Source organism: Salminus brasiliensis, chromosome 1 (assembly GCF_030463535.1).
Source record: "Salminus brasiliensis chromosome 1, fSalBra1.hap2, whole genome shotgun sequence".
NCBI lineage: Eukaryota > Metazoa > Chordata > Actinopteri > Characiformes > Bryconidae > Salminus > Salminus brasiliensis.
Window position 1 is genome coordinate 75,371,533 of NC_132878.1, and position 120,307 is coordinate 75,491,839.

The 120,307-nt window shown below is 39.1% G+C and overlaps 8 protein-coding genes across 11 annotated transcripts; 4 read left to right on the top strand and 4 right to left on the bottom strand.

Moving 5' to 3' along the window:
- Positions 1-16,725: 16,725 nt before the first annotated feature.
- On the bottom strand, positions 16,726-28,248 carry LOC140563797 (uncharacterized). The gene is made up of 18 exons (XM_072688884.1): positions 27,927-28,248; positions 26,928-26,971; positions 26,467-26,537; positions 25,934-26,049; positions 25,600-25,657; positions 25,291-25,489; positions 25,131-25,202; positions 24,945-25,025; positions 24,664-24,843; positions 23,359-23,798; positions 22,436-22,822; positions 21,554-22,153; positions 20,884-21,442; positions 20,719-20,789; positions 20,490-20,639; positions 20,180-20,349; positions 19,864-19,954; positions 16,726-19,759 (listed from the first exon to the last, which is right to left on the bottom strand). Exons 1-18 carry the CDS (start codon positions 27,948-27,950, stop codon positions 19,674-19,676), a joined length of 3,399 nt encoding a protein of 1,132 aa, XP_072544985.1. The 5' UTR covers positions 27,951-28,248; the 3' UTR covers positions 16,726-19,673.
- A 780-nt stretch (positions 28,249-29,028) lies between these two features.
- On the bottom strand, positions 29,029-38,628 carry LOC140536013 (uncharacterized). 2 transcript variants are annotated; one of them, XM_072657633.1, is made up of 8 exons: positions 38,546-38,628; positions 32,972-33,080; positions 32,153-32,297; positions 31,949-32,062; positions 31,011-31,155; positions 30,439-30,587; positions 30,176-30,315; positions 29,029-29,810 (listed from the first exon to the last, which is right to left on the bottom strand). In XM_072657633.1, the coding sequence occupies exons 2-8, from the start codon at positions 33,078-33,080 to the stop codon at positions 29,656-29,658; spliced, it is 957 nt and encodes a 318-aa protein (XP_072513734.1). In that variant the 5' UTR covers positions 38,546-38,628; the 3' UTR covers positions 29,029-29,655. The 2 variants fall into 2 exon arrangements, with proteins under 2 accessions (XP_072513734.1, XP_072513724.1); XM_072657623.1 differs by lacking the exon at positions 38,546-38,628 and adding an exon at positions 34,470-34,559.
- On the top strand, positions 34,930-36,969 carry LOC140536003 (cystatin-B-like). Its single transcript, XM_072657612.1, has 3 exons — positions 34,930-35,170; positions 36,224-36,325; positions 36,442-36,969. Exons 1-3 carry the CDS (start codon positions 35,099-35,101, stop codon positions 36,571-36,573), a joined length of 306 nt encoding a protein of 101 aa, XP_072513713.1. The 5' UTR covers positions 34,930-35,098; the 3' UTR covers positions 36,574-36,969.
- A 1,814-nt stretch (positions 38,629-40,442) lies between the features above and the next one.
- mix23 (mitochondrial matrix import factor 23) lies at positions 40,443-43,987 on the bottom strand. The gene is made up of 5 exons (XM_072657644.1): positions 43,838-43,987; positions 42,216-42,341; positions 41,940-42,086; positions 40,825-40,884; positions 40,443-40,714 (listed from the first exon to the last, which is right to left on the bottom strand). The coding sequence occupies exons 1-5, from the start codon at positions 43,886-43,888 to the stop codon at positions 40,664-40,666; spliced, it is 435 nt and encodes a 144-aa protein (XP_072513745.1). The 5' UTR covers positions 43,889-43,987; the 3' UTR covers positions 40,443-40,663.
- Positions 43,988-44,816: 829 nt separating this feature from the next.
- On the top strand, positions 44,817-51,460 carry fam162a (family with sequence similarity 162 member A). The gene is made up of 5 exons (XM_072688886.1): positions 44,817-45,016; positions 47,652-47,738; positions 48,873-48,984; positions 50,174-50,282; positions 51,075-51,460. The coding sequence occupies exons 1-5, from the start codon at positions 44,965-44,967 to the stop codon at positions 51,189-51,191; spliced, it is 477 nt and encodes a 158-aa protein (XP_072544987.1). The 5' UTR covers positions 44,817-44,964; the 3' UTR covers positions 51,192-51,460.
- A 1,672-nt stretch (positions 51,461-53,132) lies between these two features.
- On the bottom strand, positions 53,133-65,491 carry kpna1 (karyopherin alpha 1 (importin alpha 5)). The gene is made up of 14 exons (XM_072688885.1): positions 65,404-65,491; positions 62,527-62,660; positions 61,433-61,546; positions 61,148-61,247; positions 60,734-60,828; positions 60,343-60,474; positions 59,758-59,846; positions 59,566-59,665; positions 58,539-58,702; positions 57,495-57,573; positions 57,089-57,214; positions 56,867-56,994; positions 56,040-56,215; positions 53,133-55,091 (listed from the first exon to the last, which is right to left on the bottom strand). Exons 2-14 carry the CDS (start codon positions 62,650-62,652, stop codon positions 54,904-54,906), a joined length of 1,617 nt encoding a protein of 538 aa, XP_072544986.1. The 5' UTR covers positions 62,653-62,660; positions 65,404-65,491; the 3' UTR covers positions 53,133-54,903.
- Positions 65,492-69,573: 4,082 nt separating this feature from the next.
- Positions 69,574-74,941, top strand: LOC140536035 (thiosulfate:glutathione sulfurtransferase). The gene is made up of 3 exons (XM_072657656.1): positions 69,574-69,767; positions 73,786-73,908; positions 74,528-74,941. The coding sequence occupies exons 1-3, from the start codon at positions 69,629-69,631 to the stop codon at positions 74,731-74,733; spliced, it is 468 nt and encodes a 155-aa protein (XP_072513757.1). The 5' UTR covers positions 69,574-69,628; the 3' UTR covers positions 74,734-74,941.
- Positions 74,942-77,705: 2,764 nt separating this feature from the next.
- On the top strand, positions 77,706-95,239 carry drd3 (dopamine receptor D3). 3 transcript variants are annotated; one of them, XM_072688889.1, is made up of 8 exons: positions 77,706-78,266; positions 80,357-80,657; positions 83,974-84,086; positions 86,689-86,825; positions 88,659-88,852; positions 90,670-90,741; positions 91,945-92,302; positions 93,854-95,239. In XM_072688889.1, the coding sequence occupies exons 1-8, from the start codon at positions 78,223-78,225 to the stop codon at positions 94,048-94,050; spliced, it is 1,416 nt and encodes a 471-aa protein (XP_072544990.1). In that variant the 5' UTR covers positions 77,706-78,222; the 3' UTR covers positions 94,051-95,239. The 3 variants fall into 3 exon arrangements, with proteins under 3 accessions (XP_072544990.1, XP_072544988.1, XP_072544989.1); XM_072688887.1 differs by having other exon boundaries at positions 77,706-80,657; XM_072688888.1 differs by having other exon boundaries at positions 77,706-80,657; positions 90,670-90,735.
- The last annotated feature ends 25,068 nt before the right edge of the window (positions 95,240-120,307 follow it).

The window sequence follows — 120,307 nt, forward strand, 5'->3', positions numbered from 1 at the left end:
TAAAAATGACAGTATTTGTCTGCTAGAAAAAGAGGCTGAGATGCCACTGCTGTGTATGGCTTCTGAAATGCTCGCTGGGTTAAGATTGGTGTAGTATGTAGAATGGCTTCAAGGAGCAACTTCAGGGATGACCAGTAGAAACAAAATCTCCTCTGTTATCATTTTCGATAAAACCACAGTCTTTAGGCTTAAATCCGTGCAGGCACTGACGTGCAATGACACAGAACCCAAACTGAAACTGACTGAAATCTCCTTTACCAAAGATTTATATGGTGACACTGTATCACCAAGCACATCAAATCTAAACAGAAGTCCAGCCACTTACTGCACTCTGCTGTTTATTTCAGAATGATCACTTTCCATTAACAACAAGCTGGAAGGTGTAAAAGCTAAAGGCTGTGTGGAACTAATGCTGGCCACACGTTTTATTTATCCTGTGTCCTGTCTGCTTCAGCAGAGTGTTTATCTCTCAGCTTTCGACTCCTGTCCCAAATCTGATAACATCACCACTTCAGATTTATGCCAAGTAATATGTCGATGTACAGAGACATTGCTGACGCTGTGCTGGATCTGCTGGAGCTAAATTTAGTCCACCTCTCTCAAAATGACAGCGCTGGGATATTTATAGCCTCGGTGCTCTCAGATGAGCTCTTTCGTTAGTACTGCAGGTGATAAAACCGTACCCTCTGTAGAATGCAATATGGGTTATGAGCAACATGTGCAATTCATCTCTGGGCTTTTTGGGAATACACAAACCTTAGCTCCAGCAGGCTGGACCAGCCAGTGTTTTATCAGTTTGGCCTCGATTAGTCGACAAAACTCATGAGTTGGCTCTTGTACACACCTCTAAGCACTAGACTGGATTTCACTCTTAGTAATAGAAGCCACCAGATTAATAAGCAAGCTACAGTGGTGATGAAGCTACCTTGTTAAAAAAACACTGTGTAGACAAAAAAACAGCATGTTGTCACTGTCACTCAAAGATTTTGATACAGCATAAATGATAAATGATGAAAAATTTTGTCAAAAAGTGGAAAGCTGTAAAAGTATTCACCAGCTGAACCAGCACCAGACCAGCATAAACAGCTTAGGCCAGCATAGAATTTATTCTGGCAATAATTAGCATTATGAAATGCTAAATAGTTACAAGCAAAAATACCAATTAAAATGATGTAAAATGCCAATTGCAGCCTCATTTTGGGTAACGAAGTCAGTAATTAGGACTTCCAGTGATTATAAAACTAGCATTCTGTGTTCAAGCATTCAGATTAGGTAACAGCTCCAACCCAAAAAAAAGTCGTTATTACTATAAATAAATTTTTTGTGCAAGCAGACCCCAATTAGCATTTTACAAATTACCAATTAGTGGGTACTATATAAACACAAAACAGACTACTGTAGCCTCACAGTTGATAATAAAACAGAGCCACCGCAGTAATGTTCAGTCAAGAAAAGAAAACCCTGCTAACATTAAATACAAATGAATAACCACCAACTAGCACCATTCAAATGAGCAACATCAAGAGAAGGAACAAATTGCTAAGAAGAAATGTAAGTGAACCGCTACCACTTATGAACATAATATCATGCCATTGGGTGGGTACAAGCTTCACATTAGCAATATTCTTTTAAGTTTATCCCTTGGTTTTTACTGCACAGCAAGGACTATTTGCAAATGAGAACAACATTGAATAACATTTCTTGCAGCTACAAAAACTTATATTCTACACATAAAGGAAAATAGGACCAAAAATATTTTGTTTCTTTAACATGCCCAATCGGTGGTATTTCCCCTATTGTCTAAAATAACCTCAATGGAAAACTGCATACCAGTCTCTGACATTGACTAGGACAAGGGTTTGACTTTTTCTTTGGATGTACAGTTTTAAATCATCCCACAGAATCTCAACAGGATTAACATCTGGGCATTGATTTGGTGGATTAACTGGAATGTTTTAGGTCATTGTCATGTTGCATGGTCTACCTCCGCTTCCTCAGTTTTCAGACAGATGGGCTCACGTTTTTCTCAAGCACCATCTGATAGTGGATTCTATAATACTTGCCAGGCCCTGCTGCAGCAAAACAGCCTTTAGACCTCCATGCTTCTTGGGCTCAAATTGTGTGGTTGGTCTTCTGTTGCTGTGGCCAAATAATTCAGCTTTGGATTCATTCACCAAAACACATTGTTCTCGAAGTCCTGGTCTTTGAGTAGGTGTTCTCTGGCAAACTTCAGTCTTGCACTTATGTTTTTGTTTTGTTTTTTTGACAGCAAGGGTTTCCTGCATGCTCACCTCCCGTCATACTTGCAGTTTCTTTCTCATAGTAGATGCTGTATTTTTACATCAACTGTGGGAAGAGCTAGGTCTCATGATGACAGTTTGGATTGTTGGAGACTTTCAATTGAATAACGAATTTCTGATTGTTTTGAGATCTTGTAAAATCCCTCCTCAGACTCATGTTTAGCTACAACCTTTTTCTAAAGGATTCAGAAAACCCTTTGGATCTCACCCTGGTGATACCACTTACTTCAACAATCTGTCTTGGGTTTTAACTTGTTTGGTTTGACTTTTGCTTTAAATTCAAAACTGAGGATTAAGCCAGAGTTTTAATAGAAACTTCATGAACTTTAAAAAGGTTCCTTGCAGCTGCAGTAGTTGCTGATGCTGTTTCCTGGCTTGAACTCAACCCACAAAAGGAACTGTGTATGGTCAAATTTTAGTGGCTAGCTAGGGTAGTGGCTTCTCTGCTCACATGCCACACATCCTAAACAGCAGCAGCGCACAGCGGGGAAGCCACCTCAGGTCAGGCAGCCTTGCAGACACCACTTTTATCACTTTCAGTCAACTCTGCTTTAAAAGCCCCTGGCTCTTGTTCAGCACAATAATGGGCTCTGTTCCATACAGCGGAGCAAAATGTCACTAACGCTGTGGTGAGAAGTTCCCCAAAGCTTTTACATTAATTGGCTAGTTTATGATTACAAAGAACCCAGGATATTGGACATGCAGTTCAAGGTCTGAAAGGCTCCCAGATCGAACATTAAATGCATTAGGAACGTGGCACCCGGCCAGGATGCCAAATTTAGCAACTTTGACAATGAATGCAGACTGCCTGCTTAAGCCTAAGAAGGGCCGGTTGAGACCTGTGACGTACTTAGAGAAGTCAATAATACAACAAAATCTGGCCTTTCAGATAAAATCCTCCTTCAATATGATTAGGCCGATACAATATTTAAAGCTCAAAAAACAACCAAAATAATACACCACTATCTGATCCAACTGGCTGGAGCTTATGTTTGTGCCTTTAAGAAAATGTTAATCAAAGCTGGGAACCTGTTTGCAGTACTTTAAGGAAGACTTTTAGTTTGGTTCAGGACTAGTTTTAACCAGGGTAGAAAATTCATCCTTACTTGTCACCTGTATATTTTAATTTCCTTTCCAACCCTGTTAATTAGAATATGTGATTGAACTCATCTTGGACCTGAAGGGAATAACGGACAAATTAAATGTCAGAGAAAAGGACCAACAACTGGGGCACCTATCTCTGGAAATGCCTGGCGTCCTTGATAAGGTAGCTTTCAAAACGCTCATGATGAACAGCAGCCTTTTTGACTCATGACCTGTTGACTCATCTTCAAGGATGAGTTGTGTTTCGAGAGGGTCTGGCCTGAATATGAATGCAGATAGGAGAATAATAGTCGGTCGGTCACAGCTCATAGAATCATTCATACACAAACATGAGGGAAACTAATTGCAATTAATAACCCAATCACTGTCTACTACTATTTAGTGTAACAGTGCAAGACAAAAGGGCCTGCAGATCATCTAAGTAAGAGAAGATTTCTTGAATTTCGTACTTGTTGGTAAAACTTTGTTTGGATAGTACCCTTTAAATGTTTTGTAGACACTTAATTTATCTTTGACTTACATTCAACTAAATATCCATTTAAATTTTTCCTAAAGCTTAACTTCATAACTGAATTTCCCTAACAATAACCTTAACCTAAAACATAAACCTGACCTATACACTGGTCCTAAGCCTAGACAGACTAAAAACATTAGCAGCGACAGATCCTTACCTACTCATCCACTAACTACTACGGGTGATGCTCTCCCATACTGAATACAGTGATTTTTATTCAACATCTGCTGCACAGTCTAATCACACTGTTGGTAATGAAACCTGCAGCTGATTTGATGGTTTATTAAGCACTAACAGTATCATCAATATGCTTAGAAAAGCATATTGTTATCACAATAACAAAATTTATCATGATACAATAAAATACCGTCATATTGCCCAGCTCTAGTTTCACATTGCACATTTATAGCTAGACTATAGAGAATTAAAGCGTATTATCCAAAAAAAATGAGACCCATTGCTTGATCCTGCCCCAAAGTAATGAGTTAGTCCTCCAATCCATAGGTCTCTAATGACTCCCAGTTGTCTATTCCTTTTTTGACTTTATGCCCATGTGTAAACTATACTAATAGATTAAGCTGAAAGTCTGAAAATGAAGACATTCAGCCATGTCATTACAGAATACTACTCAGCCAAATGCAATAACAGTAGGCTTGCCACAGGCTAGCCAAGTGTCCCAAGAAGAAAAGCCATTGAAAAAACTATTTCTATGGGTTTTCAGTTTGGACAGCATTGCTGCTGCTGCCACTGTGGCCAGGAGACCACAGGAAAAACAACTGGCCATGCCCTTACTGGGTGGGAAAGATGGTACATCCTGCTGTGAACTAGAACAATCCTAGGTAATTGAGGGCATTTGGTGGACCACATACACAGAACAGCAGTTGTCATGCTCGTCCAAGTAGTTTGAGCTACTCTACAATGTTTTATGGGTGGCATTTCAAAGTCCTGTAGTTCGATGGCTTCGCAAAGGAAACATGTTGTGTGATACAGGAGACCCACTGCCGTGGAGGGAATTGGTTACAGCTAACAGTTGGGGAAAATTGATTGAGGAAACTGGGCGCTAACCTTAAAGAAGTGTAGAAACAGTCACTGACATTGTATGACTACATGGCAGCTCGGAACTGAATCAAAAGATATGGAATGACAATATAACTCTGCAATCTGCACCATCCCTGGTTGTATGAGCCCCTAGCCTCTCAGGCTTTGTAGGACAGCAGAAACTGTCAGGCTGAGGTTATATGTCCAAATATTTGTGGACACCCCTTCTAATGAATGCATTCAGCTACTTTAAGTTGCACCCTTAGCTGACAAAGATATGCAAACGCACACACAGAGCTTGTCTAGTCCCTGTAGAGAAGTATTGGCAATAAAATAAGACTCTCTAATGCAGATAAACAAGAACCTATTAGTACCATGCCTAACGACAGGCGTAGGGGCTGGAGGAGTGTGTAAAGCAGCCCCAGCATAGAGCTGGCAAACTGTTTTCTCTGGAAATTTGGTGCTCCATTCAATACTTTTGGGATAAGCTGAGGAGTTGGGGGTGAGGTGGGGTGGTGATAATTCAAAAACCTGACCTCACTAACACTAACACAATCGAATCCTTAGTGCAATGTCACAAAAAAGCATTCACTGAGCAGCAGGTGGCTCGATATATTTGTCCCGATGCGGTTGTTATAGCGTATCTAACACATGTAAGATACGCTATAATGTAATTAACAGTAGTGTATAGTGTACTAGACACTTATAGTGTAAGTAGTGCGTTCCCACTGGGAAATAAAACAGGATGTAGTGTACTGTTAATATCCGGATGCTGTGCTAGAGCCTCTGAAGGAAATATGAAGTACTACTGGCCCTGTCCCAAAGTTCACACCTGTCTACTTGTGTGTGATCATGTGCTTTCCGGTAATTGTCCAAATGTGTCACAGTTCAATCCAAATGTGAACAAAATCACTGTCCGCACTACACAAGCCCAAAAACAGCCCTTGAAACATGCTATGCTGGCTAGCAGAAATGAGTGGTAGTTATTTCTCATAAAATCAGGTATAAACAGGTGGGATTGTTTCAGATTTTGCACTACATATGAAGTGATATATGTATCATTGCTAAACAAAGTGCATTTTAATTTAATGACGTACCACTTCATAATTTGTCATTTCCATATAGTGCAAAAATTACTTGGTTTGAAATGTACTACCTCACAAAACAACATAGCCACTAGTTGTGATGTACCTGTGGAGTCCACTGTTCTTTTGTCCTAATATTGGATTCCTGTAAAGCTGCTTTGTCACATGGTAAGTCATGGTCAAAAAAACACTATACAAATACATTTGGTTTGGCTTGATCGTAGAAAATAGTGTAATAGTGAATACAGTGCATAATGCGGGATGTGAGGCATAGGTTGTATGTATCAGTTGGATTTTACCTGTTCAGCGCAAGTTATTTAGCATCATAGGAGAACCACTTCTGCTTCCTTCCTGCTTATTATTTTACATTATGTGTGAAGAACCTTTTTAAATGACCTGTATCATGAAAAAACAAACAAATCACTTTATATGTAAAGTCACAAAAACACATTTCTATGTAACTCATTTAAATATATCCAACCACTCAGCTGTATTTATCCACATCCATCCATTCAAACTGAAATGATAAGCAGTGTTTTAGCTCTGACTGCTTTTTAAATGAAGCTCAATACAGGGCAGCCAATGCAAACAGAGCTACGCACAAAATACGTAATGTCTTATAATGAGTCTTGCCATCATAACAGCAACAGCCTGCATAAATAGCCATGTAAAAATGAAGGACTGTTGTCAGTAAATAAATTCATCATAAGTGGACCTCTGGGTGGGACAATACAAGCAGAAAGTAGAATATGGGTCCTTTAAAGAACCTTCATATAATGTTACGGTTCCATTAAGATTAAAGTTTTTTTCTCCCCAAAATATCACAAACACGCCAAGGTCCATTACGAAACCTTTTAACAGTATTAACAGTTTTACTCTGATTCGAATGAACGGCAGAACATTTTCGACCGTTTCTACATCTGGATCTCACGGCTTGCTCCCCGCTTGAGGAGCTGCCCTGCACATGCTCATTCAGCAGCCGCCCCCATGGGCAGGAATACATCACGGTGGACGGCTGGTTTGATGGAGCCACTGAAGCAAGAAAAGTGGATGCTGGGTCTGTCGACCGAGTTCCTCGGACCCTCAGTTTGAGTGTCACAAATGAAAGTGACAGCTAAGTCAGACGCCTCATCACCCCTGAGTCCATCCCAGCACAGGTGTGAGGGAGCGCCTTCCTGTTAGTGGCCTTCAGAAGCTGCAGCTGCTTTTCCGGCGTCCATTCTTTTCCATTCATTCAAACCTTCATATATTATTAAAACACTCAGGGAAAAGCCTCATCTGCAATGTAGATGAGTATCCAAAAAAATCAAAGTGACAAATGAGCATAAAATTTGTCATTTGGCAAATGATAAAACTGCTTCTCCAAAATGTATGCAGTAACATTAATTCAAAGCTATTTATGCTCAGTGTACACTGGTGGTGATCCCTTAATTGCAGAGAACAAGTAATTATGCAGTAAAGGAAATATTCCTTATTGCTAATAATTTTACCTAGTCTATATATTACTAATAATTGTATCTATTTTTTATATTACTAATAATTCTACCTATTCCATATATTACTTGTAATTTTACATATTCCATATATTACTAGTAATTTTACATATTCTCTATGTTACTAGTAATTTAACCTATTCCATATATTACTAGTCATTTTACCTATTCCCTATATTACTAGTAATTTAAACTATTCCCTTTAATTTAAACTATTCTGTACCTATTCTGTATATTACTGGTAATTTAACCTATTATCTATATTATTAATAATTTTACCAATTGCCTATATTACAAGTAGTTTGACCTATTCCCTTTACCTATGTCTAGTATTTTAATATATTCACTATATTACTAGTAATTTTACCTTTTCTCTCTATTACTAATCATTGTATCTATTTGTTGAAAATGTACCTAATTCTTATAGTGTTGATTATTTTACCTATTCTGAAGCACAACCCAATCATTAGTTATTATCAAGTTGCAATAATTATCAAGTTTCAAACCAGTGTTCAAGGTAATTTAATAAAAGCATTGTCAAGTCAATAAATATAGGACAACAAGCAATTAAGCAAAATCAATAAATCAGGACAAAAGTATCAACAAATATTGACATTATTTACAGGTGACGAGTTTGCACCAGAGAGGCAACAATAACATTTATAATAATAATAAAAAAAACATGGCAAACATATTCTGTCTTATATCTTATGAATTCACTGTTTGTGGGATGTCAAGAAAACAACACATTTACATTACATCTTCCTGTTTAGTGTGGTTTGGCCCTGCCCATTTAGACAAATTTCTCCGCACTGACACACACTCACACTCACTGCTGCGAGTAAATGAAAAATCAGGACTGGAGTTTTGGATAATAGGTTGGAGGAAGAGCCAGGAATAGTATGCATGAAAAACATATGATAAGCATTTACAGCTTTACAAGCCATTATGCACCATTCCAAGAGTGCCCCCAGCATCAAACACACTACCAAAGCCAGTGCCTTACACAGTCAACACCAGAACCAATCACAGGCATAGGAACTGAGGAAAAGCTTAATAAATGAAAAACTGGAATGTTAACAGGTCAGAGATATTCAGTAAAGCCTTTTCCGTTTTCCTTTAGATGGTTGAGGGTCATGCTCACACTGGTTCAGAGCTTCAGCGTTTGTCTGACAGCTATAGGAAATCAATTGTCACCGGAGCCCGAGGAAAGTACAGATAAGCACTGAAATCACTTTCTTTCAGAAGCATCAGCTCCAGGGCAGCATTATTAATGTCACATCACAAAGAGCAGCTGTATTCATATCAGATAATCATGCTAACACCGTGAACAAGCACACTGCGTATGGGCAAATATAAAGGTTTATCTGCTTTTTTGTATACATTTTAATTAATGTAGAGGAGAGCGGGATACAGCCTAATGTGGGGTTGTATGTTAAAATAGATATTTTTTTCATGTTTCAAGTTGAACAGGTCTAAGTAAAACACCCTTGGCCATGTTTTTTGTGTCCGTGTGGAAACATCATCCGTGATTTCTGACAGAAGTCCCCAGTCAACACACAAGTTCATTACATTTCATCACCAGCACACTTGATTTAACTCAATAAAGCATTGATTAACTACATGCGGTGTTGATTGATAACTACAAATACTGGATTCCCTCAAGGAGAGGTTTGGAAATGGTTAAATGCAGTCACACATAAAACCACTTATACTTATTGTATTAATATAATGTGCAAAGACCATTGGTAAATGGTAGAGGGAGAATTTTCTACCATTAATTATTATTTACACTCAAAAATAAAGGTGCTACAAAAGGTTATTTGCCTGACCATTTGTGGTTCTTCTCTTTAACAAAAAGGGTTCTTGGAACCAAAAATGTATTTTTTCTATGGCAAGACTCACATATCCTTTTGCAGCACCTTTATTTTTAAGGGTAGTACTACACTCTTCTGGATGCTTTTAGAAAACTGGGTCTAGATATATAGTTTTTTTAACTGTAGCTTTCAAATGTGCTAAAAGATTTGTATTGAATAAAGATTTGTATTTAATAAAGATTTGTATTGAATGAATTGTGCTTTGCATCACTTTACCAGACCTTCACCAGATATTAATACAGATATTAGTCTCGCTCACATTGTCTCGGCTCTGATCCTTCCTACCACTGAACATGTCATGCTGGAGAAATGAACAGCTCTTTATAGGTTTTTGCGGGTTAATGAAGACGCCAATTTCTCATTCAAAGCCTCTTGAAAAATCATGTCACAGTGTTGAGGGAAACGGAGCAAATAACCCAGGGGATTTTCACCCTCACTCACTGCAGCTTACAATTTTAATAGGCTACAGTGCCTTGGGATACTGGAGGCCTTTAAGATTTTACTAGGCTTTGCTCTATAATGACATCACTAAATGTCTCAATTTTCATAATTCCAGCTCTTTACATATATATTAAGTGAAAAGAAATAGCGTTTCATAGAACTTAAGGCTAAAATCTGTAAATGTGACGCTAAACTGCATTCACAGACTCATGCACTAACCTGCAAGCCACTGGCTGTAATGGGTCAGCTAAAATAACAGACATGCTCAACACACTGCATGTACTTTCCCCCAATTAAGCTTAAAGATTCTTGAAAAGGTGAGGCTTTCAAAAGAATTTAGCTTAAAAAAAAATAATAACAGACCATTCTGACCGTGTACCAGTGCTCTTCAGCTTGTGTTTTACTGCCCAGAGTGAGCCATAACGCATGGCCATTTACATACAGAAGCTTGCAGGACATACTGATATCATGCTTGTTAGTAGGTGGTTAGTAACAATAATAATAATAATAATTTAATTTAATTAATTTAACTTGAGGCCCTTTATATCTTAAATTAAAGAGTATGAAGGAACAGCGGGTATTAAGATAATGTTAAAGGACACATATCTCTGTTGTCAATCCATTGCCTTATCTCCAAAACCTAAACCTAACCCCTATCCCGATCCTAGTTCCAAAACCTTCAACTTAACCCACCCTGATCCTAAACCTAGCTCCGAATCTAACCCCTAAAAACATAGCCTTTTCTATTGTCCTAAACCTAGGCCTGAATCTAATCCCTAAAAACCTAAACCTAGCCCTGAATCTAATCCCTAAAAACCTAAACATAGCCCTGAGAATCAACAGTTTCATTAGAAACTTTGTTAATAATAAAAAAACATCTTTATAGGAGCTGTATAAGGAGCTTACATGTATTATCCAAATAAGGTGAGACTGAGTAAAGATCACTGAGCTAAAACATTAAGTACAGTATTAATGTAATGAACAGATTTTTCCTCTCAGAATACATTAAAGGAGTCTTTCAACTTTCATAAAAAATTAGCCTGTTCCGTTTGTGGTGCTGACAGTTTCCTTTTTTTGTTCATGTCTGCATTGTTTGCATTTGATATATAAGCTGAACTATTATCAGAATAAAAGCTCCCTATATTGCTAATATCCTTTTAATGAGTTTAGATAAGGCTGACAGATGGTGGGGTTGCTGTCAGCAGAGAGTTTAGAGCAAATGTGAACAATTACAGGAAATCTTGAAACACACTTCAGACGAGGTTGGTTTGCCATGATAACATTTACACTCTGAGATGCCAAAACTCTGCTGTAATCCAGAGCCAGTGCACACAAATGCGGTAACCTGACTGCTCTGCCTATTACATCTTTAGTATTGTATTCATAATTAGCCCAATGAGCTTTACAGGCTACAGCCACCAGCAGGGGCCCCCAAGCAGGATTGTGGATGGAAATAATACAAATAAAAGCCACTGGAAACTATTTTAAGATTTTTTAATTAAAATTTTTATAATAATATGTTATTAAAAGATTGTGTTGTTAATAATAATAATAATAATAATAATAGTAGCAGTAGTAGTAGCAGTAATAGTAGCAGCTCAAAGTGCTTTACAGTCAAGTGATGAAATACACAGCCCTTGAAGTCAACCTGAAATCTGTCTCTACACTCAGTGTCCATTATATCCGCTGCACCTACCACCTTTTACCCTGTTCTTCAATGGTCATGACCCCACAGGACTGACCACCACAGAGCAGGTACTATTTGGGTGGTGGGTCATTCTCAGCACTGCAGTGACACTGACGTGGTGGTGGCGTGTTAGTGTGTGGCACGCTTGTACAAGTGTGGATCGAATACAGCAGTGCTGCTGTAGTGTTTGAACACCTCAGCGTCTCTGCTGGACTGAGACTAGTCCACCACCAGAAATATCCAGCCAACAGTTTCCTGTGACCACTGATGAAGTACTAGAGGATGACCAACACAAACTGTGCAGCAACACTTGAGCTTCCGTCTCTGACTTTGGTCAGTGGTCAGTATCATTGCAGTGCTGAGAATGACCCACCACCCAAATAATACCAGCCCTGTGGGGTCCTGGCTACTAAAGAAAAGAGTGAAAGGAGGCTAATAAAGTATGCAGAGGAACAGATGGACTACAGTCTGGAATTATAGAACTACAGAGTGCTCCGATATGGTGAGTGAAGCTGAGTGACAAAGAGATTTTTTTTTCAACAGTCATTACAAAGCATCTTTCCAAAAGTGTCTGAATTCGAATCCCAAAAAGACATAGGGGCAGATGGGAGGAGATAAGGATGTGTGGCTTCTTCTTTTGAGAGCTGTGATTTGTACATGACGGACCACTCCATATGCATTATTCACATCCAGAGTTTATGTCGCTTTTGCAAGCCTCGCTAAGGCACTTTAAGCACTGCTCTTCCCCTGAGCCACATCTCAACGCTCTCTCCACTCTCACATTTACTCAGCAGCCTCTGCCATGAACGCGAGGGCACACTAATCACCCAATACAGGAGCACAGAGGAGCCAACATTTTAATGCACTAAGCTGGACTGCCTTGTCTCTAATGTTTCTGGAGGGCCACCAGCTTGTGGGCTTTTTTGTTCAAGAAGTGCTCCAGCACGCTCGGTAGGAGCTAAATATTACTCAGGAATTCAATCCACTGAATTGTGAGACTTTGACTCTCACAAATTGAGGCTCTTGACCAAGCAGACGATGGATGAATAGATGGTTTGCAAGTCTGGGCGCTGATCGAAGCAATAGGTCAAGCAAGCCAATCATTTGTTTGAGCAGATGCCGTCAATCTGAGAACACTGCTCAAGCGTTTGACTGTGAATGAGGTGTCACTAATTTAGGAACTATACCCAAAGGCCTAATTTATGCTGGTAACCGTCTAAACTGTTTAAATGCCTGGTTTCTCTCCATCACTTTCTGAAAGTGCACACTGTTTCAATTATTAAGTGAATGTTGGCATTTATTGTAGTCCAGCCCCTTCCCCCTCACACAGGATTTTGAACAGTTAGCAGCATTGGTAAAGAGACAATTAGGACAAAAGGGCTAGTCTGCACAAACTGACATCTTTCTTACTTGATCCATGTCCAGCATGCCACCTCGGAGGCATCATCAAAGAGCACCTCACCTTCCTCTAAGAGTTTCACTCAATTCCACAATTAGGATTACATTTAGCCTTTGAAGCATGGAAATTACATAGTTCTCACAGAATCAAGGAAAATGTACTTAAATCCCATATTATCCCATCTTGGAATCTAGGAACAATCTCATTTTTCTTTACATGATTTCTTTGCAGACAGTGGTCAGTGGTTTTTTTTGCACAGAATTCACAATACACAAAATGTGGTGAAGTAGCATCCTGTGGCATGAGGATATTAAATACATTCTCATGATTGTCTTATATTTTAATGAATACCATTATTAATGTGGGAAGCAAGGTTGTAAAATCTACAAATAACTGCTTAAAACCCACAGACTCACAGACACACGGCAGCCTGATCTCTAGAGGAAATCAAACAAATGTGACTGAAGACATGTGTGACATGTCAGGGTTCATACAATGTGTACTAAATATAGTTGGACCATTGTGCATATCGTCAAAAAATTATGAGTTTACAGGAGAAGGTAAAGATGCCTAAGTTTGATTGGAAGTCAGTGTAAAATAGTTTATTCAAAGTAATTTAAAGCGTTTGTATTGGCCCATTCATCCAGAATTATTTACTGTGCTCAGAGCAGCTACAGGGTTCAAACCATGGAGAAAACTACAAATGGACCAAAATGGAGATGCAGCGATATGCAGGACTTACTGACGCAACCCAGACATGCAGAAATTAAGCAATTTAAACAGAGAATGTTACAAAGCAAAAATGAAAACTTTATTACCTGAACTTACACCTAAACTTAACCAACTTTTAACCAGTAGAATGTGACGTTCTTGACGTTACTGCAGGAGCTTCCACGCATTATTCCCTTTTGGGAGCTCTGTAACCGTGAAAAGCAGAAGAATGTGGCACTGCCTTTTCTATTCCTTTTTTAGGGCATGGCAGAGTGGGTTGTGTGTATTTGGCAAAACAGCGCCACCAGTGGACGGGAGCTCCTTGAGAATCGTAAAACATCTCTGCTCAATTTTTTTACGAAATTTTTGGGTGCACTTTAGGGGTATATGTTTGAGACATTGTTGTCCCACGTTTTTGTCTAGGCTTACATAGACATGTGTATGGCACAATCTTGTGGCAGATTTAAGCAAATGTCTTTATTTATTTCCTGGGTCCGGCACCGGGTCTGCCTGTCAGTTTTAATTTAACCCGCAAATATTTACGGACCACTGTCCTTGTGTTCTGTGTGCACCAGAGTATGGTTGGAGTTTTCAAACCTGTCAAAAGAACCAACCTACAGAAAAAGTTTGATAGACAGGCCTGAAAGCACCCTTAGGTTCTAAGAGTGGGTAAGTAGAGTGTTGGTTTTTTAAAGTAAAGTTTTTGCTCAGAGCCCCCTTAAGGTTAGAAAGAACTCTGGCTGGGTGGTACCGGTTTACTGAAGTGCTGTGCACATTCACCCCAGCTGACTGAAAAAGGGCAGCAGCAAAGGAGACAAAATAAAAGAGCAGTCGCAAGTGTTTGTCCTCAGTAAGGTTGCCTATTAAGTTTGTATTTCAAACTTAACCTTTGGAGCAGTCTGCAGTCACAGTGAGTAGACGGAGTATAAAGAAGCTCAACATTTAGTATTTCTTTTGCTGCCACCCTCTTAAGCACACTGACTAACAGTCAACAGGAAGACGATGGAAACTCACACTCTTAGAAAACCGTGTTTAAGCCATTTTTAGGTTGATAGACATCCAAGGGCTCCAGGCAAGCAGCTGTCAGTCAATTAAGAGAAAGAGCTTTATCTGCTCTGTCTGTCTACCAACATCTTTTCCTAGAGCTCCATGTCTAAGACCCAGGCATTCTGCATGATAAAGAGAATGAGTTATCGATGGCCCGAGTTGCTATTATCTCTTTAATCCCTATTAGTTGAACTAACAAGGCAATGAGGTGGAATTATTGGAGACGTTTTTCAATCAGGAACACTGAGACTTAAGGGGAAATTCATTGTAATTTCAGTTTACAGCAGTGCATAAATAAATAATAGAGGTATTGACATTTTAAACAGCTGTCTGCTTTCCTTGCATAACAAACACTATTGCTCTGTCTTCTGATATGTGACAAAGTAGGGGTGCAATTTGTCAATCACAAATACAGCAAAATGACAAGTCTTATTTTTAGTATATCTGGTAAACACATATGCGAGCTGACAGCTTACCGTTAATACTAGCTTTCTAAGTAAAGTAGCATCTTAAGCTCTGCCCAGCAGACTCTAAAGACATCAAATGCATCACAGATGATATGAGCTGTAGATATGGGTGTAAGTACTGTCAGTTTTCTTTATGTAAGAAAGCTCTCTTGGCAGAGCTTGTAAAAAATCTTTAGACACAGTGCAAATATCTTTACTGCAACATCAATAGCATTGACTATCTGGTTACAATTGCACTTGTCAAGACAAGACAACCATATGTACAATTTGTGATGGACACAGATAGAATTTGGCTTCCGTTTTTATCCCATTCATGCAGCGAACACACACACACACCAGTGAAACACACAATAGACAGTGAGCACATGTGCCCGGAGCGGTGGGCAGCCATCGCTGCAGCACCTGGGTGAAGGAACCTCGCTCAAGGTTCCAACAGGGGCAGCTTGCCAAGCCCGGGAATCAAACCCACAACCCTGTCATCAACAGCCCAGAGCTCTAACCGCTGAGCCACCACTGTCAGGGGGTAAAACATACAGATTATGATAGAAGATGATAAGGTGATTAAAGCAGGGGAAATGGGCAAGCATAAGAATCTGGGTCACTTTGAATAGGGCTAAATTGTCACATCTAGACGAGTGGGTCAAAACACCTCCAAAACATCAGGCAGGTCTTGTGTGGATTTTCTGGTATGCAGTGGTCAGAACCTTACAACAGTGCTCTAGGAAAAAGGACAAACTGTGAACTGGTGACAGGGTCATGGGCATCCAAGGCACATTAATGTGATGCATGGAGGCCCCACCTCAGAACTTCCAGGACTTAATGGATCTGTTGCTAATGCGTCTTGGTGCAAGATTCCACAGGACACTTTCAGGGGTCTAGTGGAGGCCCCTGTTGACAGTTTATTGGAACAAGGGGAACTTGTCAGAGCTGTTTTGGTGGAACAAGTGGAACTTTATCAATATTAGGCAGTGGTTTAAACATTCAGAGGTGGATCATCTGATCTGTGTACATATTTATAGAAGAGAGAAAAAAAACAACAATATTTAATAGTTTTGATTCAACATGCATGCAATGAAGTTTCAATTGAAACAATTGTATTTTTTCAAAGTGTTTCAGGATAGGGATATGATTAAAGCTGGTATTCTGATCCAAATAATGTGAGGGAAAAAAGGCAACCATTTTGCATGCGTTCTGATGTAAAAAATATTATTTTTTATTCTTCCAATAATTCCAAAACCAAAATCATGCCTATAATGCAAACACAGAACATACACAGTACTGCTACAATGTCTGGAATCAGTACAATATTTTTGCTATTTTATCGGTCTTGACTGTTACAATGCAAGGCATTCTTAAGGTATAGCTTTATAGCTTAAGGTATGTTCTTTAACCCTAGTGTGTGTGTATATATATATATATATATATATATATATATATATATATATATATTTATATATATATATATAAATTAGTTTTATATATTGATCACCAACTAAACTGATTGTACTGAAAATGTGTATTCCAAACAATACATAAAATTACTGATACAAGTAATAGGCCCACATGTTTAGTTCATTATCAGGGACGAAGCAGATAGGGCGCTAGAGCAGGACTCCAGAGTTCATCCACACTGGCAAAGGTGGATGACTCAGTAAAAGCACTTCAGTGTGAAGTTAATATTGACTGGTATGATAGCCAGACTTGGTCAGCACTTTCTAAATTATGAACACAAGGCCATCACCTAACTGACGGGTCAACATTCATTTTGAGAAGTTGTATTTATTTCCTCAGGGACTCCGATGTCTTTTCTGCAATGTTTGCACTAGTCTATAGATCCACTGACTCAACACTTGTAATCAGCAGGTATGATCCCTACGCACAAAGGTGTACTGCAAAGGTTCATTGATTAACAAGGGGTGCTGGACATCAACATACCAGCACTGAACTTTGAACTTTGCTGAAGTGAGACTTGTCTTAATATTCCTAAGTTCAACCACATTCCTCATTTACTGCATTTCTGTCCACTGGCTTCCTGTAACTGTCCATATCAGGTTTAAAAACAATGACACTGGCCTACAAAATAATCTTCCCTTAACTGGGGGTAATGGTCAAAACCTATTCTGTACCTTATTGTACTAACGATATTGGGAGATGGAGGTAATCATTTGTAAAATGTAATGAATAGAAATGTAATTTTCTTATGAGGACAAAGTTAGGAGAATAGCTGGTATTTCCCCCCTTGGCTGAAATGCCTTCAGATAGACGTCTCCTACAATGATTCTATTCACGGTTGATATGGGGTCTTGTGCTCAGATGCTGTTTTATGGTTTATGCAAAATATGTCCTCCGTTACTGTGTTCAAATAATTCAACGTTGGATTCATTTGTCCAAAGTACAGTGTTCCAGATGTCCTGGTCTTGGTCTAGTTGTTCTCTGAAAAATATAGTCTTGTATTTTTCCTCCTTGTACACATTCCATGAAAATCAAACTTGTGTGGTCTCTTTCTTATGGAAGATGCTGTGCTTTAACCTCAGCTGTGGCAAGAGCTACCTGTGGTATCCCACAGTGACATTTTAGGATTCTAAGAGACTTATTTCAGCATTTTGTGGTCTGCTGTTGGGCTAAACTTTCTAGAACGGCCTGACCTGGCCGTGTTGGCAGTTGTTACACTTGCACTAAATGATTTAGAAGATAGTGGGATGGCTGATTTCAAATTGTTTAGAGATCTTTTTAAATTACTTCCCAGACTCCTCTGCATCTACAACCTTCTTTCTGAAGGCCTCAGAAAGCTCTTTGGATCCCATCATAATAACACTCATTTACCAATCAAGAGCAGGAGCAAACCAAACGTTTGAGGTTTAAATAAGACAGGCTCCTCAAAAATCTCCTCTAACCATGTTCTAATCATTTGCAGCTAATGTGGTACACCTAATTCTAACTTCAGGCATTTTAAGTAGTAATAAATATCAAGTGTTTTCTGCATTATCATTAATTACATTTTACAAATTATTTTTAACATTTCTTCAATTTTACATTTAAATTGAATTACGTTAAATTACGTTTATTACTCCCATCGCTCAATGTTGCTCATGTGAAGATTTGAACATGACTATGAAAGACGGGTATCTGGACTTTTTTTTTTCCTGTCTAGGCACAGAGGTGGTGGACCAAACCTCTCGTTTATCCAAACAGCTGACAACTGTTGTCTTCAAATGCCAATTAAACACCCATCTCTTTCAAAAGAAGTTACCTCCCTTAAATTCTGCACTTATAAAAGGCTTTAAATGTAGGCTTACGTTTATGGTCATTTTAGGGACCTATATACATATACTTTATTCAAACACTTTATAAGTACACTGCTGCACATGCCACTTTATGTCAATGTCAGGAACCTCTATCTATTATTTATACAAACACTTTATACACTTACATTCCTACAAATTAGTATACCATTTTAATAATTAGTGTTATGTCATGTTTATATAAATGTTTTATGTTTATTGTTGCACTAGGAGTCTGAGAGTAACGTGATTTCAATCCTGTGCATGTCCTGTACATATTGCAGTTTTGACAATAAACCTGACTTTGACTTTTTGACTATTATTTCTACTCACATTGATCTTTTATTTAGGATTCGCTACAGTTGGTGTTTGTAAAGGAGCAATTTTAAAGAGCCATTTAATTTATTCAAATGTTTTGAGTTTGTGCTGCACATCTGAAGTTAAAAGCATGCTGTATAATTAAAAGATAAAGAATCCCACTGGTCTACATAAAAAGTGTTAAGAAAAGGGTAGTTTCAGTCAGCGTCCTCGCCCTGGGGGAAGCAGCGAGACCATTTCGTCTGGTGCCTCAAGCAGACGTTTTTATAAAGCCGTTAGACAAACTGAACTGGATTTTGAAAGAAACGGAATGGTCCCATGTTCTTCTTTCCCGCTGGTGAATTGTTAAAGATGAATACAGGCTGTTTACAGATAAACAAAGAATGTGGCAAAGCTCCTAAGATGTACTGCCAAAAGAGCCTCACGTCACAGATGCTGGTCTGTCCACCACAGCAAATAAAAGCAATGACTGGTTGACAAAATGTTTTATCTTCAAATGTGCATTTGGACTTGTATTGAGCAAGGACTGAAGCAGACATATATATTATGATATGATGCCCCCTACTGACAACAATTTATTTGATTAGATTTCTTTTTTTGAAAGGGTCATGGAATCTAGTTTTATGCTGACAGCTGACATTAAAAATGTGACAGCACACATTACTTTAAATAACAAGCTTTTTAAATGTTTTCAAATACAATGAGAATGGGTCTCTTCAATTCTGCACCACAATACTATTTACATAACGCTACAAGCAAAATCGCAAATTTAAAGACAACAGCAGACCTCTGCAGGCCCTACTACGTTCATATGACTTAAAAACAGGTATCTACATGCTGATGTCAGAACATCAGTATCGCTTAGTCTTTTTTACACTATGATCTGCGGAGTCATCCAATTGTTTGCTCTGTCAGTTTCTTGTATGGTTTTGTAGCATCCTGTGGTACCACAGCACAGCAGGCTCACGGCAGACATTGTGAATGCTGTAGGATTGTCCTACAAAACAAATAAAATAAATTCATACATTTACCATACCATTCAAAACAGGCTGAGGTAATTTGTGAGTTTTTCTTATTTTAATAACAGTTTACATTTCTTACCACGAGGCGTCATAAATGCTTGTCCCGAATTGTAGACCACCTTAACGCCATCAATTTCCACCCGCACTGAACTTGACACTACATTAAATACCTTAAATATGAATCGAAAAATGTGACCATTAATTCTACATGACAGGTTTATAATTAACTATAAAAGTTACACAATTCATCTACATAAGACCTCCTTATGTTAGTTCAGTTAGCCAAAACCTCAGGACAGCTACAGATTACCAATGTTGCCAGCTGCACATCAAGAGCATTCATGATCTGTCGTATGCAGAGATAAGCAAAATGAAAAGGAGAAAACATTGCTCACAGTGACTGCATGAAGATCCACCTGCGGAGGTTTCTTCATATAAGAGCCCAACAGAATCTTGCCGTTTGAGAAAGCGTTGTTCTGCAGGTCTACCATATGACCCATAGCTCTTCCACCATAAGAGTGCCAGTGGAAGTCATCTGGGCTAATTATGCTGAACACTTGGCCATCTAATAGGGACAAGAATTAGTATTACATACAGTATTAAACTAAACTAGATTAATTAACTGGAGTTAATTAAAAGTTCATAGGCCTGTGTAGACTTTGGTTATGACTTATCTATTGGTAGGCAATAACTCCGAGTGTTTACCTTTTGATGAGGAAGGCCATAGGTGAGCAAACCAAACACATAAGTTGTCCCAGTCTTCGGCCTCTAGGACAATAGGCTGCAGAGGAGGGCCACAAAAATCACAGTCCGACAGCACACGGGGTATGTGCTGCATCCTAGATGATGGCAAGTCTAATCAAAAGAGTAAAGGAGCATTAAAAGAAAGCAAACTTTACATACAGTTACATTGCAGAAATTATTTACAGCTTACCAGAATCCTCATGCTCTTCAAAACGCTCAAGCTCAATCATTGATGAAGGGCCACTTTTAAAGGCAATGTCACTAAACAAAATAAATACACAATCATTCCATAATCATTATACTACCACCTGATTTACATGACTGCATTTTCAGAGAGTTTATATAGCCAACTTACTATTCAGATGCTCTGTTGGATCCAGCTGACAATCTAGCACTCATTCTCTTGCCGGCAGCAAAAGGCTCCATAGTAACTCCACTCGTGCAAACATCAAAGGTGGCATGACTGCTCCCATGCTGTTGGTCGCTGGGGATGTTCTCACTGGACTGCTCCGACTGATCTTCGAGAGAGTGCAGCAAGTTTCTGCGGCCCTTCTGTCTGCTTTCTAGACGCATCACTGTCGAGGACCCGGGTTTCCCTGAGGTTAATATAGCATTAAATGTAGCCAAAGACCTTTTGACTGTTTTTGGAGTGTGGACCATATTTATTTTACTTTTCTGAGCAGTAACTCTGTCAAAAGGACCACATGGAGGTGCCGTCTGTGGTTTGGTCTTTTGCGGAGAACAGTTCAACAGTGACCTAGAGCTCTCAACAGATCCCTGAGAATGTGGCACCTCCCACCAGGTGCTGGTGGGTTTTCTCTGTCGTTTCCCTGGTAGACTCTCTGGTGGAAATTTCTGAGCAGATCCATGCTGACTGTCCCGTGTGTAGATTTTTTCAAACACCCTCTTCTCTCCTGTTAAAAGATATTTAATATGTATTACACACATACATACATAAACTAACTAAGCTAACTTTTTTATTCTAAAGACATCAAACCTCAAAAACAAAAAAGCTCAGGGACTACCTGGAGTAAGGCTGTTTCGTCTAGGAGGAGGACTGCATGCTTCTGGACTGAGTCGTCTAACATTCTCATCAGCTGCCACCTCTTCTTCAAACACAGGAGCTGATGCCTTTGCTTGGGTTTTGCGTCGAGCTGGAGGTGTCGTCTTTGGTTTTCGTCTCCTACCCACCGTCTTGGGATTTTCCTGGTCAGCAGTAGAATTAGATTTCTTGTCCTTTTTGGCTGCCTTTTGAACAGTCACGGGCTTATTTGGCTCACTGTGGCTCTCCTGTCCCTCAGTTGAGTTTGACGATACCTGCAGTGATTTTGCTGGTGCTTCGCTTCTCTTCATTTTCTTACTGAATTTTAGCTCTTGCAAAGACTGCTGAACTGCCACTTCTGGCTGTTCTGTGTTGGCTTTATTTTGGTTATCACTGGTTAGCCACCATTCTCCAGGTGGTTTCCTCTTCCTTTTGCTAGTCTCAAGACCCTCTCCAGAAACATCAGACTCAGGCAAGGGAAGCTCCTTTATCTTTGCATTTTCTTTTGTCTTTTCTGCCTTCTTGACCTTTACTGGCCTCTTGGAAATACCTGGCTTTGAAGACTGTTTAGATGCTTTCTTAACTGGAAAAAAAAGAGACATAAAGTAAGTTTTCCTCACAAGAAACTCAAAAGCATCATTACATATCCTCCGTACACCACCATGATGGATTTGAAATGAAGCACCCAATGTGTGCATGGATCGTAGACCAGCTTTAATTTAAGGAATTTAACAAGTCCCTCCATTACTTCTCCACACTGAAGTCAATATTTTAATAGTGGAAACTTTATCCAAATAAGTGTATCTTAGCCATTTACTGCTTAAATGTGAATGTGAATTAAAAGCATTTAGTATTTATGGAATACCTGTAGTGGTGCTTTGCCTATCTGGTTGCTCAGTGGACTCCAGAGGTGGTTCTGTGTTGTTGTGGAGATTGCTCAACTTCTCCAGTCCTTCAGGCACTTGTTTGTTTGTCAAAGTAGCGCTGTCATTACTCTGCTCAAATTGGCTTGCTGAACGTAGGGCTTCACTCTCTGACCCACCTACTTTTACAGTAGATTTGGCTTTGTTGGATTTCTTTCTAACATTTTTTGCAGGCTCTTCTTGTCTGTCATTGGTATCATCAGTCACCTTGGCAGGTTTCTTATTTTTAGATACAGGCTTTTCAAGTGTCCTTTTGACCCGATGATCTTTTCCATCTTTCTTGCCAAGTTTATCAGACTTAGATGTTTTACTTTTTGTACTCTGTTTACCTGTTTTTTAACAGAAAAACAAAAAAGGAAAACAAATAAATATTCACAAACAATCTTCACATAAAACAGCTTCAACACATCAAACTTTCACAAACACTGCCCTTTGTTACAAACTGAGCATTGCCAATTTTCAGATGAAAGGGGGAGCAAAAAACACATCTGATCCCTGTTACATGTATTTTGGATGTTTTACAGCTGTTGTTTTAACCCACACACCCAGCCATGTTTTCTGTTTAAGTAGCAGCAGAAGCAAAAAGTGGGTAACGCGTATCCCGTAGTTGCCAATGAACTCGTCAGATTATTTTTGTCTGGGTCAGCCAAGGTATGTGCGTCTAATATGGCTTTTTCCATTGGATGTAATTCTATGAAAACTGAGCGGAAGTTATTAACATGAGATAGACTCCCCCTAATTACTGACTTCTACAGAATGCTCCATAGTTCTACAGTAAAACTCTAGCATATACAGATAGATTTACATGACTCTGTAAAGCCTCTTGATGCCATTATTGCCAACACATTTTAAAACATGGACATACCAGGTAAATCAGCCTCTTGGCTGGCCTCTGGAACAGGGGTGGGCTCACAAACGTCCACTACTTCAGCTGCTTCAGTTAAAGGGTCTGTCCTCTCCTCTGGAGTCACCTGAGCCACAGTGTCTTTCTCAGTCAAATGATGAGCGTTTCCACGCTTTGCCTTTGTTTTCTTTGTTTTCACAGTATCAGGTTCATCTCTGTGTTTATTTTCGTCTTCTCCCAGCTTTAGAGAAGCAGACTCAACCGGAGATGCCGTCTTGTTACTTTCTAGCTTCTCATTAACAACCTCTGGTGGAGGTTTCGACTCTCTCAAAGCTTTTCGAGTATCAGTCTTCTTGGGAATGGTGAACAGAATGGGAGCATCGTCTTCCAATATCATGAAATCATCCTCCAGTTCAACTGGTGAAGGTGCGCGAACTTGCTGTGGTCGTGTTTCTGGTTTCCTGAAATAAAAAAAAAAACTTAAACATTTAGTCTTAAAGACAAAACTACTAATTTGATACTGAAATTAACTGGTCAGGCCTTTACATAATAGGGCTGCAAGATCAAGTTTAAACTACTCAAGCACTCGATCAGACAGAATGTGACTGTGCTTTATTAATTTATTGAACCTATCAGAACAGTGACATCTGTACTAACTGTGGCACATCTCGTCCTGTTAGTGATGTTTTGAGTAATTCTGGTAAATAAATACAGAATCCTTCACTCTGCAGTAAGCTACATAATGTTAGTTTTTAAATGTGAATGGCTGCATTGAAATCTGACTTTTAGTGGGAGCTTGAGTAGAAACAGTCTACTCATTCAGCTACTCTCTAATTCTGCCTCCCATTCCACCAATCATCTCCTTCACTACTTTGATGAGTGAATTCTTTAAGGTAATGTGTATTACAAACCCACTATATCTTAAAATGTAATGTGTTCTCATTGCCTTGGAACTATTTAGGCAACTCCTAACAGTGCTAATTATGTTGATTAATGTGTATTCAGATTTAATTAAATAAATTAAGTCATGGGAAAAAAGAACTATGTAATTAACACCCCGGAATTTTTGCAATGCTAATTTGTAGCCAATCTGTCATATTTTCAAACATTTAAATAACACAGTCCTTGCATGGTTTATGATGTAATAAGCTACATTATAATACATTCACCCATAATAAATGTTTATATACAGATTTATGTATATATAAAGTGTACACATATATATATATATATATATATATATATATATATATATATATATATATATATATATATATATATATATATAAATAAATGTATATATAAAGGTTTGGTTCACAAACTCACAGTGAGGTCTTAGGTTTGAAGGCATTTCTAAGCTTCTGCTGGAAAGATGATTCTTTGATTTCCGTGTCTGACTTTGCCTCCAGCACCTGAGTCAACTGATTTTTAGGCTGCTCCTTTGGATGAGATGCAGGAGGAGTGTTCTGAACCAAAACGGAAGGCGAAGAATTTGAGTCCCTATCCCTAAAAACAAAACTGTTAATTAAGGCAAAATGCAGATGTACTTAACATCACATCTATCTGTTAACATTTTTTAATAAATATGCAAATTGAACTTTTCTCACATTTGTGACTCTTCTTTTGTTTCTGGTGCTGAGGTCTGGCACCCTTTGTTTGCCGCAGTTGGGGACAGTACTGGCATAGGTCTTGAAAAAAAGCATACAAAATTAAGTTCTTTACTTTAATTTTAAAATATGTATGTGCTACATGTCAAGAAATAATTAAACACATGCAAAAAACAATTAGCTAACCTTGTCACAGAAATGTCTTCTGTAGCAGGCTTTCCAAACTCCAACCGCACTGGTGGAGACACCAGTGACTCACTTTAAAACAAAGGAATGATGTCAATAACAAGCTAATTGTTAAATGAACCTTTAATGGCTTAAAGAAATATATGTCTAAAATTCTTACTCTTGATGGAACTCCTTTGACGTCTCAGATCTCTGATTCAATGGAGGTTTGTTCAAGTCACCCTCAACTGGCTCATCCTCAACACCAAAGAGTATAGGGGAGGTTTCTGGCCTTTCTGCATCTTCTGCTTCATCACCAACTGGTGTCAGGTCGATAGGACTGGATGTCTTAATGGGAGCACTCTTTTTAAAGGGGCTCCCTGACAAAAAAAACATGCAGTAGAATAAATTCATATGCAAGTCACTAAGTAAAGCTACAGCTCCAAAATTGCTCTGCTAGCAATCATTAATGAAGACTAGCATACAATACCTTTTTCATTTAAGTGGTCCTCCCGACTGTAATTTTCTGGTGCCAGAACCTCCGGCTCCTGATTATAAGAATCAAAAGATTAATTAAGAAATTAAGTCTTTAACTTCTTCAAACATGGTTCTGTGAATTTAGGAATGTGCTGAATAATTGTTTACAAAGTAGGCGAAACAATGAACACATTAAATTTTTGTGATCTATATACTGAGGAGACAAGTTTCAAATCAGAAAGGACAACTGATAACTTCACAAATCTGACCTTTGTTTATTTGCCATGATAACCACAGAGGAAAAAGATCAGATTTAACAAACACAGAGACCTACTCAGGAGACTGACCTCAGCTCCAAAGGGCGATGCTGGCTTAAGAACTGGGGACAGCTCTCTTTTCGCCTGTTCGAGGAACTCATTGGACTGGGGCAACGGAGAGAGTTGAGGTGTCTCTGACTCAGAATCTAAAGAACAGCAATTTTATAAATCAGTATACAAATAAAATGTAATAAAGACAACAAAAAGAATGCACAATATTGATATCTGAATCAGATGGTAACAGCAGATAACAGCTTTATAAAATAGTCATTGAAGAGATTTAGGAGGTTTAAGAGGTTAGGTTAGTCTGATCTCTAATTATGCATTTACTGAACTCCAGAAGAGCAGAATGTTTTAAGTGATGTTGCATTAAAATACATGCATTTTATTCATTTCATTGCATTTGTAACCCAACAGCTTTTAATATATGTTAGTGTATCTCTAATAACACTCTGCTTATAATTAAAGAGATATCTGGACTTCATAGAAGTAATCATAATAAATCAATCAATGTAAAGACATTGCAAAGAACCAAGCCTTTAAAACATAAATAAACAACTTACCTAAATCATCAAAAATGTCATCAAGATCATGCAGAGAGAAGACATCTTTTATCTTTAATGAACATGGAGCCCTGGAAAAGAGAACATCCGCAATTTCAAAAACACTGTAATATTTTTCTTGTATCACATGATATCGAAACGTATTATGAGTCATTAAGTAATACCAGACAACTTAAGAAACTCTTGCTTATTGTAAAGACTGTTAAGGTGATTTCTAAACAATTCTAAATAATTAAATTACAATTCAATCTTTAGTTACAAATTTAAATAAAAGTATGATTTTATCAGTCGAGCTCTGTGAAATATGTGTCCCATAATATTTAACCAACTAACACTGTCCAAACTGGGCCCACTCTAACCCTAGGACAGGAGATATTTATTTATTTTATTTATTAAAAAAAGAGATGAAATTACACACGCGCAATTACTCATTTCCAAAACAATAAGCTCATGTTACTCACTTTTCCTCCGGTTGGAAGTAACGAAGCTTCTTCTTCGCCCTACCCTAAAGACATTAACAGAGTTAGTTAGTGATATTTATTTATTTATTTATTTATCAGATTGTAACTGACTGGGTACAATCATACAAATGCCCTTGTTACAAACTGTGAGTTGAAATTCATCAAGTGTCAACCAACAACCAAAACATTTGTGGACACCTGCTCATCCAACATTTCTTAGATCAGGAGTGGGCTACAGGGGCTGGAGTCCGGCACAATTTGCTGATTTCCCTTGTCTGAACCAGGTGTGCGAGAGCACAAAACTGTGCAGAACTCCAGGAGCAGAACTGCCCACTCAGTCTCAGCGAGTATTCTCTCTTGGTATTGCTTAACACCAATAGTTGTAACACTGTAGTTATGATCTGGCTGCATTCAGCCCCAACAGAGAATTTGTGAGGTCAGATCCTGATGTTGGACGATCAGATCTGGATCACTTTAACTTATCCCAAACGTACGGGACGGAGCTCCATCACTCCAGAAAACACAGTGCAGTGAAACTGTCTTAGCATCTTGGCACTGGGCATAGTAACCTTGCTTACGTGGGGCTGGTCCACAGCACCTTGTTCTACTGATCAATGCATCTCTCTTAGTTTAACAAGCTGTGTGCGCAGGCGAACGCCTACCGACAACGACTGTCTCTAAAGCAGCTAAATTCGCTCATCTGAAGGGGTGTCTTGGTGCTTTTGGACTACTACTAATGCATTTCCCCCCGAAACTGTGATGTCCAGAAGCTGTCAAGCAGACATGTCTGCAGTATGTAGCTAGCTAGCTAGCTCTCGGCAGAGGCTATAGCTAGCACTAGGTTTAAGGGAGTTCTCTACGGTGGATGAGCAAGCTAGCATTAGCTAGTATGCTAGCTATAGCTAACTACCGTTCAATTCGCTTCACGTTAAAACGCAACTTCTAGCTGATTTCCCTACAGGTCAAATTAGCTAAAGCGCTACATTAAGCCCTACTCACCAGGTTCAACATCTTGCGGTCCATTTTCGGAGGAAAACCAGTGAAGAAAATCAGCCGTATCGTTAGCCAGCCAAGCTAGCTTAAGCTAAGCTAAGCTAAGCTCGCGCTTCATTCGCTATTTGTTTAGCCTGGTTAGCTTAAGCCAGATTTGCCAATTGTCCGCCAAAAAAGCAAAACGTTGTCATTTACAGTATAAAACAATCAGAGGACACACATTCCGCAATCTTACTGTACTGGACCATTGTTATAAAATAAGGTAGATTAATTCTAACGGAGACCAAAACAAAAACAAACTCTCCCGCCCTTCGGCGTCTCCTGTTTTTCGTCACGCCGCTGGTTTGGAGGAGCTGACCGGAGAACATCGCCACCTACTGGACCCCACTGGAAATCCACAGCATCAGTGAATGTTCACAAATCAAAAGAAATCAGGTTTATTGTCACATCACATAAAAACACTGGTGTAAAAGTGAAGGAAAAGCCTAGGTGCACAGTCCCCCACATTAGTAAAAACAGAAACACCAAATATACCAAGATATACCAAATAAAAACAGAACATATACACATTAACCTACACCATACATTCATTATCACACTGTTTTAATATGTAAGTGGTTGCTAGGCAGTTGCTATGGTATCCCAGGAGGTCACTGAGGTGTTGCTAAGCTGTTGCTGTAGTATTCAATGTGGATGCTGTTGCTAAGTAGTTGATAGGCTGTTGCTATGGCATCCCATGTGGTTGATAAGCATGTGCTGTGGTATTACATGTAGGTGTTGCTAGGTGGTAGTGCTGTGCCGTGGTTTGTGGTATGCTTGGTGTGGGTGGTCTGTGTGTGTGTGTGTGTTGTGTTTGAGGTGTGGAATGTGTGTGTGTGGTGGTTTCATTACAAGAAGTAGCTCATCCACAGGCAAAGTGTGTCTTCAGCTTAAAGTTAAATAGGGTGTTGAGGTGTGGTGCTGATATCTGATATGTTTAGTGTTCCTTTTACTGACATGGATACTTAAACATTAGTAAAATGTAGAAATTGGGAATTCATGACAGACAATTACAATATTTATTTCTGTAGGCTTCCACTTGAAATAAAATGAATAAAAAGTGGGCATTTTGGTCAGGTCTCCTGGATTTTATTAAATACATCACATAACATCAAGTACCTGTCCAAAGCCAATGAAGTTTAGTGTCTGCTGTTACTGATATGATTCTGAGATCATCATAAAGAAAAAGAGAAATCTCACACTCGCTGCACATCCCATCAGTGCACCTGAGGAGTGTACAGATTACAGAAGTACTAGTGTTGTGAATTGGCCAAATGACTAGAAAAAAGGAATATCACAGAATTCCCAGTACAACACTCAAGTTACACATTAGACTTAATAGCTTAATAGCTAGGAAATTAGATTTACAGAGGTACAAAAGTTAGTGGAAGGTAGGCACATGAGTTTAACTGTGTTTAACTGAGTTTAAGAGTGCTCTTAGTTTTACTTCATATTTTAGGTTCTTATGTATACATAATTAAATAATAAAATATATAAAAATTGTATTAAGTACACTTTGTTTTATGTGTGTAGTTAGGCGTGTGCGTTGTTAATTACAAATAGAGCCTAATTACACACAAATAATATACAAACAGTATAAAAAAATCCTTCATTAAAGACAAATAGGTTGCCTTATAGACTGATTAATACAAAGGGTATTAGCTCAGCATCATGTGCAGCTTTTAGCGCATTTAGTTCAAATGAAAATCGTGTTCTGCTTTTTAGCAGTCTCCATTGGTGACACAACATCATCTGCAAGGCTGCCATTGTAGAAGGGCTGTCTGAGGTGCCTCCAGACCACCAAACACACCTTCACTACAAACAGCACACAGGCCAGTGCAAGCAGGACAGCTAAGGAAACATACAGGAAACATACAGTGATCACCACAAGGACTCCTTTACTACATTACACACAGATATAGATATAGATATCAGCCAAGACATGTGCAATGTCTGAAGTTTGGGTCTTTAGTTTTGCTTAGCTACCAGGCTATTGTAGATTATTGGTAGCTTATACTCCCAGCACTCCCAGCACTGTGGAACCTGCATGCCTTACCTTTAACATACTTACACAAAAGGCATATGTGTAAAACAAAATGTAGGCATACAGATTACACAGTGCTAAAAGCTTTTATCATTGGTACCTACATTCGTTTTATTGCATAGTGAACATGTCTTGGATGACTGGCTACATTTGTAGGACCATTTTTTCTCACCTGTGAAGATTGCATTGCGACTGGGAGCTGAACTGTCAAAGTTTTTCGTAATGTTGCCAGATAAGGCGACGATAACCACAGGGTAGACGGTCAGAATGTACCGGACATGTTTGTCAATCACAAAGGTCTCCAAAATAAACCTGAAGACAAGATTACAGATTGTTTACAACACCATCCCTCTCTCTCTCTCTCTATCTCTCCCGCCTTCTTCTTATATCAGTCATAAACACTCATCTTTCATGTACTACAGTAAAGCACCTTACCAAGCAACCACTTCCACTAAAAGGAAGGACAGTGACAGTGTTGCTGCGTCTGATCTGCTCATTCCAGCATCGTAACACACTACGATGGTCAAGTTGATCAGAGTAGCAATGGTTGTCCACGTTGCATACACAGCCAGGCCATTCTGAACCTGCATTACAAAAAAAAAAGCTTTAAAAGACTCTTCACTGGAATAAAGAATCCATATAGAAGATCATTTATTGAATATTATCTGAATCAAGAATTGGTTGGAAACAAATGGGCTGAAATTAGAAACAAAAACATCAGGATTTCTAGATAGATATAGCCGAGCTTGTCCTCTCACTGTTTAGGCCTTCAGAAGCTGGACTGAAGCTCTACCGCATCAAATTAATCACCAGAATTATTATGAAATGACAGAGGAATCAGCCAGTCACACTTTGATTTCCAGTGGGTGGGACCACTTTTTTGAAGAAAAAACAACAACAACAACAAAAACCTTCTTTCTGGAAGCCTTCAGCAAGTTCTAGATATGTCACTGACTATGAGTATTAGTCCGACCAGGATTCAGTCAGTTGCTGAAATGCAATCTTACCAACACTCGAAGGCACCAGAGATCCTTCTTGTGATACTTATTTAGCCAAGCTCCATATTCTTTGAGTCCATGACATGAGAAGAATATTGCCAAGTAGTTTGTGAATGCAACCAAGGCGAGCATGACCAGTGACGCAATCATCACCCTGCAAGTGAAAAGAAAAGGCCACATTTTAGAGGGTAATTGTGTGAATTACATATATATTTTTTGCTTATCTGTTACTTTAACAACAAATGTATCTGAATAGCTGAGATGTTTCATGTCCAAAGTTTGCTTCTTTACTTTTACACTGGAGCTATAAGGCTAATGTACAGTACTATTCAAAAGTCGCTTGGCATAGAAACACTAGAAACTAGGAAAATGCACTACCTAAAAAAATGCAGAGTGATTAAATGCATCTGATAGAATGCAGTGGTGGTGAGATGTTGCAAAAATGGTTGTCATGGTTTTCTAGGTAGCTGCTAGGTAGCTGCTATGAAATTTTAGATGGTTGCTAGGGTGTTGCTACATGGTTGCTGTGGCATTCCTGATGGCTGTTAGCATGTTTGGTAAGTCGATTCTGTAATATGTCTGGTGGTTGCTTTGGTTGCACACCAGGGCGTGCCATGACGTTGCTCTGTGGTTGGTATGATATCTCTGGTGGTTAACTTAGTGTTAGTAGGTGGTTGCTAATGTACTAGAATCATGATAGCTCCGTTAACAATAGTTTGCTACGGGGGGAAAACTAGCAAAAAATGGTTGCTATGTGGAAAACCCAGGTTGTTCTTCCCATGGCGTTTACATATGAATAAGTGGACCTTTGGCCGGACCCTGAACTTGAACTCAAACTGAAATTTGTTTAATAATGCTGATAATGCACTATGAATATGCCTTAGTCCAGTACTGAGCTTGACATATGTCAAGAACATAAGGGTCCAACGCTTTCACACAGGACTTACTCTCGGTCCCACAGCAGAAGCCAGCCAATGTTAATCAGAAAGTTCACAATCCAGGAGATGAAGAAGCCATAAGGCAGGACAGCCGGACTACAGTACATCTGGCCATAAACGTTCCTAAAAAAAATAAACACACACAGTACAGTCTTTTATTGCAAAGAACTGAACCTGTGGTCTCTTAACAACATGTTCTAACCTGACAAGTACCTTCTGAATATGGTCGTCACAATGTAGATAAGCATAACAGTTAGCCAGAAATAGATAACACCCCAGATAGAGAAGGTCCATCCAGAAGGAGTGATCTGTGTGTTGTATTTGTCAGAGACATTTGCAGTCTTCCTCAGAAAAGGACCTGAAAGGGAACAACTCTTTATTCTTCACACATATTACACACTGTTTATTTACTCTGTATACCATATTCATGGCTTCCTTTGTTAAATTTTTACATGCAAATAAAAACTAAAACATTTACCTGACATCCTGTTTTTTTTATCACAATATACATCATTCAGTATTTAAATATATTTAAAATGTTAAAATCCAGAATGGTAATGGAGCTGCAAATTATTCTAATAAGATTGAGACTATTTGAAGAAGACGTGTAACATGGAGAATTAAGTTAAAACAACGATAATAATCAGAATTCATATTTTAAAAAGTAGAGATCAAATCTTGAGGCAGATAACTTAAAATATCAATATTATGAAAAACATTACATGTAAAAAAAGATAAAAAAGTTTATTGTTTATCACTTTGTAACTTTATAGTAGTTCACAATTCTTGATAGATTGAATAAAATATCTGTAAATACCTTTTGGCTTTTATAAATATTAGTTTTTGTTTGGTTTTATTAACTAGTTAATATTGTAAACTGTATTAATATGGCAAGTGATTGCAAAAATATTAACAGTACTAAAGTATGCATACTTTAAAGCATACATAAAGTAAGGGATTTTTTTTTACATATTTTATCTGCTCGACTTTATAGTGAAACGTTCACAAAATTATGCAGTTCATCTAACTTACCTGTCCCTTGTGCTGCAAGTGCATTGAATGTAATGGCAATTATATAGACAACAATGGCCAGCACTATGACCATTATACGTGCAATGCTGTGAGCTCCCATTGTGGTCATCTGCAACAGAGCAAGCAAAAACCTTTACACCATGCATTAGCTTACATGGTAAAATCTTAACAATTTTCAACAATCAAACTTAATAAAACACACAAATACTACCAATATTTCTATAATACTATACATACAGAACAGTTTTTGTCAATGTCCCAATTGTGTTCTCAGTCTAACCAGGCTTCTGAAATGGTGTGAAGTGAGATGTACAAAGGCTCGAAGCAGATACTGAGTGAAGGTCTTGGTTTAAGTGTTATATAGCATTGTAAGTTGTGTAATGGTGACATGGCAACACGTGTAGCGTTACTATCTCCCATTCATATAATCCTGACCTCTATCAATGCTACTACATTTTATTACACTACATAGGTCTTTGTTATGTATTTCTGTTGCACAATAGCTTCACTAATAGTTATGAAAAACAGTCATTACACAATGTACATTTAATGATCACTGTACTATGGAATTAACTAGCTACTTCATTGGCAAAAAAAACCTTAGTTTTTCATATTTTCCTTATTTGAATAGTTCTTGATTGTGAATTCTTGTTGGAATTAGGTTTGAGTTTTGAATAATTTTTTTCAAGTTGAATTAAATAATTCAAGTTGTACTGTATATCCTTTAATTTCCTTTTAAATTATTTTTTTAATTATCATTAATAGTAGTTGTATTTTTAGTACTAAATGTATTGTATTAACAATTGTAATTTCAATTGTTAACAAATAAACAATTGTGTTTCTTCTTATTATTATTTTATACAAGATAACAATTACATGTGTAAAAGCTATGAGATACTAAGTAATGTGTCATGGAATATATATTCGAATGTTCACATTAATCATTTGTTTTTATATTTGTATATATATATATATATATATATATATATATATATATATATATATAGTTCTTTGTATGTTAGATTCACGTATCAAGTATCTGCCTCGAGATATGATCATTTTCGAAACATGAGACATTTGTGATTTTTCAATATTAATTTTAATTTGTTATTTAATTTATATTATTTTTAATTTGAACTTCATTCTTGATTTTTTACACTACAGCTTTCTCGGCTAATTTGGAATCAGCTGATTGAACACTAAACTTTTGAACGGTAGGATATATCTGATCTGTATATAATCTACAGCTTTCTTGTCATGTAACTTTATCTAGAGATCAGCAAAATGTCTCCCTAGCGCTACAAGGGACGAACTATTTAACATCAGAGTACATCCCCCGTTTTATTATGGGAAGGACAACACCACGTGATTTGGCATCACAAAAAAAACGGTTCATCCAAAAAAGGAAACATTAAAAACCTCTACAAATCCCTTCAAAGTGAATTAAAAGAGTAAAATTGCACTAATAATACATAAAACTAGCTAAATAAATACATACCTAATTATAACAAGTACATACATCAGCAACAACAGCAACAGTAGGAATTAAACAATTAGCTAGCTACACTATTTATTTTTCTTCTTCTTCTTCTTCTTCTTCTTCTTCTTCTTCTTCTTCTTCTTCTTATTATTATTATTATTATTATTACTATTATTATTGTTATTAGTTTAGAGCTGCGTATATGGAGATCGTGCTTTGCTGACGACTGCTTGGTCGTGGATTAAACCATCTCACGGGGTGGGAGAGGGGGGTTACGTGCAAAACAAGCTCGATTAAATCCTTCGAATTTGCTTATATGCTCATATTATAAGTTTCCTACATTCTAATAAACAGAGTATTAAAATTTAAAACGACAAATAGATTTGTAGAAAAATAATTTTCGTGTAGCTGTGCACAAACTAAATGGTTGTGGTAGTGGTCTCTCCCCGCCCGCCTGCCTGAGTCATCTGTCATATGACAGGAACCAATACAAGGGAAGCGTAAACAGAGGGGATTATATGAGATAGTTGGTGAAGCACAAACACTGAAGCTTCAAAACAACAAGATCATCATCAGCAGCAGCAGCAGCAGCAGAGCGGGTTCAGTTCTAACCTTTGTTTCTGTCAAATTTGCTCGGAGTTTCTAAGATGCCTTTATTATGCGGAGGGACCTCGGAGCCGAAGGAGGCTGATGATGAAGTCCACAAAATATGTGATGAGGTGAGTTTGGGTTCAGGGTGTGTTCAGAGAAGCTGACCGAGAAACACCAACTAGAGAACAAAGCAGCCCATATGGGGATTAAAAAAAAATACAGCACGACATAAATTGAACTAAAAGTGCCCACTAAAACCGTCGAGAGAAAACGTTCAACTGACGTTTAGCGTCTAAAATAAGTTCTAAAGAGAACCGCTTGCAACAGCAAAAGCACCCCAGCTGAGCTGGCCCAGCCCAGCAGAATGAAATCACTCAGAGAAGGAATTAGGGCCTAACCAAACCCATTTGCATAGAAGCATTTTTTTTCTTTTAAAAACCTCCTACAGATTTACTGGAAGTGAACAACACTGTGAACATGGTTGGCTGTTACATAGTTCATATCTAGCTGCGGTTTTTCACCTGAAACAGTTTAATAAGTCCTTCAGGAGATTAACATGGGTCTGTCAGAGCAGACAAATAGTAGCAGATTTGGGAAAAACCTATATTCTCAAATACTATATATTTGTTTTATATTTGTGTCTGTATTGTATAAGTTTTAAGTTTTTTTTGGATATGGTGTGCCTCACTTTCTACTGCTTGTCCTTAAATACTTTAACAGGGTTACATACACCCAACATTAAACAGGGTTTGTATATCACCCAACATTAAACAGGGTTTGTATATCACCCAACATTAAACAGGGTTTTTTATGTATACAGTGACAATTCCAGCAGTAATGTGCACTAATTTTTACTGTATTTAGGAAAATAATGTTTAAATAGTGTATATGGCTGCTGTCCATTAAAAAGCATGTATCCCAATTTTTTTGGTCCATTTTTATTTTTGTCCCATAGTTTAAACCCTGTAGCTGCCCTGTAGACCAACAGAAATACTCCAAATCGATTTGAAATAAACTCTTCATTCTCCTGTAAAGTTGCTGTTTTAGTGATGCATGTTTTTTTATATACACTACACAATACTATGATACTTCTGTTAATGTTTTTTGATCATGGTAGTAAAGTGTAATTGTTTTTCAGTTATGTTGCACTAAAATATTATTTACTTTTTTTTTAATCACAGATGAAGCCTCACGTGGAGGAGAAGGCAGGTAAAACATTCGAAGTTTTCAGTGCCAAATCCTACAAGACACAAGTTGTAGCAGGGATGAACTATTTCATCAAGGTATGATTAAACACAGTCCTAGTAAATCTGTGTGATCTTTGTGATCACTGAGTAACACCTACTTAATAAACACTGATAGAAATGTGTGTTTTCACAAATGTGGTTTTCTGTTTCAGGTACATGTTGGTGGTGAAGAATATGTGCACCTGCGTGTGTATAGGATGTTGCCTTGTAATGGTGGGAACCTCAAGCTGACCAGCATGCAGGCATCCAAAGCCCACCAAGATCCTATCGAGTACTTCGAGTAACTCCACTTTCCTTAAGAAATCGTACTAACACATTAACATGGGCTGTGCCAAATGGAGACCCCAGGCGCTGTGCTGTTACAACTTTATATACGTGTGGAATGTGTATATATAAGTGTGGAACCATCTGGATGTGATTTTTTTTTTTTTTTTTTTTTTTTTTTTTTTTTTTTTTTTTACATAAATACTGGTTAGGATGCAACTGCATATACAAGACCTGTTTTAACTAGCTTTACAGATGATGATGATGATATTCATGCTACTTATGGCCTTCACATACACTTATTCACGAATATGTGTATAATATAAAAACAATATTAAAGGGAGCTTGTCATCTACATACAATATACAGCAACATACATGCAGTAAAACTACTATGGAAATAAAAGATTAACACAATCTCAGAGTGTGTGCATTAAATAGCTGAGAATAAGGTCATGGTGTTTGTACATTTTAATGTAAAACAAAACATTGATCACATCAGTGCCTCTCTGTACCTTAGTTTTAATGCATTTTACAAGTACTTTTAACTTATACCATTTTTTTAATCTACAGTGCTGTTAAAAAAAATTGTCCTCTGTTTTTGCATGTCACACACAATGCTCAGATCCTGATAGAAATTGTAATAGACAAGGAGAACATTATAAAACTGAACACTTTTTCTAATGGCCATTTTATCTATTTATAGACAATACATGTGCCAAAGTACTTCCCTGTTAAACTGAAAAACTGGTTGTGCAACCTTTACCAAAAGCTGCAACCAACACTTCTTATAACTGGAGACCAGTCTTTCACAAAACTGCAGAAATGCTTTAAAAGCAGACACACTGGAGAGCTATTCAGCATTTACTGCCCATCCTGCAACAGCATAGCAACAGCAGGTCAGGGCTTTCAGTAGGCCTCTTCAAAAGCAAAATCAGAATTCAGGTTCTGATGCTGGTGTCTTTCAAAATACTTTATCACAGCACTGTAATAAGGCATATTTAATATAATAATATTATAAAGTGTTGTTTCTAAAAGCCTTTGCATTTGATATTATATAGAACAATATAAAAAACAATTCCTGTGCTAATAGGTGCTGGATGTAAGACGACAGTCCACTGCAGTTGTCTTGAACAGTCAGTTGTCAATTTCACATCAATTTGAGCACCTTTGCTCGGGTCCTTACTGCAGAAGCAATATATCTATGTACCATTGCAGAAATGATTGAAAGGAATGATTCTAGCTATTTTACCCACTTCTAGTAATAACCATAAATGTACAGTAGTCTGAAAACTGTTTGGGGGGGCTTAAAAAGACAAAATAAAGAAAACATTTAATGCACGATTTCTAGGAAATTATTAAAATGCATGCAATTCATAGCACTGAACATGCTTAGTTTTATATATTTGGACAGAAATTTCACTCTGATCTCCTTTACAGAAGCTCGTGGGTGGATCTGAGCTGCTTGGTAGAGGCTTTTACACAAACCTGTTATAATAATAATAATAATAAATGTTCACTGGTGCTTTCAGTCACTTGCACTAAACCCAGCTCTACGCTAAACATCCCAGTTCACCTCCACTCAGTCCAGCTCATTACCACACATAACTGATAATAGGCGCAGCACACGTTACCAAACACAGGAGGAGGCACGTGGATCCTGCTTACATCACCGCAGTCATGAATATAACACAACAGGTAGGTTGCAAACGAAAACAAACAGGGCGTAAACGATCAGTTCCTAAATAATCCATAAGTCATTTGCTATTGGAAATCTCTAGTTAGAAACAGCTTAGAAACTCTGGAAGGACTCTGTCATTAAAATGACTCTGAAACGAGTGGAGTTCATATTGCAGGACTTGCGGGGATTGCAGTTTAAATGGAAACTGATGAAAAGAAAAGAAGGCAGAAAAGCGCAGCACTGCAGAGAAGAAAGACAAGCCGACAGACTGACACTGAGAAACTGGAAGGTCAGCAGCGTTGCTCTACTCACCTCTCACCTCTCACTGCAGCCAGAATACAGGTGTTCACATAACCTCCCAATTTACCTTCACTCTCACACGATGCAGCTCATCACCGCATGTGACTGAAGCAGGCGCGCCACCCACATTCATTCACTCACACGCTCGTTACAAAACCGTGAAGAGAGCAGTAAGCAGAAGCTCCACGTGTTGCACGAGCCGAGAGAGTAGTGCTGGTAGGACATTATTTAACACGGGGGACGGAAGTTCATGTAACAGTGATGTAAGCTGTAATATAAGAAATGTAAAACATCAGCAGCTCTCTTTGGATTTTAACCTCGTGTAACCCTTTAAACTCTATATTTTAGATCACATTTGATTTAATATTTATATTATTCATAATTTGTAGGGCCCTAGGGACGATGTGGAACGCCAGGAAACCCAGGGAGTTAAATGGCTTTAATAGTTTTTGCTATATTTTATAATTATAATAATATTAAAAATAATAATAAGGACTGAACCCAAGATTTAAGGAGTTAAATAAGCTTTTTTTTTCCAGAATCGTTTTATTTTCTATGTAAATGCTTATTTCCCACTTTTTGCTTTTTTGATTGTTATATATATATATATATATATATATATATATATATATATATATATATATATATATATATATATATATATATATTTATTTATATTTTTTTTTTATAAAGGTTGCTACTTGCTGGTGTATTTCTTTTAAAAAATAGGTGAAGTTGTCAAAAAGAGTTGTAAAATCAAAACCATATTTTATATTTAAAAAGCTTCTCAAGAGTAGAAGAGCAGATCTAGGCTCAGACTTTCTTTGTTTTATGTGATGAGATGCTGAAGTGATTCAAAGACAAGTCCGGGCTCATCAGATGTTCATAGACCGAGGAGAAGGCGATAGACCAGTGATGAACTTGCTATAGCATAGTGGGCAACACCACTGTCCTCCACAAACTGATTGTTCAGTGCCCCGCCCAGGCAAACATGCCATGCTACACCAGTCAGACTTCTTCGAAAAGAACCTCTGTAATTAAGCAGCAAGTTGGTCTGCATAAAAGCGTCTGCCTAAATGGCTTTAATTGTAATGTTGGAAAAGGAGTGATGCTTTGGTTTCAGGTGTGGTCATAGGAACCAGACATCCAGTGTTAAAGAAACATATTAGGCCTACATGATAATTAATATGGTTTCTGAAGCTTCAGATGTTGTTTTAGCGGGTAAGATTTCACAGTTTTGAGTATTCAAATTTTGCCCAAAACAACACAAAATAGTACAACTACTTATCATAATTAATAATACTAATAATAAAAATAATAATAAAAAAAACTAATAATCAACATCACACCAAAAATACTCATGCATAGCTTCAGGAATGGTTGGGTAGTAGAAATAGAGGCCCCTGGTTCCCATCACCACCACTGTAAAGACAATAACACTGTAACAGTATTATTGTTCATTTATTTGCTGACATAAAGATGAACGTGTCCAGATGTGTCCAGTTAGAGCCTATATAGAAAATACATCCCAGAGGCTTTATGGAAGCGGTGCCCCAGATCACAGTTAAACATAAAATATCTAAGTTACTTGCAAACAAAGGTTACTTCCTATAGTTATTTTTATAGGACGTCCACTCATAGCAGTGCGCGTACGGGAGGAATTTTGATGGCTCGTGTCATTTTAGCAGGGTTCTTTTTTTTTTTTAATTTGAGATGATATAACACTTGACTCTACTGATAGCTAAAGTCCTTATCAAAGTAGTAGTACTTTATGGTCTCTGATTAAGCCTCTGAAGTGTTTTCCCACGAGCGCGCAAACATGTACCACCTCATCTCACCTGTACAAGTTGGACTGTAAACTACAGCTAGATAGACCCCTCCACCACAACAACGGACACGTGTTGGCGACTGGAAAAAACAATTCTTTATAAAATCCATAGTGTACAACAGCTCTCTGAAGACAACAGAGGTGGACAGCAGTTTTCCTGTGTTACTGCAGAATCACAGTACAGTGGGCTTCCCAGGGGAGGGGGCAGGTTTGAGGAGCATCAGTGTCCTGGCCTGCATCCAGCTGTGATTCCCAGCCATTATTGTCAACACTTTACATCTCTCATAAGCACAAACAGGAATTCACTTGTTCTTGGGAGGGGTGAAGTGGATTCGACACCTTTCAATGAAAACCTGCAGAAAACCAGGAGCGAAAATGTGGCCATGAGAAGTGAGGCATTCGACCATTTAAACAGTTCACGCTACATACAGGTTATGGTTTGAGAGCATCAGGATACACTGACCTTCAGAGTGCGGTCTTTGACAACTTCTTCGACATTCAGTTCTGAACTCATGAGTTTTAACTAAGAGAAAACAGACAAGAACAAATGTTATTCCTAGAGAGAATGTAATGTAAAAAATAATGCAGTTTTTCACCAAACAGTACTGTTTATTTTATTAAAACAGATTTTTGAATAAATTACACACAGATTTAGACCTTGAGATATTTGCATGTGTATTTGGTTAACTCTCTTAGGTCTTCTATCCTTTACGCATTCATCAGAGGTCAGACTACAATCATAGAACCACGGTTTTCTGGACATTTTTGGTTGGTGAACTACTCTGATCTGGTTTAAAACACATTAACTCTGTTTCACACAGTCTGCAGGGTGATCTTAGAATGGAATAGCTCAAAGTAAATAAATACATATTCATAAAAGATCAGCTATAAGGTTTTCTAAGACGTTTTATGGATCTATGGGAGCTGTGAACGTAATGACTTTGGTACCATAAAATAATATTTATGACTCCTGTTGATTAAAAAAAAAGTAGCGTTTATATATCTGTATTAAAACTGAGCAAAAGGTTAAGACTAATAACTAAGGCAAGAAGACTCATATGCTCTCCAACGAATAGTTAAATACACAAAGACACTACATTCTCAAAAATGGCATTCTTTAAGGGTTTATGGTTAAAAAAACAAACAAACAAAAAAAAACACAAACACAAACCACAAAAAACACCCGAATGCTTAAATAGTTCATTGGTTCCTCACCATGGTACAATATATATATCACCAAAAAAAAGGTTTGCTATTGCTGCCAGTCAAAGAACCCATTTTCCTAGCCTTTTTTTTTTTTTTTTCCCCCCACCACAGCAAGGTCTATTATTAAGCAACATAGAAGAGTATGATCATAATCTGACCATTCAACTTTCACCCCATTATAGAAATTTGTATGGACTCCTGAATTCTTTGGCATTTTTTGGCTGTACTCAACTGCAAAGCCAGTACATACTGATTTTCTTCTTCACACTGGACCTGCTGTATGTGAGGTGTCTACATACTATTGTGACCTTTCCCCTGTTGAACACTCCCCACCACCGCTTAATGCCCCCTAGTGACAGCTGAAGGCATTACCTTGGTTTGCTCTTTCCTGAGCTGCTTGATGATGGACAGGTTGTCGCGGTCCTTCGCCCTCTCCTCACGTAGCTGCGCCACAACAGCTGAGGTTTCTGTAATACAGGCCTTTATTGCCTTATCTCTACTGAGATGAGCCTCCAACAGCTGGAAAAGAATGATCAAGTAGCTTCATCATGAAAGCCAACACACAGACGGATTAAGAACCATTTCATAAGTGTGGGCTCAGAAATATAACAGCAGCATATAAAAATCAATGACAAAAGTGTGACTGACCGACTCATAAAGCTCTTTGCAAGTCTGAGAGGCATCCACTTTGCCTGAGAAAGATACAGTGGGCACAGTAGTATTGAGAGCATGGACAATCCGGTCATCAAGGGTCCGCATTACTTTTAGTGTCTCCTGTAAAAAAAAAAAAAAAAGTAAAATACATAAATAAAAAAATTAATAAATAAATAAATAAATACACACAGAGAGAGAGAGAGAGAGAAAGACATTTTTGACAATTATGTGAATGAAACCAGATGATTGAAGACAATGTGATTATGAATACACTGCCTAAAGCTTGGAACATTGTTTTCTGACCATTTTGGATAGGTTTTGCTAAAAACATGTTTATAACATACTTTCATAGCACCGATATACCTGTAAGCTGTCGAAAGGAAACCCTTTTTTTTATCACTACTTTATCATTACATAGAAACCCCAAAAGACACTGCATAACAAACCAAACTCTGAAGGAATTTGTTTACAACTCAACAACTAAATTATGGACAAATAAATCCAGAAATATCCATATCTTACAAGACAATAGGGATACATAAATAACAAGCATGCTGTGATATGCCTTGAGATGTATTAAACCCCAGTGGTGAACTCTTGTTGTGACATTATTAAAGATGTATTATTTTGACCAAAAACATGGTTGTTCACAATAAATACAATAAATATTTGCAACTGTTTTGTTTAATGCATAGCTCTACCATTCAGAAACCCAGCTCAGACCCAGAGTTCCCAATATAAGCAAAACACCCACTACAGAATGAAAAGTGGAGTCCCTAAAGTATCAAGGCAGAAAATAGCATTTAGAGACATAAACAGTTCCCTCAGTCAAACAATCCATTCCCTTAAAATAATCAATCGCTCTGAACTAGTTCTTCAGCTTTTATTTATTCATTGATTTAATATGTTGTCCCCTTAGTTTGGGGGGGATGTTTCAGTTAATCTTATGAAAGAATTTATAAATTTTAAGGCTACAGATATATAGATTTATAAAAAAATAAAATAGTCTATTTATTTCTACCTTGATATTTTAGGGGTTCAGTAAATGATCATGTCTTTAGAGGTCTATTCAAGCTGCAAGCAAGTTATAAGGAGGGCTTTAGAATTAGGCACGACACAGGGGCAGCCAATGAGAATGAGGTCATTTACATATATACCAGTCTTAAAGGTAAATGCATATAACATGCTGTTCAATTCTAGATTTATCGAAAAGATAATCGCGGTTTTAGATGCATAAATGCACACAGACATACATAGAGAAAGAGCAGGAGAAATGTGGGAATATGGACCTTAAAGGTGAAGTACACATCAAAACCGGTTACAATCCAGAGTGTCTACGTCTACATCTGTTTTTTTTTGCAGTCAGACAAATGTGCACAAGTGCGTAATAACTGCTCAAAAGTACTTATTATTATTATTATTATTAGAACAGATGTAGAGAAAAGTAGCCAGCAACATGACTGTTAAATGCCTCTAATGCACACTCTCCATGTATACCAGCTCTTTGGCTTTAGGGTCATTTTAACAGCGCAGTCACAAACCCACGGATGAGGATCTGTCTCTATTAAGCACATCAGTTATTTTGTCAGGAATTTCTTTTTCCCCATTTTTTTTACCTGAAACATTGAAAAGTCCTCACAGTTCAGAGTCCCGCCGGGCGCAGCCATGCTGGACTGACGGAGAGGTCCTCACACGGAGCCCCTCGAAAACACGCCTGAGCTATAATAGCCACATAAGACATATCCACTGTTTTAGAGACGGCTTGTGTCGTATTTTACTATTAAAAGACATTGTTATTAATATAAGTTTAGTGGCTTGAACTAGTCTTCTGTTCAAATCCGAACAGTGTATACATTACCCGAAACAGGAGAGACGGTTAGCATTAGTTAACACGAAACATAATAAATGATAAAACTGGACTTAAGCTTCTGTTTAAGTTGTAATTGTCCTTTAATGTTAAGGGAGAACTACATGTGGTGTGTGTGTGTGTGTGTGTGTGTATTTTGACATTTCTCTTGTGTGTTAGCTAGCAGTGACATGCAGCTAATGCCCTTGTGTTCTACACTGGCGGTCTGCACGGACTCGATTGTAGGGCTGCGTTCATTCTGCACAATCGTGGCAAGAGTTTTTGGCCTGAAGATCAAGCAAGTGTTCAGAGCAAAACCATTCAGTGAACTTAAACACGATTAACTAACACTAAATAAAACATCAAAGGATACATATAGCAAACCACCATTAAATAAACCAAGAAATTACAGCCTTTGATTTTCCGCGTGGAAATAAAGAGAGTGGGCTGCGTCTCAAATCAACCCTTTCGTCTCAAATCATTGTTGCCTACATGACTACTTAAATATTTCAAAGGCATTTTGCCAAACTTGTGTGTTTCTAAAATGAGGAAGTTTGTCGTGAATGGCTAATCTTTACTTCGTAAACTTCTTTACTTCTTCTCATCTTTACTTTAGTTACTTCGTTATTATCGTGTTTACATAGTTCACTCACTACGTAGGGAAGTAGAGGGCGATTTGAGACACAACCCGGGTCTTGTACAAGGTTATTTAAGTCTACTACAGTTCGTGTGTTTACAGTAAACGGGGAGGATAGTGAACTCCGCACTGGCACACAGACAGTGCCAGGCTGGTGCCGTTTCATGACGGCAGGTTTCGGTTTTGTGCACGTTTGTATGGATCAGCCTCCTCAGAGTATCTCGCCATACAGTCGTTAGTTACCTGTATCATCAGGAGACATGATCTTTCAGGCAATCAGCAGAAGTCGTCCTGCTTTGGCGTCGTTCGTCGGTGAGTGTCTGAGGCAGTTCGTGTTTGTTTTGGGGACAGCTGTGCTAGATAGCTAACTTTCTCTGATCAACATTAACTCGACTTTTCCAGCAGCGAACTAACGGCTCCGGTGTGGGCTCAAGAGCAACGTGGTCAGTATCAGTGCCCGATTCCTCAACCATCTACCCAAAGTCCAGCTTAGTTATATAGAAGATAACACAGATCATTCTCCAGCCATGTGCTATTAACGCTGGACTTGTTTGATATTTGTAGTGAATGGTTGAATTGAGAGCTGTTAGTCTCTGATTTCACGTGTATAGGAGGGGTATTTTCTGATTTTGTAGCTGCATGTCTTTCTGTATATGTATTTGAAGGTATGTACATGTATGTTTTACCCTGTTATTATATGACTAACCTATGTTACTACTGCCGACATTATAAAGTTTCAATGCTATAGTTGTATATAAGATCTCCTCCACCAGTCATATGGCAGAGGTGGGTATGTGTACCCAAGTATCGATCTATTTCTGTTTGCAGTTAAATACATTTTTATCTGTATTTATTTGAATAAATATCATTTTATTAAAATTAATTAATATATGTTACATTTAAGTCATTTACATCTCCGCGACCCAGAACAAATAGCTACTTTATAGCTTATAACACTAATCATACTCATCTAGTACTGTTTTATGCTTGATTTACATGCTATGTTGGTGACAGCTGTGAGATTTGAGAACACAATGATCCAAAAAGAGAAAACTAGAGTCATAACAAAGTGCAGTTCCTGTGCTGAGAGATGCTGGATGTACTGAGAAGTTTCGGGGATGTTGCTCAAGACTGGGAATTCAGCTCAGTTTCCGAAATGTCTACATATATCATAGTCACTGACGTCAAAGGTACTCAGAGGTGCTCTGAGTGTTGTTAAATGTTAAGCGGTTATTTGTGATGTTAGAGACTTACATTGGTGGTGATGGGAGTCAGTTCATGTAAGGACTTTCGGTGAGCTTTTAGAGGGGTTAAACTCCTCAGATGTCTGGATCCATTCACCACCGCTGTGTCCAATGCTCTACACACTCTGTACGTTTCTCTAGAACGGTGGGTTTTACATCAAACCACTCTACAAAACAGCCCAGTGACTTTTTAGAAATGCTTTGACGTCCATATCTGTACCCATCATAGTGTACGACACTGTATACATCACTGTGACTCATCATAACCTGCCTGGTTCAGCGCGGTTCATTCAGCAAGTTTGAACCTGCAGCATATACGACCCTCCTGATGGTCGTGCAGCTGCTAGTTCTTCACGGTCACACACATAATAGCAGACTATAAAGACTGAGGATAGTCCTTACGTGCTTATAGTGTACGTGTGTATATGTGTGGAATGCCAGCTTTCATTAATGAGTATGTACATTTGTGTCTGTCCTGGATAAAACCTGTAGGAGTCAGAGTGCCTTTTGTAAGCAGGCCTCCATTTAGGAACGCTCAAAGTATTTGGATGATATGACTGGCTCTGTCCACTTGCAGTCATGTCGCCCCGTTAGTTTAAGTACAGACAAGCTAACTGAGTTAATGTTAGATGCTGCATTCACATTAGGGCCTTGCTGCTGTTGGTTTTAATGTGAGGACTAAAGAAGTGCCAACTGCAGTAAAGCAGACCATCCCCAGGCTAAAAATGAAGATATTCTGTTATTAAATCTAACAACCAAAACAAGATGTGCACGGTGTGTTGTCAGTATATGATATTGGTATTTGTACAAGTCTGCCTTGAATTATTTTTAATGTTGTTAATAATGAAACAACTTTAATGGCAGTCAAAATCTCCTGTTTTATGGAATTATCTGTAAACTGTCATGCAAAATCTTTGTATCTTTATATCTTTATAAAAAATACTATATTACAATATTTAAAGACTTTTTTTGCAATACACAGTATTTATCACAATACATGTAATCACAGACTAAAAAACATCAGTAGCGACAGATTCTTATAAACTACTATTCAGATACTCTCCCGTACTGAATACAGTGATTTCTTTTCTAATTCAACCAGTCTAATTACATTGTTAGTAATGAAGCCTGCAGCTGATCAGTGTTTATTAAGCACTAACAGTATCATCAATATGCTTACTAAAAGCATAGTTATCACAAGAACAAAATTGATCACAATACAATAAAATATTGTCATATTGCCCAGATCTATGAAGAGTGGCCCAATAGAAATGCCAAATCTCCAAAAATGACTTGGAAGTCTTTTTACTTTGACTTCCATTGAAAGTTAGGAGGTGTCCTTTTGGAGATATGAGGTTTTTGCGTGACAGTGCAAAAATGAGGTCGTGGTATGATAATAACAGTTTGAAGATGTGGGCAAGATATACATTTCCTTTATGTGATGTGCCTTCCTGTGTCCTCAAGGTCCTAAAGAATCACAGCATCACTATGACTCATCACAACTGTGTTCAAATCTATCTTGCATAATATACATAGATTCCCCGACGGTGGCTCTGTTGTGCCATTTAGCGCTGTGTGAACACCACCCTGTTTTACACTGTACACAATACCTCTCACTGAGCTGTGGGGTCTAATTGCTGGCTCTCATTGTAATGGCCTGTAAATTGAAGCTTCTGCTGTCCGTTGTTCTGTTTCCCCTCTAGGGCAGTGGCGGAGATGTGCCCTGAACACAGGGAGTAGAAGACAGCTGTGCATTAAACCACATGAAGGGGAATCTGCACCAGCACATGGTTAGTACACAGGACATATTCAGAGTGTGTGTGGTAACATTTGTAATCGGTGAAGTATTCAGTGTTCAGTATTTTGCATATACACGATTGTGTAAAACTTCTCACTGTTTGAATCTTTTTTCTAGAACTAAAAACTGTCAGTGTTGCGAATGATACAGGGCTGTAGATGATCTAAAATGAAATAAGAAATCTGTAGAACATCAAAAATGACATTGGATGAATCAATTTGTATCCAGTGACTCACTCAAAACTGGTGATCAAACCTTAAGGTAGGAAACTATATTAAAAAAAAACTATACTTGAATGTATATACCATGCAGAACCTTTCACGTAAAAATATGAAGCATATCTTTAACCTGGGGACTCAGTGGCTCTGTGGTCTAATGCGCTGCCACTATAGGCTGGGGGTCACTAGCCCCCTCCTAGTGGGTAGATGGGGCTCTCTTCCCTCATCACTCCTGAGATTTTAGAATGGTAGGTAGGATTGTTATTGATGGTATCGGTACTGAGCTGGTATCAGCAGAAAAAGCTGAATGTGATCTTGTTATAAATCCATCCAGCTGACTGCATGTTATGCTAGCTGTGTGTTTCTTTCTGTAGGGTAGTAGTAAAGTGTTACAGTAGTCTATGCATGATGGGTTACTTTTAGATGCTCAGTTAAGTGAGCAAGTAAAGGTGTTTTTTTTTTTTTTTTTTTTTTAAATAAGTAAAAAAATATTTTTACTAGATACTTAAAATTAAAGTGTTTACTTTGGTATCAGAAGAGAAAAAGTGGTATCATGCCATTTGTAAAATCTGTTCAGACTCCATTTAATAAATTATTCCTTTTAAACAAGTTACATCTCTATTCAGTAGAGCATATTGTTTTGCACCAGGGTCATGCATTGTACATTCTCGTATACATTGTGCTTCAGTAAACTAAATGAGGGAACTGAATGTATAAACATGGCTTGTTTAGTCCCTAAGGATATGGGCTAAGGGAAGTGGGGTTACACCCAAATAATCTCTGAAAGACAGAGTGTTTAAAGCAAAATATTGTCCTTTCAGGGGGGTCTAAGTCTTGAGATCAAGCTGGAGCATCATTCACGTCATCACTGACTCCGTCTTCCTCATTTCCTTTGATTTCATTAATAGCACAGCGCTCTGGGTTCAAACTGCCAGGCTACCGGCCATCAGACATGGACAAAAAGATGCTGGTCTGGTCTGGACGTTTCAAATCCAAGGAGCAGATACCAGAGTTTGTGTCGTAAGTGATCTCTTCCTGTTTACAGGCCGGTTTAATTTTTGGACCTCACAATGTGTTGCTGTCTCATTCTCATTGGCCTACACACATTTATGAAATTTATGAAGTTATGCTGCATGGCGTCTGTTCACGAGAAGCACGTGAAGCTTCTGTTCTGAAGTTCAAACAAGGTCTCATCTCCGTGTCTGCACGGCTAATTGGCGTAATTCTTGATATCTGGGGTGAGATCAAACAACGTCAGGTTCCTGATGGTTTAATACAAACCAGATGTGACACATACAGGGCTACATACATTGATCATGATGGGATGCAGGCCTTTGCTCACCCAATAAAGATGTATGGAGTCTATGTGTGTAGAACACTCAGAGCTTGTGATTGCTTTTACTGTACTCTTAAAACAGAACATAGCTTTTAGAAATATGAAAAACACCCCTTTTGCCTTTAAAAGTACATGAACGTTTCATGATAAATGGACCAATAAGGCTACATTCATATTACCAGCTTGAACTGGCACAAATAAGATTTTTTTTCAATCCAGAGCTGATATTTTCAGAGCTGTGTCTTTTCAAATCAGAGCAAAGCCGAAGCCACTTTCAAAAATGGTCTTAGATTGAATACAGGGCCATGCAAACTTAATAACAACCATCAGATTGGAACTGTAAGGCAGTGTTTATACTGCCCTAATGAAGAACAGCTGCTTGGAGCAAATCTCATATCTGCATGTTTGCTAGCTGCTACTTTAGACAGGCTGAATCTCAAATGACTTCCAGCTCCCTACATAGTGCACTATACTATGTAATGTTATGCAAATAGGGGCTTCTGCATGCAAATGGTTAAAAGTATGTCTGACATAAAGCCTTATGCATACATCTCTACGAGACATGTAGTGCAGTATTTGGATGTAGAAGCTGTAGTTTCATGACTTGCATAGTTCACTAGGGTGGAAGATCAGATCTCAACAATAGCGCCAAATATCTCAAATGTCAGTAATCTGCTCTCTAGAGATTTAGACACATCTTCCTGGATTAAACTCTCTAATTACTTTAGTGTTGTTACCCTACCTGGCAACCTCTTAATTATCAGTTGCTGCCATTGCAATGGTGTACCTTCTTGATCCTTTATGATTCCTAGATGGCCATAACCTAGCATCTGTGCCTTTAACATCAACTGTGTCTGTATTATTTACATCCAGATTTGAGATGATCGATGCAGCCAGGAACAGAGTGCGTGTTAAGGCCTGCTATGTCATGATCGCCTTGACCATTGTATCCTGTCTCGCCATGGTCATCCTGGGAAAGGAGGTAATCGATGATTACAACAAATTATGAGAATTCAATGATGTCTTGATTTTGAACATTTCCTCAGTACAGGCTGAAAATGTGTCTTATGTTAATATGCTAATGTTTCCATTTTCTGTTTTAGACCATTCACCATTAAAAAAAAACATACAACTTAGAAACCCAAAGTTAAGACTTGTAGCATCCCAATTTTATGGTCTACCCCATAGCTAATATTTCAGCTCCAAGCGGACACACTAGCCACAAGCTATCATGCTAAATATAACACAACAATATGTTTCCACTATATGTTGTATTGTTACATGCCTATTAAGCAGGTCCCAATCCAGTCTTTGCCCACAGTTTGAGTCCCTGGGATAAAGGTGTATCTGCCAAAACACTAAAGTTAGCAAAACCAGTCAATGTTTGGACAACCTTTAACACATTGTTACACTAAGTGTGTAATACAGGTGCATTCAGATTTGAAGTGCTGCTAGTTTAACCAATGTTGGCAAGAGGTGGCTAGCTCAATGCCTGGCATTGCAGATATAATTGGCTGGTAATAATAGTTCCTTACTGCAGACATTAAAACTGCTAGCTTCTCAAAACATGCCTTAGTGCTGCAAGTTGTGAATATTGTCCATTCCTGTCCTGACAGTGGTGTAAATACAGTGCAGTGGGATAAAATAGACAGACGAAAAATGCCTGCATCAGGCATACAAGCATCAGGATCTTTTGGGAATAAGGATATCCAGAATTAGAACATGAAAGTTACCATTGTGTCTTTTTGTTAAAAACATTTCTTTGCTATTGCAGGCTGCTGGTCGGAATGATAATCTGACTACCAGAAATATGGAGAAAAAAGCTCGTTTGAGAGAAGAGGCACAGCGAGAGCGCGAGGAAAGCACTGCTCTTGCAGGGAAGGCCCAGTGAGGGTACTTACAATAAGAGCAGCAGCTTCCCTTGGGATTTCCAAGACCCCTCATCATTTGTCACTTTAGTGCACACAACAAAGTTTATGCAGTGTGCAGTTGCATCACTGGTCTCATAGTGGGCCCATGCTAGCATAGAATTGATCCTTTTGGTGTTCATCCACAGTGTTGAGCAGCTGTTAGAGATATGGGCTTTTCCTTTAGCTTGTGTGACAGTTTATATTCAGACATGTTTATCTTTTTAAATATATTAAATGAATCATCCCTGAAGTTATTGGTTTCCTTTCTGTAGGCTCAATAGTCTAGCCCATCATTGATTCAGAATTAGCTGTTCCAGCCAGCTCTATCCTCTGTTGACTGCAATCACGACCGTTTAAAGCATTTATCACAACGTTTAAGGGCTATTTTCTGAAACAGCTCTGAGGTCCCTTACGTTACCCTTGTGAATTGTCCATGTCTAACTCTCTTTAGCATCAGAACTGAGGAAGGAGGTATGAGTAAGAAGCGAGTTGACATTTTGTGGCTCAAAGACAAATTAACAGGATTTTAGCTAATGCTAGCAGGCAATTCAGAGGACTAAAACCTATATAGTTACCAAGATGCCTTGCATTAGGAGCGATAGGCCCGTCATAACTACTTTATTGGGACAATATATTGTCCCAGACATTACTGTGAGAAACGCCATTGTCATTTTATTGCCATTTTATGCTACATAATAATGCAATTACACCCCTTTAAAGAGCAAGAAATTTATATTTTTGGAGGGAGTTTGCACTGCCTGTTAAGTTTTCAGTATATGTTTAATATATTGTAATATTTTGAAATGCTGTTTATTTAAAAAACAAAAAACATATTGGCCTCAAGGACTGCGTCTTCACCTGTAATTTTCCACTCTGTGTGTATGCACTGTTAGTGATGCACTGGTCATTGTGTGACTGAAATATTGGTGACATTCATTCTGATATCGAGGTCATGTCCATATATTGTAGGAGAGGTCGACAATGTAATAGACATGACGGGCCTAATAATCTACTAATGAAACTAAAGCTGAGAAGTGAGTATGGAACAGGACATGATCATACTGGCCTTTAGAGGAACACTGGTTCCTATTTGCAAACCTTAGTATTCAAGCCTTAGATGTCAAACAGAATGTCTATTTTCCACAAGTGTGTCATGTTTTTTTGCAATGTAATATAACTAATGGGTTGATGCATTGTTGCTCTATAACCGTTTATCACAGATCACTCTAAAGACTAAGACAAATTAAAACGTTGACCCTAGAAGGGCATGCAAATGTGCATGTTCTTCCAAACAGGTTCGGAACAATTTGTCACCTACTACCCTGATTCGTTTCCATTTCCCTGTTTAAGCACTGCATTTATCTCAGGAAATCTTGATCTTAGTCATTGGACTGGATAAAAAGTGCTAAAAGAAAAAAAAAGTAATATAGGCTTAGTTGAAACTAAGCATGGACAAAAGACATAACTGAATAAATAACCTTTGCTCTACATTAAAGTTGGAGGATCATACACATCGAGTACAGAGATGGCATTACACCACTTATCCACACCACATCCTATTCCACATACAGTAATTAAAATCTTAAGTATTGTTTTCTTGGGAAAAAACTGCTGTACTGCTGAGGCACTTTTACTGAAGATGATCAAGCTCAAAGTACACCTGAACTCCGTGTGAGTATGGCATAGTTTAGGCTAGATAAGATCAGATCAGATTCATCCACCATAATCCCCCTCCTCTTCATTCATGAAAGCATTTACTGCTGATATTGGCCCCAAATCAATGTATATACAGTATTGCCATCTCTGCAATTCTAACTGATAGAAATAAGTGGCATGTTGTGAACACTAAAAAAATGTGGCTGAAACAGAACTGTGTTCAATATAAGCAAAACATCAGGGAAAATATAAGGAGACCATGGGACTTCATGAAACAGCATTTATGCAAATGGCTTAACAGAGAACAGTTACACAATCTCAATACAACATCAGTATTGAACATGAGCTGGTCATCTCTCTGGGAGAACCCGACATAAAAAATGAAATTTAGTAAACAATCTTTTAGCTTTTGAGCAAACAAAATCAACACTATGTTTCAAGTTTAATTTGGATTCATTTAGGTTGTTTTGTCTTAATTAATTATTCTTTTTTTCCTCTGAATTTCACAAAGAGGATAAATTATGGCACCTTCGGTACTGACTCTACCCCAGAAACAAAATGCAAGAAATGAGCTAAAAGGAATGCAGCCATCTTCTTTGTTTGCTTTTCCCCTCCTATTCCTTCTAGTTAAATCGCATAATGTTGGGGTCATCTGAACATGTCTGAAATCAGCAAGAACAGACGGTCATTAAAATCTGTGTGTCAAACACATAGGGAAGCCAAGCCTTCAGCTCATTAAATGTCCAGAGTCTGACTGGTGGAGGAAGCTTCAGAAAGGGCAGAGTTTTTCAGCCAGGGCGAGGCAATAGGATTGCACTCAAATATTTAGTGTGTTTTACTTTTGCAAAGAACATCCTGTGATTTGGGCGCACACCACAAGCGCACCGGTCTCACCTCAATTCCTGAGGAGCGGAGAGCAAATGTGGACCAAGTACTGCATGGGAAGGAAGATGGTTACCATAGAAACCAAGGCTTTCTGTCCTGAACATAAAGTGCTGATGATAATGAATAATGATAATCATATGGAATTGTCCTCTTAAAGTCCTAAAAAGGTCTGATGCACAGGCTCAAGAAAATAAAGGAAAAGAAAAAGAAGTTGTCATTGTCCAAAAGTCTCAGTGCGCATGTAGAACTCCAACTCTCAGAATTCTAAAAGGTGCAAACGTCGTAAAGGGAAAAAAAAAAAGCAAGCTGGAGCCTGGACAGCTGGTTGTAGGAATGCATGAGATTGAAAGCAAAATCGTTTTGCCAAAGTGGCACAGTCAGTCGCAACAGTCTGGACCCCTCTGTATTGTCAACAAGACCTGTCCTTTTAGGAGCTGTCCTAGTCTAATAAGTACGCAAAAGTGCGTCGCCTTCAGTAGACGTCTTTCAGTCTTCAGGGCATACTGGCCATGTCGTGCCTCTTTTTTTTTCTTTTCTTTTTTTTTTTTTGGGAGCACCTGGAAGATGCGCATACACAGTCACACGGTCAGTCCAGTGTTTTCTAACAGATGAAAAAGAGGATCACGTACAGGCCACCCCGTCGCAAGAGTCAGTATTGCCGTAAAGTCATCCAAGCAGTTTATTCCAAACTTCCATCAACTCGTGGCTGGGTGCGGAGTTCCCCTGCTCTAGTCCAACAGGGCTTTTGATGCTTGTTTTTACTGGACGGGTTGAGGTGTGGATGGGATTTCTTAGGTTCCTTTTTGGGGTTGTTGGTGGATTAATGCAAGACACCATGGGTAATGGGAGTAATTATTGAGAGTTGCATTTTGTTGGGTTGCAGAGTTGGTTGAGAAAATCTGATGGTCATGATTTTGATCAGGCTGGCATCTGAATATGGTGCAGGTCACCTGGAGCCATTCTTCAGAACCGGACCAGTGACGGCAGGGGTGAGGGAAGCAGGAAAAGTGGTTAAGGGGGGGGTCGACCAGCAACACAGGCTCTTGCAAAGTCACACTCTTAATAATCAGGTTATTAAATCATTCTCTCTGGTAGGATAAGTGGCCATCTCTCCCTCTTGCATGGGTTGTCTGGTGCGGGAGGAAGAAGAGGTTAGAGCTGGAAGCCCTCCATGGGAGCTTCACACTGCTGAAAGAGGAACTGTTGTTGCTGCAGGTCCACTGCGGGCGCCAGGGCCGGATCTTCGTCCTCAGGGCTGAAGTAGCGCTCTATCAGGTCAAAGGCCTTCTGATAGATCTCCTGGTTCTCATGACCTTGCAGGAACTCCAGCTTATCTAGACCTGAGGAAGGGCATCAAGAACTCACTTTAGTATTGACAGCAGAGACAGCCAAAATAAATGCAATATACTTGGTTGGTATGTGGTTTCTGACACGGTATAACATTGTTATCTATAACAGGTGGAAAGTTTAACAGGTTAAATTCAAGCTTTAATCTGCTACTACTGTATTTAGTTGGGGAACAATGAATTTGAATTGGCCATTTTTTGCCAACAAAAAACAAGTTGAAACAAGTAAGGCATGTGTTTTGACACGTAAATTGCAAGTTAGTATATGCAAGTGTCGAGTCAATTAGAATATAACATTAACATGAAAAATCTACATAAGCGTCACGGGGCTCGGTAGATAGAGCGCCACGTGGGTTCAGGAAGCCCTATTGCATGGCTGACCCTATGCTCTGTCCCCGGCTTTCTATGAAGGGATAAGTGACTGTTGTCTTGAATAGTGTACAACAATAAAAATACTAAACCAACAGTTTTAATTATTACTTTTCGAAACATTTAAGTCCTTGGTGTTTAAGGGAAAAGTTAAAGTCTTTAATATTGTAGAGTCTCAATCATCAAATACAAGTCATGTGACTCAAAAAAACATTGGTTTATAGCTCTATTTTGTCTATGTTTACAGATAAGATAAGTTATACAGTGACGGAAAGCACATAAGCAAGTATATTTAATACTTCAATGTGGTTTGAGTTTGTGATTTAGCCAAAATATTTATTATTTTGTTGTTTTTAACTGTTGATTGTAAGCATAATTTAGCCTGGGATGAAAGCTAAAAAGCAAACTTTGGACACCAAGCACGTCTCGGCTACATCTGGGTTAAAATGGAAAACCGTCAAGTTGACTTTCTGTCAAACAACAGCTTTAAGATGCTACCATGGACAGTAAGTAGCAAGCGTCATGCAATGAATACAGTACCTGTATACAAAGCTGTTAGTAGGACTCTCTTACCATATGCCTCCTCAATGAGTGCGCAGTAGGGGTTAATCCCTCCTCCTCTCTTAGCCTCCAGTTCACCCAGTCTTAGAATATTCTCCAGACCATTCAGAGCCACTTGCACAATCTTGGAGTCCATCAGGGTCAGAAGGTCACAGAGAGGTTTGATGCAACCCAGCTCCACTAGGTGTCTATTTGTAAAAGACATCATTTAGCATGTGTAATTGTAATTACTAAGATTTTAGAAAACCCAAGGAGCTTTTGTGTACTAATAGTGCTTCTTTTTAACGGGCATATCAGAATAATTGGACAATTACAGAGGTTACATATCTGTATAATAATAATAATAATCAGAATAATAATATCTTTATTAAAAGCCTTACATAAGCCTTACTAAAGGTGCTTCAAATTGAATAATTTTATCATCACAGATTCAATTTTCTAGAACTAGAGTCTAGAACTAACTAGTATATTTTATTTCAATGTGCTAAGAAATATATATGTAATAAATCTGATCTGATGAACAGAAGCAGAATTGATCATCTAAATCAGCCTTAAAATCTGCTATCTAAAATATTCATCATTTAAACCCGTCCTTGGAAACTGCCAACCTATAAAGGAACACACTCATGAAAGTCTCAGACAAACGCTCTTAGCTTAATCCAATTCAATCCTTTTTAACTTTGAGCTCTTGGACTGAACAGACGGAGTCATTATACCAGTCACCTTTCACACACTATTTATTAATGCCCTGGTTTTTGAATATCAAGAGGCGCTAGCATGCAGAAGGTAAAATAAAATAAAACGTAAAGCAGTGGCCCAATATATTTTTCCTTCCTTACCTGATCTGCTCAGCAGAGCCCCCAGAGGTGGCATTAGTGATTGCCCATGCTGCTTCCTTCCTTGTACGGAACTCAGCCACCTGAAGAATATTGATGAGAGGAAGGAGCAAACCTGCATCTATTACCATCTACAAAGAGAAAGAAAGAAAGAGAGAGAGACTGCCTCAGACAAGCACACATGGTTAACAACTCAATGGCAAACTATGGCAGGAAGAGTAATACCTGTATCTGTGCCCGGTTGCCAGCAGTAATATTGGAGATGGTCCAACAGGCTTCTTTCTTAATTGACTCCTTAGGGCTACTTAGCAGGTGAAGGAGACTCTGCAGAGCAGAGCAGTTCAGGATCACCTGTTCAGACAAAGGCAACAGTGACCTTGGGACCCACAAGGCGAGTAAACAGGAGATGGGGTTTTCCCAATTTTTCCATGTTGGTAATTCATTCCAATTCATCCAATTTCCACCCACTACTTATGAGAGTGAGGGCTACCATGTGCTTTCTTCAAGTCACATGAGGCCAGCCGAAAATTCTTTAGACAGAAAGTTAACAGTGCAGAACTGGTGAAGTGGTGGCTATAAGTCATAAGAAACCAGAGAGCAAATAATGGTGTAATTATATATATTTTTTTACCTGTGTCTGGAGGTCATCTCCTGTAACAATGTTCCCCACAGCTCGAAGAGCAGGAGAGACCACCTTATAGTCTGAGTGTCTGGTAGAAAGAAAGGACATTTAGAACCTGTTGATCACAACAGTGACGACACAGCTGAGGTCCATTTGACTGATTTCAGATGCAGATTACATTCTTTCATTTAAGCAGTCAACCAGTGTGAGTAATGTGCCTGAATGTTTTTTTAAAGAGTTTCATTAGAATTCAGTAACTTCTGGAGCTACAATTACTTCTTTAAGTATTTCATCTATCCACTATTGGCTTAATTCAAATAATTGAGAGGCTATAACTCAAGTAGTTTTCTCTCATTTTGTCCTCTTTAGTACTGTCCGTGGCTTTAAAGTGGCTTCAAAGTAACTGCCACCTAATGCTGGTAGTCCTAGTAACTTGTACACTAAGTCTTCACTATTTACATGACTATAAATACTAAAAATTAAAGCAGCACTATGGGAGAATTGGTATTTCTTGCTCCTGGGCTCCCCCTACAGTTGGGAAGTGCAATTTGCACTTTTAGTCACCACTAAAGGACACGCTTTGCACATGCATTTCCAAACAAGCTCAGAGATACAGAACTGTCACAGAAAGTGAAAGAAGCCTAAGAAGCAGAAGAACAATATTACAGTATTTTACACAAACATGAGATATGCAGCGTGGAACATTTTTGACATAACTTCTGCAGTCACGAACAAACATTTGAAGAGCCCTGTTCAAATGACATTTTAAAAACCCCATGAAAATCAACAACGTGTAATTTGATCCAGGGTTGCCCAAATGTTTGTACATGACTACACAAACCATAATCGAGCGTTGTATTTTATGGGCTTTCAGACTATTACAATATCATTTAAAAGCTGCATTTGAACGAAAGGGGCTACAAATATGAATACTATCAGGGTAGCATACAGTGTATGAGTAGACGAGCTACCGAGATATTACACTATATCATCACGTTACCTTTGACAGCCCTTATCTAAATTCTCTTTGGAAACCTGTATGAAATGTCTTACAGGAGCAACTCCACCAGTCTGCGACACACTCCTGAGTCTATCACAGCCTGGATTTTATCGTTGGGGCCGTCAGACAGGTAAGAGAGCGCCCAGCATGCATCAGCCAGAATATCCGTGTCATTCACAAAGAGAAGCCAGGACAGCACGCTGAGACAAGGTGAAACCTACAAGCACAAAACAATACACATACACACTTCATTTAACCTTCAGTCTATCAGAAAGGTGTCATTAAGTAAACACTTCCAATGCTACATGCCCACACCTACTGTACATACTACTCTAATGAAACACACATTTACAACTAAAGGCAAGGGTAGAAAGAACCAGAGCAAGTTTTACAATGCTGAAAACACTAAAGTGGCTCCAAAACAAAGCAGTTGAACCTTCATGTTTTTGGAAGATAAAGTAAAAATTTAAAAAGAAATAAAATTTAAGTATGTCAACTGCAATATGCCTTCAATTTGTGTGGATAAGAATATATGCCACAACTACAACACAAGTGCAACCATAACACTAAAAAAGTAAGATCATATTTAGTTTGCTACGCATTTGACAGTGTAACCTATGTGTAACATTCATTTATGTATAGCTAATTAGCTAGCCTCAAATTAACCTCTTACATACTAAGTTTATTATTTAATCATTTTAAAGCAAACACTATTGTACAGCCATTTTGGTTCATAGATATTGTCCCACAGGGTAATATTTACGGCCTAGGAAACTGATGTAAATTATGACAATAACAAAGTGTCGGCTTGCATACAGAGTTTAAAGGGTTTAAGGTGTAAAACATGAAATGCTAGTCAGAAATATGATCTTGGCTCAGCGTTCATGGGCTACTATGATTTTAAAACTGGCACTGAATCTTCTTTATGCATTTAAAGAACAGGCAAATCAAAGCCAATCTGATGAATCAAATAATCACATTGTTACAAGGTGAGATTCATTGCATAGCCAGTTAAAATCGTTCCACTCAATTGCACAAGCAAATGAATCTACACGTGATTTGTTTAACGGTGGCTCTCACCTTGGAGAAGTCTGGAGGTGGGTTTTTCCCTCTGCACAAGTTAGACAGAGCCCACACAGCATTCCTCATCATAGTCAAGCGGTTCTGTTTGGCCAGTAGCCTGTAAAGGGGAACAAACACATAGCCATTTAACTACAAACATTATTACACACAAAGTATATATAAATATTCTAACAGAACAAATGAACTTACTGTATGAGGGAGGGTAAAATGTTGCAATCAAGCACATAGTCTCTGCACTCCGTGCTGTCACCTGCAATGTTCCCCAATGCCCATACAGCCTGCAGCAAAACAAAAGAGAATACGAGAATGAATCACAAAGAAACACACATCAAACTGTGTGTGTGTGTGTGTGTGTGTGTGTGTGTGTGTGTGTAGCTTTGTCTCTGGACTACTGTGTTGATCACAGCTAACAAACAGAAAATGGGATGACCTAAAAGCAAGAGCACAGTGAACAGTTACAGTCACTGCTGTAAAAAGTCAAAAGTACGGTCAGGCTGAAAATCTGTTTTTAGCACTCTCTCTATTGATTATGTTTGGAATCTAGGAATCTGCTGGTCATTTCCATGATTAAGTGACCAGTTTTTAAAAAAGGATTAAACAAAATCAAACCAAAACATGCATAGCCCAAATATAATATATACAAATGTATGCCAACTTTTAAAATCTATTTTATTTTTAAAATTGTCAATCATGCATCATGTATCATGTCACACATTTACCAGGTACATGTCAGTACAACCCTCATTATGTATGTGTTTCATATATTCGGGATACCTGTTCCTGGACATCCTCAAAGTCTGAGCTCAGCATCTCTATGAATATGGGCACAGCGCCAGCCTGGATTACCACACGCGTCTGGTGGGATGTGCCTGAGGCAATGTTCGTCAACACCCATGCTGCTTCAAACTACGGAGACACAATCACCATACAGCACTCAGTAATGCACTTATGAGCCAGACAGATCAAGACCCTGGAAAGACTTGCAACATACACACATTCCTAAAGCATGAGCTTCTCCTGAGTGCATTCCATCCTGAATGAGTAACTGACTCATGGCTGCTGTGGATCTGAGAGTGTTCAAAAGGATTCTGTCTGCTCAGCATCCTGGCCACAAATCAATTTGGTTGGTTTTACGCCAGTCTGCCGTTAGTGTGCGCGTATTCACCTGTAGCGTACAATTCTCCCTCCTCTTCAGGAACTCCACAAAGCGTTCCACCACCCCAGGTGTGGCAATGACTTCATCAATTGGAGGGTTGGGCTCTAATAAAAAGTCAGAAGCAATGATGATGTTAGCAGTTATGCAGAACACATCCTAAAAATGCTACACCATATACTGGCTGCTTATTATTATTGCAATATTAAACGATTATAACGGATGTTGCAGTAGGTTTTAACATGCAAACTTGTCCTAGATTTGGGTGTTTTGACGATTAACAGTATTTACGTAATCCAATAGTTAACCATGTCATATTTTGGATTCTTTTTATTTTTAATTTTATTTATTTTTAGGTGTGTAATACCACAATCACAAAACTTTTTTTTAGTAGGGCTGAACTATGCCATTTATTTGACCTCTAACCTTTTGACAAAAGCTTTCTGAAGCGCTGCGTTCCCATAAGCTGTTGTTCAGGAGAGCTAGAGAAGATCATCTGGGTCATGTCCTCAGAGATGACACTTCCCTAATAAAGAAATTAGATCATTAGTTAATTGATAAACAGTCTGACGAATCAGCCAGACAGAACTAATTAACAGACAGACACATATACAAAGAGACAGAGAGGCGTCCGCTGAGGGATCCGCACAGTAATGTAACCACAGGAGTGTTATCAGTGCTCTGCAGGCAAATGCTGTGTGAAACTCTTACTGTGATTTGGTCCATGTTATTGACCTGGGATTCCAGGTAGCCGCTGTCTGACATGCCGTCATCCTCCAGTGTGGAGTCTTCCTCCACTGTGGCCACATTTCTCCGTTTGAACAGCTGTAAGAGAACAGAGAAGCACTGAGCTTCAGTTGACTATGCCTACACGTATGAGCAGGGTCACCTGTTCCCAAATTCCAGACTTTAAATAGAAGCTGGTTACAAATTAGTGAAAATTGGAGTATTGATAAAGTCTTTACTGTGCACCAAAGTGACGAGACTGGAGGAACCAAAACGGTCTAAATTGTAAAGACATTTTAGTTAAGCTGCAATAAGACTTTCTTCTAGCTAGCTGGGCTAATCACTAATAAGCCCACTACAGACAGCCTTAGAGCTGGGCAATATGACAATATTTTATCGTATTATGATAAATTTTGTTATCGTGATACACAATATGCATATCGAGGATATTGTCAATGCTTAATAAACACTGATCAACTGCATGATTCATTACCGACAGTGTAAGTAGACTGGTTTAATTAGATGATGAGCAGCAGATGCTAAGTAAATATCACTGTACTGTCTGTCGCTACTGATGTATTCAGTCTATGATTACATGTATTCTGGTGAATATTGTGTATCGTGAAAAATATCTTTAAATATCGTGATGTAGTATTTTTACCATATCGCCCAGTCCTAAACAGCCTAGTACATCAAGCAAAAAAACAAATGTGAACCCACGAGAGCTGTAGTAACTTCCCAATTTGTCAGTAAGAACAGAAGCATTAATAAAATCCTAATAGTACCCATCCCTACCTAGATCACATTACTGCAGACGTTGTGACTTAAAGGGGCTTAATTCTAATTCCTAACTATTTTGGAACCATGCTGCTTGTGGCCACATTGAAATCGTCCACATTAGTTAACTTTAGGAAATCTCACAGCACTGTGAGACTAACTGTGCGGTGCAACTCTGGCAACTCCCACTTCCAAAACAAACTGTGTCTGTGCATTATCAGAGACATGTGAATGCTGGCCTAGCTAAAATTACAGAGTAGAAAAACTGGAGAGCCAGTCAGGTTGCCCTCTAATCATCTTACCTGCTCATCTTTCTTCTGTTTGCGTAGCTGCAGGCCTTCCTCCTCCCTCCTCCTCCTCATCTCATCTGTGTTGAGCGATTTATTTTTGTAGCTTCTGAGTCGAGCATTGTCCTTTCCCTGACTCATGATGTAGCCTATAGGAAAGAGCAAGAGAACATTATGTACAATTACGGCTTAAGGCAGAACCACAAATCTGACAAAATTTTACAGAACCACAAACGTTAACAAGATGAATGCATGTCTGGAATAGACACATAAAAACTTTAAATAAATAAACAATCTTAAATGTTCATTAATTAGTGCTTATTATTAACACTGTTACATCATAAGGCATACATCATAAGTTACAGCATGTCTTTTAGTAGCCGAATTTTCTTAAGAGCTTGATTTGTCTCTCCAGTCAAGATGACGCGTGGTCTCTGAATTCCGCAGCCCACGCATGGAATTGAAGCCAATAGTTTATCAGGCAACGTCTGCACTTATTTTATGCATTACCAACCAGGTGTAGGACACAGGTGTTTATTTAATGTATCACATAACTGAATAGATAAATATGACCACCCTTACTTTATTAAATCATGATGGCATTCACAATACACTTGGTAGTAGAATAATCTTCAAATCATTTTCAGATATTTTAATGATTAAAATATTTCCCCTAGCCCTGACCAACCCACCCAGCCACCCACAAATTTGCCCCACTTCCTGCCATTTGCCCCTAATCCTCAGTCCTTATGAGATCAAGAACACAATCCTAAAAGGTGTTCCACTTTTCTTGCAAAACAAACCAGTGTGGGGAGACAGCCAGGGAACAAAGTAATGCAGGTTTTCGTTTTCAACTTCTTACTGCTCCAAAAGCTTCTTAACTTGTGATTGGCACAGCATGGTGGAAAGAAAATATTTGCGAGCATAAACAGTAGAGCAAACAACTATCTTTCACTTTGACCACACTTTAAGTCACTTCCTAAACATGCCTTTTTGTAGAGCCTGTGATTTTCTCAACAAACGTGTTGCATCCTACAAGACACGGTCAGCGTTCTCAATCAACTGTTGCTGCAATGATGAATCACTACAGACTTCGCAGTTTAGTTCAAAACTAGACCTATACCATCCTCAATAAGTATGGATGGTTCAGGATACTGCATAGACACACTGTTTCAATCTTTCTATTTTCAAATGTTCTATTTCAATGTTTTGGTGACACTTTAAATAATAAGAGATTTCATCAGTCACATGAGTCTAAACAAGCAGTATGTTAATACTACTACTACTACTACTGGAAACAGACCTAATGTCCAGAGTTATATAAGTCTTCACTGTTTTGTATATTCCAAATACTCCAAATCTCAGTCAAATATGTAAAGAAAGAATAAATAAATAAATAAATAAACTCCTGGCAGGATTTGGGTGCAGATTCTACATTACTAAACTGTCACAGTAATGTTATCACTGTTTTCTCAGTTTAAAGGGAATGCCTTAGTTTTCAGACACTGAGAAAACAAATACATTCTGTAAATAAGTCTGTAAATATCCTTTCTCTGTTTTATTTTGCTTTAGGCATTGGGGAAACACCAAAAACTCATGGCAACAGCCCGAATGTATGCTGTGTAGTGACCGAATAACCTCTCAGAAACACAACCAAACCTTTAAGAAACCGAAGTCAGAAAACTGAGCAGTAGCTAACAGTTATGTGAACTACAGCACTCATGTTTCACAGAAAGATAAAACGGGAAAGATTAAAAAAACAACAACAAAAAAAACAACAAAGACTGACAGTAACGTTAGCTAATATCTGAAGGCTTTGACAATGCACATTCAGGGACGTGGCTGACACGGTGTTTCTCCTTAACTCGCTGGTTAACTTCAGCACAGACAGACAGACAGACCGACCACCAGCCATGATCGCTACATAAACAACCGTCGCTAAAAGCTAGCTTAGCTTAGCCTAGCCATCTGACGCTAATCTGCACCAAACACACTTTGTCGATGACGTCTATGGGGCAGATATGGCCATCTGACAGGGGTATTTTGGAAATATGCGCTTCCTCGAGCAACAACTTATGCGACAGTAATGGGATTAAATATGAAATGTGTAAGAAGCAAGCCCGCTTGCTAGCTAGCTGGATAACGTTTAAGTGGGACGGGCTAGATTAGCTTACCTTAGCCGGCTAAGCGCCCTAATAGACTCTTAGTCAATGTAGCTAGCTAGCTAACGTAATGTACTAGTATATAGCTAACCATACTAAACACCATGGAAATATAATGACAACAAGGTAGCTAGTTAGATAAATAAGATCAGAAAGAAAACGCTAACGCAGGTTAACAAAAAGGGAAATGCGGAAAAATGGCAAGACATTGTTATTTGTCCAACAAATTAAGCTGGCTAATGATATAGCTAGCTAGCTAACGAGATACAGCGATAAAGTGAGCTAATGTTTTTATTAGAGGGAAGATTGAGGTGACCTTTAATAAGAAATAACGGCCATTCAGGGATCTCAACTTTAGAAATCTTTCAAGTCTTGTCAATGTGTAATGCCAGGTAAACAAATGCGATATAAATCAGATATAAATCCTTATCGTCAACGAGAAATAAATAATATATATAAATATATATATATAAATAAAGCTCTAGCAAGTTTAATATAAGACTACAGAATATGTTTCCAGCCTAGATAGACTCGGTATGCTTTTTCGAGAATAAAGCCCCGCGGCCCCGGTGTGCGCATGCGTCGCAGTCAGCCGAACGGAGCCGCCTCGCCGGTGGCTTTCTTCGCTCATCTTTGGTCCGATTTTCCGAGGTTGTCTTATCGTCATCGAACGTTGCTTGTGTCTAAATAAATGATCGTCGTAAAAGTACCCCCTTATTATGCCACTGACCTGGTTAAAAGCCGTCCCCGTTTACCCCGTCGTCGGTCTGGGCTGCTGATCCGGAGCGTCTGACCGGTATTGCGCTACTGCGCATGTGTGACTGCGGAGGACTGAATTCGACCTGCGCACGCGCCTTAGATGACGACATTTATAAACGTCTTAATATTTGTGGGGAATTATGAACCGAAAAACATGATCAGACCTTTCGCATTTTGTATTTTACATTATTTTTAAAATAACTGAAAGATAAGTACTGTAGGAAATCAAATAATATACAGACCTGTGCAGAATTTTTTTTTATAATTTAATTTAATAATGTTTTAGATTATAATTAATTATATTCTTAACAACTATCGATTACAGTTAGGGAAGTCGATTACAGCCCCCTCTAATACTTTATGCATAGTGTTTCTTTAGAATAACCCTCTATTTGGGTCTTTAGGTCTTAATGGCTTATTTGTATTTCTCTGATTGTATCCATCTATCTTCTTCATAGCCTTTTCCTCTTTTACCTTCAGCTGGTCTAATTATAACTGTCTTTTCTGGACAGGAAGAACTGGAGCTTCTCATAATATGTCAAAAAGGCAGCAGATTACAGTTGGCATCAAGAAAAAGTTTCCTTTCCATTCAACATGCTCCCAGAAGTCTGGGACCATCTAGTCTTTCCCATGGAGAAAACCTTTGTTTTTTGAGTATGTTGAGGTACACCAATCAGCCATAACATTAAAACCACTGCCAGCTGATGTGAATACTATTGATTATCTGGTTACAGTGGCAAAGATCTCAGCAACTTGGACAAGGGTCAAATTGAGATAGCTAGAGGACTGAGTCAGAGCACATAGTGCATTGCAGCTTGCTGTGGGTGACCATGCTGACCCTTGTCCTCCAGCGAGATCTGCTTTAAGTGCCCATACAGACCCAGTTCACTGCTGAAATGGGCAATGAGCATCAGAACTGGACTATGGAGCAATGAAAGAAGGCCTGTTGTGGGTGTGTGTGCCTAAATGGAACAATTGGCACAAGGATGCACTATGGGAAGAAGGTAAGCCAGCAGTGGGTTTGATGCCCTGGGCAATGTTCTGCTGGAAACTCTTGAGTCCTGGCATTCATGAGGATGTTAGGTCTCAATCAAATCGAACATCTGTGGAATATGCTGAACAAACCAGTCCAATCTATGGAGGCCTCACTTCACAACTTACAGGACTTAAAAGATCTGATGCTACCGTCTTGGTGCTGGATAAGACAAGACAGGAGGAAGGAATTTACCACAGAACACCTTCAAAGGTCAAAAGTCAGTGCTGTTTTGGTGGCATTTTTCACAACTGTCAAAGTCACCCCTCAGCCTCCTTTAATAGATAAATATAATAGACTGAATATGTGTACAATGCATTGCAACAGGTGGGCTATATTTTGAAGGTAGAGGGGTATTTGGAAAGTCCTGTTGACATGGGATGGCCTACAGCTACAGCGACTTAGTTGTTGGGTTTGCGTAATCCAGCTTTTGAAGAACAAGAACTCGCCTTGATAGCGAGCTACAGGTTTTCTGTCCCAGATCCTCAGCGCAGCGTCTTCAGCTGCTCCACCACTTTGCCACAAAGAAGAAGATTTTTTTAATGAAATAACTGTAAAATATGTACCAAAAAACAAACAAACAACAAAAAAAACCTGCTTCTGCATCGACCTCATGTTGGAGTTGCAGTAATTACAGTTCCTAAAATTGGCATGTGACATTTTGGTGATACTGTCATATTGAGTTTAGTGAAACATCTGTCCAGCAGAAGTAAAAACGTAGTAGCAGAGAACTTGTAGTGAGGAGAAGCGCCACTTGATAAAGTCCTCCGCTTTGTTCAGGCACTAGAGGGCACTCCCAAGCAAGTCCAAAAGCAATTGTTTCAAATGGAGCATTTGTGCAAAAATGTAATTTGTAAAGTCATAATTTTTATACAGAAAACTGCAGTTGATTTCTCAACACAGGAAAGCATAAAATGCTTGAACATGGCTGTCAGATGTTTTAAACTCCAGTTATAAGGCCTTTATTAACACTGATATACTTAAAAGACTTAGTGAGCGGATTAGCTCCTTAGCCAACCAGCACAATACCCCTTTACATTTGTTGTTGTTTTTTTTATTTAATACATTCTCCCACTTTACAAAGTTCATAAAAAGTCCTGTAAGACTATAAAATGTTATTAGATTTCTAGTGTTTACTCCCATTCCAATTTTAATAGGGACTCACTTAGTTCCTGCTAGTTTTTAAGTCTTTTTTGTATAATGAGAGAAACAGGAGGAGGCTGTGTCCTCATCTCTTAGCTCTGGTAAGGGGACTGGAAGTGTTCTTTGACATGACACTGAATTAGTAGTACTCAGCAATACTCACTTGTTGACAGAGAGGAACTAACAGGGCCATATGCCATACCTGTGCGCTATATACACAACGTTTAAGAGTAGTGGCCTAGACATCAGCCGATTTCTGAGCTGCTGTAACATAGAGAACTTAATGCCACCACTGTGGCAGTCAGCCAGAAACAATTATTTTTTATTTTTGAGCTCAGAAAAGTGAGGAAAGTAATCACACTCTCACTTCTTAGGATGTTCTGTTTTATTTTAGACCAAATTGCACCAGAACAGAGAACAAACTTTAATTCCTGGGCTAATGGATACTGGACTGACTAAGGGATTCCACTGCAGTTCTATAACACCCCTTTAAAAAGAAAGGGTCCTTCCAGGGTTCTCTAGTACAGGCATAAGTTCTATAATGGTATATATGGTATAATGGTCTAAATGGTTTTTCATATACAGTACAAGAAAATCCTCTTCTCATTCTATGGGATATCACACCAAAAATTGGTTCCATTATTTAAAAAAAAAATCTTTCAGTACTAAGTAGAACACATTTTCACTAAAGTGTAGAGAACTGAGTATATATATATATATATATATATATATATATATATATATATATATATATATATATATATATATATCGATATCAGGGTTGTGGGTTCGATTCCTGGGCTTGGCAAGCTGCCACTGTTGGGCCCTTGAGCAAGGCCCTTTACCCTCTCTGCTCCCCGGGCGCTGGAGTTGGCTGCCCACCGCTCTGGGTGTGTGTTTACTCACTGCCCCTAACACACGTGTGTGTCTTCACTACCAGATGGGTTAAATGCAGAGGACACATTTTGCTGTACAGTGTACACTGTACAGTGACAAATACATGCACCTTTATATATATATTTTTTTTTTTACATGGCACTTTTGTACTCAAGTTGTTTACTGGAAGAAACACTTTATGGACAAAAGTATTGGGACACCTGCTCATTCCTTGTTTCTTATTAAATCAAGGTTATTGTAAAAGAGTTCACCCTGCTTTTGTTGGAGTAACTGTCTCAACTGCCCAGGGATTAGAGCCCAGGGAATATTTTGCAGCATTGTTGTGAGGCTTTGATTGCAGTCAGCTGCAAGGGCATTGGGTGTTGGATGATCACCATCCCATCTCATCCTCAACTCATTTACATTTACATTTACATTTACGGCATTTAGCAGACGCTCTTATCCAGAGCGACTTACAAAGTGCTTTGCTATTTACCCAAGAAAAACCTCAGCTAGTTAGAATAGACCAATAATTCAAAGGATACCTCTAAGCTTAGACATTACTAAACACAAGACAATAAGGTGATCATAGTACTCTAATCGTCCAAGTATTCTCGGAAGAGGTGGGTCTTCAGTCAACTCCTCTCAGAAGTATTGGATGGAGCACCAACCATCATTCCAGGGAACACAGTTCCACTGCTCCACAGCTCAATGCTGGGAGGCTTTATACCCCTCTAGCCCACGCCTGGCATTAAGCATGGTAGCATGGCTTTAGGCTACTCTACACATCATTAGAATAAAGCCAAACAGACAGTGGTCAGAATGCTGTTGGTCAGTACTTATTAATGTCTTGTTTAGAAGAACACAGTTTTGGTTGCTAGCTTCTGTGTACACTCCAGACACTTTAATTAATTCATGTGTTCAGTTTCGCCAGCAGCTCGCGCGCGCGTGCGTGTGTGTGTGTGTGTGTGTGTGTGTGTGTGTGATCATTGATTGTATCGTCATCTTCAGGTCAGTTGAGCGTCTTCTTTACATACGTTAACTATTAACCGACGCCAGGGGGCAGCACTGACACTGCGCTATAAAACAGCCAGTCTCATCTTACTGTGGTTATACTGAGGTTTGCGGAGGGACCCCATTAGAAATGACTGTGTATCCAGCTTTACGGCGCATTAGCGCTGCATTTAAACCCGTGCACTCCGCTTACTGCTATGGAGGATTCACATCTGTCCGCGGACTGAGAACATCAGCTGTCAGCTGCAGCCGAGATCCATCTAATCCTGGTAAAAAAATAATAATAATAAATTAAAAAAAAAAAAGGGGGGGGGGGGGGTGCGGGTCTCTTTAAATGGGCTGGAGAGGACCAGTGTGAGTCGTAATGTGTTCTGCCTCTTTTAGTAGCAATTCTAAAATATGTATTACACGTGGTGTTGGTTTGCTATAAACATATGGCAGGAGATGGCATGGCTTTGGAGCATTTACACAGGCTGTAGAAGTCTCTATCTCTAACCAAAGGGGTCATAGGGCGTCTTTACCAAGGGCTGGTTCCTTATCATAACTAGCAACATGTTGATGTGGAGGTCCTGACACTTCTAATAACGATCATTTCTGCTTTTGTCTGTAGTATAGAGCTTTTACTATGTGCTGATCACAGCAGAGTGATTGTTGTGGCAATCAGTTGGCAGTGGCCGTGGGGTCAAGGGTGACACTCACCTTTTATCCTGAACAGTTCAGTCTTTCTCTCCCTGAAGCAGGTTTAAAAGCTCATAGTTTAACCATGTGCTTTACGGCTGTAATATATTGGAAGATGGAAAGACTTTACTGTTATTAAATACTATATTAAATACTAGTAGTTTTATTAAATTTACAAACATACTTCTTACATTTTCATTTAGACCTTCAAAAGTACAAAGTGCAAACCTCAAACACCCAGAGACTTTCCTCTTTTTCTCTCGCCAGTCAGTCGAGTTCTGACACATATTGTTTTATTTGATTTATTTTATTAATACATTAAAACTAAATTCAAATCAGTGTAAAATGAAACCACCCACAACTATGGTGTCATGATCCACTGGGTCAGACAATGAGGGAGAACACTCGCAGGGGATGGACCAAGGCGAGAGAGTTTATTAACTTAAACAGGGAAGAAAACAAGGAAAAAGCAGCAACAGATTAACATGGTTAACGATAAACAAAAAACAAACATGACAACCAGACTGGGCAAACAAAAGAGGGAGGGACGAGGGCTAGGCTGGCATGCCAGGGCTGAGCCAGAACGATACAGAAAACCTAAACCTACAGGCAGAGCTGACTTCCTTGACGAGAGCTTCACATCCGAAGCAAGGAGAGTTCAGCGCACTCCTATGAACAAGCCCCTGATACTCCTTACGGTGCTCTATGACCTAAGGTGAGCAGGCAGTAGCGGTTCGGCAGCCACACTTGAGTCCCTAGACCGAGGAGGTTTAGCTGACATTAGCAGAGGCCGTTGGAGAGCCCAACGGATAATGCCAGCACTACAAGACACCAGATCCAACCCAGTGTTGACCTGAGATAACCAGAGCTACCAAGAGTGTGGCAGTACCGGGGACCGGCCTACGTCCATGAAGACCCCGCCTCTGTGCGGGGCCAATGCCCTGATCGGCCAGCACCCCGAAGCGCACCCCGGTCTTCGAAGTGCGGTCTTCGAAGGGGCCGACATAGCCGTCGAAGGGGGCACTGGTGCAGCAATCCCCACTTTTGCTGGACCTTGGGCAGCTGGTACCGCTTGCTTTGGGGCAGTCCTGGGTACCACCGCCAGACCAGACCTTGAACCTGGGACAGCTGGCCCTGCTTGCCCGACAGGGGGTGCAGAAGCCACTGCCCAGACACGAACAGAGGCGGACGGGGCCGCCGACGTGGCTTGAAAGGCGGATGGGGCCGCCTCCTTGACCTGTGAGGGCGCGCTGGGTGCCTCCTTGACCCGTGAGGGCGCGCTGGGCGCCTCCTTGAGTTTACTGGGCGGCACCTTGAGTTCGGGGGGCGCGATGGGCGCCTCCGTGGCTTGACTGGCGGGCTGGGCCGCCTCCGTGGCTTGACTGGGAGCGCCGGGCGCCGCCTTGACGTGATCCAGGGCCCCGAGCACCGCCTTGACGTGATCCGGGGAGCTGGGCACAGCCACGTAGCAGAGACCCTAGGTGTAGGCCTAGGGCCTTGCACCTCGGAAGCAGATGTAGGGTTGAGGTGGCACATGCCCACCTCCATGGGCTCGCTGACAGGTACCACAGACCACGACGCCAACGACTCTGGACACGTAAACCCACCCAGACCGGTCTGCCTTCCAGGCCCGGCAGCTAAACCCCCAGCTCTCTCATCCAGCTCAAGCGAATCACCAACTCCTGCTGCAAACAGGGGGCAAGCCTGTTGCGGAACTGGGCAGTGTTGACCTGAGATAGCCAGAGCTACTAAGAGTTGACAGAAGTCAACTAAAGTCAATTCTCGGCGCTGGCTGCTTGCGCTAGCCCTCCTTAAATGCACCAGCCCACAGGTGTAACACATCAACAGAACATGAAGACAAACACAGTGACTCAAACTGAACAGTGAAGCAAGAACAAAACATGACTGTCAACATAAAAGTCCTCTTTAACATTGGAGTCCATGACATGACCGTGATAGTTCTTGATCGCCTGTGAGCCGCGGCCCGAGACCGCCCCTGGGGCAGACGCGGCGGCGCGGGCGTGACATATGGCTGTTTGTCTTTGGCTGAAGACTAGCCCCACTGCACCAAACTAAATAAAACTTTCTATTTCATTGCTGTCACACAAAAAGCTAAAAATAAAACTCTAAAATGGCATTGTTACAGGACAAGGAAATAACCTTCTTATTTACTCTCAGTTAGGACTGCTCAATATTGGATAAAAACATACATTGCGATATTTAGTTGTTCTGTATGGAGCCCATATTTTTTTAGGTAAAAAAGTATTGAGCACTAGATACTATATGGTGAGCACCAGATATTATGTAGTGAGTGACAAATATTATATGGTGAGCACCAGATACTATGTGATGAGCACCCGATACTATCAGATGAGCACTTTCTTGCAGTTATGCCGCAGCTGAATGGCTAGGAAGTATACTTTCAGCTAGGTCTCAAATAAATCTACATCTATTTTTGCCTGTTGTCATGGATACATTAGAAGCACTGAGAAACATTTAAAATGTGTTTTAAAAACTATGGGTCTGTTTTGTTGAAAGAACTACAGTAACGTAAGATATATCTGTCTTTGGTAGATGACATGGAAAATAAGGTGTCATGCAAAATAAGGACTGTGTGACTTTTCCTTTTGTATCAAGCAAGGTGTAACATGGTGTGTATGATTTAATTTTCCTCATGTGACATTGCACATCCTAGGGTGTGACTAAAAGTGCATGCTCACATTGCAACGATGAGGCTGAAATGATATATTTTGCAGCCCTGCATTCAATAGAGATCAATGGGAAAAAATATTTCAAGTAATTTTGAAGAATTTCTATTGGCCCCTTCATAATGAAAATTTGACACATTGTAAACAGTAAAGTGATGATTTGTCAGGTAAAACATTTACTTTTTACTTTTATATACTGGAGTGTGTTTAGATACTGTTTAGTATCATTTCTGACTCCACACTTTCAATTGAGTAACTTTATTTTCACACTGTTCCCATACTTCCCACTGATATATTTTATTTTTATGTTATGTTAAAAATTATTATGAATTATCTGATTTCAGATAAATGTACTTTTTATAGCGATATGCTAATGTGCGATGCTTAGTTATTTTACTAACAACATTCTTTCAATTATCTTAAAAGTTTCAATTTAAAAGAATACTTGCTCAGGAGTACGAACTCACATTTATGTATACAAATTATTGGAGCCCCCAAATCAATTTAACATTTGAACACACCACTGTCACATGTTTATGCAACTGTAAATGTGGGTTCAGTATTAATATATTATATTTAAAATATTTCAAATGTCTTTTTATGGCCATGTTTATCTGATTTAAGTCATCTGATACAGCTTGGTGTGTTTGTAATTAGTTATTATTCATTTATATCCTCTGTTCTGATTGGCTGGCCTGTAAACAGTCCAGACTGACACACATTTTAGGACATGATGATTATTTATGATAATATATTTATGTTTATATTATGAGGTTAAAAGTTTGATTAATTGGGCCATTTAAGGTAAAGTGTCAACAGAATGTTTTGGCACCTGTGCTGTACACCTAAACATGTTATTATTAATTTAGAAATCAATTCATTTCTGCCATCTTTATTTCAGATTCAGTGGTGACACGAGAACAGCTTAAGGAGATGTTGGCCAATCACAGTGTCCAGTTGTTTGATGTCCGAAATCCAGATGAATTCCAAGCAGGCCGCATTCTTGGTTCCATCAATATTCCATGTGAGGGACTTCGCACTAAAACTTGATTTCCTAAATTAGTGATTAAAATGTACCTTCCTATGTTGTTAGATGATAGTTTGCATGAAGGTAAGGTATAAGGTATATATGATCTTACTGCTCTGCCTTACAGTAAGAAAGGAGTCCCAGTTTAAGTATTGGTCTTTGAAAGGCCTTGCATGATTCAGTATTGTTCAGTTCAACTTACAATCAGAATTGTTCACAGTGGTGGTGATAGGAGTGTAGGCCTTATGATAGTTTTGTAATAAAGTTGTGGCAAAAAACATATTTTAAGATGGCGGGGTACAAGGAGGGTGTTCGTAAGGCGAAATATAGCCCAGAAGAAAAAAAGCTTCACCATTAGTCTACCATTTGCAACATTACATATAAACACTTGTGGGTTCTCTGGCCATTTTCGTTAGTAAATAAAATGGCTGTATTTGTGGTGGTCATTGTGATCCCTGGTTCCTATCACCACCACTGTAAAGAAACCCAAGTCTGTAGTTTATAATTCCATGCTAGTAATACCCCTACATTTAGATATGTGATGTCCTACAACACAGCTGTTTCTTTTTTTGCATGTATGCTTCTCATAATGCTGTTGTTTATATGCCTTCAACAGTGGGGCAGCTTGAGGAGTCCCTACAGCTCCCCCCAAAGGCTTTCGAAAAACGTTTCAAGACAAAGGCGCCCAAGAAGGAGGACAACAACATCGTTTTCCACTGCCAGAGAGGCCGCAGGAGTTTAACCGCTCTTGAGATAGCCTGGCGATTGGGATTCAGCAGGCAAGCTACAAACCATTTGTACTCACTGTCAGCTCCACAGTAGCCTTTGTTTTCACTTAGTAAAGCTTTGCAACCTCTGTCTTTCAGGGCACGTCACTATGCTGGGGGATACAGCGAATGGGCCGAGATGGAGAAACAGTAACTAATCAAGTTGTAAATCACACTGAGAAGAGGTCTTAGATATTACCTTTGTACCTTTGTATTAGAAACAAGATGTCCACATTAAAGGTCTGCTATCTGACATGGGCTTTTATAGCAATGGTTGTTTATTAAGCAAGCAGTTCCATTTTACTGGCAAATCACTAATATTCAGTAATATTCTGTAATATCTGCACTGAAAAAAGTAATGCACTGAAATAACTTGATTCAAATGTGTCCATGAATACAGATAACACATGGTGACCTTTGCTCTGATAATTCAGATCATTTTTGTATCTAAAACTAATAACTTACTTATTACCTACTTTATGAAGCGTAGTATAATTACACAACTAAGGCTATCTGTAACCATGTACATTATGTCCAGCAGGGGGTAGCACAACTACACTGTTTCTTTCTGAAGACCTCCCAGTGCTGTGTGTGTGTGTTTTTTTTTTTTATGTGCTGAACTAAAGACCCGGGTTCAGGGTCACAGGTTTAGGGGAACAAATTAAATTGATAGGGGAATAGATTTGGCCATCCTCACCTCTGTAAACAGCTGTCAGACTGATGTTCAAGTCAAGGTCAGCACATTTCTCAGACTGATACTGAGCTCAAGGTTAATGTATCACGCAGCAATCTTCTCAGCAAACTTCAGGGAAAGAGAAAAATAGCCATCACAAATGACACAATAGTATAACAGAGATGTGAGATGAGGCAGACTGCGAGTATGACTATGGTCTCTTTTCCACTGCAAGGCCAAATACTTACTAAGTCTGCAGCGTACCGTTTTGCGCTGGTACCGCTCCGTTAGATCGATTATGGTTCGTTTTTCCATTTGCTGTGTTACTAAATCAGAGCCATGAAATGCACAGCGTCTCTTAATAATTCTGCAACAGTTTTGCTATTGAGTCTACAACTTGTAAACTAACGCTAGCTAACTCACTGAAGCCGTAATTCATCTGTTAGCGTTGTCTGCATGCATAAATCACACTTGTCTTAAGCCAAATCAAGGAGGCCATTTTATTGATGTAGTGCTAAATAATGTTGGAATCCACTTAAACAAGTGTGTTTCAAACTAGCTAGCTAACTCAGTGGGGTTTGGTGCGAGTGTGTGATCACTTGCATGCAGTTAGCACTATGCTATTGGCTCATCCAACGTCGCTATTGCGGCAGTAGCACGGCCCGCCATGGTACCAACGTTGGACAGGGCCTGTAGCAACCTGATGTATGCTAAACTTTATTATGCTACAGTGCATTAAACTGTACTTTTTAGATACAGTCTCTGCCATGTACTGGAAATATAAAGACGTTAAGTATGGTCAGCTAACTGTGTGGAGAAAACCGGGCTCTTCAGTTGTAACCTCAAATCTGTCAGGCCCAAAACTGAGCAGGGGTGACAGGTTGTACCCAGATATGGTAAAACAGCTACTTTGGGGGCTCCCAATGCTGACAGGTGTTCAATTGCAGTTTCAATACAGATTGAAATCTTCATTGGAAAGCATTGCCAATAAAATGGGTTGCTTTGTGCTCTTAAGCAGCCACAAATGATCCTAAGATCAAGGCCAATGATGCCAAGCATGGTCTATGTCCCACCAATACTGACAGAGCTTCATCAGCGACAATACCCCAACATCAAATATAAAGTCCTCCCAAAAGACTGCTGTTGCTGTTACTGCAGCAAAGGGAGGACAAACTCTATAGTAATACTCTTGATTTCTGGAAAAGCAGTGGATGAGCAGATGTCCACAAACCTTTGGACATTTAGTGTAGGTGTATATATCAATGCTAATAACACCAGTAGAGCGCGAAATATCAACATGGTGCTTTTCCATCTGGACTTCTTGGTGTTGGTCACCTTCCTTCTCCTTCACAGAACACTGATCTAGGCCGGTGGCATTACAAATCACCGGTCATGAATGTAAACCTGTGCTAAAGCTATACCACACCTGCCATTTCTGTCTTTAGGATAACCCATTGCCTTGCAGCTAAATGCTGCTGTGCTATCCTAACAACTCAAAGCAAATATATACCTTATTACTTTCAAAGGTAAAAATGCCAATATTTCCACCGACCCAGAGGGTGTAGCTCCTTGGTCCCCAAAAAGAGCTACACACACGATCAAACTGCTCTGGGTCTCTGTACCCCCCCTCTACACAAACAAGCCCTGCTTATTCAGCGAGAAACTGCCTCGTATCAAGATCACCCGACACTGAAAATGGACAAACACAATTATTATTAATCTCTAAAGCAAAGTACTATTTATATCTTATTATAATTAAACATTCATTTAGGCCAATCTTAACTTTCTGAATGATACGTCGTATGTTTCGTACTTTCAAAGAAACGGATCCAGCCGCTGTTGGCTCCTATTTCTGATAGAGCGTTCGATTCAGTTCGTTTCAAATTCAAGTTCGATTACCGAATCGATTCTTTCAACTGTTGTTCTGATTCAATGATTCGTTTCCCACATTGAGTGGTCAGTTCAGCTTTATTTAATATCGTCTGTATATCCCATACCCCCCCCCCCCACACACACACACACCATAACGACTATGAAATGAAATGTGTTAACTTTTAAGTAATAACTGTGTTAACTAATGTACTGTAATGTATGTTAATGTAATTTCCTCTGTATGCCATTATTTTCCGTGGATGGGTGGGTGCTCATAGTGAGCCAAATCAACTTTATTCTCCATTCGATTCAGTGAGTTTATAAAGGTTACACAGGAAAAAGGCTTAATTGTGTTCAAGCCTATAAACACCATCACGTTATGCAGATGCCACAAAAAGCTATAAAGCGCGATTCCTTTGGGACTCGGTTCGGGAATCTGTTCGTTGAAAAGAACCGGTTCAGATAAAAACGATTCGCTCACGAGACGGGCATCGCTACTATTTTCGAAAGTACCGTTAGGCGTTAAAACGGACTAACTAGCAACGCGGGAAGGAGAACTGCTTACTTCAGAAAAACACCATTTTATCATGGATACCGTCCGTTTTCTTTACCAAAGCTCATATTTCCTACTTTGTTTAGGATGTGGGAGTGGAAACATTGATGTATACCTCACTTTAGGGCAGTAATGTGGATTTAACAGCAGCGACTTAAAACTGGACTTGAACGTTTGATTTATTCGAGCGGGAAAAAAAATGTAAAACACACGAAGGAAGATGTTTTTTTTTTATGTCCTCAGACACACGACCACCCCGACGCAAGATTTTCTGAATTAACTGGAGTTGTTTAACGGAAAGACGTGGTGAGGATGTAGCTATAACTGTAGTGCAATGTGTTATTATATCTCTAGTGATTTTAGGAAAACTGTTCAACGTTTCCAAAAGGGAGAAGAAATGGCAGCAGCTGCAAGACATTCACTGTCCAGGTAACTTTCAGCTCCAAATGCATGTCGACGCGTTCACTTCATCGTTGGAGGACCATAACAGGTAATTAGCTATTACACATATTTGACATAAAGCCCCACAGCCTGATACGGACACAGCTTCATGATGACTTCTCCTGGGGTGTGTTTTGTGACGGGAGCTAGTGCTAGCTAACTCATGTGCCATCGTTGGCGTGGTGTTTCAGTGCGACTCTGTGAAACTTATTTATAGCTAGCGCCTTTCCCTTTGTGTTCAATTCTCAGACTCCCATTAATACATGGCGTTGATGTGGTTCATTTATTTCCTCTGTGGGCTACTTTTTGTGGAAATGAAATTCGTCCAGACTCTATCAGTGATATTTACCAACAGCTTTGTCAAACAAATGGGATTTCAGGGAGTAAATGAGAAAACAATCGTCTGCTCCTCTCAGTGGTGCCTCGGGGTTAATTTAAATGGCAGCTTCTAAATGGAGGTCTAATGAGGACTGACCCAAAGCAATATTATTATTCCTCCAGGTAATATAAATTAAAGACAGTTTACCATAATGCACTGCCGAAGTATATGGATGCACTGACACAGACTATATAGATGTATAGATACATAGTCACGACTTGAGGATTCAGCCAGGGCAGTAGTCTGGCTGCGTTTCCTTATGGCTTATAAGCACACATGGGCTCCTGGCACATCAAGAGCCTTTAGGGAGCAAATAAAATGGCAAAGCTCACCTGCTGAGCTCATCGATCAGAGGAAAATACTTAAGAAGCTTACAGTGGAGACAATCTCTCTATTTCTCTCTCTCTCTCTCTCTCACACACACACACACACACTTTTATACCTCTTATTGAGATTGTTGGGCTCTAGATTTAAGCTGATATCATTAAAACTGTGAATATGTTTTTTCCTCTCCCTGCATGTGGCTCACTGTCATGCTGCAACGTTTTCCTAGTGGCATAAAAAGTGCACACATTTTAAGATTTAAAGCAGTTTTTACCCTGAGGTCAATATTTTGCTTGATTATTGACAGCATCATTGATTATTGATGAACTTATCTCTTAAAACCAGAGAGTTACAGCATTATTTTCAAGATTTTAGGCAGGATTAGTGTATTATTTTTTAGTACAAAAAGGCTGAAAAAACACAATGCAACAGTTTGGGCACCCCAAGAGATTTGAGCTATTAGATTACTTCATCCAGGGTCTCAGACCTTAAACAGCTTATTGGCTCATTCACAGTCAATTACAGAAGTTATGCAAATTTCAAAACTTTATAAATATTCAGACTCTAAACCTTCAATCATCAATCAGCGGTCGTGGGCTTCTCTAAGCAGCTGCACAGCACTCTGACCTGACCATTCAAATAATTGATGGCCACAAAGCAGGAAAAGGCTATATGAAGATTGCAAGTAGTTTTCAGGTACCTGTTTCCACCGTCCGTAATGTAATTAAGAGTGAAATGTTGGAGGAAGTTGAGATCTGCAAAAGACCAGCAAATCCCAAACCACTGCTCATAGGATGGCTTGAAAGTAAAAATTCCATTGAACTGCAAAAGACCTTCAGGGTGATTAAGCAGACTCTGGAGTGGTGGTGCACTGTTCTACTGTGCAGTGAAACGTGAACAAATATGGAATTATCAATAGAAAACATTTTTTTTCTGCATTCCCACCACAAAATCCAGAGCCAGACTTTTTTTAAAGGAACATCTAAACAATATTGATGCATTTTGGACGAATGAAATAAAAATAAAACATTTTGCATCAATGAGCAAAGGTATTTTTGGAGAAAAAAGGGTGCAGAACATCTCCGCAGGTGTTGAATCAATCCTGCTTTGGGCTTGTGTTGCAACCATTGGCACAGGGAACATTTCAAAGAAAGGATGAAATACTAGCAGATTCTGGAAGCAATCATTACAGGGTCTGTAAAAAAGCTGAAGATGAAAAGAGGTTGGCTTCTACAGTGGGTTAATGATCCTAAAGCACACAGACTGCCTCAAAAACGCAAGCTCCTTAAACAAGTATTAAAAGAATGTAAGCTATTCACAGTCACAGAAATTTTGACTAGGGGTTCCCAAACCCTTGCATGTCATAAAGTATTTTTACAGACAAGAACACATTTACTGCTGAACACACTTCCCTCATCTTCCCTCTGTTTTCTCAGGTCTCTCCCACACATGGCAATGTTTCACAGCAGTGAATGGCTGTGGAACGATTCAGAACTATCTCTCAGCCCAGGGACAAACTTCAGCCTAGCTCTTGGTCTGGAGGATGGGGTGCGGAACTACTATGCCATGCTCTATTCACTGCTTATCCTCGCTATTGTGTTTGGCAATGTTCTAGTTTGTATGGCAGTGCTTCGGGAGAAGTCTCTCCAGACGACCACGAACTATCTTGTGGTTAGTCTGGCAGTGTCGGATCTGCTGGTGGCTTCACTGGTCATGCCTTGGGCTGTCTACCTGGAGGTGAGTGTAAAGAAAGCAGTGGCATTGTAAGAACCAGTGAGTTTGTACGAGCAAATTGTTTATGCTGTACCTGCAGATTTCTTAGAAATCAGAAGTTCTTATGTGGCAGCTGTTGCCAGGTTGGACAGGCTTTTGAGAACATAGCCAAAAAGTCAATTCAGCCTAAAGAGAGAAACTGCAGCAAGAGTTGCTAAATAAGTTTAAGTTTCCGTTTTAAATTCACTACTGGGCTGAGCTATAGTTGTGGGTAATCAAAATCATAAGTACATTGATTAATTTTCCAACATGCCCATTTTCATTAGTTTGACAATTAAAATTATATTAATCTGAAAATGATACTGTCTGTCTAGAAACATCACAGTCTCGTTCAGTGGGTCAGTGAGACAGTAAGTACACATGCCCAGATCGGTGTTCATCCTTTGCTGTGCTAAATTTTATTTTATTTAGTTACTTATTTTTAAAAAGTAATGTATCTTCACTAAATTGGCTGTTTTGTCTGCAAAAACATCATGTTTGGATCAACATCTGTATCTGCTCATACGCAGCATTGAGGCACTCTGATTAGATCAGGGTGCAAAAATAACTGCATTGGGACACCTCTTGATCTGTCTAGATATAGTAAAACCTTTGAGATGTGATTTTTGACAATGCTTTGTAAAACGTGTCTAGTCTAGCAACAGTTGTTATAAAAGAATGCATTTGAAGGCAGAGCATGGGTAGGTCTACACACTGACAGATTTATCAAATAGTTTTGATTTCTTTTGTGAATTTTTGCATCGGTTAAGGTCAGACTTCCATAGAGACACAAAAGCAGAAAGTAGTAGTAATTTTTCAGGCTTGTGCATTCCTTAGCATTTCAAAAGGATCAGATGCTCTGAGGTCACTGCGTGATAAAAAAGTCAGACTGATCCAATAATAGCACTCTTTGAGAATCCGAATAAAATTTCAGTTGGAGAAGGCATTCCATTAGGAAAGAAGTGAAATGGATAGGAAATGGGTTGGCTAGACCATCGTAGAAGCGGTACACGCAATAACTTCACTGAAGAACCCGCAGCTAATTTATCTCTGCCAGAGCTTTATTACGTTCCTTTCAACTGCTCAGGGCCAAAGTCTGTCCACCTGTCTCTGCAATGCTTCTCATTTAAAGCAGCTTGTGGAAGAGAGGAACTCTCTGAGACAAAATAGCAATCTCTTCTTCTTACTTCCGTTAGCAGCGATGTGGAACGGTCTTAGAATAATGGAGAAACGCCACTTTTATTGGCAGTATGTCTAACAATTGTAGTTTGAATTACAAAAACATGCAAATGCACCTAAAATAAACTTGGCATGGAAATAAAATATAAACTGTAAATAATATAAATGTATTTATATTATAATGAACATTTTAGGGGAGTGTCTGGTTTAAAACACATTTCAAAACAGAGTGTCTAGTTTATTAGATGCCTTCCTGATTGCCAATTGTTGTTGTTGATGTGCAATTTATCGGCCCCTCTACCCCATCCATCATTGGTCAAATTCTGGAGCTACAGAATTTTTGTTCACCAGATTATTTAGGTAGTGGACCATTCTCAGCACAGAAGTGGCACTGACATGATGGTACGCATTGTGTTGGTAGGAGTGTATCAGGCACTGCAGTGTTTCTGGAATTTTCACACATCAGTGTCACTGCCAGTAGTGGTGGTCCTCCACCCAAAATATCCAACCAGGAGCAATTCTGTGGTCAGAAATAAATATGCTAATGAATAACTCCAATGTGTTATCTATTCATTGTGATTAATAAAGTGTTAGATGTGTTAGTTGATGACTAATGTGTTAGTTGATGACTAATACAAACTATACATTAAATAAGATTTGCTGTAATCTCTAACTCTATGAGACAAGGTATACAATTTGTATATAATAAAATCCTGTAAATTTAGAAATAAAATGATTGTATGCAGAATTATGAGATAATATTGTGATAATATAAATATATATATTATAAGCATCTAATGTTAGTGGCCTCCAGTTTTGCTGAATCACAGCGGTCACGTGTTGGAGACTTTAAAAAAGTAAATGTTAATTATAGAAAACAGTCATGTTTAAAGGTTCTGTATATGATCCTTTCTGCCATAAGGTTAGGTGCTAGAGCACCAGCGTCTCAGACCAAAATAAATGCTTCTTATTCAACCACACCCTTTCCTTCAGCCACGCCTCCCTCTTTCTGTTTGTGTGTTCAGCATAGTGTTGCAAAGCCCAGAGAAGTGGCTGCTGAACACAGACGAGCACAATGGGGCAGTTATAATCATGTGAACGATGTCAAGTGATTAACATTACTTAGCTAATCATACCCACTCTAGCCAGTCACACATGAAAACAAACATGGTATATCATGTAGCCATCATGGTAATGATGTCATGTCATGGTGGAGGCCTTCGCCAGCTCTTAGTGTTCTCTGTCCTAGAAAAGCCAGTCCAATGTTGATTAAGTCTTGTCTTGTTCTTTGCCAGAGGCCTTTTTAGCTGAAGAACGTGTTTTGTTTTGTTTTTTTCATTGGAGGAATATTTGGACGGTCCACCTAATTGTTTCATACTGCCACCGTGCATGCACAGTACTTTGAGGGTGGTCACTGTCTTGTCTCTTGGGAAGGGTAATACAAAATGTAGGGAGGGTCAGAGTTTGCACAAGATGGGGCTAACATGCACACTTGGTCAAACCAGCTATGACAACCAAGAGCAGAGAATATTTCTACAGAATAAACCATTATTGAACAAAAAACTGTAAAGTTTTAATTTTGGAGCAAATAGATGGTATCTGGACTGTGTTTTCATGAGACGGAAGTGAGCTTCTTATTAGAATTTCCCATTCCACTTTAAACAGAGCAGCAGTTACAGAAATGTGCAGGTGACAGAATGCAATTGCCCTGTCTTTTAAAGTGGAACAGGAACTATAGCCAGGTGGCTAATGCTAGGCAACAGATACTAAACATCTAAACAATAGCAGTTTAATTTTGCCACATAGTATAAATATCTGAAAATATCTACTTAAATAGAAAAGGAAAAAAGATCTCTCAGCGGAAGTCAGTGCAAAAAGATTTTATTCCAAGTAATTTTATTCCAAGAAAAACTGGGGACCAAACACAAACAAAACAAAAAGAATATATACATGTATATACATGATGATTTGCATGTCAGTGGCATGGAACAAAGACAAAAGACCAGAATTTGCATAATATTGTTACAAATAATTTGCATTATTACAATATGTGTAGGTATTACATTAAACACAGGTATTATGAGTTGCTACAGAATGTAATGCTGTCTTGTCTTCTGTGAAGGTGGTTGGTGGTGCTTGGCTTTTTAGCCGTCTGTACTGTAACATCTTTGTGACCTTGGATGTGATGATGTGCACTGCCAGCATCCTCAACCTGTGTGCCATCAGCATTGACAGGTAATATACACCTGTGTTCCAACACTGTCATGTATTGATTCTTTTAGCAGGCTGTCACCAATGTTTTACCTATGTGCTGCCATTATTCCTTAAAGATGAGTATTAATATTTGATCTAAAAGTATTTTTCTCAAATATTAAATGCTGCAGTTAAAACATTTGCTTTGCTCCTCATTGTGGATATAACAGATATGTTTCTGTAAACCTTGTATTTAGTCCACATGCTTCTGTGTTTAGACTAAATTATTAATTTACTTAGTCACACAATTCTTGTACCACTTAATATTTCAAAGCTTCAGGGGCTCTGAACTTTAAACACACTCGCTCACAGCAAAAAGACATTTTCTGCAGTCCCCAAACTAATTATACGGCCCAGGGATTGTGTGTGTCTGCTTATTTGCTCTCGGTGGGTGTTAGGTTTTCTTTATTACTAGAGCCTTGTTATTAATAAATTACTGGTGAGTCAGGGACAGGTGCATCATTAACACCTTCACATAGGTTGCTGGGTTGAGCCTCTGTTTTAATTTGGTTATAAGAGGTGATTGTGACAGAAGGAGATGCTAAAAAGCAAAAGCGATAATGAGTTTAAAACTGAGTGACAAAAATAGAAGAGGTGTTTGAGCTCAAATAGAGTTAGATCGAGAACATATTTGCATTATCTTTTCCCAGTTTGGTCCATACCTTTTCTTTCCGTGGTAATGACAGCTGTGAAGTTTCTTATCACATCATTCTGCTCTGAATCAGGTAGAGAATAATTAACATTCCTTCAGACCCACAGGCACTCTCATTATTGCAAATACTTATTCTGTATTAATAACACAAATACATTATTAATGAACAGTCTCCATTTCATCATGGCCATGTCTGAGTCATCAAAGCAGTGAGAGTTTAATAAAGGCACATGAAAGCAAATTAATATACTTTACCTGTAGCTGTCACTTCAAATGACTTATCATTAAAATAGTGACTTTATCATAGAATAAGAAAAAACCTCCAAAATCATTTCTGTGTCCTGTGAGAAAAGAACAAGCACCTGTCCTTACTTTGGTAATTCAGTTCAATTCAGTCAAACATTATTGTCATTATACTAACACTGTAAGGCTGGATCTCTGGTGCAGAGTAGGTAGGACATAATACAATAGACAAAACATGACACAGGGTGCATAGACATTTACATTTATGGCATTTAGCTGATGCTCTTATCCAGAGCGACTTGCAAGGTTGCTCGTATTACAGAGGTGGGCCAATGTAGTGTTAGGAGTCTTGCCCAAGGACTCTTATTGGTGTAGCGCAGCATAGTGACCTAGACCGGGAATTGAACCCCAGTCTCCCGCACTGTGGTAGCTCACTGGCAGGTAGTGGTGTTATCTGTTGCGCCACACCAACCACCACAAAGACAATAATAAAATAAACATATGCATGTACATGTACAAATGTGTGCATGAAGGCTAGGTGATTAAGGTGCAAACTAAGTTGCTAAACTAATAGTAAAATGGAATAAATATGTAGACCAGCGATGTGTTGTGCGTGTAAATGGAAGACTGCAGAAGATTCAGGAGTACATTTACATTTATGGCATTTAGCAGACGCTCTTATCCAGAGCGACTTACAAAGTGTTTTGCTATTTACCCAAGAAAACCTTAGCTAGTTAGAATAGACCAATAATTCAAAGATACATTTAAGCCTAGACATTACTAAACACAAGACAATAAGGTGACCATAGTACTCTATTCGTCCAGTATATGTTGAGGTAGACCAGTCTGGTATTGTAGCAGCATCATATAAGTAAACAAGGTGTACAGTGGAGTAATGAGTATAGCAGCTAGTGTTCAGGTAGAGATAACAGTACACAGCTTATTCCAGTTAAACAGCGGGTGAGGTAGCCAGCTGCTGCCATTGCTAGGTGCTGCCGTACTACTAGAAATACTATAAAATGCTAATCCTTTCCCTGCATATTTTAAATGGTTCACTTCATTCCAGGACCTAGTAAAATTTAAGTACCAAATCTTTGCAGTTTTGCCAGAAAAATTAGCACAGGTGAGTTGTAAATTGTGCACTTATCCAAGGTTTGTGATCATTCTCACAGGCCTTGCATAAGCGATTTTGCACATGTAATCTAATCTTAGCTAATTCCCAAATCCCAGTAGCTCTTCTGTGCACATAAAACTTTCTGCTGCATATTTTCAAATTACTGGATACATTCCAAACTAGGTTGAACTTGCCTAAGAGAGAATGATTGGTATCTAGCTCTGCTTTATGACCCTCCAGATGCATGATTTGCTGCTAGGTTGCATAGGGAAAAAGGGGACAGAAGGAGTTTCTTGACAATATCTCCCACAGTGAAAGAGGATGACTCTTTTGGCTCAATTGCCTACTCACCACTAATGATGCATGGCACAGCTGGGCCCTGAATGCCAGCTTTGCACTTCTTTGCAGTTTTACTCAGTGCCCTTGGGGGGGGGGGGGGGGTTCTTTTTTTTAAATACAAGAAGCATGAAATATAGTGGGCATGAGAGGTCTGTAGAAAATGGACAGATATGTCTATTAAAAAATCCATTAAGCTCAAAGGTTTTTATTTATTTTTGATGGTCTCTTCCATGCAGGTACACAGCTGTGGTGATGCCTGTGCTGTATAACACAACGCACAGCTCTCGTAAAAGAGTGTCAGTCATGATTGCCACAGTGTGGATACTGGCCTTTGCCGTCTCGTGCCCATTACTGTTTGGCTTTAACACCACAGGTAAGGATGCAGGTGGATGTGGATAGTAAGTTGGAGTAATGTGTGTATGATGCTAAAACTGATATATTAAGCATTCAGCGAAGCTGAAATAAAAAAAAAAACAGAAATGCTGCACAAAAAGCTGATCAGACCTATCTGTCTAGGTATTGTCCTAAATGTTACAATGAGCATACTTGATTGATATTCCCAGCTCTCCAAGCCTACTGCGCCACTCATGCAGAACTAAAACAACAGAGCAAGTGATGGACTCTGCATATACAGGTTGTGATGTAACTAAAACATTAAAGAAGATAGAAAGGTTTTTTGTTTACTGCTGGATGTGCATCAAATAATTAATTACACACATGCAGTGCTGGCATGAGCAAGTGGACAAATGGATGCAAAACATCCAGCTATGTCCATATCTGTATATTAAATATTAAACCACTTAAATTCCCATTTGTGGGTAGTCACTGCAAGGAGGACTTTCCTCTTCAAATATATGTTTGCCCCCAACAACACACAAAGCAGACAGGAACCAGGAACCTTGCACAGATATGGCAGACCAGCCAATAGTTTTTTGTCTGATTGGTGTACTGGTGGACTTTTTAAACACATTGTTTAACACAGGCAACATCAACATTTACCTTAAAATAACAGCTTCAAAATAATTTTGATGGTACATTAACATAATAGTAATAGTGAGACTTGCTACTGCAATATGTAAGTGTGCACAAGTCATCTTACAATAACTGCATTATGCTGTGTAACCATAGTCATATTAATTTGTAGTCTTGCAATATTGCTCTTTAATATTTTAAAACATTGTTCCACAGTTTTTTATTCTTCAACTTGACAACAAATGCACCTGCCATAAATGGTAACTCAAAGCACAATTTGCATTGTATCAGTCTATTGTAATGCTGCTTTAAGAATAGATAGTATAGTTGGCAGTGCTTTTTTCACCCTAAAGTGCTGGGCGAAATGACTTCAAATCAATATCACAATGAATTGGACATTTTTTCTTGATTACGATTATCTTGATTAAGTGATTATATAAGTAACTGGAGTTGCTTATTTGGCTCTGTTTGTTTTCTCCACCATGGTGTTTCCATGTCACAGATTGAGCAGGGCGGAGTCACGTGACTATACATGTGGTAGTATGTTTTTAACAGAACAGTGCAGGAATGCACACTATGTGAAGAGTGCGAACAGATTTTTAAAAATGTGTTAACAACAATAGAAAGTGAAATAAGCCCTACTGATGGGTTGTTGGGTTGGAAATTGGCTGAGGTTTGCTGCTCCATGACACCAAAAATCAGATCAGAGACCATCAAGAAGAGAACAATCAGAGCTGAGAGTTGTTCTGGATGGCTGCTACCACTGAGACCGTTCAGTCTCATTCTGATAAAGATTTGCAAGTAAAATATGCAGCACAAATTCTCCAGCCAATTAATTTGTGTAATCAGTTAATTAGTCTCATGCTGGATTCTAAGGGGTAGGATCATATTCAAATAGGCCTTTCAGGAGTAATGCAGACATTTCCTACCGTAGTTCCCAAATGTATTACACCTGATCTATGTACTTACGGGTTGATGATGACAAAGTAAGAAGAACTTTAAATATTACCATAGAAACAAGATCATGTAAATGTGCTTTCTATAGATTTGTGCAGATCATTTTAGTGTTGTACAGTACCGGTATAAGGCAACACCCCTCAAAAAGATTAGCTTTTTGCACTTGCATTTTCTTACAAAATTCATAGTTATGTTCAAATAGATTTTGAGTCTCTGGGTGTTATCTCTTGTTATACTGTGCATAAAGGAATTTGTGGTGTGTGTGGTTGTATTGCAGATGACCCCTTAGTGTGCTCCATTTCAAACCCGGATTTTGTCATCTACTCATCAGTGGTGTCGTTTTACTTGCCTTTCGTGGTGACGCTACTGGTGTATGTGCGTATTTACGTCTTCCTCAGGAGGAGGAGGAAAAAGATAACCTTCCGTCAGACCAGTGGTGAAGTTCAGCAAGGATCTGCACAGCCATCTGCAGTAAGAGCACTGTTGCCAACATACTGGGGCATTCACAAGTCCTGGGGAATCTAAGATTTGAATGTTGCGTAGTACAACTTTCTTATGCTCAGTGTTGAAGGTTTCACCTACTTCCACTTTGCCATTCTTACATGAAACAACTAAACGCCTGTTCGAGTGCCTCCATTTGAAATCTTGCCAAAATCGAGTTTTCGCTCACTTACGGAGCATTTACCATTTGCACGGGATTAATAGAACCTGGGGTTATTTTTTACAAATCATTTTACAGAAGCTAAAAGGCTCCAGAATATTTTCTGATGCTTGAGCATGCAGTTTGTTATATGATTGATATGGTGGATTCAGACAGGACTAAAATCACAAAGATACGCCAGTAATAATTGCATTACCCACCCCCTCATATAAAACTAATCCTGTCCAAATTGGGCTTTATAAAAGTGTGTAAAATAAATATAAATGAGTGCATATCCTTCAGGCTATATTTTATACTTTAAGTGAGACCAGTAGAATTTAAAATGTCATATTATCATGCAAACCTCAGCCCTCAAACATACACATACATACGTACATCTGTTAAAACCATTGAGTTGTTGGTGTTCAGGTGTTCATCTCTATCCAGCTAACATCCTTTCGTTATATATAAAGTAAACTATATCTTATTTATTATGATTAGTTTGGGTTTTGAACATAGCATCTAATTTTGTGATTTAAACCTGTATATTCCAAATAAATCTTGGATCACATCCCCCATTTTGGTGTTGTATTCCTTAGCTTCAGGAAAGTACTGGTTGCATTTCGCTTTTGTTAGAAACCTTTATTGGATTGTGTCACTGGGGGAGATCAGTGACCATCACTGATCGGTGGTACTGGGTTTTAGTCTCATAGACATCCTTTGAAAGCGATGTGGCGTCAAGCCCTTGGAAGTAGTCCAATAAAGCCATTCTGGTGTTGCACACTCTTGGAAGTTTCATGGTCAGATTTGGTTCCACTTAACTGGAGCAAAATATGATACGCAGGGGAAAAAAAACTTTTAAAGATGTGAGGAAGGAATAGGTTTCTAAAAGAGAAAACTTCCGGACATCTAATTTTAATAATTAGCTGCTGTATGACAGTTTTGTGGCTGTGATGCCATGCATTGCTACAGTGAACTTCAGAAACTGGTAAAAGGAGCATCCAAGACCAACTTAGGATCACTATATGTTGTTCTGTACATTTATGTTGTTCTGTTCAGGCCATTTCATGAACATTGTACCAGTGCCCTTACAGCTATATCTGCTGTCAGCCAGACAATGTGAGCCTAATTGGGCAGCAGCCAACTTACTACTTAATTAGCCTGACAATTCAAATAATTTAGCTTAGTTGCAGTGAAAGACATTAGCATGTACAACCCTGTGACCTGTAATAATTATCTATGAACTGATCATTTCTAAACATGAGAAAAGTGGATTATATTGACTCAAGCAAGTTATTGAAAGGTTGTCATATTGCTATGGAGAAAAATGTTTTTCTAATGAGTTTCTGAATTTGAATTTCATAGTGCAGTGAAAGTACATTTAAATTTTACCCCTGTCCAAGTGAGGCAAATCGAATGTGTAATTTGTTTTCCAAAAAATGTAAACAGTTTCTCTTCTCACTTCCTTCCTTCACTCCTCTTTCCTCACTTCCTTCCTTCACTCCTTGCACCACACCTTTATATCAATCTCTTAATTTCTGGCCCAGCCCAAAACGATTCCTCTTTCTTGAGAGAAAAAGTCTCTGTCTCTCATGCCTGTTTCCCTCCTTTTTTCCTCTGACTATCTGCCTCTGGCTCTTCTCTGCAGGAGACTTGTTTGCAAGAGGAGACTCGCAAAGAGAGACGCGACCTGTCTCCCATTCGGATCAATGTGGTAAATGTGTGTACACCTGCATGAGTTTGTGTGTTAAATTTGTGAGACGTTCTCCAAATATATACCATTGCCTATTGAAGCGCATAGAGAGTGACTGACTTCACTAACGAATGCTGAGAGCTTACGCTGATTTTTGCAGCAGCCAAAATACCTCTTTTTTTTTAGCCAGTCTGTTTTCTCTTGCATTCTCACCCTTGGGGCTGCAAGCTGTGAGCTGGAAATTTACAATCCAGAAAGCGCGACCACTGACAACGTGTCTCGCTAGATGCTCCGCTCCCCTCCCCGGCTCACACCTCTTCACTCTGTTCGTCACAATTTCCACATTACCACAGATGACTTTAAAGATGAAAAGAGGAGCTGGTTTTATTTTGGTATTGTGGGGCACAATTTGAGTACACAGCTGCTGTTCAAGCACTAGTGATCAGAAATGCACAATAATGGGGACTCAGAGAAAAGAATGGTGCTAGCTTGTGTCGAGATAATTAAGAAATGAGTCAGGTTCATGTTCATGTTTGCCTGCAGCAAATGACCAAGCCTTGATTATTCAGTTGAAAAAAAACTATTGCTGAAGCAGTGGCTAATTGGGAAATAAGACAGTATCTCTGTAGTCCTGTGCACTACAGTAGTAAACAGAAGATACAGTAAAGATGAATTTGAACCTAATAATTATGACTTATTCGATAAAATGTTCTAGTTCTGGTATTGCAGTTGAATATTTAATGCAATAAGTGTGTCATTTTGACAGTAATTAGCCAATTAGTTTAAGAATAATTAGGTAATTTAGATGCAGGGTTCTCAGCTGCATTCCTGTGGCCCAAATTACCTTATTCACAGGGTTGTCATTTTTAAACATACCCTATTTATAACATAATAAGCAAAATGACCATGATGTAAATAAGATAAATTGCCCTGCAAAGCTTCAGGTGTTCCCTTCTTCAGTACATATGCTCCAATACACCAGGGGTTCCTGACTCTGGTCCTGGACTTCCCTGGCCCTGCATTATTTCTCAACACACCTGATCCAATTTATCAGCTCAGTAACAATTCCCTTCTATTTCTTTGTGTTAGAGAATGAAAAAACTAAAATGTGTAGGACAGAGGGTACTCCAGGACCAGGGTGGGAAACTGTAATCTAGATTAACATCTTATGGTTAGAGGAGACCTTGAGGATGAGTTTAGTAATCATCATCCTTCATCATCTCTCATTAGGAAAGCACTGAGAAGGTGGTTCATCCCAGGCTCCTCCCTGGCTGTCTGCGCCGTAAACGCCCTCGGACTGTCCCTGTCGAAAACTCTCTGCTTCCTCCGTTGGACATGCAGAACTATTGTAGTATTAGCCAAGCCTCCTTTGCCCGCACTGAACAGGAGCCCAATCAAGAAGAAGAAGAGGGTCGGGAGGACGATCAGGTGACTATGAGGAGCTGTGAGGTGAAGGAAATGTCTAATGGACGCACGCACACAACACTCCGGCCAGCTCCTCGAGTCACTACACGTACCAATCAGAACCGCTACAGGAGCCTGCATTCCAGAGAGAAGAAAGCAACACAGATGCTGGCTATTGTACTGGGTAAGTACTGCTATTATCAAGAAAGCTTCTTCCTTGGATTAATTCATTCTAGTTACAGAATCGGTCCAGTTAACTGAATTACTGACCCCTTTGAAGGTAAAAACTGATAGATTGACAGTAGGTGACAAACATCCAATGTGTGCCAGGTCTGTGGTCGGAAATGTCTTGTTGATCAGAGAGGACTTGCTCGAGATGACAGGAAGAGGAAGGTTACAATAACCGTTCCACTGCTGTCAGAAAGCTGAAGCCACAGTGGGCACCAGTTCACCAAAACAGGACAGTAAAAGACTGGAACAAATGCAACCTAGTCTAATGAATCTCAATTTCTTACTCTCAATTACTTCAAGGCAAAACATTTTTTATCATTGAGCTAATTTGACAGAGGATTCCTCCCTTTTCACCTTCCTTTGCTTCTTGATTTTACCATTTACTGCAGCTATTTTATGTATAACTTAATAGGTAATGTTAAATACATTACCAGCACAGACCCTAGACTTAATAATGCACTGGATTGGTTTTAGAACTTTCAGAGGGCCTATTTGCATGGTTCAATGACAAGCTGCAATTAGAGAAAGTCAATTGATGGAAATTAGTTCTGCTAGTGCAGAGTTATTTAAGCACTATCTCAGTTACCTGTTGTATGTTTGGCATGAGCACAAACTCTCTTCATCTGCTGAACTGAGATAATGTACACCGCTGCCAAGAAGTCTGGCTACCAGCCCACTGTATTGAATGCACACCAACGCTGGATCTATCTAAGTGATATGCTTTTATCAGAAGAACCTTCTGTTTTTCTCCCTGACCATAGCTTTGCTTTCTCTTGGAGTACTGCCATTACAGAAGTTTAGAGCCATTGATACACAACCCACCTGTTAGCAATCTTTACTCCTGAAAATAAAGGCTGCCGGATCACAGCTTGGACCTCATCCTGTGCCAGGGTCGCTTTAGTTGTCAACCTGAAAGAGAGGCCACCTGGGAAGCACTGTGAACTGTGAGTGCCAAGGAGTGTCATTCAAGTACTAAGTGGAGTCAGGCTTTGGAATCTGAGCTGTTCGGCCCCCAAAGTCGCTGGCAGCTGATTTCACACAATTAGCATCACGCCTCACACGTCACTCTATTGCCCCATAGAGGCTGATGCTCTCTGAGGTTGATAAATGACATTGATGGTAATCTGAGGTGTCTGCTTAATTGGGGAGGAAATGAAATCACTTATGGCAGATGTCTAGCCTATGGCCCAGCTGCCTCAGCTCAAAGCTGATTGGTCAGGGTCCTCTTGTGACCCAGCCTTCTTTGCCTGTGGTGGGATTTACCATTCTGGGAATTTGAAACAGCCCAGGGAACAGATTTCTGTTTCAAACGGACTCAAGCATCACTGGGATGTCTAACCTTTAGCATGAATTAATATATTCTATATAACAATATTGGCAATTGGAACAGGTTAATGAGTTCTTAGAGAGTTACGTGTTACTTTGATGTTTTAATTACGAGTTCATGCCTAGTCTCTACCTGTGTGTGTGTGTGTGTGTGTGTGTGTGCATGCATATCCTCCAGGGGTCTTTCTCATCTGCTGGCTGCCCTTCTTTGTGACTCACATCTTGAACACTCACTGCAGGAGGTGTCACGTGCCGCCAGAGCTCTATAGCGCCTTCACCTGGCTGGGCTATGTCAACAGCGCCCTCAACCCAGTTATTTACACCACCTTCAACATTGAGTTTCGCCGAGCCTTCATCAAGATCCTCACTTGTTGATTTCAGACATCAAGGATCTAGTGGCCAGAAGAAGACCCTGAAAATCTTGATGGACAGTTTTGTCACTTCATGCATCAAATGAAGTGCGCTACTTTTTGGTCAGTAAAAGGTAATACATTGAATGCCAGAACAGGATCTGAAACAGTATTCTACTAAATTTAAAGGCCTGATTGGGCAACCAGACTTTGTTCTGTTGCTGCCACTTTTCAAGCATTTCCTCTCATTTCAGTGGTCTGTTGGGAGTGCTTCATATGTCTTTGCATGAATGTGTGAGTTTGGAATTTGGCCTGTTTGATCTGAGCTGTCAAAGCCTTGTCATTGAACGTTGAAAGTGACTGAGGATGCTTGTGATAAGAAAAACAGGTGGGGGAGATGTGGGGGGCATAACATTTGGAATGTGTTTGTAATGTGAATTAAAGCAAAATGGATTCTCTCTTATTAGCTCTGTCCTCATAAATCTGATTTACAAACCTAGAGGGGGATAAAACATAGAAATGGGTGGCTCAGTGGGAGACAACACCCAGTAAAGGAAGGAGGGCTTGAGTGAGCAAGGGAGAACATTAAATAGAAAGAAACCGGAGCGTGCCGTTTTTTAAAAGGCCTTTAGTGGAAGGCTCAGCTGGAAATCAGCTGCACAGATGGATGCAGATTGATAGAGAGAAAGAGAAGGGGGGGGTGGGGGTGCATGCCATGCTGAAGTGTGTTTTGAATGAAAAAGCCTGCCTGCCTTGTCTCACCCCACTTGGTGAAGCTCAATGTCAGCATGAGTGTTTTTAATACAGAAGGAATGAAAATGGGAGTGATGGCATCTCACTCTTTTTCTCTCTCTAATTACTAATCCTTTGCAAATGACAGCTAATGAATTCACTTTGACACCCCCCTCACTCAGCTCCATTCCTTATTCTCTTTTTGTCTCTCTGTGCAGCTCATGCGCTGCTTCACTGTAGCCTGACCCAGCTAAGCTGTTATTCCCCAGTTAAGCTTTTTGCAGACAATGAGGTCCCATCAGAGTGAGTTTATCACTTGCAGGGAAGATCTTGCATTTCTAGCACTTCACTCCTCATGTAGCTGTGAGATATGCTGAAGAGGTGTTAGGATACACAGACTGTATGAATATCCTTTTTTTTTTTTTTTTAAATAAGATGAAGGTTAAAGGTGTTAGGATACACATAATATTAATGTCTTTTGAAACAGGAGTTGTAAGGCAATATGTGCTGTGAATAAAATATGCTGTAGGCAGTTAAAACATGTTTGATCTGAGATCTGGATCTGAAAATATTTTCCCATATTAGATCAATTCACATACTGACGTGTTTATATGCTGATTTCACACTTGGACTGCTTCAGTAGTTTAAGGGCCTTGAGTCGCTGAGTCTTAGGTTTCTGTGTGTGTGAACACGTGAACACAGATGAACTCAGACCCTTCTGAATGGACCAAGGTGCTCCAGAGGTGGTCATTGTATGCTATGCATTTTGCGTTATAGTAAACAAACCTTGGGGATCTCACAAAGATAGCAGAACTGGCACATTTAGGCAGTAAGGTATGAGAGGTCACATGTTGCAGTGATTTTATCATGCTTAAGTGACATATGTGATGCATTCCACTACATGGAGGTAGGCTGTGGTTAGAGTGGCACAATGGATAACAACGCTACCTGTAAGCCAGCCGGTGAGCTGCCACACCATGTGGGAGACTGAGGGTTGATTCCTTGTCTGGGTGAATAGGCTGTGCTATACCAGTAAAAGGCCTTGGGCAAGACTCCTAACACTATATTAGCACAGCTCTGTAATACAAGTAACATTATGTACGTTGCCCTGGATGAGAGTGTCAGCTAAATGCCATAAATGTAAAGCTGCTAACCATGGTAAAGTCACAGTAATGCACAGCCTCAAGTAGTGCATTGCTGTTGGCAACAAACAATAGAATTTATATTCTAATAAATATGATCAAATCCAACATCATAACATACAGTTGTCAACAAAAACCTACAGCAAAGGCGATTCCATGAACAGTGTTGTTGAATGGGCCTGACGTTCAGAGGGGTTATAGCATGAACAAGTAGTCTCTGATCGCATCAATGCTAAAGTTTGCCTGCTGTATGTTGTAAACACTAAAAGCTCTGAGGTCAGTTGCAGGTAGACCCCTTTCAGGTTAATTTGAACAGAACTCTCACAGTCTGTGAAAGACAGTGCAGCCTTGGGTTGGCAATTAGACTTAAAAAATAAACATAGCTTTTTCTTCTTTATTAAAAACATGTCGAATGACATACATTCTGCAATACATATATTGTGATTCAGCTAATAATGAAGGTGCTGAGCTTTTAAAGAGTGATTTTTTACCGCATATTCTTCACTGTATCTCTGTTCTCTTAACACCTTTCTGCTGTTTAGTCCAGGCCAACTTACTCCCACTTTTTACCACAGTTAGGCTGAGTGCACACTAACAACATACAAATAGTTAATAAAACTGCCAGCATTCACACATACACATCTCTTTGGAATATTCTGGAAAGGGCTGTGTGGAGGATGAACGTTCTGTAGTCTGAGCTGCTAATTGGTCATTAGGGATTTGGGAGACACGTTTTGATTTCACAGAGAAGTATCTGTATGCATTGTATTTATGACACTTAAATAGGATGTGCCTTATTTAGCTGGAGAACTGCACGTAGTTTAGTTAAGGAACGTTCTTTCCTCTCAATTAACACTGTTAGAAAAGGAAGACATGAATGCAGTTTATGTAATTGATTATTTATATAGTGAAGGTAGTGGCTTAAGTTAGCATTAGCAATAGAGTTAGCAATAGATGCACATACATATATGCGTGTGTATGAGAAGGAGAAGGAGAGAAAGAGACAGACTGGGTGTATTCTCCAGAGATAGTGTTTCTAGGATTTAATGAATGCTTGAAATAGAGGGTCCGGGAATGCCCTAAGACAATTACTGGGGATCAAAGTCAGTGTGGGAGCAGCAACTTTATGTCATACTGTTATACTGCTTGCAAACAATGAACGTACAAACTGTGAGTGTGGTTGTATATATGTGATCAGTTAGTATAGGGTAAAATGTGTGGTTCTTTTTATGACATTTTAATCAGTAATTTGATCAGTATGGCTTATAGCTCATGAAAATCCAGTATCTCAAATTATGACAATAGCTCAGGATCAAACAGAAAAGGATGTACAAAAAAAAATGTTCAACTTCTGACAGGTAAGTTCATCTTTAGCAGGAGAAGAAGCATGAAGTGCGGTAAAATCTCCTGGTAGACGCTGAGTTGACTTTGGACTTGATAAAACGCAGTGGAACTGGCACCCCAAACCATCACACTGTCAAAACTTTACGTAGACCAGACACCTTAAAATCTGTGTCTATCCACTCTTCCTCCAGACTCTAGGACCTTTTTTTCCAACTGAAATGCAAAATTTGCTTTCATCTGAAAAGAGGGCTTTGGAGCGCTGAGCAACAGTCCAGGTCAAGTAAGACGCTACTGAGATTGACTGGTTCAGGAGTGGCCTGATATTAGGAAAGCAGCAGCTGTAGCCGCTTTCCTCTGTGCATGGTGGCTTTTAGTGCACTGACACCAGCCTCAGTCCAAGTGTTAGAATCGACTTTTTTTTTGACAATCCTCTAAAGGCTGCGGCCATTCTTGTTGCCCGTGCACTTACCGCATTTTCCCCTTCCAAACAACTTTCCATTAAAATGCTTTGAAACAGCACTCTGCGGATAGCCAGCCATTTCAGCAATGACAGTCTGTGGCTTACCCTCCTTATGGAGGATGTCGATGATAGTCTTCTTGACAACTGTCAAGTCAGCAGTCTTTCTCATGATTGGTGGCATGTGCTGAACTACACTGAGAGATGCACTGTATTTATACTGTTTGAATAGTAATTTACTTAAACCAATTCCAAAAGTAAAACAGAAATGATTGTCATTTTTTGAGATGCACTAGTATAATGCCTATCTTAAACCAAAGGACACTCTACATCAGCAACAAACCCAATAAAAAAAACACAACACACACAATAACACACACAGGTCCCCAGCAGGCAGGGGAGAAAACTCCCCAGATCAAGGCATGAAGTCACTTTACTTAGATGAGCGTGGGGGACGTCCCGCTCGGCCTGAAAGGCCTCAAGGCTGCAAGTCCAATCACTCTGGCAGCCGGCGTGGGAGAGCTCCGAGACATGATGTAGCAACATCACCAACCCAGCAGACATCCCAGCTGTGAACTAGAGTCACTCTGGTGGTAGGCTATGGGAACATCCAAGTTGCGATGCAGAGTCACTGTAGTGGTGGGCCATGGAAACATTAAGCTAAATTAAGCCTCATAGCTGCAATGAAGAAACACTGTGTGAAAATGTCCCATTCAACCAACAGGGAAACACTGGGGAAAAACTCTCAAATGATACGAAAAGGACTGATGTAAAGTGGTACCAAACTGGAACAGCCTTCCTACACCAGAAACATGCATGCTGAATCCCACAATTTATGTAGAGACTGAAGAACTAGCCTCAAAATCAAAACTTTTTATTACATTAAATATTATTGATCAATTGAATTGGTCAGATTTGTCAAACTGGGATCCCTCCTGGCTATAATTAGCAGGGCATTCAAAAGGTACATGCTAATCCCAGCATGGCCCTTTTACAATACTAATTATAGCAAGGCCTGGGAATCAGGTGTGTTTAATGAGACAAAGCACAAAAAAGTCTGCAGTGCAGTGGCCCACCAGGGACACATGGTCTAAAGCTGTGGTGGGCAACTCTGGTCCTCGAGGAACAGATTTCTGCACAGTGCTTTTCCTGCTCAGGCACACCTGACTCAACTCACCTGTCATTTGCCAGGTTTTAGTAGGTCTGTTAGAGCAGGGAAATCAGCTGTGCTGGATTCTGGCCCTGGTCTAAAATCTGCTTGTCCTGGTTTTTCTCTGGTGCTGTGAGGCTAATGTAGCTAAAGTAAATATAGCTTATTGAATCAAATGTGTTGATTTAATAAGAAATATCAAATATAGTTGCTTATGTGGTTTCGGACACTTGATGGCATTCTCTTTAAACATGGAGTAAAGGCTTTGAAATGTGACACGGTTTAAAGCAAAAGCAATTATTTAGGCATGCAGTTTAAAGCTGGTTGGTGGGGTATTGGCTTTCAGCTTACTTTTAGCTATATTAGCCTCATATCTCCAGAGCAAACATGTCAGGCATCCTACAAGTCTTTGTTGGTCTCCAACATTTGAGGTAATGGGGAAAACTGTCAACTAGATGTTTGGCCAAAGCATCACTTTTAACATATGAGCCTGGATGGAGTGAATGGTTAGTGTATGTGTTGAGCTCCTATGGCAGTCTTGGTTGCACGTGTCTCTCTAAAAGGCAGTGCCCAGAGATGATAACATTGCAATGTAAAGCAGTCACGTGTAGTGTGAAGCGGCAAGTGTTGATAGCATTGTAATGTAGGGGCTGTGTGGAACCCCCCAGCTGCAGCACTACAGTTCTCGCATGGCATAAATCAGCCTTTGTAGGCTGCAGCTACAGCGTGCGGATGTGGTGCATGGGCTGATAGCAATGGAAATTTCTCCATGTTTTTGTGTGCTGTGAATGCTTCATAGCATACCTGTTTTCTCGTTCAACCCACAAGACACGTACTTACCGGCTCTTCTACCCCCCCAAAACACACCTCACAACCCAATTCCCCCTCTACCCAGCACTCTGTCTTTTTTATGATAAGGAGTAAGGGCAAGATGTCAAGCATTCCGTGACTACCATACAGAGACGCCAAAACAATGCATTTAAAGTGATGCAGAAGGGAGCGTCAGAGAGTCTTCTCTCTGAAGACTCAAGGTCCTTTAGTGAACAAATTAAAATGGTCACAAGTTCTGGTTAACCAATGCCCCAGGCAGTGTGATTAACAAAAATTGCCTGAGGCTCAGACGAGTCCTCCAAAATGCATTTGAAGAGATGTGGGCGTAACCCTGACTGAAACTAAAGCATACTGTTGGGATGGCACTAATACCCTGTAGGAAAACAGTTTGCATAGGAGAGAGTATAAGAACTAAATAATTCATCTGCTTTGGTTTGGGGCTTCTCAAAGGCAATTGGGTTTCTCAAAGGGAAAACTGGCCTATTGTTCCAAATTTCTGACACAATTTTGTGGAAGCGGTTTTATGTGATATGGTTCATTACCCCAACTCGGATTTCTTCACAGTGGTGGTGATGAGAACCAGGGGTCAGAACGCCTACAATGGAAACCTACACATCTTCTACACAGGTTTTGTATATACTGTTGATGACAGTAAAATGTGGCACATCTTGAACAATAAGTTTTCTATGAGGAATATTTTACCTGACAATATCCAGTGTGAACACTTACATTTACATTTACATTTAAGACATTTAGCAGACACTCTTACTCAGAGTGACTTACAAAAATGCTTTGCTATTTACCCAAGAAAAACCTCAGCTAGTTTGAATAGACTAATAATTTAAAGATACCTCTAAGTTTAGACATTACTAAAGTCAGTAAGGTGACCATAGTACTCTGCTATTCGCCCAAGTATTATTGGAAGAGGTGGTTCTTCAGTCTGCGTTTGAAGACTCTGCCGTTCGGACACCCAAGTGAAGCACATTCCACGACTTCTGCGCAGGACAGAAAAAAGCCTGGACGCTTGTCTTCCGTGGATCTTAAGGGATGGCGGGTCGAGCCGAGCCGAACTTGAAGGTCAAAGGGTTCTTGGTGCGGATCGGCTTTTGACCATTGCCATCAAGTACGGAGGGGCTGGTCCGTTCTTGGCTTTGTAGGCCAGAGTCAGGGTTTTGAATCTGATGCGGGAAGCAGCTACAGGAAGCCAGTGAAGAGAACGCAGCAGTGAAGTGACATGGCTGAATTTAGGGACATTGAAGACGACCCGTGCCGCTGAATTCTGGATCAGCTGCAGGGGCCTGATGGTGCGCAGAGGGAGACCAGCCAGAAGAGAGTTGCAGTAGTCAAGTCACGAAGTGACGAGAGCCTGAACGAGCACCTGGGCGGCCTTTCTAGAGAGGAAGGGTCTAATTCTCTGAACACTTCCATCATGACTAGATTAAAAATATATTTTTATGGCCAAAATCATTCAAAACTCTGTCTCAGGCTTTAGGATATACTGTATATTCAGAACTAATTTGCATGTTTTTGCAACTCTTTAGACGTCTGGGTCCTGTCGCTACAAATGTGGCTGGATAAACTTCTCTATAATGGCATATTTCACACCAAACCACTCTGACTGATTACAACACATTGATTCAAGCACCAGAGATTCTATTAAAGAACCTTCTTCGAAAGGTTTCCCAAATCTGTGAAGAACTATTTAAAAAGACCAAGAACCACTTAAGCATCCAAAACATCTTTGAGTCGTCATGGTTCAGAATAGAACATTTGCCTTTGCTAAATAATCTTTGAGGAACCCCTTAACCATTTATTTATGCTGTGGTTTTGCAAAATTGGCAAAATTCCCTTTTTAAATGACAGCCAGCATCTTGTATAGCAAGACGAAACATATTCGTGCTCTGGCTGTATTTAGCAAATGAAGACAAATCAGTTTGATCTCTGCTGGTTAAGCAGCCTTATGTGTATCCACAAATGTCACAGGTTGATTTATATCGACAAGATATCATGTTGAGACCTGTATGACAAATGTATGCACATATATTATAGACTATATCTATGTGATTGGTCAGTGTGCTCACATAGCACTCACTGGAGATTCTGATGATTTATTAGATTTTTTGGGGGTAACATATTGAGTAACAGAAGCTGTTGATTTAAGTGTTCACAAAATGATGCATTACACAGCTCTAATTCCTTAAACGTACTTGATGTATGTAGCCTACTGCATGTAGCCTAGGATTATACACATGAACAACAGATATGTTGATATGATGTTTATTGAAAAAAGTGATGTTGGTAAAGACACTGTGGACAAGTGCACCCTTGGTATGTCAAACTGAATTAGTAACAATGTTCTGATCCTATAAAATCTGATAACATCCTATAAAATATGAGTGAGCAGTAATGCACAGTTCCATTTCCTACTATGTAGAAGCGCCTATTTTGTTTACGGCCCGTCACCTGCCATAAGTATTTGGACAGTGATTGTTTTTTGTCATTTTGTCTCTGCACACCCTTACAATGAATTTCAAAAGAAACAATCGAGACATGACTGAATAAGCTTTAATTCAAGAAGAAATACATATATTATTAATATTAACACTTGGATGCAAATTCTTTGCCTACAGACAGGAACCTATAAACTTCAGCAGTGACCCAGTTCCATAGGCAGCCATAGATTCCCATGCCATAACAGTGCCTCCACCATGTCTGACAGATGATGTGGTATGCTTCAGATAATGAGCCCTTTCTTTTCTACTTCACTCTCTTCGGTTCCCATATGTATAATGCATTTTTAGTGTGTAGACGCCATACTTGTGACGCCCTACTTGTGACCTACATAGTGCCATATATAGGGAGAAGGGATGGATTTGAACAGAAACTAAAAAACATTTGACAAATTTGGAAAGTTAATGCATAAGGGAACATGAGAACATCATTGAAGTAAATGTAGAAAAGCTGAAGGTAAGATGTATTTATTCACAACTTGTTGAAGTAGGTAAATATAAAATAAGAACTGATGGGACAATCTGATTGATAGCAGATGCTAGAAGATTTAATGAGCTTTGGTTCAGGACAGCAAATCATAAATCTCTGGTTATCTGCTGTTTACATAATATACTGTACCGTCACACAAAGTTTCAGTGGAACTTTGTAGGTATAAGACATCTGCTATGGACTTTACTGCCTTATTCATGTACTCCGCTGTGAAGTAGCTCTGTTAATGATGAGCCATGCATAAATATTTGATTCTTTATAGTCTCATCCTGAGTGGTGGGAATATGCACATGGAGAAGGAAGAGGCTTATCACCTTCAACCCCCCTTCTAGTGCTAACCCCCATTCTGTCATTGCTGAGCACCCCAGCTCTCTATGTAGGACACTTCATGTAGCACATGTTCTTCCAACGACAACGGATAGAAATGACATTGTAGGAATGGTACTGTAGGAGAGGGCATTGACATTCTATTACATGTAAGTAGAAAATACACATGGGAAAGGGAGAGTGTCTTCGTGTGATGCTCTGTAAAAGTCTGTTATTTTTACTTGTTATCCCAGCCAGGCAAATGCAGTCTGCTTAATTGCGTGAAATTCTATCCCAGGGGACTTCATAGCTAAAATAATTACAATACAATTAGATCCAAAGCTGTCATAATGACTCTTTAATTACGTAGCACGTTAGCATACACTTCCCGCATATAGAGGAGGCCGGCGCTCTGTTGCAAGGAGGAGCTTTTAACATTCCAAACAAGGAGAGAACACTAAAAGCACTTCGGTACCCTTGGAGACAATGAAAATCAATCTCTTCACCACACGAATATTCCTGCGCTATGCCTGCTACATATTTATCACCATATCACTGTTCTGATTCTATAGTCTTGAGACAGTGAGGAAGATCAATTGTTGTTCATTCTAAAGCTTTACAGTCACACTGTTTGTCTGCCCATACTTGGTTCTATTTCAACTATTTGAAGGAAAAAGGATAAAAAGTGCCTATAGCTAAAAGACACTCACTCATATATAGTATACATGTATAAAAAAAAATATCAATCAAATATTTTTTCCATCCAGGGAGCAAAATCTGACGTGCAGCTCACAAGGCCGTGGCATTGCCATTCCAACAAATTACTAGAAAATCCTACCTTTTTATGTTCTGCAGTTTCAATGCACTTTTGTCCATTTTTTTAGAGCTAACAGTGTCATACAGTGTCAGAAACCAAGTACGCTAAGCACGTCTGTTAGATACCATAGCCCCGTAGCTCTAGAAGCACTAAAGAATATGGTGGATTCAAATGTGATAAATATTTGTTTAATATAGGGAGACATTTTACCACCCTTATAAATCCCAGCAACCATCAGTGGGTCCAAATGCCTATTACATACCTCCATACAAGTCAGCTCATTTGCAAACTGTGTTTACGGAATAATAAGCCTTAGGGTTTAATAAAGCTGGAATTTGGAGGTTAACTGGGTGCTCACAACTTCTTTATTAAGCATTAACTGAGGTTCATTTAGCATTTTCCACTATGTGTTTGTGTTGTACAACAAAATCCTTTGCACAACAGTTAAGGTGTCCAGCATTGGGCCCTGAAATCAAGCCAACAGCTGGTAACTAACTTAACAAGTCAACAACCTAACTTGCATTTTATGGTCACAATTCTAAATGTCAAAAGGGTACCACCCACATCCAATTACTAGAGGGCAGTGTAGCATGGCCAATCTACCAATCATGCATTTTTGGGAGGTGGACATGGAAGGACACAGCAAACTTCTCACAGACAGCGACCAGACTGAGGATCGAACCCACAACCTCAGGACCCTGAAGATATGTGTCACACATACTACCTGCTGTACGTAAATAAAGCAACATACATAAAATTCAAATAAATTGTGGAAAAAGTAAAAGCAACAAAATGACAATATTAATACAATTAATAACACGTGAAGTTCATCTTTATTTAGAGCTAATTAGTGATTTTTTATTAAGTAAATGTAAATATTTGTTTTGTTTGATTAAATATAGATCAAGCAAAAATACATTTTGGAACCATTCTCAGATAAAGATTATGTAAAGTAATATGTTCACTATGCAAGGTGCTTAATTCACTGTAGTTATTGCTTGACACGGTAGTAACTAGCATCCAGTTAATGAACAGCAATGAAACGGCTGCCGTTTTCATCAAGAACAACATAAAAAATATGTTAGTCCTCCCAAAAACATATTGTCCCACCTCAAGCATAAAATCCATAAAAGCAATGTACACCATTTCAGAAGTAATACATGAAATAAATTAAGTAAAATGTATTTTTTAAAAGCATCAATAGAAAGTACAGGAAAAAGTGCAATTTTGCATTAACTCCAAAATAAAACAAAAGAAATATATATTTTATTAGAACAAAAAAACAAAACTCACAAAAATGTTTTTAACATTCATTTATGGGTTCATTTTTATTCTCTTTCCATTATTGTTTGACAAAATGAGCCTGTAACGCGGTGGTAATTGATGTGTGGGTCGGACAAGGTCTTAGCCTGTAGGTTTTTAACATTAAAACTTCAGCCAAACCTAATGATACACTGTTCACAGAAAATAAAGTAAAACATTAGCCTACATCAGAAACACTAATCCTGTAACACACATCACTGAGCTTTTTACATTCAAACTAAAACACCACAATAAACCGTTTTATCCTAAAATGACTGCAGTTCTCCATGTGTTCAAGCTCCTGGCCTACCACACAAGCCAATCAACCTGCATATCATTTTCTTTGTATTAATAGTGCAAAAAGGTTTAGTTAAAATTAATTTTTTTTATTCAGTTTGTGTTACAGGGTGGTTTGGGCTAAGCTTGACAGATGTCATATAACATGAAATAGCAACAAATAAATATGTAACTGAATGTCATAACAGGAAATTTTGGTTCCTGAATGCGTCAAAGGCTTAGATAATGTCACTTCCTCTTTGTGATGTCATTTGAAGTAACAAAGCATTATTTATTGACAAAACAAGTTACTGTGAAGGAGCGGTAATCCAAACTCAGGGACATACACAATTCTTGCAATGTTTTTATTTTAAATAAATATTTGTTAATCTTAACAGGGACATGCAAATTATTTGTGTTATTAATGTATTATTATTATGAAAAGCACATTCATTTGGTGATGTGACTAAAATAATAAAACAAAAAACCCATATACATATAAAAACATATTACAAATAGTATGTTACACCTTAAGAAATAGTATTTGCTCATAAATCATGTTAACAAGAACACTAGAATGAAGAGCTTTAAGCTTTGAAACACACTTAGGCAGCAGATAATGTGCTTTCAGCCCAGCTGCTCTCTTTGTGTTTCGGTGCTATAACGTCTAATGGCACAGCTGGTTTACTGACGAACTACAGCAAGATGGGGAAAAAAACGGCGTAATCTGTAGTAGGAGGGACGCCCAAAAAGCAAACAGAGTTGATGGATGAGGTGGATTTCTTCTACCCTTCTGTTGTTCCATCTCTCTAATACTCTCTTAGCTGTTCTTCTAGACCGCAGCTGCAATCTCTCAACTCATTAACTGAAGCTGTAGAGCTGCAGATTAGGGCGAAGTGCGCACCACAGATAAATCAATATCCAGACCAGCCATCAACTGTGATAATTCACTAGATCAATAACACATGCACCAACGAGGAACACACATACAAGCAAAGCCCTGAGCTCTCTCTTTTCTTCCTCATGTGTCCACTCTCCACTTTTTGTTTTGTTTGTAACTGCTGTGTTTTCACACACACTCTGGTGGGCAGTCAGGCCTGTCCATCACTCACCCATTCTGCCCTAGTCTTCCATATTATCAACCCCTCCATTTCTCTCCGGAGAGGAGGAAGTGAGCGGGCTGTCACTGCCAGGTGCAGGTGATAGAGTTCCGTTGCACTGGGAGGAATTTACATGAATGCTTTTGCCTCCTCAGCAGGGAGCATGTGTAATGGAGACAGCACAGGGGAAACAGGTTTGCCGTGTAGTGGAAAGGGGGCTGTGTGTATGATGAGGAAGATAGGAAAGATTCATTCATAAACACCATAAACAACTATACACGCACCACAGTGTAATCATATCATAGTGATTTAATCAGACTGCTGGTTTAGGTGGACATTAATTCATCCTCACTCAGTGGTCCCCGTTCATTAACGCCATAGCTGTAACGAACACATGCACATTAGCATAGCCATAAATTTTACACAACCTGCACCGTGCTGATTTAGGGCTTTGAACCCACTTGAACTGTATATCTAAATAAAGCATTAAAATGTCATTTCCTCCATATAAATAGCATAGTAAAAGATAAAGGCCACAAAAGGAGAACTTTTTCAGATATTTTGTTAATAAACATTCAGACTGTGCTAAGTCGTACATATGTGACTAAAGGCCATTCCAGGATTCGTACAAAGTGTAATAAATATAGTTGGACCATTTCGCATATTGTTGCTGTCCGATGAAAACCGCGTATCTCCATAATGGACTTTACAGGAGATGGCAAAGATGCGTACGTTTGAATGGAAGTTAATGTAAAATAGTAGCAAGTATGTTAGAGCATTTCTATTGGTCCATTCATTATTTACACAGTGTTCAGAGCAGCTACAGGGTTCGAACCATGGCGAGAACTAAAAATGGAGAACAGAACGGACAGAAATGGAGATACAGGTTTTTCATTGGACAGTCACAATATGACGCAACCCAGACACTTAGAAACCACATCTCAACCTAAACCCAATCTTAGTGATTTCACCCTAGAATCTATAGCATTGAGGCATGTGTCAAAACAAAAAGAGACCTGTTGCTGTTGATTCTTATCAAGATGTGTTTTGAGTGTATTCTAAATCATTTCAGAATACATTACTGGTTTATGTACTGTAACAGAATACACAACATTATTTAGCCACCACTACGTTTTAAAATATTCTGCCCATCCCTAGATGTTTGACAAAGACAAAAGTTTTAGTTTTATCAGTTGTCTTTTTTAAATAAATGAATCCCTTGTCCTCCAGGTACATGAAGCACTGTGTGGTGTTTGCCACCAGGTGCCGCTAAAGTGTACTGCGCCATGAAGCTTTTTTTAATAAAGTTAGGAAAGCTTCAGTGCTTTCAAAAGCTTTGGTTTGCCATCACTACTTAACAAGTACAACTGAACGTGATTGTAACCTAAATGTAGGATGAACTTAGCCTAACCCTTAAACTACCTTAACCCTAACTCTAACCCCAAACATAACCATAGGAGAATGTGTAATGAGTTTTCATTAGAAGTTCCATAACAGAGAAAAGCATAAGTCTGTGGTGCAGCTGTTTTCTCAATTCCTCTTCCAGGACATGACAAACTGGGTTGTATGTATTTGGCAAAACAGCGCCACCAGTGGACGGGAGCTTCTTGAGACTCGTGACATATGTACCAAGTATCAGACTGGAGTTTGGCATCATTGTTAATATATTATCATTACTTTGTAAAACACATATTCAAGCCATGGCATAGAAAATATAAAAAAAGTATAATATTTTGTTAGTTCTGATACTATATTAAATAAGAGACAAATTAGAAGAAAAAAACTGTAATATTTTCATGTTCACATGTCAACCTTGTTGTGGATATATGAGAATTAGACGGAAAAATATTGCAATGAATTAGTAGCACAAAAGTACAAGAACAAATAAATAATTTTTCATGAATAATGGTAAAATATATTATTTTTGTAAATATTTCTAAGTAACAGAATTGACTTTGACTTTTTTCATTTTGAACATTTATGGTTTTCAACTTTGACAGTTTAGAAATGATAAAGAAACAAAACCTGCAGAATAGTAAAAACAGTACAGTGTGTAGACACTTAGTTAAAAAAACACATTAAAACCAGACTAAGCAAAACACTTCACACAACAGTAAGACTTGAAATGTAACATATATATATTTTTTAAATCAAACGAAATATTTTATAAACATTCAAGCATTTTAACTTAATAAAATGTTTATTAAGTTACTTCATGGAATATATTCTGCTATTCCATGTATTGTAAAAACTAATGTAAAATAATGTAAACTCTGATGTAAAAACTGTTTTTGAATAGTTATTAATGAGCTAATATCTCAGGTTCCTATGTACAGACGTGTATGAAGGTCATGTATGGACTAATATCTGCTATTATAGTGTACAGACAAGTTTATTATTAAGGTCATGTTCTAGTGTGCAGACGTTTATTAGAGTTGTCAATTGGCTTAGATGTTCTATTGGTGTATAAAGGTTTATTTAGGCTGTTTATGGATGGATATCTCCTATTCCAATGTGTTGGAGTGTTTTCTAAGGGAGTGTATGGACTTAAATGTCCTATTGTAGAGTATAGGAGTGTTAATTGAGCTTGTTTATTAAGTCAAATTTCTAGTCTATTATTTATGAATGGTTTAACAGACAACACAAAGTTGATATAGGCCATATACAAGTTTTTAGGTGCCACCAAAATGTTGCTGCTAGGTGACCTATAACTTATGCATCATTTATAAAACATCATGGCCAGTTTAGTAAACTTTAATAATGTGGTCTAACCAGTAAACCACATGACTATAAAACCCAGTGACACTGAATACTAACTCTGTAAGGCCGAATAGATCCACACATTGATTCTACAGAAGGAATATTTTAAAGGGTAGTGCAGAAACTCTGGATTGCAGTCGAGGTTAAAATAAATAATTAAATGAATCCAGGACAACTCAAATGAGCCAAGGCAGATCTATTCTTTAAATGATCCGAATAAATTCAGTTAATTAGGCTTTACAGTATAGTAAGCACAACATCTGGCAGGTGCTATAGAGTGAGTATCCATCCTGTATAATGAGAAGGTATACCCTTTTAACCACAAATCAGAACTCTTACTGTGAGCTGAAAGGTTCAAAGGAAAAAGGCAGGTTTCTCCCAGGTACTTAAAGCCATTCAAGCAATAAGTAGCCTGGTGCACTGCAATGCATATGAATTTCTCATATCACATAGGACCTCAGGAAAACTCAAATGGCACTTTATTAGAAACCCACACAGCCTTGAACAGTCTGATTAAGACTGGGTGGTGCCCCTGGGAATTAGAATGATGGTACCCTATGCCCACAGGTAACTCAGGTAACATAAGGCAATCTAATAAGAATGTTCTACTAAGACTTTTAAGTCAGAGTAATTTGAATAATTGTATTTGGTTTTATTATGTGAAGTAATATTTAAACAAAAGCAATTTTAAACCACAAAATTACAAAAACTACAAAAGATTTCATCACAGAAAATCACTAGTGTGGTGCACTGAAGACAATAAAATTGCACAGTGCAAAAAGTGATAAAGGTTTTTTTGACGAATCATCTTAAATATGTAAGTATAGTGATCATTATCTGAGAAACACTACTACTAATTGCCTTACACATTATGCTAGGTCTGTTAGCATCACAAAAAAAAAAAGATTCAGTGCTGATTTCAGTTCATTTGCACCATCACTGCCATACACTACTGCCATACGACATTGCTGCCAACTGGATATATTATGTACTGCGGTAGCAAACACTTAAAATTATTGCTTCTCATGAAACGCAAATATTATTTTTTAAGGGTCATTTTGAGAATAAGTATTTAGGTAATCCAATGAATATTCAGAACATGTAAAATGCTGTTTTAGCCATTAGTCGATGAATGTGAACCTTCTTAGAAACAGAACGGAAGTCTGGTCATGTTGTGAATAAGAAGAAAAATTGCTCCAAAAATACTTTTGGCTCAGTCATAAGGGAAAGAAGGAAAAAAGTTGCATGCTGTGATGTGACATTTGATGTTAAATGGCTCTTTTATCAGGACAGCAGGTCTGTTAGAAAACATTTTGGTTAAAAACATCACTATGCAGAGTATTTTGAGCTGGTGCTCCATCCAATACTTTCAGGATGAGCTAAGCTGGGGAGTTGGAAAAGAGGTGAAGTAGTGAATGTCCAACATCCTGCCCCTAATAACACTCTTGTCACTAAATGCAAAACATACATGCTTGAGTTTTTTGATTGACCACACACACACACACACACACACACACACACACACACATATATATATATATATATATATATATATATATATATATATATATATATATATTTTTTTTTTTTTTTTTTTTTTTTTTTTTTTTTTTTTTTCCCTTCCAGGAACACACCTACAAGCACTGTAGGTTTGAAATAAATGAGTGTGTGAACATTTAATCACCAGCTGTACATTGCACATCTGCCCTGACCCGCTGTCACTCTGCCTGTTCAAAACACAGCAGACCTGACATCCCACCACTGCAATTCATCCATCAGCAGCAGCAGGGCGTACACATAAACAGACGTATGTGTCCACTGTGAACTCAAGCATGTAAACACACTTAGGCTGGAAAATTCACCCATCCATCTACACGCAGTTTTCAGTCTTTTCTGTATCACTAATACATGCTAAATAAATCTGGCTTGTAGTACTGCAATTCAGTTAGTAATGCAAAAGTTGGCCATGGTGATATGGGTAGTTGAGCATTAGCTAAAAAGCCCAGTTATCAGACTGGATTTGGACCAGCAGCAGCAGCAGCTCTGCTCCAGCCACTCTCTATACATCACTCACACTGGGACAGCAACAAGGACACGCGTTCAAACCCATTCACACACACAGTCCTCAGCCCAACTGTGACTAATGAGGGAAGTGCTAAGTCCTCCAGCCACCGGGGGGCCATGTGACACAGGCAGCACTCGAAATGATTGAATGAGTGGCGGTGAAGTGGGAGCTATTGCATTTGCATTCATTTCAGAACTGAAAAAGACTGGCAGTGCACCAGTTGTTGCGAGGCTAACAGATTTTGTTCCCTGATATAAAAGAACCAAAACTAGAGGTTAAAAAGTACACAAACATGAAACAGAGGAAGTAATGGCCAGTGTGTAAAGCCAAGGACAGTAGAGATCAACAAAGTCAACCCTTGGAGAATTGTCCATAACGTATAATAATACATTCTTAAATAAAAAAATAATACCCAACCAAAATTTTATCAGCTTTTTGCTATAGCGGCCCACGCTCCGATAGGGGGCCACGCTCCGAAATGGAATGGGACAGTGGATATTTTTGTCTTGGAGTCCGAGTTGGCTTTCCTGTGGTCTGTGTGAAGAGCCAGACCTCCCTCGCCCCCCGGTGTGGAGAGTGATGGAAGAAAGGGAGGAGACGGGGTGTAGGTGGGTGCAACGTTTGTCCAACACAGAGTTCAACTGAGAAACGGGGTTATATAAGGGGCTTGAGGGCCTGGAGGATAAGTTCGGGGCATGGTCCTTCTGCCAAAATTCAGTTGTGTCATAACTCCACTTATTAAAATATAAAATTGCATAATAAAAAATAAAAACATAAAAAAATTTTAATCAATTGATCTTGGATAGTCAATAATATAACTATATTTGGGTTGTTGACATCACCCCTGGTTCCATTCAACACCGTTATAAATAAATCAAAGTACATTTCTAGTACATTTCTCTATATTGAACCAACTCTCTCTGAATGACTGTATATGCACCTTAAGGAGACATTTGCATTGATGATAATATTTGTGTATGCATAAATCCATTTATATCCATGTCTGATCATATTTATTTTATTTGGTCTATATGCTCATAAGTACAAATAATTCAAACTATGCAGCTTAAAGGGGAGTTTCATCACTTCATTTATCATATAAACTATAGTCATTTGGTCACAACTGCTATTTAACAGAAATAATAATGGACAGCAGACCCAAACTGAATATTAAGTATGTAAATTACATGTCGCTCAAATGAAGTAAACATAAAACCATTGCTTTTGAGTGCATAAATGGTTCTTCACCTAATTAAAGGGTTCCTCAAATACGAAATGCTTACACAAGGTTCTACACAGACTCGGAAAGGGTTCCACCATTGTTCCACAAATCTCGTTTGACATGGTTCCTACTGAAAACAGAACAACAACCTAACTAACAGGTTCCAGTTCTGTATAGCTCATACTTGGTTGTCACTCCTCTGTGTTTAGTGAGGCACAGCAAACAAGTTGATTCAACAAGCAGTATGATGGTGGCACTTCCGGATCTGGTTCAAAAAGAGTTGGCACTTCTACTTGCTCATGTTACAGTGCAGCAATACAATGACTTAGTACTATTAACACCATGTGGCAGAAGCTGTGCTAATGCTAAAGGCAAACTCAATAGTCAGCACCTGTACTTTTCTAAAATCCTGTATAGACCATTAAATCCGTTATTGATCGTAAATCTCTTACTGACCTTAGGACTTCATGAATACCTTCTCTCTTAAACCCTCATGAATAGCATAAACTCCCCCTATTCCGCAGGATAAAAGGAGCGAAGAGAAGAGGCTTATTTTAAATTCAATTTTGATTCTATTAGATAAATAGTGTTTAGCCTGCATTGGTCTAATCCCATATGCTACACCTTGGGTTCCTTTTCGACTTTGTACAACTTCTGTATTATTCTGCATTCTTGTCCTGACTTTCATCCACCCACACTTTATCTCGGCTGTTAGGCCTTTCTAACTTTTAAAGGGGAGAACAAAGGAAAGCAAGTGAGAGACATCAGAAAGGACAGTCAACAGTGGAAAAGTATCCCATTTTATGCAGCCAGACTTTCACTCCTTCACTAATGGAGAATCATCCCATCATCCCTGGTCATGCCACTGCAGATTCCTCCCAATTACTGTCTCCATGGGAAGACACGTGGGTTCATCGAAAGTTCCTCTTCTCCTGTGCTAAAAAAAGGCCCCACGCAGTAAGGGATTCAGACTTCATCAAGCCAAGTGTAAGCTTCTCCAGCTACATGAGGGAGAAAGCTTAAAGCCTTGTCACTGGATAAATTTGCTCAATTAGATTTCGATGTCACAGTGTCACTTCACATGTGCTAAATCCTGCATGTGTGCTTCCACTGCGGCATATCCAAAGATGTATTAAGTTCCTATTTGGACTAAGCATTGCTCCTCAAGGGGCCCACATGTGTTTCTAAGGCTCTCCCTGAACATTTATCTCCATTACCTGCTGACAAGACCTAATTCAGATCCTCGTAGAGCTTAGACAGTGTCGCGCATCCTTATAGCCACTTCTTATACTGTCAGTATGCAGTTAACATTTCAAAAAATGAGTTAACCCAACTCAGAAACAATTTGAGATGGGTTCATTGCTGACGATGACTCACTTGAGTAACAGGGTTAGGATATTGTTTTTGTAGAATTGACAAATACATGAAGTGTGATTAGCTAGCATCCATGATAAAAAGGCTTATGAGCCTATGATGTTAAATGGATTCACTTTTTTTTCACTTTTTCATCCCACATAGACCACATGAACAACATGTCAGACAAACACGTCCATCTTTGGAGTAAACAACATGACTTGCACTTGACAGCTGACAGCTTTCGAAGGAAACTACAAAATGAGACAGCCTTCAGTGATGTAAGGGCCAAAAACTAAAGTATTTATTGACTGCACCCTAGAGACAGGCCTAGGAAATGTTGATGCTAATGTTTCTTCCCCAGCTTTTGTTCATCACAGCCCAAACCTAGCCACACATACTTATTCTTGCTATTAGCCAATAGTGTGCCAACCTCTTCAGGGTCAGTTCACATCAACCATCAGAAAGGGGAAAAATATAATCTTACATGGGACTATTGGCACTTAGCAGAGCACATAACAGATGTGGGGTTCCACGTCTGTCAGCCAAAAACAGATGGGCACAGGCTCACTAAAACCATATAGTTGAAGACTGGAGAAACATCAGATATGGTACGGTCAGCATCAGCATCATGAATCCATTGACCCAACCTGCCTTGTATCACATTTAATGTTACTGTTGATCACTGATCACTGTTGATGTTAATATCAATCAATAATCGCTTGAACCTGATCTGAATCCAATAGAACACCTTTGGGATGATGAGAAAACAGGAGATTCACAGCATGACCCTACCCAGTAGGGCTTGGTGTATGTCTGGAGTTCTACAATCAAACACAAGTGTAGTTCCAATACACCCAGCAATAATATTCAGATGGTACTCCATGCCTTGATGAACTGAATGTCGAATGTGAGACCTGGGCTGGAGGTAAACTCTGCAGTTCCAGTTCTCCAGGAGCAGCGCTGGGCTGTAGTATAAAGCTTCCAATAATGTCGAGGTCAGTAGTGCCAAGGGAAGAGTCCGCTAAAGCATTTTTTTAATTTAATCAGAGATCCTATTTCTGTGCTCTCCAGACAGCCAGAAGCCCACTCAAGAAAGCCTCAAGTGTGGCAGAATGTCTCACTGACCACTCTCAATTCTAGCTGTTATGAGTTTCACAGCAATGTCTTGGATGAAAGCAAGAAGTCTAAGAAACTTTGCCCTCAGATTTCTATTACTCTCAAGACCCCTCTCCCCTTCTTCTTTATTTAAAGAACCCGGAATCCAAAATACAAAAAGCTGTGTGCTTTTTTAAAAGAAGAAGAGTTAGCTGTAGTATGTATTTCTTGTTTTAATACACATCCATTCACTCCATACAGTTCTCATATGGAAACTAAGCTGCAGAAACTGTATCCGTTTATTCAGTCTACATCAGTTTAGCCCCTTCCATTCATGTTAACATTATAAGGGCAGCTTCAGCCTAGACTGCTTGTTGAATGAGGCACAGTTCAAAATGACCTGTGTAAATCTGGTAAAGCAGAGGTGTTCATACAGTCATTTGTGACACACTGGTGAGTTATGAAGAAACTGCGTCACTACATAAATTTCCCTTAGAGCATTTTAGATGTGAACTTGTAGCTACTCAGAAAGTACAGCCATGTGTTTTCAAAGTACAGCTATTAAGTATGGCGTAAATGACGATGGTAGGGATGCCATGATCATAGCTTTAAGCTTGTTTTGGTGCTTACTGTGAACTACCTGCCACTGGAACCATACAGAAAATACTGAATATTTTCAGTAGTAGAAAACTAGGGAAACTAGCAGTGTTTAGATTACAGAAATAGCTTACTTTATTAGCTAGTCGACCACATTGATCAGAACAGATGCAGTTTACTGTTGTTAAACAGTGTGTTTATACTAATCTTTCAGTCCACATGAACATACACGTTTGTGCATCTACAGTGACATGGTGATTGTTTTTAATTGATTAATAAATTAAGGCAATTTTTTGAGGCCCAAGGGATAGTTCATTCTAATACTTGATCTCTCGGTGTATTGTCACTCTCGCTTGAAAACCTTGTATTTCCTTTTTGTCTGTTTTCCTCTTTTTTATCGCTGCTGTTCAATGAAAAACATTCATCTCCATTGTTGACCTTTTTTAGTTTTCTCCATCGTCTGAACCCTGTAGCTGTCCTGTATACATTAATATAATTTTTGTCTTCTCCTGTAAAGTTACCTTTTAAGATACATGTTTTTTTAGTGGACAGCAACCATATAAATATATGAATACAAACCTTAAACATTACGGAGCTTACTGACCCCAAAACAGTGATCAATGCTATAGTTGGTCATCTGAGTTGAGGGGTGATGCAATGAATGATGAAAAATGCTTTGGGGAATTTATAGGCAAGTTATAGGCCAAGCAGCTATCAAACACTGCTCAGGTTCTCCAACTGTGGTGAGGTATGACTGCTCTTGACAAATTGATGCAAATGAAGGTGTGTTATGACTCAATAAGCAATATAAATCAGTTTTCACTAAGGGATGATTGTCAATATTTTATCTTGTTGGAAAGACTCAGTTACGGACAAGGACGTTTCACGCCTTTTCTGTAATCACCGATTTTGCACAGCAGTATGATTTATCACTTGGAAGAACTCTTGCCCACAAAGTCAAACTCCATCACACTGACATTCCACAACTTTCTGGACTTGGACAGACTACGAGCTACATTCATCACCACTTACTGTGTAACACACAACCTTGGATGATTTTATCACACCTAATAATGAGAAGACCTGGCAGCATGAGAGAGAGAAGCCAATCTGTAGCCAACAGAGATAACAAATGAACTCCGACTTCACAGAAGGTCACTTGCCCTGCATGACCTATTTAGCTGGCCCCTTCCCTACAGCACCAGACACCAGCGACCTTTACTTCAACTTTTTTTCTGACCTCACACGCCGCTGGAAAACAACACAAATGAAGAGGGCAGAGGTAAGTGGAACAGGGTCCGAGGTAAACTGCAGACTGAATTTAGCTTTCCTTTGAACCATGCTGTGTTTCTAATAGATGTGTTTAAAGAATCCCCATCAGGGAAAATGTGACGTTTCCTTGCACTGTTTGAATAAATGTTTTATGTACCAGTTAAACATTGCTTATCCTCACTCCCGGGCCACGTATAGATCCACAAAAATACTCAGGGTTTAATACAAAAATCATGGCACTTATGTCATATTTATAAACACATTTACATAGTAGCACTCATTCTGTCTGTAGAAGTTCAGCAGCCTATTCATAATGAAGTGTTGGAGTAACTGTCTCTTCTGTCCAGGGAATTTCTACTAGATTCCAAAGCATTGCAATGATGATTTGATTGCATTCAGTGACAAAAGTGTTAGTGAGGTCAGAATATTGGAAGATCACCACCCCACTTCATCCCTAATTCCCAAACTCATCCCCAACTCAATGCTAAGTGCTGAAGGGCTTTTTATCCCACTAGCCCATGCCTGGCATATGGCATGGTACCAATAGTGTCCTGTTTTTTTGCACCACAGATTCCTGTATATTAGCAACACTTCTTTACAGGGACTAGACATGCTGTGTGTGTGCATTTGCACATCTGTTTCAGCAGTGAGTGCAGCTTAAAGTAGCTGAATACATTCAGTAGAAGAGATGTCCACAAATATATATGTTACTGGAAATTTCATGTTGCTCCTGGTTGTTGGGAAACAAATGGATCACTGCAGGCTTCCGAAGAATCCACAGATCTGAAATAAGTTCCCATCCGGCCGAGTTAAAAGGCCCATTATGGAAAAAAACAGTTTCTTCATATTTACAGGTAGGAACGTCAAATTTGGTCCAGTCAATTATTTTTAGATTTTAGAAGTAATTGTATCTATAACGTCTTCTTCTAAATTGTAATCATTAAAAAACATCAACATTTTTTAGGTGTTTGCATCCACTCATGTGGACTAACTGCACTATACAAAGCTCCACCCACATAATGCACAACCATACCGGTAGCCTTTAACTTGTAGAATCCAAGTATAATGTCCAAATACTGTGTCTAATTCCTTTGGAGCAATGACAACATTAATGCAAATGACATGTGTATTCTGATCAAACCAGTTAAATCTTAAAATCTAATTCTTTACATTCACAAGCAAAACTCTCAGTCAAACTCCATCACACTGACATTTTCACAACCTTCTCGACTTGGACAGACTACGAGCTACATTCATCACCACTTACTGTGTAACACACAACCTTGGATCATTTCATCACACCTAATGATGAGAAGACCTGGCGGCATGAGAGAGAGAAGCCAATCTCTAGCCAACAGAGATAACAAATGAACACCGGCTTCACAGAAGGTCACTAGTCTTGACCTCTTGATGGGCAAAGGACGCGATATGTCTGATGTCGAAAAGGGCATGACAATAGGGTACCAGGTAAAGTGTGGTAGCATCTCAGAAACTGTTAACTTCATAGGAGCCGCTGTAGTGAAGACGTTCCTAGAATGAACTCCAAATGGCATAACAGTGGTGCGCCAAGGGCCATGGATGCCAGAGGGGTATGACAAATCTCCTGAGTGGTACAGAACAATCAATGTGCCACAGTGGAGTAGTTCATCTCCTCCTTCCATCACATAAAACAGTCCATGCCATGATGTCTTGCTAGTGTTCTTAAGGGTTACTATTCTTAAGGGTCAAGGGCCAAGGGTGGTTATTCTCACTATTAGGTAGGTGGTCATAATATTCTGATATGACTGTGTATAAATACATAGATAAAGCCACAGAAATGTTGTAAGTGGAAAATAAAAACACAGGAAAAACATGAGCTTTGTAACCTCTTCGCCCTTTTGCTACATACTAAGGATTATTATTCAGTAACTATATTAAAAACAACGCGAACTGGCTGAGTTATGCTTAAATTATTATTCAAATCTAAAACATTCGGCAGTTCTGTGGAATCCAAAAGGTTAACATGTCTTGTCCATCTAGATATATATTCAAAGGCTGTATCTTCTCAACAGGCCTGGAAGATGACCCCACATATAACCCTTCACACCAGCTCCTTCCCTCCTCTTCATGCAGTGAACTGCTGAAAGACTGTTAAGTACCTCCTCTGTGACATGTGATAATGTAATGTATCCTCTCTGTAATAATTGTTAGGTGCTTAAATCTCCACATCATTTTGACTCTGGACAGCAGTTCTCCTGATTAGTCTCTGGTGCATATTAAAGAGCATCTCTTCACGAGAAGCAAAGAGAGAGAGGTCATTGACAGAACGTTAATTCAGTTTGACTGACTGAACAGTGATATATTAGTTTGATGATTAAAGCCCAACCCATCCAGCAACACATCATCTTGAAAACACGGCTTGTGAGAAAGAGAAAGATAACCACGTATGTGCTTAACCCTGAGGTTAAAGGCTACTATGGAGACGGAGGTCACAGATTACCATGGGAACAGTCCACTTACATGGCACTTAAGGGTCTCCAACTGTGAATGAGTGTAAATCTGGACCAGCAGTCCATTACTGGAAGTGACAGAATGGGAATGTGATATTATAGAACCGAGGATAAAATTGAATAGTAAATGAAAGTGACCTTCCCCAACACTGAATCGGATCACTTCACACTCTATAAATCAAGGAGCAACACAGGGAAATTTACACTTGTCTGTTCTCTCGCCTGGAAGGAAGCGCACTCAACAACTTTTATATTCAAGCTACAAATGCGTTCATTTGACCCTTTAGAGGGGGTCGTTTTGTAAGCAACAATCTTGGATCAAAATAAAATCATAAGAAAAAACAATTTAGTAACAGACACAATTATAAGGAGTAGCCAAAAGGAATTACCTGTACCCTTTCAAAGTCAAAGCTGTGGAAAACAAATGGGAATAACTAAAAATAATATGGAATGCTTGAAGGTCACATTCCAGTATTTAATAATAGCACTTTTTGATATTTTTAATACATTTTCATAATTTATATATATATATTATATATATATATATATATATATAATGAAATATTTATTAAACATGTTACCACTTTTCTAGATAAATATATGTCTGGGGTGCTATAAACATGAAATTCAATTCACCAGATGCTGGTAACAACCCAACCAATCCACACATACAAAGAAATAAAACCATAGATGTCCATAAATTAAGTTATATGTAATAATGAGAAATAGCACAGGGAAAAAGTATTGATCACACTTACTGAAATCTATTTAATACTTCTTGCAAAAGCCTTTGTTGGGGATGACAGCTTCAAGCCGCCTCCTGTACACTCTTCAAATCCTGAAGGTTTCATTGGCTTCTTCTGTGAAGGAGGTGGTATGCAGTGCCTTTTGACCTCATGGTGTGTATTATGGAATCATGGTGTGTATTATGGAATCCAAAGAGTTTGGTTTCATCTGACCAGACTACAT

What these genes read in the sequence shown, in the direction of transcription:
- mix23 (XM_072657644.1), bottom strand. Translation starts at nt 43,888, where the DNA reads ATGGCTGCGCCCGGCGGGACTCTGAACTGTGAGGACTTTTCAATGTTT. An exon ending in GCAAAGAGCTTTATGAGTCG is followed by an intron (nt 42,087 to 42,215) that starts GTCAGTCACACT and finishes ATTCTTTTCCAG; the next exon opens with CTGTTGGAGGCTCATCTCAG. An exon ending in TCAAAGACCGCACTCTGAAG is followed by an intron (nt 40,715 to 40,824) that starts GTCAGTGTATCC and finishes GGTTTTCTGCAG; the next exon opens with GTTTTCATTGAAAGGTGTCG.
- LOC140536013 (XM_072657633.1), bottom strand. Translation starts at nt 33,080, where the DNA reads ATGACCACAATGGGAGCTCACAGCATTGCACGTATAATGGTCATAGTG. An exon ending in ACTTGCAGCACAAGGGACAG is followed by an intron (nt 32,298 to 32,971) that starts GTAAGTTAGATG and finishes GTTCCCTTTCAG; the next exon opens with GTCCTTTTCTGAGGAAGACT. An exon ending in TCGCAATGCAATCTTCACAG is followed by an intron (nt 29,811 to 30,175) that starts GTGAGAAAAAAT and finishes ATGTTTCCTTAG; the next exon opens with CTGTCCTGCTTGCACTGGCC.
- drd3 (XM_072688887.1), top strand. Translation starts at nt 80,133, where the DNA reads ATGAAAAGAGGTTGGCTTCTACAGTGGGTTAATGATCCTAAAGCACAC. An exon ending in CTTGGGCTGTCTACCTGGAG is followed by an intron (nt 80,658 to 83,973) that starts GTGAGTGTAAAG and finishes TCTTCTGTGAAG; the next exon opens with GTGGTTGGTGGTGCTTGGCT. An exon ending in GATCTGCACAGCCATCTGCA is followed by an intron (nt 88,853 to 90,669) that starts GTAAGAGCACTG and finishes TCTTCTCTGCAG; the next exon opens with GAGACTTGTTTGCAAGAGGA.
- LOC140536035 (XM_072657656.1), top strand. Translation starts at nt 69,629, where the DNA reads ATGACTGTGTATCCAGCTTTACGGCGCATTAGCGCTGCATTTAAACCC. An exon ending in CCGAGATCCATCTAATCCTG is followed by an intron (nt 69,768 to 73,785) that starts GTAAAAAAATAA and finishes TCTTTATTTCAG; the next exon opens with ATTCAGTGGTGACACGAGAA. An exon ending in TGGTTCCATCAATATTCCAT is followed by an intron (nt 73,909 to 74,527) that starts GTGAGGGACTTC and finishes TGCCTTCAACAG; the next exon opens with TGGGGCAGCTTGAGGAGTCC.
- LOC140563797 (XM_072688884.1), bottom strand. Translation starts at nt 27,950, where the DNA reads ATGGACCGCAAGATGTTGAACCTG. An exon ending in TCAAAGGAGTTCCATCAAGA is followed by an intron (nt 25,203 to 25,290) that starts GTAAGAATTTTA and finishes TTTGTTTTAAAG; the next exon opens with TGAGTCACTGGTGTCTCCAC. An exon ending in ACAAAAGAAGAGTCACAAAT is followed by an intron (nt 24,844 to 24,944) that starts GTGAGAAAAGTT and finishes TTTTGTTTTTAG; the next exon opens with GGATAGGGACTCAAATTCTT.
- fam162a (XM_072688886.1), top strand. Translation starts at nt 44,965, where the DNA reads ATGATCTTTCAGGCAATCAGCAGAAGTCGTCCTGCTTTGGCGTCGTTC. An exon ending in TGCTTTGGCGTCGTTCGTCG is followed by an intron (nt 45,017 to 47,651) that starts GTGAGTGTCTGA and finishes TTTCCCCTCTAG; the next exon opens with GGCAGTGGCGGAGATGTGCC. An exon ending in TGGTCATCCTGGGAAAGGAG is followed by an intron (nt 50,283 to 51,074) that starts GTAATCGATGAT and finishes TTGCTATTGCAG; the next exon opens with GCTGCTGGTCGGAATGATAA.
- LOC140536003 (XM_072657612.1), top strand. Translation starts at nt 35,099, where the DNA reads ATGCCTTTATTATGCGGAGGGACCTCGGAGCCGAAGGAGGCTGATGAT. An exon ending in TCCACAAAATATGTGATGAG is followed by an intron (nt 35,171 to 36,223) that starts GTGAGTTTGGGT and finishes TTTTAATCACAG; the next exon opens with ATGAAGCCTCACGTGGAGGA. An exon ending in GGATGAACTATTTCATCAAG is followed by an intron (nt 36,326 to 36,441) that starts GTATGATTAAAC and finishes TTTCTGTTTCAG; the next exon opens with GTACATGTTGGTGGTGAAGA.
- kpna1 (XM_072688885.1), bottom strand. Translation starts at nt 62,652, where the DNA reads ATGAGTCAGGGAAAGGACAATGCTCGACTCAGAAGCTACAAAAATAAA. An exon ending in AACAGAAGAAAGATGAGCAG is followed by an intron (nt 61,547 to 62,526) that starts GTAAGATGATTA and finishes GTTCTCTTACAG; the next exon opens with CTGTTCAAACGGAGAAATGT. An exon ending in ATAACATGGACCAAATCACA is followed by an intron (nt 61,248 to 61,432) that starts GTAAGAGTTTCA and finishes TTTCTTTATTAG; the next exon opens with GGAAGTGTCATCTCTGAGGA.